A 117,500-nucleotide genomic window follows, 5' to 3' on the forward strand; every position below is an offset into this window, starting at 1 on the left:
TCTGCCCCACTGTCAGAGCTGTGTCTCTCATGGGGCCCGTCTCAAGCGTCTCTCCTGCGGTCACCTCTACTGTGACTCCTGCTGCGACCAGATCGTCAACCTGGCATTCGAAGACATCGAAGGGCTGTCCGAGTACCCCTGTCCCCTGTGCAAGTCCCTAGGCCAGTTGGAAACCCCGGGGCCCTTGCTCCAACAGCTGGGGCCCTCCTGCTCTGGGTATTTCCATGGCCCCTACAGCCTCCTGCAGAACCCTCCAGAAGAGCAGAGCAAGCGCTGGGGCTGAGCCCAAGTCACTGCTGTTAAGTGAACTTACTGGGGCCCCTGGAGGTGTGACGTGTGGCCCTGACAGTCTCCGGCCGGGCCCCATCAGACCGCTGTCCTCTCTGTATTGTTCAAATATGCACATTGTCAAAGCTCCAACAGTGTTTCTTCATCAAAACTCTTGTTTAGTTTTGTTAACACATTACATTTGATGTTTTATGAGTCTTCTTCCAAACAGTCCTATCAAATATCATATATATATATATATGATATATGATATATATATATATATATAGATATATATATATCATATATATATGATTATATATATATGACATATATATGATATATCACATTATCGGTCAGAACAAAACAAATTGAAATACAATTCACTTTTAAAAAGTATTACCAAAGATGACCTGATGGTCCTTTGGTAATACTTTCTTGGGCGTGTCATGTTTATGCCATAAAAAGCATCAACATCCTAAATAAAAATGATGTAAATTGTAGAATATTTTGTGTTTCATGTGTTTCTGGTGTTCATTTTGAATGTCCAAACCTTTCTAATTATTTTGTCTAACAAAATAAAGAGTAAACATCGAAGTTTCCTTATTGACTTTATTACATAATAAAACATATTCCAAACAGACAGGTGCAAAATGAGAAAATGACAGGGCCAAACCTGTGGTAGAGACTGACCTGTCAGAATAACAGAATGTTAGACTCTTCAAGGCCTTGAGCTTTGTCAGGAGTACCTGTCTGCAGAGTACCTGTCTGCAGGAGTACAGGAGTACCTGTCTGCAGGGGTACCTGTCTGCAGGAGTACAGGAGTACCTGTCTGCAGAGTACCTGTCTGCAGGAGTACAGGAGTACCTGTCTGCAGAGTACCTGTCTGCAGGGGTACCTGTCTGCAGGAGTACAGGAGTACCTGTCTGCAGAGTACATGTCTGCAGAGTACCTGTCTGCAGGAGTACACACTGCAGCTGTGGCGTATTGGCGAGTTACACTTCCTGCTGTTCGTCCTCGTCAGAGTGACAAACATGTACTGTACTTTAAACATGTACTCTAAATACTGTACTTTAAACATGTACTCTAAATACTGTACTTTAAACATGTACTCTAAATACTGTACTTTAAACATGTACTCTAAGTACTGTACTTTAAACATGTACTCTAAGTACTGTACTTTAAACATGTACTCTAAGTACTGTACTTTAAACATGTACTCTAAGTACTGTACTTTAAACATGTACTCTAAGTACTGTACTCGAGTTAGAGCAGTTACTTCAAACTACTCAAAAAGTAAGAACAAAGTCAGAGAAATGACTCCAGAGTAAATAAGTATTTATGGAAGCAAGAGTCACGCTCTGGACATAAGATCGATATCATTAGAAAAACAACATAAAATAGTAAATATCTGAAGTAGTAAAGGTGAACATTAATACTCTGAAGAGTCGGCAGTTATTTTCAGTTCAACATTTATGAACAGAATAATACAAAGGTGGTCTCCTGGCAACCGCAAAGTGAAGAATACTTTGACATAGTATTATAAAATATCTTGGTCCTCCGTGTATGTCATCATTTCCCATTCTTCATCTGTCAAAGCAAAATTACTCTTTCTCCATTGATCTAGTATTTTAACAGTGGAATGGCTGCCCAGGTCATTCATACATTTTTATATCTTAGATATTATTCCCCTTGAAAGTTTTGATTTATAAGCTTTAATAAATGGTCATGACTTTAATTTCTTGGTTATAACTTATTTGTAAAAACCTATAAAAGTCCTGTTTGTCTTTCAAAATATCAAATCTTTTCATGTGATTCTCTTACATCTGGTGAAAAACCTTTAGACCTTTTGTCCTCCAGACCTTGAGTCTCAGCTCAGTTCTATTTGTACAAAACCTTTGGTCATAAAGTTTTACCAGTCTAAGTTTGTAACATCTGTGTTTAGTTTGTTCTGTTCAGCTCCTTCCATGTTGTAAGAACAGATTTGAGCCAGGGATTCTTCACTTCCTCCTCCTCATGACTCAAGCGTCTGTCATCTGCAGTAAGACCTGTACAGGAACCCCCGGCACCACATGACTCTCAGTATAAGACCTGTACAGGAACCTCAGGCACCACATGACTCTCAGTATAAGACCTGTACAGGAACCCTCTGCACCACACGACTCTCAGTATAAGACCTGTACAGGAACCCCCGGCACAACATGACTCTCAGTATAAGACCTGTACAGGAACCTCAGGCACCACATGACTCTCAGTATAAGACCTGTACAGGAACCTCAGGCACCACATGACTCTCAATATAAGACCTGTACAGGAACCCCCGGCACCACATGACTCTCAGTATAAGACCTGTACAGGAACCTCAGGCACCACATGACTCTCAGTATAAGACCTGTACAGGAACCCCCGGCACCACATGACTCTCAGTATAAGACCTGTACAGGAACCCCCGGCACCACATGACTCTCAGTATAAGACCTGTACAGGAACCTCAGGCACCACATGACTCTCAGTATAAGACCTGTACAGGAACCCCCGGCACCACATGACTCTCAGTATAAGACCTGTACAGGAACCTCAGGCACCACATGACTCTCAGTATAAGACCTGTACAGGAACCTCAGGCACCACATGACTCTCAGTATAAGACCTGTACAGGAACCCCCGGCACCACATGACTCTCAGTATAAGACCTGTACAGGAACCCCCGGCACCACATGACTCTCAGTATAAGACCTGTACAGGAACCTCAGGCACCACATGACTCTCAGTATAAGACCTGTACAGGAACCTCAGGCACCACATGACTCTCAGTATAAGACCTGTACAGGAACCCCCGGCACCACATGACTCTCAGTATAAGAACTGTACAGGAACCTCAGGCACCACATGACTCTCAGTATAAGGCCTGTACAGGAACCCCCGGCACCACATGACTCTCAGTATAAGACCTGTACAGGAACCTCAGGCACCACATGACTCTCAGTATAAGACCTGTACAGGAACCCCCAGCACCACATGACTCTCAGTATAAGACCTGTACAGGAACCTCAGGCACCACATGACTCTCAGTATAAGACCTGTACAGGAACCCCCGGCACCACATGACTCTCAGTATAAGACCTGTACAGGAACCCCCGGCACCACATGACTCTCAGTATAAGACCTGTACAGGAACCTCAGGCACCACATGACTCTCAGTATAAGACCTGTACAGGAACCCCCGGCACCACATGACTCTCAGTATAGGACCATTGAGCTTCAGATTCTGGCTCACACCAGCAATGTTCTGATTTGAACTGATATAAAGTCATTTTTCAGACAAGTTAAACCCCGGCTCCTTTTTCTTTTGATAATTGTAGCGTTTTAAACTTTGCCAGACGGTTTTATTCCACTTCAAACTGCCGGTTGGGGATAGAAATCAGAAGGGTCTGATCGGTATAAGAGATATGACGGCTTCTCTCCAACTCTGAGGAGTCTTAAGGTTTTTTACGTGTCCAGTTAAACGTCGTCAAAAGCAGAGGGCTAATGCAGGGGGAGTGGCTAATGCAGGGGGAGTGGCTAATGCAGGGGGAGTGGCTAATGCAGGGGGAGTGGCTAATGCAGGGGGAGTGACTCACGCTTTCCCAGCAAACAAGAGTCACTTGTCATTTCAAGTCTAGGAATTTTGTCACCTAAACTGGTACTATTCATGCAAGAAGCGCCCGCGCCCACACCCACACCCGCACCCCCACACCCCCGCGCCCACCCCCCCACACCCACACCCGCACCCCCACACCCCCGCGCCCACACCCACACCCACACCCCCATACCCCCGCGCCCACACACCCGCGCCCGCACACCCGCGTCCACACCCCCGCGCCCGCACCCCCGCGCCCGCACCCCCACCATGCACGCACCCCCACGCACCCCCACACCCGCACCCCCACACCCGCGCCCACACCCGCGCCCACACTGTGAGGCTATTGTTGTTCACATGGTTTGAAGTGAGGCAATTCTTTCAGTTTTCATTTGTAAACAAGAAACAGCCAGAGCATCATTACAATGTTGATATGACATCACCAGATTTCCACAAACTGATCCTTCTGAGTTTGTGTTGGATTTTCCAGGTAACGGCCCCAGGGGGTGACTGAAGGGTGGAGGCAGTGACTGAAGGGTGGAGGCAGTGACTGAAGGGTGGAGGCAGTGACTGAAGGGTGGAGGCAGTGACTGAAGGGTGGAGGCAGTGACTGAAGGGTGGAGGCAGTGACTGAAGGGTGGAGGCAGTGACTGAAGGGTGGAGGCAGTGACTGAAGGTCAGCGTTGTCTTCCTGTTATAGGCAACATTTTGAACCTTTTCCCGTTCAAAATGATCCATTTTGTTCTAAAGTGATCGTTGCTTTGGCCCTTTATGTCCATCAAAAGGACCCGTACAATAATAGGACCTTTGTTTCAAAATGGAGACTCCTGTTTTTAATCCTCATATTTGGTCTATAATCTATAAACCGGATGAATCATGTTGATTATCATTCCAAAAACACTGCACCGAGGTCTATTTATGAATGAAAGAAAGCCAGACTGTAAAAGGAATACTTTACTTCTCCTGCTTTTAGATCAGTCATTGTATTGACCCAAAAGAGTAAGTAAGAAAAGCAGCACTTTCTGCTGTATGTCTCGTCAACCTGGAAATAAGACTTGGAATCAGGGCTCTGATTGGCTGAGCTTGGCTTGTGGATGTTGATGAGGGTTTGTGAGTCAGGCACATTTAAATATCTACTTCCAGTTTTGTTGTATGAAAATGAGGTCCCCCAGTTTGAACTGTGTTGAATTTATTCGCACAAACGTTCCATTGCTACAAAACTCTCAAAATTGTGACACATATAAAACAAACTGCAGAGAAAAGGAGCCAAGAACCCACATCCTGACCTGAAGTCGATTGCAAAAATCCCTTTTCACCTGTGTCTTCATTAAGAACAGGAGCGTGACACTAAAGTTCATGTACCGTCCATTGAAAAAGTGAATCCGTCAAATATCGACAGGATCCTGAAAGCAGCGAGTCAGCCTCAGCAGCAGCTTCTCCTGCATCCTCAGCTCCAGCGGAAACAGGACAAAGACTCCATGTCTCTGGTCGCTGCGAGGCATCGGCCCTTCAGCGTCCAGGGGGTCCTGGCTTTGGCGCAAGTTTCCATAAACGTCGCTCTCCTTTGGGTGCTCTCCTTTGGGTGCTCTCCTTTTGGTGCTCTCCTTTGGGTGCTCTCCTTTGGGTGCTCTCATTTGGGTGCTCTCATTTGGGTGCTCTCATTTGGGTGCTCTCCTTTGGGTGCTCTCATTTGGGTGCTCTCATTTGGGTGCTCTCATTTGGGTGCTCTCATTTGGGTGCTCTCCTTTGGGTGCTCTCCTTTGGGTGCTCTCTGGCAGAGCGACCACACGCAAGTTACATCTGTGATTGCCATTCTCTAAATCAACAATATGATCTGCCATGTCTCTGATCTGCTTCTCTAGTTTAGCCCGTTTAACTTTGGAGGCCCCTGAAGGAACACTGGAGGCCCCAGCAGGAACACTGGAGGCCCCAGCAGGAACACTGGAGGCCCCAGCAGGAACACTGGAGGCCCCAGCAGGAACACTGGAGGCCCCAGCAGGAACACTGGAGGCCCCAGCAGGAACACTGGAGGCCCCAGCAGGAAAGAGGTGATCTTCATATAATACTTCCAAATAATACACATTGGCTTTGTGAGCTCGGATGGCAACAGTACCGACTTCTTCTACTGAAAATCCATCTCAACATTATGGACTGAATCGTGGCAGGTTGGACATCTGGCTGAAAAACCTGCCATGGTTTTGAAAGCTGAAGAAATAAGGAAGAATAATGTCTTATTTAAAAGTGTAAACCTCTGGTTGACCTGGTTCTGGCTCACATATAATTAAAAATTCAACCATACAAAATGAGCTAATGAGACAAATTGCTGCTGATGATAGAGCGCCCCCTGGTGAGTTCAGGAGGATGTGTGGGGCCCGGGGGGTTTGCTCTTGGTCTGGGGGGCTCTCGGACGCTCCTTGCTCCGGGTCTCTGATGGCGAGGCAGTTCTGAACAGGAAGGTGCTCTTGTGACTGTCGTTCCCTCTGACAGGGGGGCAGGAGGCAGGGGCCCCCTGGAGCGGCAGGCTGTTGGAGCTCTGCTGATTGGTGCAGGCTGTATGGGGTGTGGTCTTGTGTGTTTGGTGATTGGTGGAGGCGGGGAACAAGAAGGTGCTGTTGTTGACGTTCTGGTTGAGGTTGCCATGGACACGCCTCTCGTCTGTGCACGTGGGACTCTCAGGGGACGAGGGGTTCTTGGAGACCTGTGCCAGCCGGGTCCACAGGTGCTGCACCTCCTGGGCCAGTCGCTCCACAGGATGAGGCTGAGGAGGCGCCAGAGGGTGGGAGAAGGCCTGCACAGAGGAACACACGCCGTCATCTACACAATGTCCTACATCAGTGTTCAGGATCTGCCGAGGCCACATACCTGTGCATGAATGGCCCCTCGAAGGTAGCACTGCCTCCACAGGCCCATACAGGGGCCCATCAACAGGGGCAGCAGAGGTTCATAAGGGTCCAGGAGCCCTTGGGAGCCCAAGTGTGTGGTGAGGCTGTGGGGAAACTCAGCCTGAGCCCAGGCCTTCAGCAGCCGCTCCAGCCCTGGCACATTCTCCGAGGACGGCGCCCTCCGATGACTCTTCCTGTACACGGCTGAGCCATGGCCGCTGCGCCAGGGGGGCAGGTGGGGCGGGCAGGTGAAGCTGCCCCGGGACAGGAGGAACACAGAGCCAGGGATGGTGTCTGTGATCTGCAGACAAACACAGGAGGGACGTCTTAAACACTCAGAGAGAACCTAGAACCAGAGCCCACGCCCAGAATCTGAACAGAACCAAACTCCAACAATGACCCTGTTCCTAAAGTTCACTTCAGAAGAACCAATCACAGCAGACGAGAGGGAAAGCTCCAGAAGGACTTTACAATCCAGCACCTTCCACTGGCCCTGTCAGGAGACAGGCAGAGAATGAATGAATGAATGGAAATGTTGAGGTGAACAATGCTTTTAGCTCTCATCTGCAGTTAAACACTTCAACAACAGTTGCCATGGTTTCAAATCAACCCCATAACAAAGCAGAACCAGAGGAGCAGCAGAACAGGAGCAGGAGAACCAGAGGAGCAGGAGAACCAGAGGAGCAGGAGAACCAGAGCAGCAGAACCTGAGGAGCAGCAGAAGAGGAGCAGGACCAGAGGAGCAGGAGAACCAGAGGAGCAGCAGAACCAGAGGAGCAACAGAACCAGAGGAGCAGCAGAACCAGAGGAGCAGCAGAACCAGAGGAGCAGCAGAACCAGAGGAGCAGCAGAACCAGAGGAGCAACAGAACCAGAGGAGCAACAGAACCAGAGGAGCAGCAGAACCAGAGGAGCAGCAGAAACCAGAGGAGCAGCAGAAGAGGAACAGGACCAGAGGAGCAGGAGAACCAGAGGAGCAGCAGAACCAGAGGAGCAGCAGAACCAGAGGAGCAGCAGAAACCAGAGGAGCAGCAGAAGAGGAACAGGACCAGATGAGCAGGAGAACCAGAGGAGCAGCAGAACCAGAGGAGCAGCAGACCCAGAGGAGCAGCAGAACCAGAAGAGCAGAAGAAACCAGAGGAGCAGCAGAACCTGAGGAGCAGGAGAACCAGAAGAGCAACAGAACCAGAGGAGCAGCAGAACCAGAGGAGCAGCAGAACCAGAGGAGCAACAGAACCAGAGGAGCAACAGAAACTAGAGGAGCAGGAGAAACTAGAGGAGCAGGAGAAACTAGAGGAGCAGCAGAACCAAGAGGAGCAACAGAACCAGAGGAGCAGGAGAACCAGAGGAGCAGGAGAACCAGAGGAGCAGCAGAACCAGAGGAGCAGGAGAACCAGAGGAGCAGCAGAACCAGAGGAGCAGGAGAACCAGAGGAGCAGGAGAACCAGAGGAGCAGGAGAACCAGAGGAGCAGCAGAACCAGAGGAGCAGCAGAACCAGAGGAGCAGGAGAACCAGAGGAGCAGCAGAACCAGAGGAGCAGGAGAACCAGAGGAGCAGGAGAACCAGAGGAGCAGCAGAACCAGAGGAGCAGCAGAACCAGAGGAGCAGGAGAACCAGAGGAGCAGCAGAACCAGAGGAGCAGGAGAACCAGAGCAGCAGAACCTGAGGAGCAGCAGAAGAGGAGCAGGACCAGAGGAGCAGGAGAACTAGAGGAGCAGCAGAACCAGAGGAGCAACAGAACCAGAGGAGCAACAGAACCAGAGGAGCAACAGAACCAGAGGAGCAACAGAACCAGAGGAGCAGCAGAACCAGAGGAGCAGCAGAACCAGAGGAGCAGCAGAACCAGAGGAGCAGCAGAAACCAGAGGAGCAGCAGAAACCAGAGGAACAGGACCAGAGGAGCAGGAGAACCAGAGGAGCAGCAGAACCAGAGGAGCAGGAGACCCAGAGGAGCAGGAGACCCAGAGGAGCAGCAGAACCAGAAGAGCAGAAGAAACCAGAGGAGCAGCAGAACCAGAGGAGCAGCAGAACCAGAGGAGCAGCAGAACCAGAGGAGCAACAGAACCAGAGGAGCAACAGAACCAGAGGAGCAGCAGAAACTAGAGGAGCAGGAGAAACTAGAGGAGCAGCAGAACCAGAGGAGCAACAGAACCAGAGGAGCAGGAGAACCAGAGGAGCAGCAGAACCAGAGGAGCAGGAGAACCAGAGGAGCAGCAGAACCAGAGGAGCAGCAGAACCAGAGGAGCAGGAGAACCAGAGGAGCAGCAGAACCAGAGGAGCAGCAGAACCAGAGGAGCAGCAGAACCAGAGGAGCAGGAGAACCAGAGGAGCAGGAGAACCAGAGGAGCAGCAGAACCAGAGGAGCAGCAGAACCAGAGGAGCAGGAGAACCAGAGGAGCAGGAGAACCAGAGGAGCAGGAGAACCAGAGGAGCAGGAGAACCAGAGGAGCAGCAGAACCAGAGGAGCAGCAGAACCAGAGGAGCAGGAGAACCAGAGGAGCAGGAGAACCAGAGGAGCAGCAGAACCAGAGGAGCAGCAGAACCAGAGGAGCAGCAGAACCAGAGGAGCAGCAGAACCAGAGGAGCAGGAGAACCAGAGGAGCAGGAGAACCAGAGGAGCAGCCCCCTGCAGGCCTCTGTGTGTCTTGTCTGTACTTGGATGATTGATCTGCCTGTGCCATATAATATAAAATAGTTCTAACTTGATGTAAAGGCGTATATGCTTTGCATATTAACATAAATGTTTATTAATATGACTGTCCCTGAAATGCATCAATAAATACATGAGCCAGTGTAAAGATTGAAAAACGGCTGTAATGTGGTCCATTTTCCTGTTGTGTTGCTACATCGTGGATCAGCTGCAGTCGTCCTGTAAAATTGCCAACCTACAAAAAAAAGTCTTCTTTGGTAAGAACATGTTTAACTCTTGCTATATTTTGAAGTTTTGTGCCTTATAAATACAAACGGAACAGACAAAACAAGACCAGGGAGTGAAAGACACAGTCAAAGAAAGAGAAAATAGACATTAAATAGAAGAAATGAAGCCTGCGTAAGTTCACCTGGGAGACCTAACCTAAATCTGCGTCGGCCTCATGGAAGGACACGCCTCCCCAGCGTCATCATCGCACTCAAGCGGGCGTGGCGTTCAAACCGAAAAAAACTAAACGTTTCGAAAGTAAAGACAAAAAGGGCAGATATGGACTGATTAAGGAAACTATTAATGGAAAGGTTTTTACTCTATTGTGTCTGCTCCACCAGGGAGTGACATCACCTTCTATAGAGATTATAGACCTGATGCAAACCACTCTGAGGGAACCCTGATCTGTGGTGGTGATTAGAATATGTATATGGAATAGACTTAAGTGATCATGATGCAATCAACATTTAACCCGGGGAGACTCGACAAAAAACAGAAAGAAGCATTTAGCAAGATTATTACATGGGTTATTTGGCGCTCAGACCCCGGCAGAAGACATTGCAATTATGGGCGTGCCATAATAAATACTAGATATCTCCCCCCAAAAACCTGGGGTCTGCGTCGCTAAGTGGCCCTGATGGTCAAAAACAGGAAGTAGAAGAGGGAGTAAATGCTCACTTTATGGGAATGGAATGGCAGGGACGCGAGGCCGCTGTGGATAACATGTTATCCTGAGATAAGTGGATAACATGTTATCCTGAGATAAGAGGATAACATGTTATCCTGAGATAAGTGGATAACATGTTATCCTGAGATAAGTGGATAACATGTTATCCTGAGATAAGTGGATAACATGTTATCCTGAGATAAGTGGATAACATGTTATCCTGAGATAAGAGGATAACATGTTATCCTGAGATAAGTGGATAACATGTTATCCTGAGATAAGTGGATAACATGTTATCCTGAGATAAGAGGATAACATGTTATCCTGAGATAAGTGGATAACATGTTATCCTGAGATAAGTGGATAACATGTTATCCTGAGATAAGAGGATAACATGTTATCCTGAGATAAGAGGATACTGGAACATATTGTCCACAGGGAGAGTTGAGGGAAACGCCGTGACGGCTGCAACGCCTGGAATAATGGCCTCTATTCGGGGAGAGATGTGGGACAGAAGATGAAGCACCAGGAGTAGATAAGAAATGAAGTAGAGACAAGGGGAACTAGAGGCTTCAGAGAGTGGAATTATGTAGAGCAGAGACAGGCAGATGTGGTGAGACACTGTGTTCCCACTGACCAGTTTAATCCGGACTAAACTGATCCGGCTCAGTTGGCGGCCATCTTTAGACCGGATCAACTGACTGAGATAATTACACTCCGCCTCCTAACGGACTGTTAAAGGGCGATGTTTACCACTGCATATGTGGCACTATATTGTTGTGCGCAAGGATACGTGCTGTTTAAATAATAAAGGCGGAGCCTCCTGTCACTCCTGAAACAGAGCGGAAAGACACTCATGTCTCCTGAACGTGAAAGACACTCATGTCTCCTGAACGTGAAGACACTCATGTCTCTTGTCTCGTGTGTTGCTAACTTGGTGGATTCTTGTAGTATTCTGTAAAGATGTCTACACGTGCATAAGACTCGGGTGAGAGTTCCCGTGCACGTGCAGAGCGTCCCGCAGCAGCAGAGCGTCCCGCAGCAGCAGGGCGTCCCGCAGCAGCAGGGCGTCCCGCAGCAGCAGGGCGTCCCGCAGCAGCAGGGCTTCCCGCAGCAGGGCTTCCCGCAGCAGGGCGTCCCGCAGCAGCAGGGCGTCCCGCAGCAGCAGGGCTTCCCGCAGCAGGGCTTCCCGCAGCAGGGCGTCCCGCAGCAGCAGGGCGTCCCGCAGCAGCAGGGCGTCCCGCAGCAGGGCTTCCCGCAGCAGGGCGTCCCGCAGCAGCAGGGCGTCCCGCAGCAGGGCTTCCCGCAGCAGGGCTTCCCGCAGCAGGGCTTCCCGCAGCAGGGCTTCCCGCAGCAGGGCTTCCCGCAGCAGGGCTTCCCGCAGCAGGGCTTCCCGCAGCAGGGCTTCCCGCAGCAGGGCTTCCCGCAGCAGGGCGTCCCGCAGCAGGGCGTCCCGCAGCAGGGTGTCCCGCAGCAGAGCGTCCCGCAGCAGCAGACTCCACACGGACAGTCAATTGCCGCTCTTGCTCCTGGCTGGTCCCACTCGCTCCGGAGCGAAACCGGGGCCGATCTCGCTTCTCGTCCGGGGCGAGTGGAGCGGCCACCAGCAGTATTTGCTGAGAGACACAATGACGTACCAGGGGTGCAGAGTGTTGGGTCACCAGGATGAAGACTGTCGCCCCCCAAAACCAGAGGAGGCGGCAGCGTCCGTGGAAAACCACAGGACTGGATGATGTCGTCAAAAAACAAATACCGTTCCAATCGTGTAGGAGGTGGGACCAGAAGGCAAGGTCAGACTGACACCCGTTGATAAAGGAGGGTACAGAGCCCTAGGGAATGATCCTCATGACATAACGACTGTAGGGGAGACAAACGACAGGTGCAGGTGAGTCTGAGGGAAAGACGTAACCATGGCCACGGAATCCAAACATATGCCCAAAACTCGCCTAGATGATGAAAAAGCTTATTTATAAGGCTTCTGAATCCAAACTTTCAAGGGGATTAATATTTAAATGATACAACTGCATTAATAATTTGGACAGCTACTCTACTAAATATATTAAAAACAAATAGAGAAGATCATTATTCACAAGGAAAGTCCAACTGCTGGAGAGACTGTGGCACCAGGAGGTCATTATTACCATGCGATTTGGGATTGTCCTGTTGCTCAGAAATATTGGACATCATTTTTTCATCATCCCACTCGACTTCAGATCCATGTATTTGGGCCTCAAACCCCCAGACATGGACACAGTAAATAGAAACCTCTGGAACATACTTGTAGTCGCAGCGAAAAAGTCCCCCCAAAAAATGGTAGACGTAAACTGAACCGATGACCAAGGACTGGACTTTAAAAATGACATTCGGACTTGATTTGAAAAAAGACAAATTGAACAAACTTTCCTCTCCTTGAACCGACACCTTAACGTGGTGGAGGGGTTTGAGCGCCCGAATGATCCCGGGAGCTATGTTGTCGGGGGCTTCATGCCCTTGGTAGGGTCTCCCAAGGCAAACAGGTCCTAGGTGACGGGTCAGACAAAGATCGGTTCAGAAGCCCTCTATGATGACAACACGAACAAGGCAGTTTACGTCACCCGGATCGGCGTCACCGGGGCCCCATCCTGGAGCCAGGCCTGGGATGGGTGCTCCATGGTGAGCGCCTGGTGGCCGGGTCTTACCCCACGGGGCCCGGCCGGGCACAGCCCGAAAGAGCGACGTGGGGTCGCCCTCCCGTGGGCCCACCACCCGCAGGAGGATCCATAAGGGGCCGGTGCAGAGAGATCTGGGCGGCAGTCGACGGCAGGGGCCTCGGCGACCAGATCTCCAGACACAGAGACTAACTCTGGGGACATGGAATGTCACCTCGCTGGGGGGGAAAGAGCCTGAGCTTGTGCGGGAGGTTGAGCGATACCGACTAGATATAGTCGGCCTCACCTCCACGCACAGTTTGGGCTCTGGAACCATCTCCTCCAGAGGGGCTGGACGCTCCACTTCTCTGGTGTTGCCCGCGGGGAGAGGCGGCGGGCTGGTGTGGGCTTGCTGATAGCCCCTCAGCTCAGCCGCCACATGTTGGAGTTTACCCCAGTGAACGAGAGGGTTGCGTCCCTCCGCCTTCGGGCGGGGGACAGGTCTCTCACTGTTGTGGCGGCCTACGGGCCGAACAGCAGTGCAGAGTACCTGGCCTTCTTGGAGTCCTTGGGAGGGGTACTGGACAGTGCACCGACCGGGGACTCCGTTGTTCTACTGGGGGACTTCAACGCCCACGTGGGCAATGACAGTGACACCTGGAGAGGGGTGATCGGGAAGAACGGCTTTCCTGGTCTGAACCCGAGCGGTGTTCAGTTATTGGACTTCTGTGCTAGCCACGGATTGTCCATAATGAACACCATGTTCAAGCACAAGGGTGTCCATCAGTGCACATGGCACCAGGACACCCTAGGCCGGAGGTCAATGATCGACTTTGTTGTCGTGTCATCTGACCTCCAGCCGCGTGTCTTGGACACTCGGGTGAAGAGAGGGGCAGAGTTGTCAACGAAACACCACCTGGTGGTGAGTTGGATCCGATGGCGAAGGAGGAAGCCGGACAGACTTGGCAGACCCAAGCGCATTGTGAGGGTCTGTTGGGAACGTCTAGTGGAGCCCTCTGTCAGTGGGGTATTCAACTCGCACCTCCGGGAGAGCTTCTCCCATGTCCCGGGGGAGGCTGGGGACATTGAGTCCGAGTGGACCATGTTCTCCGCCTCCATTGTTGATGCGGCTGCTCGGAGTTGTGGTCGCAAGGTCTCCGGTGCCTGTCGTGGCGGCAACCCCCGAACCCGGTGGTGGACACCGGAAGTAAGGGATGGCGTCAGACTGAAGAAGGAGGCCTATCAGGCCACTCGTGCTGTCGCAGAGGCAAAAACCCGGGCCTGGGAGGAGTTTGGGGAGGCCATGGAGGAGGACTATCGGTCGGCACCAAAGAAATTCTGGCAAACCGTCCGGCGCCTCAGGAGGGGGAAGCAGTGTCTCACCAACACCGTATACGGTGCGGGCGGAGGCCCGCTGACCTCGACTGGGGATGTCGTCGGACGGTGGAAGGAATACTTTGAGGATCTCCTTAATCCCTCAGTCACGTCTTCCGAAGAGGAAGTAGAGACCGGGGACTCAGAGGCTGGCTCATCCATCACCCAAGCTGAAGTCACTGAGGTTGTTCGCAAACTCCTCGGGGGCAGGGCTCCGGGGGTGGATGAGATCCGCCCTGAGTACCTAAAGTATCTGGATGTTGTAGGACTGTCTTGGTTGACACGTCTCTGCAACATCGCGTGGCGTTCGGGGACCGTGCCTCTGGACTGGCAGACCGGGGTGGTGGTCCCTCTGTTCATGAAGGGGGACCAGAGGGTGTGTTCCAACTACAGAGGGATCACACTCCTCAGCCTCCCATAAGGTCTATTCCAAGGTCCTGGAGAGGAGAATCCGACCGATAGTCGAACCTTGGATTCAGGAGGAGCAGAGTGGAACACTGGACCAGCTCTATACCCTCCATCGGGTGCTCGAGGGTTCATGGGAGTTTGCCCAACCAGTCCACATGTGCTTTGTGGATCTGGAGAAGGCTTTCGACCGTGTCCCTCGGGGTGTCCTTTGGGGGGTGCTCCGGGAGTACGGGGTCCGGGGCCCTTTGCTCAGGGCTGTCCGGTCCCTGTATGACAGGAGCAGGAGCTGTGATCACTGCAGTAAGTCAGACCTGTTCCCAGTGCATGTTGGACTCCTCAGGGCTGCCCTTTGTCACCGGTTCTGTTCATTGTTTTTATGGACAGAATTTCTAGGCGCAGTCAAGGGTCGGAGGGTGTGGTCAGGGGTTGGAGGGTGTGGTCAGGGGTCGGAGGGTGTGGTCAGGGGTCGGAGGGTGTCCGGTTTGGGGACCACAGGATTCCATCTCTGCTGTTTGCAGACGATGTTGTCCTGATGGCTCCATCAAACCCGGACCTGCAACATGCACTGGGACGGTTTGCAGCCGAGTGTGAAGCGGCTGGGATGAGAATCAGCACCTCCAAATCCGAGGCCATGGTTCTCGACCGGAAAAAGGTTGGCTTGCCCTCTCCAGGTGGGTGGGGTGTCCTTGCCCCAAGTGGAGGAGTTCAAGTATCTCGGGGTCTTGTTCACGAGTGAGGGAAGGATGGAGCGTGAGATCGACAGTTGGATCGGTGCAGCGGCTGCAGTGATGCAGTCGCTGCATCGGACTGTTGTGGTGAAGAGGGAGCTGAGCCGAAAGGCAAAGTTCTCTATTTACCGGTCGGTCTACGTTCTGACCTCACCTATGGTCATGAGCTTTGGGTAGTGACCGAAAGAACAAGATCGCGGATACAAGCGGTCGAAATTAGTTTCCTCCGCCGTGTGGCTGGGCGCTCCCTTAGAGGTAAGGTGAGGAGCTCGGCCACACGGGGGGAGCTCGGAGTAGAGCCGCTGCTCCTCCACGTCGAGAGGAGCCAGCTGAGGTGGCTCGGGCATCTGTTCCGGATGCCTCCTGGGCGCCTCCCTCGGGAGGTGTTTCAGGCATGTCCCACCGGGAAGAGGCCCCGGGGAAGACCCTGGACACGCTGGAGAGACTATGTCTCTCGGCTGGCCTGGGAACGCCTCGGGATCCCCCCGGAGGAGTTAGAGGAAGTGTCTGGGGAGAAGGAAGTCTGGGAGTCCCTGCTCAGACTGCTGCCCCCGCGACCCGGCCCCGGATAAAGCGGCAGAAGATGGATGGATGGATGGATGAACAAACTTTGGACAAAATATTATATATATGTTGGACAAACTGTGCCGCGATTTATTCTTACATAATTTGATTTTAACCCGTTACCATCCACCTGTGGCCGGCGCGCAGTTTCCAAATTAGAAAAGTTCTCTTACATCATCACTTTTATTTTCGTGGTCAATACCAGCAAGTTGTACATCATTTTCTCAACAGAACGTGTCATTGATAGAATATGACAGAATATGTCATTGATTTACATTGAATAATTCGCCCCAAGAAGCAATTGCCAATAGTTTGTGAGAAAGTCTCAACTTTTACAAACGCATGTCCTGTTTGTGTTTATGACGGGGGAAACGGCTTTAATTCTGTACATCCTTGTGCTCAGTCCGTCCGTAAGGAATCATTGAAAATCGAGACCATCTACCAATGAACCTCTGGTTCTCCTGCTCCAATGTCCACGGGTTTGTTTTTTACAGCCGCCTCAAAAAAAAAAACGTTGCTTCCGACGCACGAAATTCCTCTGTTTACATTGAGAATGCGTGAGCTAACAGTGACGTAGAAGAGTTTGGTTGACTTATTATTCTCGCCAATAAGAATACCTTTCAAATGGTGGGTGGGACTTAGGGCTTCTTCACACAGAATCCTCTGTATTCACATGCGTAAAGACAGTCAGCCTACATTTTTAGGCAGGAGGCAACTAGATTTTACGCATCACGTTTTCTGATTTTATTAGCATTTTGTTAGATATATGTATTATTATACCAATACGAAAATTAATTAAAAAAATTATATTTTTTTAACCTCAATATGGGAAAACTCATAGTTACACATTTTCACATACATTGTTTTTAACAGTTATAATAAGTATTAGTGGCCAACAAAACATCAAAATGTATGTTTTATGATCATAGAGGAGCTAAAACTGTAATAAAACAGTTTGGCACAGTTGGCACATATTTGGATCACTTGAATATACTTTTTGATACAAAAAGGTCAAAGCACCAAAATGCCTGTTCCTAGAGACCTGAAACTTGACACAGTTGTTGTCATGACAACAGCATGTGCAGTGAACAGCATAAGCACACAATGAAGTATGTCCTGCTCAGGACCTTTACAAATGGACAATATTCAGGCGAGACTAAAAAAAGGATGTTTGGTTCATGTTTGTGCTTCTGTAGTGTAAGTTCTGAAGCCCTGACAGTGTGACATGTGCACATCTGCAGAAACTAGAAGGCCTAAGCTTTCCCATGATGCATCACACTCACATGTGGAACATAAGATCCTCTTTTAATAAGCAATAACCATTTGTGTCCAACCATTGTGCACAGGGGGAATAGGTGGATGGGAACAGGTTAATGTCATGTGATGCTCATGTATTATTTTTTGCTCTCCCTGTGTCGTGTTTTGTTCCATTTTGCCATTTTAGAAAACTATGAAAACATGTAATAGATATAAAAAGAAAAACAACTCCCATCTCTGGTCTGGTGCAGCATGCCACACCCGCAGTGTGTTCTGGGCGAGTGCAGCGTGCCGTACCCGCAGTGTGTTCTGGGCGAGTGCAGCATGCCACACCCGCAGTGTGTTCTGGGCGAGTGCAGCGTGCTGTACCCGCAGTGTGTTGTGGGCGAGTGCAGCGTGCCGTACCCGCAGTGTGTTCTGGGTGAGTGCAGTGTGCCGTACCCGCAGTGTGTTCTGGGCGAGTGCAGCGTGCCGTACCCGCAGTGTGTTCTGGGCGAGTGCAGCGTGCCGTACCCGCAGTGTGTTCTGGGCGAGTGCAGCGTGCCGTACCCGCAGTGTGTTCTGGGCGAGTGCAGTGTGTTCTGGGCGAGTGCAGCGTGCCGTACCCGCAGTGTGTTCTGGGCGAGTGCAGCGTGCCGTACCCGCAGTGTGTTCTGGGCGAGTGCAGTGTGTTCTGGGCGAGTGCAGCGTGCCGTACCCGCAGTGTGTTCTGGGCGAGTGCAGCGTGCCGTACCCGCAGTGTGTTCTGGGCGAGTGCAGTGTGTTCTGGGCGAGTGCAGCGTGCCGTACCCGCAGTGTGTTCTGGGTGAGTGCAGCGTGCCGTACCCGTAGTGTGTTCTGGGCGAGTGCAGCGTGCCGTACCCGTAGTGTGTTCTGGGTGAGTGCAGCGTGCCGTACCCGCAGTGTGTTCTGGGCGAGAGCAGTGTGTTCTGGGCGAGTGCAGTGTGTTCTGGGCGAGTGCAGTGTGTTCTGGGCGAGTGCAGTGTGTTCTGGGCGAGTGCAGTGTGTTCTGGGCGAGTGCAGTGTGTTCTGGGCGAGTGCAGTGTGTTCTGGGCGAGAGCAGTGTGTTCTGGGCGAGTGCAGTGTGTTCTGGGCGAGTGCAGTGTGTTCTGGGCGAGTGCAGTGTGCCATACCCGCAGTGTGTTCTGGGCGAGTGCAGTGTGTTCTGGGCGAGTGCAGCGTGCCGTACCCGCAGTGTGTTCTGGGCGAGTGCAGCGTGCCGTACCCGCAGTGTGTTCTGGGTGAGTGCAGCGTGCCGTACCCGCAGTGTGTTCTGGGCGAGTGCAGCGTGCCGTACCCGCAGTGTGTTCTGGGCGAGTGCAGCGTGCCGTACCCGCAGTGTGTTCTGGGCGAGTGCAGCGTGCCGTACCCGTAGTGTGTTCTGGGCGAGAGCAGTGTGTTCTGGGCGAGTGCAGTGTGTTCTGGGCGAGTGCAGTGTGTTCTGGGCGAGTGCAGTGTGTTCTGGGCGAGTGCAGTGTGTTCTGGGCGAGTGCAGTGTGTTCTGGGCGAGAGCAGTGTGTTCTGGGCGAGTGCAGTGTGTTCTGGGCGAGTGCAGTGTGTTCTGGGCGAGTGCAGTGTGCCATACCCGCAGTGTGTTCTGGGCGAGTGCAGTGTGTTCTGGGCGAGTGCAGCGTGCCGTATCCGCAGTGTGTTCAGGGTGAGTGCAGTGTGTTCTGGGCGAGTGCAGTGTGCCATACCCGCAGTGTGTTCTGGGCGAGTGCAGTGTGTTCTGGGCGAGTGCAGCGTGCCGTACCCGCAGTGTGTTCTGGGCGAGTGCAGCGTGCCGTACCCGCAGTGTGTTCTGGGTGAGTGCAGCGTGCCGTACCCGCAGTGTGTTCTGGGCGAGTGCAGCGTGCCGTACCCGCAGTGTGTTCTGGGTGAGTGCAGCGTGCCGTACCCGTAGTGTGTTCTGGGCGAGTGTAGTGTGTTCTGGGCGAGTGCAGTGTGTTCTGGGCGAGTGCAGTGTGTTCTGGGCGAGTGCAGTGTGTTCTGGGCGAGTGCAGCGTGCCGTACCCGCAGTGTGTTCTGGGCGAGTGCAGCGTGCCGTACCCGCAGTGTGTTCTGGGCGAGAGCAGTGTGTTCTGGGCGAGTGCAGTGTGTTCTGGGCGAGTGCAGTGTGTTCTGGGCGAGTGCAGTGTGTTCTGGGCGAGTGCAGTGTGTTCTGGGCGAGTGCAGTGTGTTCTGGGCGAGTGCAGTGTGTTCTGGGCGAGTGCAGTGTGTTCTGGGCGAGTGCAGTGTGTTCTGGGCGAGTGCAGTGTGTTCTGGGCGAGAGCAGTGTGTTCTGGGCGAGTGCAGTGTGTTCTGGGCGAGTGCAGTGTGTTCTGGGCGAGAGCAGTGTGTTCTGGGCGAGTGCAGTGTGTTCTGGGCGAGTGCAGTGTGCCATACCCGCAGTGTGTTCTGGGCGAGTGCAGTGTGTTCTGGGCGAGTGCAGCGTGCCGTACCCGCAGTGTGTTCTGGGTGAGTGCAGTGTGTTCTGGGCGAGTGCAGTGTGCCATACCCGCAGTGTGTTCTGGGCGAGTGCAGTGTGTTCTGGGCGAGTGCAGCGTGCCATACCCGCAGTGTGTTCTGGGCGAGTGCAGCGTGCCGTACCCGTAGTGTGTTCTGGGCGAGAGCAGTGTGTTCTGGGCGAGTGCAGTGTGTTCTGGGCGAGTGCAGTGTGTTCTGGGCGAGTGCAGTGTGTTCTGGGCGAGTGCAGTGTGTTCTGGGCGAGTGCAGTGTGCCATACCCGCAGTGTGTTCTGGGCGAGTGCAGTGTGTTCTGGGCGAGTGCAGCGTGCCGTACCCGCAGTGTGTTCTGGGCCAGAGCAGTGTGTTCTGGGCGAGTGCAGTGTGTTCTGGGCGAGTGCAGTGTGTTCTGGGCGAGTGCAGTGTGTTCTGGGCGAGTGCAGTGTGTTCTGGGCGAGTGCAGTGTGTTCTGGGCGAGTGCAGTGTGTTCTGGGCGAGTGCAGTGTGTTCTGGGCGAGAGCAGTGTGTTCTGGGCGAGTGCAGTGTGTTCTGGGCGAGTGCAGTGTGTTCTGGGCGAGAGCAGTGTGTTCTGGGCGAGTGCAGTGTGCCATACCCGCAGTGTGTTCTGGGCGAGTGCAGTGTGTTCTGGGCGAGTGCAGCGTGCCGTACCCGCAGTGTGTTCTGGGCGAGTGCAGTGCAGGTGTTGAGGTTGCCGTTGAGCAGAGGCTGGACGGGGGCGGGGCTGGCCACAGGCTGGGTGAAGCCCGCCTGCCGCTCCTGGCTGTACTGCAGGTCCCAGTCCCACACAGGGGGCAGCGGGGGGTCACAGCCGGGGTCACAGCCGTCCCTGGACTCGAGGGTCAGGTCCCTCCAGCCCTCCACTCGTGTGTACAACTGGCCAAGATGCTGGAAATCAGACAGTTTGAGTCAGAGCCTAACCTTTGACCTTTGTGACATCACAAACTCACACACATCCATCGAGACTGGCTCTTGCTGTTACTGTACGAGAATAAAGTCGGTGGTGGTGGAGGGAGGGGGGAGGGAGGGAGGGAAGAAAGAAAGAAGAAGAAAAAGAAGAAGAAAAAGAAAGAAGAGGAGGAAGAAGAAATGCGGTTCTTGGCTCACGCGCCCCCCCTGGTGGCAGAAACTGAGTGCAGCAGGCGAGAGCAAGGTCTTTTTTGGATGTTATTTGCAATTTTAAGGCTTTTATTTTCGCAACTAGATTTAATATAAGTTTGATTTCTCTGCTTATTCCGTTGTTTGACCGATCATCTTTATTTTTTCATTCTGACTGAATCCAGCAAGAGCCTTCCCAGATGATTACATTTGCAGATTTTAGTTTAGAGTACTGCACATATGCAGCGTGAAGCAGGTGAGTTAGAGCTGATGAGGCAGAACACCTGAGTCCTCTTGAGTCTCTCCCTCTGAGAGTTGGACAGGAAGGTGGAGAAGAGCGGCAGGTGCACACTGTCATGGAGCGCCAGCAGGAAGTCCTCTGTGAACTGGAAACGAGACGGGAACTGAGCCCAGAGCTGCCACACACAGTCCAGGAAGAGCAGGAACACCGGGGCCTGTGGAGACAGAAGAAGCAACGCTCTGATTCTGACTATAATAGAGATCTCCATATATATATATATATATATATATAGCTAAAAAATAAATTTGCTTTATAGTCCGGTGTGTTTTATATATGAACAAGTATCCATAGTAGACCATTTATTGATAGTGCGCTTTATAATCCGGTGGGCCTTTTCCTGCGCAAAATACGGTACTAGTGGTGGACAACATACTGTCTACTCTTACTCTGCCACTTACCACAAGGGGACTCAATCCCAGAGTTCACACGAGCTGATCACAGACAATTTGCTCGTTTAAGACTGGCTTTGGACAATATTCTCTAACTTCTTCTAACACGGAGATTTAAATATCAGGTGTTATGTGATCATCTCCACTTTGAAGAAGCTCTTCTGATTGCAGACTCCTACAGTAACTCTGTTGGTCCATACACTGACACCATGGCCTCTCTAATCAAGCACTTCGGTCAGCCACACCACCTGTCACTACAAAGAAGAGCAGAGCTGATGGATGAGCCTAACATTCGCTCCAATGACATGGCAGGGTTCAGGAAGTTCGCTCTAAGAGTTCAAGCATTAGTTGGGATGCTAGAGTAGCTCGGCAAAGATGGGTCTCATGTGGCGAGACTCTCCAGGAAACTTCCTCAGGAACTACGAGCTGCTACCTCTATCCACAGAAGAAGAGTGTGCCATCACTGCGAGACTTTGCTGAGTGGTTGGAGTATGAGCTGGTCATTCAAGAGGGGATGGAGATGGAGTAGACAAAGCTGACGAGAACCCAAGAGACAGAAGCAGAACGAAAAGAAATGAAAGAGCTTCAGTCCAACAACCACTGCTGGCACTGTGGGCGGAACCATCAAGCCGCTCAGTGTGAACTTAGACTGCAATGCAAGACAAGACAAAGGCAAACATCTTGAGGCCCTGCATCAAGTGAACCTGCGTTCAACTGCACCCAGACCAGCAAGCCAAATGGTAACTGAGCTTGAGTCCAAAACATCCACAGATGTTCTCTATCTAGGTTGGCGAGCAGGATGCAACCAAGTCCTCCTAAAGATCATTAAAGTTCTGCTGCAGAACGGCGAGCACACAATCCTCGATGATGGATTGGAAAGGACAATTCTTCTAAAAGAAGCCATTCAAAGGCTGCAATTACAGGGGATTCCAGAGAGTCTCTCACTGTGCACTGTGAGACAAGGTGTGAGACCATTACATGGGGCATCCGTGACTCCGCAGTCAAGACCAGGTTGGGTTGGCCACTACAAGGACCCGTTACATATCCGACAACATAGTCAACCCTAGCATCCCCCCAAACAGAGCTCTTCAGTGAGGTGGAAAAGTTACTGCAACTTGACATTCTGCCATACAGAAGTGAGAAGCTTGTCACCCGGTCTCTGAGAGAGCAACAAGCCGTGAGTCTTCTAGATGCAAAGACAACCAGAGTGAATTTGGAGGGCATAAATCAATATGCCACTTCCCTCCTACGTGTCGACAACATGCCCACACTATCTGTGCAACATGAGACAGTCCTCCCCAGTTTACAACCAACCAAGACACACGCACGCTCATTATCTTCAATAAAGGAAAGGAAAGATCAATCCAGCCTCATTGCATCCTGACCGATGCCCACTCCGCCATCACAACTCGACTGAACTAGCCAGTAGTAGAAAAGCCTTCATGTAACATTGAGGTCTTTCAGAAGTCTCTCTAACATCACCACTGTCCAGAAGACTAACAGTCAGAGTTTGCACATCCAGAATGCTGACTAGAACCAGGAAGTACCATCACATTAGTCCCGACTAGAACCAGGAAGTACCATCACATTAGTCCTGACTAGAACCAGGAAGTACCATCACATTAGTCCTGACTAGAACCAGGAAGTACCATCACATTAGTCCTGTTCTCAGGTCTCTGCACTGCCCCCTGTGGCTCAGAGAAGAGACTTTAAAGCAGCTCTGCTTGTGTACAAGTCTCTCCATGGCCTAGCACCAAAGTACATCTTGGATATGTTAGTGCCATATGAACCATCTCAGACTCTGAGGACCTCAGGGACCGGCCTCCTGCTGGTGCCAGAGTCAGGACTAAACATGGACTGGCCTCCTGCTGGTGCCAGAGTCAGGACTAAACATGGACCGGCCTCCTGCTGGTGCCAGAGTCAGGACTAAACATGGACCGGCCTCCTGCTGGTGCCAGAGTCAGGACTAAACATGGAGCGGCCTCCTGCTGGTGCCAGAGTCAGGACTAAACATGGACCGGCCTCCTGCTGGTGCCAGAGTCAGGACTAAACATGGACCGGCCTCCTGCTGGTGCCAGAGTCAGGACTAAACATGGACCGGCCTCCTGCTGGTGCCAGAGTCAGGACTAAACATGGACCGGCCTCCTGCTGGTGCCAGAGTCAGGACTAAACATGGACCGGCCTCCTGCTGGTGCCAGAGTCAGGACTAAACATGGAGAATCTGTGTTTCAGTTTTATGCAGCTAAAATCTGGAACATTCTTCCTGAAGATGTGAGACAGGCTTCTACTCTGACAATGTTCAAATCTAAGATTAAAACAGTTTTGTTTTGCTGTGTTTGTGACTGAAAGGATTTTTCTTTGCACTCTTCTCTTTTATGACTCAAATTGTTTTTAATTAGTTAATTTTATTGTATTTCCGTTTCTGTAATTTCTTTGTGATTTTAATGCTTTTTTCCTGCTGTGTTTGAATTGCCTTGTGTATGAAATGTGCTCTACAAATAAACTTGCCTGTCTATTCCAGTTTTGTTATGATCATAGATTATTTCACAGTATAACACATCCGTCCCTTTGCCTGCTTTATCCACTACTGGATCATGAGGGCAGAAGTCGGGAGGTCCAGACTACCGGGGGGATCCTGAGGCGTTCCCAGGCCAGCTGAGAGACATGGTCCCTCCAGCGTGTCCCGAGTCTCTTCCTGGTGGGACATTTACGTGGGACATGGACGGTCATGTTCTCGAGCAGCTCTACACTGAGCTCCTCCTGTGAGAGTGAGCTCCTCCCCCTATCTCTAAGGGAGCACCTTAATCACCCAGCGCAGGAAACTCCTTTCAACCGCTTGCATCCGCGATCTTGTCCTTTTGGTCATCACCTAAAGCTCAAGACCCCGAGATACTTGAACTCCTAAGGGATCATCTCAAAATGGGTTGAAGCTGAAAAGACGTAATATTTTTTGTCTTGGGGGGTTGAACCTACATTTTGTCTTTTTGTTGCTTTGAAGCTTCAATACATCGCTGTGGCAGTCATTGTTTAGAAATGCTAAAAAACTCTCTCAGCAACGAGCTTTAGGCCAACATTAGGTGGCGGGTGCGTGCGCGGAGTACGCGAGTGCGCACGGGGATCACGGCGCGCCGTGGCCAGCGCGGGGAGCGGGCGTCGCCGTCGCCAACGCGGCTGGTGCAAAAAAGTTGGAAAAGCTTTTTTGCGGCAAGACGCGGCGCAGCAAATGATCAAGAGATTTGGCTCTAGTAACGTGCTACGCACTGACCGGAAGAAGGAAACAAAACAAACCCACATGAGGTTTCGGCCAATCACAGAAGACGTGAGATTCTCACTGAGACAAAAGGGCGTGTTCTGCTTCTGTCACTCTGACATGTCTAAGGTCTAAACTCAGACAAGTGACAATTACAGGTTTTGACAAGAACTCTCACTCTCTCATCCACAAGCTCAGACTCCTTCCACGCCAGGTAGGTGACATTCCATGTCCCGACAGCTAGATGCTGTGTCTGTGGACTGGGTCATTGAGGCAACAGCCTTCAAACATAAGCCAGTCTTCTATGCACCAAACCCCTGTATAGTTACAGTCCCTCTGGAGGTGAGTCCACACGTCATCCTTTCTCCCTGTGGACAAAGGCCCAGCCACCAGGTGATTCGAGCCCAACCCCAGTATAATACACTAAAAGAGAATGTCCCAGTCTCTCCGCCTCCCCTAACCTCGTCCTTATCGCTGTCCCGGTGATAGTTGAGGCGGCTGCAGAAGCGGTGCCCCCCCGTCACCCACTCCTTCTGCACCAGGCCCTGGAAGCCAAGCTGTGTGCGACTGTGGGGGTCACACATGAGCTGCACCAAGGAGGATACAAGGCAGCCCATGTCCCGGTCCTCTGCCTCTGCAAAGACACATAAAAAACATCACACTCTTAGACCAGGTCTCGGAAGAGCCAGACAGATTAAACACAGAAATAAAAAACACAACTTGAACACGACAAAAGAGGTCATTGTGCTGGAGGTCATTGTGCTGGTCCTAAGCATCTACGAGACTCTTTCTCTGAGCAGATAGTCTCACTGGACAATGTCAGTGTTGCCTCCAGTTCTACTGTAAGAAACTTCAGAGTCTTATTTGACCAGGAGCTCTCATTTAAAGCTCATATAAATCAATCCTGTAAAACAGACTATTTCCATCTGCGTAATATAGATAAAATCAGAAGAATCCGGCCTAAAAGCGATGCTGAAAAACGTCTTCTGCATCTCCTGCGTCTCCTAAAAGAAGATAGCACATTACGCTGGTGCTGGCTCCTGTTGAGTTTAGAGTCACATTTAAACTCCTCCTCCTGACTTACAAAGCCATAAATGACATGGCCCCTCCCACCTCAAAGATGCTATAGAAACATCTCATCCAAACAAGAGCTCTTCACTCTCAAAATGCTGGCCTTCTGGTGGTGCCAAGAGTCTCTAAAAGCACAGTAGGAGGTAGAGCTCCTGTCCATGTTAAAGAGGCCGACACAGTCTCTTCATTTAAGTCCAGGCTTAAAACGTTCCTCTTTCAAATGGCTTATGGTCAGACCAGTTAGGAACAGAAACATAAACCCACAGCAACTCTAGCAGCTTGAACATTATCCTCTGATAAAGACTACTTGTCCTATCAACAACATTTAATATTTTAATTAACCGGTGTCATTTCATTGCCGTTCAAATGTTTTTCTCCTTCTTCCACTCCTCTCGGGGAGTGGTACCATTTCATACACTGTCGATGCTGACCTATAGATCCGAATGCTCCTCAACTGCCAGGACAAACTCTCTCTACTCCAGTAGGCCTTTTGCATTAGTTCTACTCTACTCCACTCTACTTAACCCTGCTTTAGAGCATTTCCATTTGGTGCTACCTCCTCAGAGCAGGGCCTCTTCCCCCTAGGGCCAAGTTGAGACAAACAGGGACTAAACGTGACATCCACTGATCGTCAGACACTGATTGAGGCAGAACTCCCCATTGTCCTCTGTTAACAAGCTGCGCACTACAGGAGTTTAGAGTCGTAATGATTTATTGATGCGAGACATAAAATGCAGGCCGCAGCCATGAAGAGAGACTTCTGTACCATCCCCCGGGAGCAAAGACTTAACAATCCTGCAGAAAAAAGGCCGCGCACAGGTTGTAGTATACAAAAGTTCTTCTAAAGCTAGAGTAGCTAGCGTCAGCACATCCACACGGTCTATTTATCATTTCTGAAATACGGTGCAATAGTGCAGATAAAAGCTTTTAATGCACAGAAAGTTTACGTTCAACTGCAAAACTTCAAAGTGCATTAATAGTGTTGTTTAGTGGACTGAGCGTCATAGAATTGGGGAGGAAAATACAATGAGGACATTGATGAGATCGCTGTAGTTTAACTTTAGCTTCACCAAAGACGAATTATAAAGATTTAGAAGTTAAGAATAAGTTATTTGTCCTGTTCACTATTCTCCGTGTGTCCGTAAGTGCGTCTGAATGTCCCTGTGTTTCCCATGGGGTCTTATTATGTGCAATATTATGTTTAAACACAGTGAAAGCCGAGCAGCAGCAGCGGCGGCGGCAGCATTAGCAGCATTAGCAGCATTAGCAGCATTAGCAGCAGCATTAGCAGCAGCAGCATTAGCAGCATTAGCATTATCAGCATTAGCAGCATTAGCAGCAGCATTAGCAGCAGCAGCATTAGCAGCATTAGCATTATCAGCATTAGCAGCATTAGCAGCATTAGCAGCATTAGCAGCAGCATTAGCAGCAGCAGCATTAGCATTATCAGCATTAGCAGCATTAGCAGCAGCATTAGCAGCAGCAGCATTAGCATTAGCAGCATTAGCAGCATTAGCAGCAGCATTAGCAGCAGCAGCAGCATTAGCAGCAGCAGCAGCATTAGCAGCAGCAGCAGCAGCAGCAGCAGCATTAGCAGCAGCAGCAGCAGCAGCATTAGCAGCAGCAGCAGCAGCAGGATGTGGAACACTCACCCTGCAGAGCCACAGTCAGGTGACCCGTCCGGAGCAGACAGCACACCTCTGACGCCTTCCTCAAGCACAACCTGCACACACCACATCCACATGATGGTTACAACAACCACCAAACATTTACAAGATCGGCCTTGAAGCAAATGGTCCAAATCTTTTTGAGCTTGTGCCCTGGCGTGGTTACAGGAAGTGCACATGTGACAGGGTGCAGTGGTTCATTAGTTTGGTGTGAACTGATAAATGGGCTTTGATGTTTATGTCGAGAACGGGATTCTAGTCCGTCGACCTTCGGCTGAGAAGACGACCTCTACCAGGTGAACGTTCAATCATCAGCCAACTTCTGACAGCAATTGTTTGCACTCAGGGAAAAAGGCTGAATACTTCTGCAAGCTGCACTTCTTCTGGAAACCGACCTTAGGCTGTGGTTGAATCCGTTGGACTCATCGGTCTGTATCACCAGTTCACCAGTGGGAGCAGACTTATAATGAGCTTGGACACTTGTTGTGCAAAAATGTCTAAAAAACAGAACAACGTGACCAAGAGTCGCGCTAGCTAACTAACTCCGCCCGCACCGGCTCAGGACCGGGCGCGGCACCAGAGGAGACCAGGAGCAGGATTACAACAGCTCTATGCGAGATATCTGACAAGATTCAAAAAGACCGTGGACGCAAACATAGATGTGGTCCTGGCACAAATGTGTGATTTAAAATCCAGGACAGGGGTGCATGGTGGCAGAGCGGTTAGAGCTGTCGCCTCCCAATAAGGAGATCATGAGTTTGATTCCTGGGCGACTCCAATATCACATGATCTCTCTCCGGGTTCTCTCCAGGTGTTCTGACTGAGGCGTCATTAGGGATGCAGACCTAAACCCACGTTCAGGTTCAGGTCTGGACCTAATGAGTCCGGACCTGAACCATGTCATATTTGCATAATGTTATAACAGCAGAACACAAGCTACTTGGCTAAATTAAGTTCAAGACTCTTGAACAAGGTGTGACGTAGGACGGCCGGAGCGGTTAAAGTCAAAATAATTGTGGTCCAATTTTTTTTTAATTTTCAATCAAAATAAAGTGCAAAAGTGCATGTGCAAAAAGGTTTGAGTGTCCTCTCCAGCAGCAGAACCAGGACTGATGGTTCAGGCGCCTTTTATCTGGTCTACACCATTGGGTCGAACTATAAATAATTACCAGGCCTGTTGACATTATCTTTTGCTCGTAAAAATGTACTAAAACCTCCATAAAAAACAATAAACGCATTCATCCATCCATCCATTTTCTACCGCTTGTTCCCTTTTGGGGTCGCGGGTGACTGGAGCCTATCCCAGTGACTTCGGGCCTGCACCCTGGACAGTGGCCAACTTGTTTAACACAGAGACATAGACATAACAAACAGTTCACTCTCACATTCATTCACTAGGCCCAATTTAGAGTCACCAATTTAGCCTCACACATGCATGTGTTTGGACAGTGGGAGGAGCCGGAGAACCCGGAGAGAACCCACGGTAACACGAGGAGAACATGCAGACTCCACCCAGAGAGATCATGTGATGTTGGTCTGGTCCGGGAATCGAACCCATGATCTCCTTCTTGGGAGGCAAGAGCGCTAACCGCCTTTGCCACCGTGCACTATAACGCATTCAACTATACATAAATATATACATAAAACCCTGAAACCAACACCTAATCAATGATAAAAAAGACAACAATTTAACCCCCCGTGCTAACCCTACACTTCCTCTGTCTTGGTCCTGCCGGGGATCATAAATACTACGCTCTGGTGTACCAACAAATATACACCCAAATGTACACCATTTTCACCGCAAGAGGGAAATCAAACCAAATAAAAAAACAAGTCTAGATGCAGTGAAAACGTTTGAGTTCAGCTGAGAACATTGAAAATGGATGATTTAATAACACAAAATATTGGGGATCTTTACGACAGCCCAACATAAAATAAGATCTTTTATCGTCTCTGGGACATGACACAAGCTTCAACACACAAACAACATCCCCAACAACACAAGTGCATCAAATCAACATCACCCTTGAGTACAGACCTTGTCGAGTGATTCAGCGTCAGAGGCCTCATCCAGAATCAGGCAGGGCTATGCTTGGTCCCCCCTGTTTTCTGCGTTGTACTTATAACCATAGGCCCAATGTATCACTGGTTTATGGAGTCTCAATTGATACGACAAGGTCCCACTATATCTGACCAAACCTAATGACATGCATTTCCTTCATGATGTTGGTCCAATGTCTGGAACAAACTGGACTCATTCTCTCACTGGAGTCGCCCTCTAGAATCCCTCTAGTGGAGGCGGTACCGGGTGCAGTGGAGGCGGTACCGGGTGCAGTGGAGGCGGTACCGGGTGCAGTGGAGGCGTTACCTGGTGAGGCGTTACCTGGTGCAGTGGAGGCGGTACCGGGTGCAGTGGAGGCGTTACCTGGTGAGGCGTTACCTGGTGAGGCGGTACCGGGTGCAGTGGAGGCGTTACCTGGTGCAGTGGAGGCATTACCGGGTGCACTGGAGGCGTTACCGGGTGCACTGGAGGCGTTACCGGGTGCACTGGAGGCGTTACCGGGTGCAGTGGAGGCGTTACCTGGTGCAGTGGAGGCGTTACCTGGTGCAGTGGAGGCGTTACCTGGTGCAGTGGAGGCGTTACCGGGTGCAGTGGAGGCGTTACCTGGTGCAGTGGAGGCGTTACCTGGTGCAGTGGAGGCGTTACCTGGTGCAGTGGAGGCGTTACCTGGTGCAGTGGAGGCGTTACCTGGTGCAGTGGAGGCGTTACCTGGTGCAGTGGAGGCGTTACCTGGTGCAGTGGAGGCGTTACCGGGTGCAGTGGAGGCGTTACCTGGTGCAGTGGAGGCGTTACCTGGTGCAGTGGAGGCGTTACCTGGTGCAGTGGAGGCGTTACCTGGTGCAGTGGAGGCGTTACCGGGTGCACTGGAGGCGTTACCTGTGCAGTGGAGGCGTTACCGGGTGCAGTGGAGGCGTTACCTGGTGCAGTGGAGGCGCACCTGTGCAGTGGAGGCGTTACCTGGTGCAGTGGAGGCGTTACCTGGTGCAGTGGAAGCGTTACCTGGTGCAGTGGAGGCGTTACCTGGTGCAGTGGAGGCGTTACCTGGTGCAGTGGAGGCGTTACCTGTGCAGTGGAAGCGTTACCTGGTGCAGTGGAGGCGTTACCTGTGCAGTGGAAGCGTTACCTGGTGCAGTGGAGCCAGTGGGTGCTCTCCAGAGTGGACAGCCATTTGTCGTCAGGCACGGACACTGAGCTGGACACGTCTGCACCACAGGGAGAACACGTGGTACCTTGAGATTGAACCTCTACATACTCATGAAGTCTATCAAAAGAACAAACATCTTCTTTCAAAATGACACTTACATGCACTTTCTATTAGCTTTTGTCTACTTCTGATTTGTGGATTCTACTCTGAAGGCTTTCACACAGAAGAGCCCCTGCTCACTTCTGGAGCCCCCGTGTGCCCCCCCTGTGTCCAGAGGAGGCGGGTCTATGGACAGTTGATCATGGACGCATGGTCCAAACATCAGTGATTGTCACTGTGACTGCAGGACAGGACTCTTTCTCCACATGCTTCAGAGGAATTGTAATTGTAACTCAGCATATCACGTTTTAAGTGGAAACAATATATCTATAGATTTATACAGGGCATTGTAACTCAAAAGCTGTTTTCTCCCATAGGGACATAAATATCACACCTTAAAGCAGCACCTAAAAAACACCAAACTGCACAATGGATGTTTTCCTACTCCTGTGCTCCGCCTCGCCCCGTGACCCTCCGCTCCGCCTCGCCCCGTGACCCTTCGCTCCGCCCCGTGGCCCTCCGCCTCGCCTCGTGACCCTCCGCCTCGCCCCGTGACCCTCCGCTCCGCCTCGCCCCGTGACCCTCCGCTCCGCCTCGCCCCGTGACCCTCCGCTCCGCTTCGCCCCGTGACCCTCCGGCCCTGTGGCCCTCCGCTCCGCCTCGCCCCGTGACCCTCCGCTCCGCCTCGCCCCGTGACCCTCCGCTCCGCCTCGCCCCGTGACCCTCCGGCCCCGTGACCATCCGGCCCCGTGGCCCTCCGCTCCGCCTCGCCCCGTGACCCTCCGGCCCCGTGACCCTCCGCTCCGCCTCGCCCCGTGACCCTCCGCTCCGCCTCGCCCCGTGACCCTCCGCTCCGCCTCGCCCCGTGACCCTCCGGCCCCGTGACCCTCCGCTCCGCCTCGCCCCGTGACCCTCCGCTCCGCCTCGCCCCGTGACCCTCCGCTCCGCCCCGTGACCCTCCGGCCCCGTGACCCTCCGCTCCGCCTCGCCCCGTGACCCTCCGCTCCGCCCCGTGACCCTCCGCTCCGCCTCGCCCCGTGACCCTCCGCTCCTTCTCGCCCCGTGACCCTCCGCTCCGCCTCGCCCCGTGACCCTCCGCTCCGCCTCGCCCCGTGACCCTCCGCTCCGCCTCGCCCCGTGACCCTCCGCTCCGCCTCGCCCCGTGACCCTCCGCTCCGCCTCGCCCCGTGACCCTCCGCTCCGCCTCGCCCCGTGACCCTCCGCTCTGCCTCGCCCCGTGCAGAAGAGCAGTGGGCGGGGATATGGAGTGTTGGTATTGTGGGCTAACCTCCGAGGCACAGGGCCCGCAGGCGGCTGTGGGCCAGCTGGATGTCCAGTGGTGAGGGCAGCTCCTCCCCCAACTCCACCACCACACACAGGGAGGAGTGGCCCCCAAACAGGATCAGCTCCAGGTTCCTGCAACACATCACAGTCAGCACCCAAAGTCAGAGTACTTGAGTCCCAGAGCTCCCAAGATACTGAATACTCGAGTCATGGAGTTCATGGATGTTCCCTTTTTCATTTTTGTCCTGTTTTTTTGGCTCTTTTAACTTTGTTAAGAGCCCAGGCCGGGTATCCACAGGCTGAGAGAGCAGCTTGTGCTGTAGTGGGTGGTTAGAGCCAAACAGCAGGTTTCCTACTTCTATTTGGAGCTTCCCATCCTCTCCCCTGATAGTGGAACAATCTAGAAAGGCCAAGCGGTTCTCCTTAGGGTCTTCTCTTGTAAACCTGATATGCGGGTCCACAGCATTGATGTGCTCTGAGAAGTAGCGGTACAAAACTTCTCAAAGTGCTCCAGGTACAGGCTGTGGTCAGGAGGTTCTGCCCAGTGAGCAGGGCTCACGCAGCTCAGAGGAGGAGACATATCTGAGTTCTCAGACTAGAGCCGCAGATTGAGAATGACTCTTGGATGAGTTGAAACATCTTGTTTTTCTAAAACAGTGTCCAGATGATACAACTGACTCTTTTGTACAATGGAACAGTCCTGGAGGAATGGGAGATTACACCGACCTAAGAAGTGCCAGTACCTTCTGATGCCACCTGCTGGAGAGCGTTGACCTACATGACCATTATCGGGTGCAAAGTCATCAAATACAGATAAAGTGGGCAGTACCGTATGTCGTCCTTCTCGTGGTAGATGTTGTTTTGAAAGCTGGACATACGCAAGAGGTCAGCGCCGCGAGGGTGTCTCCAGCTCCAGCGCTGCAGAAGCAGAAACATGAAGACACGACATGAAGACACGACATGAAGACACACGACATGAAGACACACGACATGAAGACACACGACATGAAGACACACGACATGAAGACACACGACATGAAGACACAAGACACACGACATGAAGACACGACATGAAGACACACGACATGAAGACACACGACATGAAGACACAAGACACACGACATGAAGACACACGACATGAAGACACACGACATGAAGACACAAGACACACGACATGAAGACACAAGACACACGACATGAAGACACACGACATGAAGACACACGACATGAAGACACACGACATGAAGACACAAGACACACGACATGAAGACACACGACATGAAGACACAAGACACACGACATGAAGACACACGACATGAAGACACACGACATGAAGACACACGACATGAAGACACACGACATGAAGACACAAGACACACGACATGAAGACACACGACATGAAGACACAAGACACACGACATGAAGACACACGACATGAAGACACACGACATGAAGACACAAGACACACGACATGAAGACACACGACATGAAGACACAAGACACACGACATGAAGACACACGACATGAAGACACAAGACACACGACATGAAGACACACGACATGAAGACACAAGACACACGACATGAAGACACACGACATGAAGACACACGACATGAAGACACAAGACATGAAGACACACGACATGAAGACACACGACACACGACATGAAGACACACGACATGAAGACACACGACATGAAGACACAAGACACACGACATGAAGACACACGACATGAAGACACACGACATGAAGACACACGACATGAAGACACAAGACACACGACATGAAGACACACGACATGAAGACACACGACATGAAGACACACGACATGAAGACACACGACATGAAGACACAAGACACACGACATGAAGACACACGACATGAAGACACACGACATGAAGTCACACGACATGAAGTCACACGACATGAAGTCACACGACATGAAGACACAAGACATGACATCCCCTGGTGAAGTGGTCCCTGCCCTGTGTGGACGGTCCCTCATCTGAAGAGTGGGTCCAGTTCGCCTCAGTCGGTCCCTCATCTGCCTGAAGAGTGGGTCCAGTTCGCCTCAGTCGGTCCCTCATCTGCCTGAAGAGTGGGTCCAGCTCCAGTCTCCTCGTGTCCGTCTGTGAGAGTGGGATCTCTCCTTCACTGGAACTCCTCCAGGTTTCTACGCTTTTTTCCCAAAGAGGTTTTTTTTGTAGTTTTTCCTGGCCGAGAAGGAGAGTCTAAGGACAGAGGACCCTGGGACATCGTCCCTCGCCACCACAGACATTGTTGATTCATTTCTCCCTGTGGCCCTCAGAGGAAACTGTTGTTGTGATTTTGGGCCTTACAAAAATAAATTGATTTGATTTGATTTGATGAAGACACAAGACATGAAGACACAAGACATGAAGACACAAGACATGAAGACACAAGACACACGACATGAAGACACACGACATGAAGACACACGACATGAAGACACAAGACATGAAGACACAAGACATGAAGTCACACGACACACGACATGAAGACACAAGACACACGACATGAAGACACAAGACACACGACATGAAGACACACGACATGAAGACACAAGACATGAAGACACAAGACATGAAGACACAAGACATGAAGACACACGACATGAAGACACAAGACATGAAGACACACGACATGAAGACACAAGACATGAAGACACAAGACATGAAGACACACGACATGAAGTCACACGACACACGACATGAAGACACAAGACACACGACATGAAGACACAAGACACACGACATGAAGACACACGACATGAAGACACACGACATGAAGACACACGACATGAAGACACAAGACATGAAGACACAAGACATGAAGACACAAGACATGAAGACACACGACATGAAGACACACGACATGAAGACACAAGACATGAAGACACAAGACATGAAGACACAAGACATGAAGACACAAGACATGAAGACACACGACATGAAGACACAAGACATGAAGACACAAGACATGAAGACACAAGACATGAAGACACACGACATGAAGTCACACGACACACGACATGAAGACACAAGACACACGACATGAAGACACAAGACACACGACATGAAGACACAAGACATGAAGACACAAGACATGAAGACACAAGACATGAAGACACAAGACATGAAGACACAAGACATGAAGACACAAGACATGAAGACACACGACATGAAGACACAAGACATGAAGACACAAGACATGAAGACACAAGAAATGAAGACACAAGACATGAAGACACAAGACACACGACATGAAGACACAAGACACACGACATGAAGACACACGACATGAAGACACAAGACACACGACATGAAGACACACGACATGAAGACACAAGACACACGACATGAAGACACAAGACACAAGACATGAAGACACACGACATGAAGACACAAGACATGAAGACACAAGACATGAAGACACAAGACATGAAGACACACGACATGAAGACACAAGACATGAAGACACAAGACATGAAGACACAAGACATGAAGACACACGACATGAAGACACACGACATGAAGACACACGACATGAAGACACACGACATGAAGACACAAGACATGAAGACACACGACATGAAGACACACGACATGAAGACACACGACATGAAGACACACGACATGAAGACACAAGACACACGACATGAAGACACACGACATGAAGACACACGACATGAAGACACAAGACATGAAGACACAAGACATGAAGACACAAGACATGAAGACACACGACATGAAGACACAAGACATGAAGACACAAGACATGAAGACACAAGACATGAAGACACACGACATGAAGACACACGACATGAAGACACACGACATGAAGACACACGACATGAAGACACAAGACACACGACATGAAGACACACGACATGAAGACACACGACATGAAGACACAAGACATGAAGACACAAGACATGAAGACACAAGACATGAAGACACAAGACACACGACATGAAGACACACGACATGAAGACACAAGACACACGACATGAAGACACACGACATGAAGACACACGACATGAAGACACAAGACACACGACATGAAGACACACGACATGAAGACACACGACATGAAGACACAAGACACACGACATGAAGACACACGACATGAAGTCACACGACATGAAGACACAAGACATGAAGACACAAGACATGAAGACACAAGACATGAAGACACAAGACATGAAGACACACGACATGAAGACACACGACATGAAGACACAAGACATGAAGACACAAGACATGAAGACACACGACATGAAGACACACGACATGAAGACACAAGACACACGACATGAAGACACAAGACACACGACATGAAGACACACGACATGAAGACACAAGACACACGACATGAAGACACACGACATGAAGTCACACGACATGAAGACACAAGACACACGACATGAAGACACAAGACATGAAGACACAAGACATGAAGACACAAGACATGAAGACACAAGACATGAAGACACAAGACATGAAGACACACGACATGAAGACACACGACATGAAGACACAAGACATGAAGACACACGACATGAAGACACACGACATGAAGACACACGACATGAAGACACACGACATGAAGACACACGACATGAAGTCACACGACATGAAGTCACACGACATGAAGACACACGACATGAAGACACACGACATGAAGACACACGACATGAAGTCACACGACATGAAGACACACGACATGAAGTCACACGACATGAAGTCACACGACATGAAGACACACGACATGAAGACACACGACATGAAGACACACGACATGAAGTCACACGACATGAAGTCACACGACATGAAGTCACACGACATGAAGTCACACGACATGAAGTCACACGACATGAAGTCACACGACATGAAGACACAAGACATGAAGACACAAGACACACGACATGAAGACACACGACATGAAGACACACGACATGAAGACACAAGACATGAAGACACAAGACATGAAGACACAAGACATGAAGACACACGACATGAAGACACAAGACATGAAGACACAAGACATGAAGACACAAGACATGAAGACACACGACATGAAGACACACGACATGAAGACACACGACATGAAGACACACGACATGAAGACACAAGACATGAAGACACACGACATGAAGACACACGACATGAAGACACACGACATGAAGACACACGACATGAAGACACAAGACATGAAGACACAAGACATGAAGACACAAGACATGAAGACACACGACATGAAGACACAAGACATGAAGACACAAGACATGAAGACACAAGACATGAAGACACACGACATGAAGACACACGACATGAAGACACACGACATGAAGACACACGACATGAAGACACAAGACACACGACATGAAGACACACGACATGAAGACACACGACATGAAGACACAAGACATGAAGACACAAGACATGAAGACACAAGACATGAAGACACAAGACACACGACATGAAGACACACGACATGAAGACACAAGACACACGACATGAAGACACACGACATGAAGACACACGACATGAAGACACACGACATGAAGACACACGACATGAAGACACAAGACACACGACATGAAGACACACGACATGAAGTCACACGACATGAAGACACAAGACATGAAGACACAAGACATGAAGACACAAGACATGAAGACACACGACATGAAGACACACGACATGAAGACACAAGACATGAAGACACAAGACATGAAGACACACGACATGAAGACACACGACATGAAGACACAAGACACACGACATGAAGACACAAGACACACGACATGAAGACACACGACATGAAGACACAAGACACACGACATGAAGACACACGACATGAAGTCACACGACATGAAGACACAAGACACACGACATGAAGACACAAGACATGAAGACACAAGACATGAAGACACAAGACATGAAGACACAAGACATGAAGACACAAGACATGAAGACACAAGACATGAAGACACACGACATGAAGACACAAGACATGAAGACACACGACATGAAGACACACGACATGAAGACACACGACATGAAGACACACGACATGAAGTCACACGACATGAAGTCACACGACATGAAGACACACGACATGAAGACACACGACATGAAGACACACGACATGAAGTCACACGACATGAAGACACACGACATGAAGTCACACGACATGAAGTCACACGACATGAAGTCACACAAGGGAGGGGACAGGGAAACTGCACTGACCGGGATACGCCCCTCACTGAAGTGGGCGAAGCTCTTCTTCAGCTCCGTGTCCAGAACCCTCTGTGGCACCACCACGAAGCGAGGCAGGCTGCACAGACACGAGCACCACAGACACGAGCACCACAGACACGAGCACCACAGACACGAACACCACAGACACGAGCACCACAGACACGAGCACCACAGACACGAGCACCACAGACACGAGCACCACAGACACGAGCACCACAGACACGAGCACCACAGACACGAGCACCACAGACACGAACACCACAGACACGAACACCACAGACACGAGCACCACAGACACGAACACCACAGACACGAGCACCACAGACACGAGCACCACAGACACGAACACCACAGACACGAACACCACAGACACGAGCACCACAGACACGAGCACCACAGACACGAGCACCACAGACACGAACACCACAGACACGAGCACCACAGACACGAACACCACAGACACGAGCACCACAGACACGAGCACCACAGACACGAGCACCACAGACACGAACACCACAGACACGAGCACCACAGACACGAGCACCACAGACACGAGCACCACAGACACGAGCACCACAGACACGAGCACCACAGACACGAGCACCACAGACACGAGCACCACAGACACGAGCACCACAGACACGAGCACCACAGACACGAACACCACAGACACGAGCACCACAGACACGAGCACCACAGACACGAGCAACACAGACACGAGCACCACAGACACGAGCACCACAGACACGAACACCACAGACACGAACACCACAGACACAAGCACACAGACACGAACACCACAGACACGAGCACCACAGACACAAGCACACAGACACGAGCGCCACAGACACGAGCACCACAGACACAAGCACACAGACACAAGCACACAGACACGAGCACCACAGACACGAGCACCACAGACACGAGCACACAGACACGAGCACCACAGACACAAGCACACAGACACGAGCACCACAGACACAAGCACACAGACACACAGACACAAGCACACAGACACAAGCACACAGACACGAGCACACACATCAAATATTTCAGTGAGAAATTTACTACACATTAGAAATAGATTTTTATTACACAGTTCTTACTACTGCCCCCAAAATATGTAAATATGTTGTAATTGTGGACTGGTGGTGATGGTCAGAGAGGTGGTCAGATTTACCTGGTGGCCATCTCAAAGCGCTCATTGACGGTGGAGACCCTCCAGCCCACAGCTCCACAACGCTCCAGCTCCTGCTCCCAGTCCTGAACCGACTCAAACCAGTTCATGTGAGAGTCTCTGCTGCGGTTACTCAGGAGCTGCTTCATCTCTGCACACATCACAGTGTCACCACAGACACATGCTCAGCTTTGATGCAGCATTGGTGCAGTTGTTTGTCATTAGCTGGAGTTCCCCATGTCAAACATAATCCAGTTTAATGATCTGCTTCTTAACCCTGAACAAATTGAGGTCATTGTGCTGGTCCTAAACATGTACGAGACGCTTTCTCTGAGCAGATAGTCACACTGGACAATGTCAGTGTCGCCTCCAGTTCTACTGTAAGAAACCTCAGAGTCTTATTGGACCAGAAGCTCTCATTTAAAGTTCATATAAATCAAACCTGTAAAACAGACTATTTCATCTGCGTAATAAAGATAAAATCAGAATCCTGCCTGAAAGCGATCCTGAAAAACGTCTCCTGCATTTGTAATGTCTAGATTCTCCTGTAACTCCTGCTCACAGCAGGTCCTAAAAGCTCCATAAAAAGTTTTAACTGGTTCAAAATGCAGCAGCAAGATTACTAACAGGAACTAAAAGAAGAGAGCACATTACGCCGGTGCTGGAGTCTCTTCACTGGCTCCTGTCCAGTTTAGAATCAAATTTAACTTACAAAGCCATAAATGGCATGACACCTGTTGTGGATTTTCTATAAATACCATAAAACATAAAAAAACAAGTAAAGATGGAGGTGGATACTGAGGAAGTGCACAGTAAATCTGTTCCTGACAAAGCCGTCCTTTCCCTAAGCGGCACAGCACGATTATTGATCACATCTGTGTGACACACCCCAAATCAGTAAAACATGATGAAAGCAAGGCGAGTGTGAGAAGAGTGTAGCTTAAACATCCCAAGGTCCAAAGCGCTAGACAACACAGCCAGTTGTGATCATGTGACCTGGATACACCATTTTCACCAATGACCATTTGATCATTTGATTTTCTATCTTTCCGTTGGTAAAATCAACAGTTTTGTGCAGCTATGTGAGGCAACTGCTGCTGTGATTTTGGGTTTTGAAAAACTGCATTTAATTGAATTGGAGCATTTGAGAGCTATGAGCGTGTCATACTAGAGCACAGTGTCCAGAGGCTGCTGACCAGGCCGTACGTACCCACACTGCCTAGTGCTGCATTCTGGAAGGACAGGACCGACCCCGGCTTCAGGGGCTGGTAGGACTTGGCGATGGTGTAGGTCATCTGAGTGAACACAACCAGATGTTATCACACAGGTAACCTGTATCCAGACATTGGACCAATATCATGAAGGACATGGACATTTTGGGTTTGGTCAAATATAATAGGGCATCATCTGTCCCGTCATTTTAGACACGGTAAATTGTTTCGGACTGTCTAATATATTGGGCCAATGGTTCCAAGTACAAAGTTTCGTCGCTCTCACACAGAAGAATCCCTAAAAGCATGGAAAAGTTGCCTGCTGTCCTATAAGCAGGCTCTGTGTGAGGCCCAAACCAGATATTATTCAAATCTAATAGAAGTCAACAAAAGTAACACTAAATTCCTTTTCAGCACTGTAGCCATGGTAACAAACTGTCACAGTGCAGTAGAGCCCTCAATCCCAGCTACACTCAGCTCTGATGATTTCCTCCTATTTTTTAATAATAAAATAAAAACAATCAGAGATAAATTAGATGAAATTACCCCCGCTATTAGCCCTGAACTAGCCCAAGCTGTAAATCTAACGTCCCATATAAATCCACCTGTAAACCTAGAAAGGTTCACAGCTGTTGATCAAGCAGAGATAACTTCAGCCATTATGTCCTCTAAAAGCTCCACTTGTGTCCTAGACCCCATTCCAAGCTCCTCAAAGACATTCTCCCCCTAATTATAGACCCTATTCTTAATATAATAAATACTTCACTCCAAAGTGGCTATGTTCCACGTCCTTCAAACATGCAGTCATTAAACCTCTTCTGAAAAAGCCTAATCTAGATCCCGACCTATTGGTAAACTACAGACCTATTTCAAATCTTCCCTTCGTCTCTAAAATCCTTGAAAAAGTTGTAGTAAAACAGCTTTGTCGCCACCTGCAGGACAATAACTTATTTGAAGTTTTCCAGTCAGGGTTCAGAGCCCACCACAGCACTGAAACTGCACTAGTTAAAGTCACAAATGATTTGTTATTAGCCGCTGACGATGGACTGGTCTCAGTCCTGGTTCTGTTGGACCTCAGCGCAGCGTTTGACACCATTGACCACAACATTCTACTGCAGAGGTTAGAATGTGATGTAGGTGTTGGAGGAACAGCCCTCAGCTGGTTTAAATCCTATCTATCTGATAGGTTACAATTTGTTAATGTAAATCAGAGCTCCTCACCAAGCTCTAAAGTAATTTACGGTGTGCCACAGGGTTCGGTACTCGGTCCAATTCTGTTTACTCTTTATATGCTGCCATTAGGCAACATTATCAGAAAGCATGGCATTAACTTCCACTGCTCTGCAGACGACACTCAGCTGTATTTATCAATGAAACCTGATCAGAGCGATCAAGTAGACAGACTTAGTACTTGTGTGAAGGAGATAAAAACCTGGATGACACTAAACTACCTGCTTCTTAACCCTGAACAAACCGAGGTCATTGTGCTGGTCCTAAGCATCTACGAGACGCTCTATCTGAGCAGATAGTCACAGTGGACAATGTCAGTGTAGCCTCCAGTTCTACTGTAAGAAACCTTGGAGTCTTATTTGACCAGGAGCTCTCATTTAAAGCTCATATAAATCAAGCTTGTAAAACAGACTATTTCCATTTGCACAACAAGAGCCAAAATCAGAAGAATCCTGCCTAAAAGTGATGCCGAAAAACTTATCCATGCATTTGTAACGACTAGATTAGACTGTAACTCCTGCTCACAGCAGGTCCTAAAAGCTCCATAAAAAGCTTTCAACTGGTTCAAAATGCAGCAGCAAGATTACTAACAGGAACAAAAAGAAGAGAGCACATTACGCCGGTGCTGGAGTCTCTTCACTGGCTCCCCGTCGAGTTTAGAATCAAATTCAAAATTCTACTCTTGACCTACAAAGCCATAAATGACATGGCCCCATCCTACCTCAAAGATGCTATAGAACCATATCATCCAAACAGAGCTCTTCGCTCTCAGAATGCTGGCCTTCTGGTGGTGCCAAGAGTCTCTAAAAGTACTGTAGGAGGTAGAGCGTTTAGCTACCAAGCTCCTGTGTTATGGAATCAGCTCCCGACCCATGTTAAATATGCTGACACAGTCTCTTCATTTAAGTCCAGGCTTAAAACGTTCCTCTTCGAAATCGCTTATGGTCAGAGTAGTTAGGAACAGAAAGATAAACCCACAGCTTCAGCTACGCTGCCCTAGGAGTAACTGTGCTGGGGGAAGTATGACAGCTTGAGCACTATCCTCTTCTTCTTCTGACTACTTATGCTATCAAACAATATTTATTTTTTGATTCCACTTGCAAACTGTTCACCGCCTTCTTTTCTTTCTCTCACTCCTGAGGACCTGTGGACCCAGATGCCCCTCTCCTGGTGAAGTGGTCCCTGCCCTGTGTGGACGGTCCCTCATCTGAGGAGTGGGTCCAGCTCGCCTCAGACGGTCCCTCTTCTGCCTGAAGAGTGGGTCCAGCTCGACTCAGACGGTCCCTCTTCTGCCTGAAGAGTGGGTCCAGCTCCAGTCTCCTCGTGTCCGTCTGTGAGAGTCGGATCTCTCCTTCACTGGAACTCCTCCAGGTTTCTACGCTTTTTTCCCAAAGAGGTTTTTTTTGTAGTTTTTCCTGGCCGAGAAGGAGAGTCTAAGGACAGAGGACCCTGGGACATCGTCCCTCGCCACCACAGACATTGTCTGACTCCATCGCCACCACAGACATTGTTGATTCATTTCTCCCTGTGGCCCTCAGAGGCAACTGTTGTTGTGACTTTGGGCCTTACAAAAATAAATTGATTTGATTTGATTTGAAAGCTAACAACAGGAAAAGAAAACAGCAAAAGCACTATATGTTATCCTACATATATTTGACTTGTGCAAATAGGTGAGAGTCACTTAAACATGATCTGTGAATGAGGGGCGGGGCCAGAGCCCCTGAGGGGACTGACCTGCAGGACCTGTGAGTCGGGGGTGAGCCGGTCGAACAGCACACACACTACACGCATGTCTCTGCAGTACAGCAGCAGCTCCTCTGGGGTGAACTTCAGGGACGATGAGGGGGTCACCAGCTTGGTCCGGTTAGGCCCCACTGAGAGGGACAAAGGACAGAGAGACAGAATTAAGGCTAATGGACATTAGAGTGTGGCATGGCATCTGACGCACTATACATAATCATACATGTGCTTTAGGAGAACCGAGGCTTTCAAAAGGCCTTTTATCTGCAGATCACTGACAACATGAGACATAACGTGTCTCTGTGTGTCTTTCAGCTGTCAGGACGTGTCATTGGTCCCATTCTAGTCCCACACAATGTCCTGCTGCCCCTCTTTTGAAAAGGAACTATTTGGTGCCTCCAGTTTTTATTTTTCAAAACATATGTCACAAAAACTGAAGAGGAACAGAGGAAGCACAGTCAATTCAGTCAATTAAGACATATTGTATATAGTCCAAAGAAAACTATTTGTCCAAAATGTCTTTCGAATTTGTCCATTTTCAGATTAAGTCCGAATGTGATTTCTTCCACTTTGCGTAAATCAATAATAATCCCAGTCCAGCCCTTGACCGTTCAGTTTGTGTCATGTGATCATGGCAGGAGTGAGGCCCAAGTACATCGTTCTAAAGTCTGCAGTGCCTTGTCTCTACAGTCCAACAGGACAGTCCAACAGGACAGTCCAACAGGACAGTGGTTTGTCTCATGGTGCCACACGCTCTCCAACAGTCTGCATTCCCCCGGGAATAAGAAGTGTTCTCTGTCCCTCAGTGTAGTGCCCTCTGTCCCTCAGTGTAGTGCCTCTGTCCCTCAGTGTAGTGCCTCTGTCCCTCAGTGTAGTGCCTCTGTCCCTCAGTGTAGTGCCTCTGTCCCTCAGTGTAGTGCCTCTGTCCCTCAGTGTAGTGCCTCTGTCCCTCAGTGTAGTGCCTCTGTCCCTCAGTGTAGTGCCTCTGTCCCTCAGTGTAGTGCCCTCTATCCCTCAGAGTAATGCCCTCTGTCCCTCAAAGAAGTGTCCTCTCTCCTTCAGTGAAGTGTCCTCTCAGTGAAGTGTCCTCTCAGTGAAGTGTCCTCATGTCCTCTCAGTGAAGTGTCCTCTCAGTGAAGTGTCCTCATGTCCCTCAGTGAAGTGTCCTCTCAGTGAAGTGTCCTCTCAGTGAAGTGTCCTCTCAGTGAAGTGTCCTCTCAGTGAAGTGTCCTCATGTCCTCTCAGTGAAGTGTCCTCTCAGTGAAGTGTCCTCATGTCCCTCAGTGAAGTGTCCTCTCAGTGAAGTGTCCTCTCAGTGAAGTTTCCTCTCAGTGAAGTGTCCTCATGTCCCTCAGTGAAGTGTCCTCTCAGTGAAGTGTCCTCATGTCCCTCAGTGAAGTGTCTTCTCAGTGAAGTGTCTTCTCAGTGAAGTGTCTTCTCAGTGAAGTGTCCTCATGTCCCTCAGTGAAGTGTCCTCTCAGTGAAGTGTCCTATCAGTGAAGTGTCCTCTCAGTGAAGTGTCCTCTCAGTGAAGTGTCCTCTCAGTGAAGTGTCCTCATGTCCTCTCAGTGAAGTGTCCTCTCAGTGAAGTGTCCTCATGTCCCTCAGTGAAGTGTCCTCTCAGTGAAGTTTCCCCTCAGTGAAGTGCCCTCATGTCCCTCAGTGAAGTGTCCTCTCAGTGAAGTGTCCTCATGTCCCTCAGTGAAGTGTCCTCTCAGTGAAGTGTCCTCATGTCCCTCAGTGAAGTGTCTTCTCAGTGAAGTGTCTTCTCAGTGAAGTGTCCTCATGTCCCTCAGTGAAGTGTCCTCTCAGTGAAGTGTCCTATCAGTGAAGTGTCCTCTCAGTGAAGTGTCCTCTCAGTGAAGTGTCCTCTCAGTGAAGTGTCCTCATGTACCTCAGTGAAGTTTCCTCTCAGTGAAGTGCCCTCATGTCCCTCAGTGAAGTGTCTTCTCAGTGAAGTGTCCTCATGTCCCTCAGTGAAGTGTCCTCTCAGTGAAGTGTCCTCATGTCCCTCAGTGAAGTGTCTTCTCAGTGAAGTGTCTTCTCAGTGAAGTGTCCTCTCAGTGAAGTGTCCTCATGTCCCTCAGTGAAGTTTCCTCTCAGTGAAGTGTCCTCATGTCCCTCAGTGAAGTGTCTTCTCAGTGAAGTGTCCTCTCAGTGAAGTGTCTTCTCAGTGAAGTGTCCTCATGTCCCTCAGTGAAGTGTCCTCTCAGTGAAGTGTCCTCTCAGTGAAGTGTCCTCTCAGTGAAGTGTCCTCTCAGTGAAGTGTCCTCATGTCCCTCAGTGAAGTGTCCTCTCAGTGAAGTGTCCTCATGTCCCTCAGTGAAGTGTCTTCTCAGTGAAGTGTCCTCTCAGTGAAGTGTCTTCTCAGTGAAGTGTCTTCTCAGTGAAGTGTCCACTCAGTGAAGTGTCCTCATGTCCCTCAGTGAAGTGTCCTCTCAGTGAAGTGTCTTCTCAGTGAAGTGTCCTCTCAGTGAAGTGTCCTCATGTCCCTCAGTGAAGTGTCCTCTCAGTGAAGTGTCCTCATGTCCCTCAGTGAAGTGTCTTCTCAGTGAAGTGTCTTCTCAGTGAAGTGTCCACTCAGTGAAGTGTCCTCATGTCCCTCAGTGAAGTGTCCTCTCAGTGAAGTGTCCTCTCAGTGAAGTGTCCTCATGTCCCTAAGAAGGACTTACCCACGACCACCTTCTCTATGGAGGCCAGAGCCACATCGTGGTCCCCCAGTAGCACAGGATCAGCATTGTCCTGAAAAACACATTGTAAATCTAATGATTACCATATTTACCAGACTATAAGTCGCACCTTTTTTTCATCGTTTTGGCCGGGGTGTGACTTATACTTTATACATATAAATTTATATTCCGGAGCGACTTATGTGATATCATTTGTTATTTTCACACTTTCACACGAATTTCATACTCCAGTGCGACTTATATATATGTTTTTTTTACTCCTATTATGCATTTTTGGCTGGTGCGACTTATAGTCGAAAATACAGTATCTAATTTTTCACTTCTGACACATTCAATATTCAAATGACAACAACTGCTCAAGAAAACATTTTTGTTAACTGAATGGGTTAAATCATTAAGCCCTATATATGTGATCGACCACGGGAAAAACAGCCACAAGTGTCCTGGTCCCACCTGGACTGAACATTGACAGGCAGACCCACCTGGACTGGACATTGACAGGCAGACCCACCTGGACTGGACATTGACAGGCAGACCCACCTGGACTGGACATTGACAGGCAGACCCACCTGGACTGGACATTGACAGGCAGACCCACCTGGACTGGACATTGACAGGCAGACCCACCTGGACTGGACATTGACAGGCAGACCCACCTGGACTGGACATTGACAGGCAGACCCACCTGGACTGGACATTGACAGGCAGACCCACCTGGACTGGACATTGACAGGCAGACCCACCTGGACTGAACATTGACAGGCAGACCCACCTGGACTGGACATTGACAGGCAGACCCACCTGGACTGAACATTGACAGGCAGACCTATCTGCATGAAAAAATCAGGCCTTTCTGTGCTGACGAGGCAAAAGACATCACATGCCCAGCTCCAAGAGTCACAGCACAGAAGAGGATGTGGCTGTGATCTCTGATGTAATTGGACTCTGATGGTGTACATATCATATCTATTATCTCATTAATTAATACATTTTTATGATGTACATATCACCACTTCCTATTGCACTCCATAACTTTATACCTTTATATTTAATTATGTACATATCATGCCGTTTAGTGCTCAGTGTTCAATGTTTTGCTGTTTGTGTTGCACTGAATCACCTGTGAATTCTGTTTATCCACAAATGGCAATAAACCCTATTCTGATTCTGATTCTTTGATTCTATTCAGGGCCTTTTGTAATCCAAGTATTTCCATTTTAATATAGTAACTTCTAATTCTGATTCAAGTCCAGTTACCATCAATAACAACACTCCTCTTGAGTCTTGAGTGACAGCTGTAGGGGGAGGGGCTGTCAGTGTGACAGGGGGAGGGCTTATCTCAATGAGATGCAAATGAGCCCCGCCCCCTGTGACTCTGGGCTCACTCAGGTGAGAAACTTTAGAGGCAGTTTTCTCAGTGAAAGGTTTTGAGAGTTGTTTACATTAAAATGACCACAACTTACTTAAATATGATCAGATCTACATGAGTGAGACATCATTGTATAGCTTTGAATTCACACTTTCTGTGAATAACTCAAAATAACTTAAAATGCCTCCGGGTAGACTTGTAACTGATTTATCCACGGTCAGTCACATATTTGTATGAAACTTTTGTTTTCAATTCCAACATTGGACAACGTTGTACATTTGTAACTTTAAAGAGAGATTTTAACCGTGACATAACTCTCCTTCATCAAAAATATACCGCTAAAAAACAAAATGAAGGTTTTCTTTTTTTTGTGATATATCTTTGTATTTTTAGGGCCAACATATGACACATGAACAGTTTCTTTTAAAACAGTTTCACCGTATACACTCTGACGCATGTTCCCTGAGTATGACCCTTGCCCCAAGTGGATGAGTTCAAGTATCTCAGGGTCTTGTTCACGAGTGAGGGAAGGATGGAGCGTGAGATCGACAGTTGGATCGGTGCAGCGGCTGCAGTGATGCAGTCGCTGCATCGACTGTTGTGGTGAAGAAGGAGCTGAGTCGAAAGGCAAAGCTCTCAATTTACCGGTCGGTCTACGTTCTGACCTCACCTATGGTCATGAGCTTTGGGTAGTGACCGAAAGAACAAGATCGCGGATACAACCGGTCGAAATGAGTTTCCTCAGTCGTGTGGCTGGGCGCTCCCTTAGAGATAGGGGGAGGAGCTCAGTCACACGGGGGGAGCTCGGAGTAGAGCCGCTGCTCCTCCAGCTGAGGTGGCTCGGGCATCTGTTCTGGAGCCTCCTGGGCGCCTCCCTCGGGAGGTGTTTTGGGCATGTCCCACCGGGAAGAGGCCCCGGGGAAGACCCAGGACATGTTGGAGGGACAATGTCTCTCGGGTCTCTTGGAACGCCTCGGGATCCCCCCGGAGGAGTTGGAGGAAGTGTCTGGAGAGAGGGAAGTCTGGGAGCCCTCATAACCCCTTGACAAAAACACTTGGAGCAGACTGTAGATCATATTAGATATTCCTTAATTGTCCCCATAGAGATATGTGTCCTCTGCATTTGACCCATCACTGCGGCGCAGCACCTGCATGTTTTGGATTGATGGGTGCCGCAGAAGAAGATGTCCACTTGTCCACCAGTGAGAGGGCGTCTGAGGCCTCATGGGTCTACAGGAGACGAGGTGCTAGAGGGCCCGGGGTACTTACCGGAGGGTTGGGACAGTCCTGGGGCACGAAGGCCACTCTGAAATGAGTGCAGAACAGGGTCCCAGACAGCCAGCCACGGCCCTCTCTGGATGTAAGCTTCTTCCGCACCATCAGGACCCTCTGGAGGACGCACTCCCCTGTGGACACATGGGACAGGGGACAGTCAGTAGGTGCAGGGCAGGAGACAGTCAGGACAGTCAGCACATTGGGCTGCCGCGCTTTCCCAGGCCATAAACTCCAGGCTGCACAGCGTAAAAAGCAGCGTCCTCAGACACTTATCTGACACTAGGCCACACCAGAAACACGTTTGCATCATTCATTTCTAGGACAGAGCTCCTTGAAGCACATGCACACATTAACTCAACAACCACCACAGCTATTGTTCCAATAGCATTTCTCACAAATAATATGTTGTGAAGGTCTTAAACACACTCATTTTGTCAAAGCTCCAGGGTCCCTGGTTTTATGAGCAGAGAACTCTAGTGTCCCCTCAGTCAGGAACATGTTTTAACACTGTTCAGTTGACGAATGAACAAAGAGTCCAAGAAGCAGCAGCACATTTACTGTAGAACTGAAATGGTGTCAAACAGAGGCGGGGTCCCCAGGCAGCGGGGTCACCAGGCAGCGGGGTCCCCAGGCAGCGGGGTCCCCAGGCAGCGGGGTCCCCAGGCAGCGGGGTCCCCAGGCAGCGGGGTCCCCAGGCAGCAGTGCCTGTGATGACAAGTGAGGGACAGCGGAATTCAAATTTAGTGGCCATAGTTAAATCTAAACATTACACACAGAGTTTTGGACCCCATTTTAACTGATGTATGTATGCACTAAAATGTAAAAATAAACTATTTATACAGTTAATCGGTAAAAACGAAGTGGCTTTGGTGTTTAGTAGCCCTTTAACCTGTTCCCATCCACCTATTCCCCCTGTGCACAATGGTTGGACCCAAATGATTATTGTTTATTAAAAGAGGATCTTATGTTCCACATGTGAGTGTGATGCATCATGGGAAAGCTTAGGCCTTCTAGTTTCTGCAGATGTGCAGATGTCACACTGTCAGGGCTTCAGAACTTACACTACAGAAGCACAAACATAAACAAAACATCCTTTTTTTAGTCTCGCCTGAATATTGTCCATTTGTAATGGTCCTGAGCAGGACATACTTCATTGTGTGCTTATGCTGTTCACTGCATATGCTGTTGTCATGACAACAACTGTGTCAAGTTTCAGATCTCTAGGAACAGGCATTTTGGTGCTGTTAACTTTTTTGTATCAAAAAGTATATTCAAGTGATCCAAATATGTTCCAACTGTGCCAAACTTTTATTACAATTTTAGCTCCTCTATGATCATAAAACATACATATTGATGTTTTGTAGGCCACTAATACCCATTATAACTGCTAAAAACAATATATGTGAAACCATATGTGTAACTATGAGTTTACCCAAGAAAATTATAATATTTTTATTCTATTTTTGTATCAGTATAATAATACATATATCTAACAAAATGCACGTCCAAAAGGCTAATAAAATCAGAAAACGTGATGCGTAAAATCCTGCCGAGAAATCTGGCTCTTTACAGCCTTACCTGAGCCTTACGCACGATAATACAGAAGATTCTGTGTCAATAAGCCCTTTGTCCCGCCCCTCTTTCTAAAGCTATTCTCATTGGCTAGAATAATATGTCATTCAACGTCTGCTACGTCACTAGCATGCGGCGCTATTTAATGTAAACAGAGGAATCCATGTGCGTCGCAAGCGGCGCATTTTTTTTTTTTTGCGGAGGCTGTAGCAAACAAACCCGTGGACAGAAAAATCGTGGATGGTCTCATTCTGTAGCTAACAGTCTGAAGAAAAGAAGGATACCAAATATTGTCTTATAGGTCAAACAGGTCATTTGTTATGGACGGAGAAATGCGCCGGATCCTGATATCGTCATAAGAAGAAAACTTTGTTTACTTGACAATATCTCGAAATCAGAAAAATACAAGTGGATATTGTTTTTCAATGGTTCCTTACGGACAGACTGAGCACAAGGATGTACAGAATTAAAGCCGTTTCGTCCGTCATAAACACAAACAGGACATGTGTTTGTAAAAGTTGAGACTTTTTCACAAACTATTGGCAATTGCTTCTTGGGAAATAAAAGTGATGATGTAAGAGAACTTTTCTAATTGGGAAAATGCTCGCCGGCCACAGGTGAAACTAATTACACCTGAAACTATTACCAACCTACTACCATCTATGTCACCACACCACCAACTGCTACAACTGCTACCAACACTTATTACATTCTTCAACTGTAAAGCGTCTTTGAGTGGCACGCAAGGCACGATACGTTGTAATAATAATAATAATCATAATCCCAAATATTCTATTGCTAAAGCACAGATTGTGATGGGCCCTCACGCAGGCGGAGGTGTGAATCAGCTCACACCTCCACTTTTCAGACATCACACTAGGCAAAAGGATGTAGGGTTTCCATGGCAACAGCATCTGCCAACACAGTCACGCTAACATGATGATATACAGCTCCTCACATCGAGGCTGTTGCTTAGAATAAAATGAATCAGGATTATTAAATACAATCCGTGGGGCTACAATAACATTTAGATTGTTCATGGTTCCACCTTTAGTTATGTTACAGCCTCATTCCAAAATGGATGAAATGTATCATTTGCCTCAAAATTTTACAAACAATAGCCCTTAATGACAACGTGAAAGACGGTATTCACAGCCTTTGCTCAGTACTTTGTTGAATCAAGTCTTTTTTAGTTAAATGCTAAACGCTTTTTACAGTTTCTCCCATTCTTCTTCGCAGAACCGTCCACCAGTAAGTTTGCTCGGTTCACAGACATTTTCAGATCTCTTCAGAGATGTTCAATTACGTTCAAGTGTGGCCCTTGGGCCACTCAAGGACATTCACAGAGTGGTCTCCTTTGTTCTCCTGGCTGTGTGCTGAGGGCCATGGTCTTGTTGAAGATGAACCTTGGCCCCAGTCTGAGGTCCAGAGCCTCTGGAGCAGGTTTTCATCAATGATGTCTCTGTAACTGCTGCAATCATCTTTTTGTTGATCCTTGAATAGTTTCTAAGGCCAGAGATTTTGCAGAACATTCGTGATGGACACCAGGGAATCGTAAAGTGCAGAGAAAGAGCAAAGTGTGTAGGATGGCCAGGACTAGGCAATGAGATCAAACGCATGGTCGGTGCTTGCGTGTCAAGAATCAAAACCAAGCCAGAAAAGAGAACCTCTTCAAACTACAGTCCAACCTCGTTTTCCATGGGAAAGAGAAGCAGCAGATATTTGTGAACTGAACAAGCAGAACTATCTAGTAGTGGTTGATTATTTTTCCAGTTACATACATAGAGCTAGCCTGAAGAACATGTCTCATGAGACCACAATTGCTAATCTGAAAAACATCTGTGCAAGATGGGGCTTCCCAAAATAACTTGTTACTGACAATATGCCCCCAACGTTCATTCCCAAACCCTTTCTTAGCGCTCATGATCTACAGGTCGTCTTTTATCCAAGCCAGCGGCATGAGCCCAGCTCAGCTCATGCGTGGGAGACAGGACCAAAGCTCCTAACAGTGTGGCCTGATCTTCAGGCTGATGAGAACACAAGACAACTACAAACACACTTACAACAACAGGTTTGGTGCTAAAGCCCTACCAGAACTTCAACCAGGACTCAATGCTGCAGCAGATCTGGACAGACAAGATGGATGGATAAAGCTACTGTCCTGCAGCAGTGGGACTCTCCGAGGTGACACTGGGTCCTGAGTACTGAAGAGGAACTGCCGACACCTGAAACCATCTTCAGTGCCACAGTCGCACCTGCAGAAGATGGACTGCAACAGGACCAACACAGTGGAGAGCCACACTCGCCTCCATCTGTGGATCCAGCACCTGATCCAGTGAAATAAGGTTCACCTGGACTCCAGGTGACGGCAGGCTTGGGAAACAAATCCAGCAAATATGCAGAGCAAGAAAGGAAAAGAAAAGCTATTGTTAAGAGCAAGTTTAATTACTACTGGTCTACATAGTATAGGCATTTGAACCACTGTGGAAAAGGGAAACAAAATGTCGTCAAAATCTATTTTAAGCACCTGTGAAAAGCTGTGTTGAGGAGTGGAACATGGGCCATGAACACTGCCCAAAGTGCCGGGACTTTGAGAGCATCCATGAAGTCGCGGGACTGACCCATTATCTTTTGACTAGGGATTATATTTACCCTTGCTATTTGTGTGTTCAAAATCTTTAAGACTTCAGAAAACTGAGAAGTTTATAAAGCAGTATGCTGTGAAAGTGAGATTGAGAATGACTCTTGAATGGGAGACGCTCCAGATGATACAACTGAATGGTTTTCTACAATGGAACACTCCTGGACAAATGAGGGACACACCCACATGCTGTGAAAGGTTTAACAACCTTTATAGCTATTGAATATTTATAGATATTGCTAATTTTTTTATGCTATTCAAGGGCAAAAAGCAAATTTTCAAGTTATAAAGCCGTCTACAAAGGATTTTAAGACAGCACAAAATTTCTGTTTGTTTTAAACCAGGCGACACTTTAAGACAAAAACTGGTTCATCCTAAGGACAAGACACCGACAGTTTATTCTGTCCAATGCAGTGAAGAAAAGTGTGAAGAGCGCCACATAGTGAGACTAAACAGCTACTGCACAAGAGGCTTTATCAGCACAGAAGACACTGGAGTTCAGGACCTCAGAGCGTCGTGCAGCTTGACTGCGTGTGGGGGGGAGTGTGTGGGGGGGGGAGTGTGTGGGGGGGAGTGTGTGGGGGAGGGCACATGCACACTTCCACTTGAGTTCTCAAATCGGCAAAAAATCTCCATTATTCCTTTAACTAAACGTTTAGATGGGATTTTCCCCATTTTATCCCTAAACAATTTTAGGGACCTGTTTGAAAACCTGTGTTAATAGTAGCGAGTAGGCTAACTAAGAACCCAATTCCATTTCCTTAGTAGGCCTTTTATTCTATGACGTTTCGCTCCCCAATCTAATATATCTGAAATGTTTGTACAGCTTTTCAATCAATCACATTTATTTATAGAGCACAATTCAAAGGTGCTTTACAATGTTAAGACGCATTCAAAAAAGTAAAATAAAAACACAATGTAGTTGATAAGAATATAAAACAGTTTATGTCAAAATAAATAAAAACAAATTAATGTGGTGTTTAAAATATTAAAAACCAGGTAAAAGTATTTCAGTCGTAGGCGCAATACAGTCTTTAGCTTAGATTTAAACACAGCCGGGGGCGGGGCCTGTCTCACAACCTAAAGAAGGCTGTTCCAGACCTTTGACCCATAGAACTGGCACCAGCAGGAGGCCGGTCCATGTTGAGTCCTGACTCTGGCACCAGCAGGAGGCCGGTCCATGTTTAGTCCTGACTCTGGCACCAGCAGGAGGCCGGTCCATGTTTAGTCCTGACTCTGGCACCAGCAGGAGGCCGGTCCATGTTTAGTCCTGACTCTGGCACCAGCAGGAGGCCGGTCCATGTTTAGTCCTGACTCTGGCACCAGCAGGAGGCCGGTCCATGTTTAGTCCTGACTCTGGCACCAGCAGGAGGCCGGTCCATGTTTAGTCCTGACTCTGGCACCAGCAGGAGGCCGGTCCATGTTTAGTCCTGACTCTGGCACCAGCAGGAGGCCGGCCCCTGAGGTCCTCAGAGTCCGAGATGGTTCATATGGCACTAACATGTCTGAGATGTACTTTGGTGCTAGGCCATGGAGAGACTTGTACACAAGCAGAGCTGCTTTAAAGTCTCTTCTCTGAGCCACAGGGGGCAGTGCAGAGACCTGAGAACAGGACTAATGTGATGGTACTTCCTGGTTCTAGTCAGGACTAATGTGATGGTACTTCCTGGTTCTAGTCAGGACTAATGTGATGGTACTTCCTGGTTCTAGTCAGGACTAATGTGATGGTACGTCCTGGTTCTAGTCAGGACTAATGTGATCATACTTCCTGGTTCTAGTCAGGACCCGAGCAGCAGCGTTCTGGATGAACTGCAGCTGTTTTACAGCTCGTTTGGAGAGACCAGTGAGCGGCCGTTACAGTCTAATCTACTGGAGACAAACACATGGATAAAAAGTCTCTCTAAATCTGGTTTTGACACTATATTTTTGATTTTGGCAATGTTTTTTAGATGGTAAAAAGCTGCTGATGTTATTGATGTGATGTGGCCGTTAAAGTTCAAGTCTGAGTCCATAATTACGCCTACATTATTTACCTTGTTTACATATTTTAGAGTGAGACTCTGGAGGTGACACTAACACTTTCTCTTTGTTTCTGTGACAAAGACGATAATTTCAGTCTTCCACACACTGATCTGTTGCACCAGCAGGAGGCCCTCTGGCACCTGCAGGAGGCCCTCTGGCACCAGCAGGAGGCCCTCTGGCAACAGCAGGAGGCCCTCTGGCACCAGCAGGAGGCCGGTCCACACACTGATCTGTTGGATGCAGTGACAGAGTGAATCCACTGGTCCATATTCACCTGAAACATAGATCTGACTCGTCTGCATCATTGTGATAGGACACACCACTGTTTCGCATTAGCTGTCCCAATGGCAGCATGTACAGATTGAACAGAAGGGGTCCAAGGATTGACCCCTGGGGCACCCCACAGGTCAATGTCATGCTCTCAGAGACACAGTCACCAATCTCAACAAAGTATTTCCTGTTATCGAGGTAGGACTTCATCCAATTTAAGGCCGTACCAGTGATGCCCTCCCAGTCCTCTGACCTCTGTAGAAGGATCCCATGATTGACAGTGTTGAATGCACTTTTCTTCTTGTTCATTCCTTGCTCCTTTTACAAGTTTCACGTATGTAAGTTTTGTCTTTAGAGGTGCGACGTTTCACCTCCTCTCATCCAGCGCCCTTCATTTATTCAGTACACCTCTCTCTCACATTTATGAGCTGAAACAATGCCTCTTGGAGTGAAAGCATCGACTGTATCTGCGGGGCTCGGGTGAGATCTTTAAGATATCCGCCTCTATCACGTGTTCACCCAGGGAAGCTCAGCATTTCTGCGTGGAACTCCATATATTAAGACCGTGGGCCATAATTTCTTAAAAGTGCAGAAAGTCAGAATAAGACAAAATCCACCAATGGAAAACAGGCCATCTGTGCGGCGAGGCCTCCAAACATGTCATTGCGTGGTTGGTTGCTAGGTTTAAGTAATTCAATAAAGTCATGACCATTATAACTTTTTTTAATCAAGACTTCTGAACCTTCAAGGGGAATAATATATCAATTATATAAATGCATTGCTAATATGGAGAGGTTATCTACTAAATATATTAGAAACAAATGAGAAAGAGAAGGTTGTTTTGACAGATGAAGAGATGGAAAGTGTGCACATCCAGGAGGAGGAGCTCAAAATCACATGTTTGGAGGGAATTTTGCTGGAAAAATCTACCATGTTTCTTCATAACTCCATGTCGAATGCTCATTATTCACAAGGAAATGAGGCCACCAGGAGGCAAAGCACAATCACGTGTTCTGGGACTGTAACTAAAAAATATTGGGCTGAAGTTCACAAAGCTCTGCACTTTAGAACTATGAACTCCTGCCATGGACACAATAAATATGACTTAAGTTGGAAATGGACTTTTATTTTAATTAAAATGTGCTGTGAATTTGTTTATATTGATGTTAAGTTGTTTGAATTTTTAAAAACTCAAAAATAAAAATGTAAAATAGTTCCTCTCACGGCCCACTTTAGAACGCTTAAATGGCCCATTGACAGTGGAAAGACTTTTGGACCATCTCTGGATCTTAAGGGTGCTGTGAGGGGTTCTGGGGTGTTCTATGGGTGCTCTGTACCTGGCAGACAGCGCAGACCCACCAGGTCTCTGCTCCTGGCACTGTCTCCACTTTGGCTCAACATTCTCTCCTGAAAAACAACAGAAGGAAAATCAGGAGGAAGTTCCGAACTAAAAAACATTGAAGCTTCAGAAGAACATGACAGTGACATCAGACTGATGGTTTAACCCACAGAGGGAACATACAATTTACATGAAAGCATCCAAACAGTCATATACGTTTAGGTTTAGCCTGGTTTAGTCCTAGCTAGGCTTTAGTCATGGTTCAGTTCTGGTTTCATTGGCCCTATATCTATATACAGTGAGGAGAGTAAATATTGAACACTCTGCGACTGCAAGTTCTCCCACTTGGCTAAAACCTACAACTAAATGATTTGAAAATCATACAATGTGATTCCGGATTCAGACACACGACCGAACTACTGCCACATCTCAGACAAACTACTGCCACATCTCAGACAAACTACTGCCACATCTCAGACAAACTACTGCCACATCTCAGACAAACTACTGCCACATCTCAGACACACAAACTACTTCCAAAATTACAATTAGCAACTGAAGAGTTATTTTAAAATGTGTCAATCCTGGAGCACCGTCCTAGTTCATGCAGAAGGAAACTCCAAACAGAATTCAACAGTCACATTATAAATTGCACAGATAATTTAAATGCTTGTCAGAAAAAAAATATTGTTTTCATATTGTGCAGCGCGGATTCTCACACACAGTTCTAACGTAAGCACAGAGAGCCAGTGAGTCACAGAGTCTGTACTCGGGCCTTTTCCGCTCGCTCAGCACAACAGGAGAACAGTGTTGTCATAGCATTAAGGTCGGGTTTTCTTTATTTTGAAATCCAGCTTGGTCGAGTTACAGGAAACACACCATTAGTTGGATGGCGACATTAAAAAGAGTCTCCAGTGCAATGTTCATTTATGTCCAATATTTTCAAAAAAACAATGTGATAGTGATGGATGCGGGGACACTTTTTTCATCAAATTAAATTATTGTATGCCTTTTAATAAATTCAGCACTTTTTGAAGACAATTCAAAGTGTCAATGCTCTCGTCTTACATCACATACATTACATTTACATCATGTGTGCTTTTATAAAATTGTTTTATTTTGTTTGACTTGTTTTGTTCCTGTTACAGTTGGTTTCATGTGTTCAACAGAGCCTCATGTAAAAGGAGCTGAGCTTTTCCCTGTATAAACAGTTAAAATAAAACTTGTACTACATGAAATATAAATAACATTTTCATGTTTGCTAAATGTTAAGAGAAGAAATGTTTTCGGACATGAAAAATCCTAAAACCATCCTAAAAGTGCGTGGTTGATAGATTTACTGCTGTTTTAACCATGTTCAGGTCCAATATACTTTCCACTGAGTGAGTCTGATTTTATGTAGCGGAATATGAAAATGGTTCAGTATTATTAACCAGCAGGGTTATTTAATCTAAGATAGATATGAGAGTGATGCTGCTTAATCTGCTGTACAAAAACTCAGAAATCATTGTTGATTTGAGTCAAATCAACAAAATGCTTCTTTGTCACTTTGTTCATTTGTAGTTGGAGTCTTCACTTCTCACAGCTGTGGGTTTGACCTTCACATCCACTGCTGAAGGACGAGTCCACAGTCTTTATGGACATGAAACATAACAGTCCATTCTAGGTTAGATCTGTTATAGAAGACCATAGATATATATGTATGTGTTGCACTAAATGAGGCTGATATGAGATGTATTCTGTCCAGTGTGAATGACAGAAACACGCTCCAGAGTCCAGTGAGGAGGCTCCTCTGCTCCGTCTGTGAAGAGTGCGACCACCATTAGTGTTTCTACTGAGACCGAGATGAGACATTTTAGACTAAACTTAATCTAAAGTTGTGAAATATCTAGTTTGTTCCTGGTCGTCTGTTCTGATCGTAGTGGTTTCTTTCTGAAGAATATATCCCAAATGTATCACAATGTTCAAGTATAATACATTTTTATTTCAGATTGTGCAGATTAAGTTATTCAGGGATTTTCTTTACAAAATGCTTCACTTCTGAAAACATGTTTGAATATCCATGGATATGTGTATCCATTATAACATTTTGTTTGTGGCCATGTTTAATAAAGCATTCTTGTACTTTGTGGTTCATCGTACAACTGCTGTGAAAAATATGATGCTATTTCTAGCCATTGAGCTAAGTTTTATATATAATACATGTTTATTTAGATTTGGACACTGACAAATATAACATCATATAATGATTATGATTATGGAAAAATTGATATATTATCGCAGGGTCAGGACAAAAGCGTAATGGACAGATCTCTGACTTCATCTCAAATACTTTTGTCCAAAAGATGTTTGGGCAGCTCCAGAAAATATGGACAAATGAGACTTGGTCCTGGCCACAACGGTTAAACATGTTAGACAGGTGCAGCCTGTGTAGAACCTTGAATATTGTAGTCCACGGCGGGTGCAAATTGAAGAAGAATGGACGTTGTCCTCTACTTTAGTCCATTGAATAGCTGAACTATGAATTCCAATGTCCTGCTCCCTGCTCCTTCACGTTGTCCAGTGAAGGCATATTTTCAAGTTCAACAGGCAATTATAGATTTTTGAAACTGAGCCTTTCTTCAGTGTATCTATCAAAAACATAGCATTCGATTCGTATTCAGGGGCTGGAATGGAAAGGATGGAAACATCGTCTTAACAAAGCAAATCTGTAAATATACATTTTTTAACTGGTCCACAATCTATGAATTAGTTGTAAAGGAATCCATCCATTTTCTACCGCTTGTTCCCTTTCGGGGTCGCGGGCGACTGGAGCCTATCCCAGTGACTTCGGGCCTTAGGCGGGGTACACCCTGGACAGTGGCCAACTTGTCGCAGCTACGCAACACAGTTGTAAAGGAATATCTTATCTTATCTTAAGCTTTCCACTCAACTTCATCCTCAACGTCCTGTAGTGAGCATTTTATCGTCCAAAAGGTCTAACATCAGATGGACACAGCTCTTTGATGGTGGTGATGCTTCAGACAGCGTGGGGCCTCCCTGCTGCACACCCCTGTAAACTGCTCCTCTGGTGGGTGGGGCTCAGAATGGCTTTACGAGGCGGCTCCACCAGGACCACAATGCTTCTTACATTCCTCTCTTACTCTGTTCTTCACCCAAACACCACATGTGAGAACCTTCTCCTCAACCCTCCAAACCACTGCAGACAGAAAACCACACCATGGCATGTAGACCAGCTCCATCGCTCTCATACTCACCAGCAATAGGACCTTCTATAGGACCTTCTATAGGACCCTCAAGTGCAATGCCACGGCTCCAACACAGACTCTGAACCTCCAGATGAAATACATTTAAGACATTAGGGCTTACGCAGCTCAGAGTAGATACAAAATTCTGCATTGTCGAACTAGATCTGCAGATTGAGAATGACTTATGGATTTTTCTTTGTCTCACTCCTGAGGACCTGTGGACCCAGATGTCCCTCTCCTGGTGAAGTGGTCCCTGCCCCGTGTGGACGGTCCCTCATCTGCCTGAAGAGTGGCTCCAGCTCCAGTCTCTCTCACGTCTGTGAGAGTCAGATCTCTCCTTCACTCTGGAACTCCTCCAGGTTTATACGCTTTTTCCCAAGGAGGTTTTTTTGTAGTTTTTCCTGACCAAGAAGGAGAGTCTAAGGACTAAGGACAAAGGACTCGGACATCGTCCATCGCCACCACAGACATTGTTGATTCATTTTTCACTGTGGCCCTCAGAGGCAACTGTTGTTGTGATTTTGGGCGTTACATAAATACATTTAATTGAATGAAAGTCGAAAATGTCTTGCAGTGTCCAGATGACTACAACTAAATCTTTTTCTACAATGAGGGATTACACCGACATTAGAAGACACTAAATAATATCAGTGAGTGTACATCATTTTGATTGATAATCTATAATAAAAATAATTTGATACGACTTGGAGATGGTGGCTGCTTAGTCTGGACATGTCTGTCTGGACATGTCTGTCTGGCTGCTGTCGTATCAATCGTAATAATCCATCTTTGTTACGAGTCCACCTGGGGCGACGCCTACGAGCAGACATGAGCCTGGACACATCTAGGGGGGCGTTCACACCGTCGCGTCCAAAGTGTCCAGTTTACATTCAAAGTCTATGTGGACACACGTCTTGAGCGTCTTGCGTTTTTGCGGCGCAAGTCCTGCGTCCAGAGCGTCCGACGCCGTCCACGGCGCAGCAGCCAATCAGAGACTCCGCTCCAGTGACGTGGTACGCACGAGCCAGAAGAAGATCGAAAACAAACCCGGCAACGATTAAAATAAATCCTCAAGACGCAGCTCTTGGAGCAAATAATGATATTGACTATCGGAGGGTCCCAGACGGGCCCCGGGGCCCATCGCCTCCGTTTTTGGACTTTGTAAAGTTAATACACCAAAGCCACTTTCTCCACCTGTTCTGCCATTGCACAGCTACAGAACAACCCCTCCACTGAGCATGTGCTGGACGCCTCGGACGTACGTCTGCTGTGAGTGTATTTGTTGGACACGCGCCCGAGGCGTCTCCTTCAAATGTAGAGGCGTCCAACTTCTACGTCTGCAAGACGTACAAGATGCTGCTGTTTTTCCTGTTTTCATCAAATAAAGACCTTGAGAACGATCCTCGCCTCTCGCAGTCTGTTATGGACTAAACTGTGTTTGACCAGAGTAACAAAAACAGATTTACACGAATGACGATGGACTGGTCTCAATCCTGGTTCTGTTGGACCTCAGCGCAGCGTTTGACACCATCGACCACAACATTCTACTGCAGAGGTTAGAATGTGATGTAGGTGTCAGAGGCCCCGCCCTCAGAGGCCCCGCCCTCAGCTGCTTTAAATCCTATTTATCTGATATGTACCAATGTAAACCAGAGCTCCTCACCTTGTTCTAAAGTAACCTATGGTGTGCCTCAGGGGTCAGTACTCGGTCCAGTTCTGTTTCCTCTTTACATGCTGCCGTTAGGTCACATGATTAGGTCACATGGCATTAACTTCCACTGCTCTGCAGACGACACTCAGCTGTATTTATCAATGAAACCTGATCAGAGCGATCAAGTACAGACTTAGTACTTGTGTGAAGGAGATAAAAACCTGGAGGACACTTAACTACCTGCTTCTTAACCCTGAAAAAACCGAGGTCATTGTGCTGGAGGTCATTGTGCTGGAGGTCATTGTGCTGGAGGTCATTGTGCTGGAGGTCATTGTGCTGGTCCTAAGCATCTACAAGACACTTTCTCTGAGCAGATAGTCACACTGGACAATGTTAGTGTAGCCTCCAGTTTTACTGTAAGAAACCTCAGAGTCTTATTTGACCAGGAGTTCTCATTTAAAGCTCATATAAATCAAACCTGTAAAAAAGACTATTTCCATTTGCGCAACAAGAGACAAAATCAGAAGAATCCTGCCTAAAAGTGAAGCTGAAAAACTTATCCATGCATTTGTAACGACTAGATTAGACTACTGTAACTCCTGCTCACAGCAGGTCCTAAAAGCTCCATAAAAAGCTTTCAACTGGTTCAAAATGCAGCAGCAAGATTACTAACAGGAACTAAAAGAAGAGACCACATTACGCCGGTGCTGAAGTCTCTTCACTGGCTCCTGTCTAGTTTAGAATCAAATTTAAAATTCTACTCTTGACCTACAAAGCCATAAATGACATGGCCCCATCCTACCTCAAAGATGCTATAGAACCATATCATCCAAACAGAGCTCTTCGCTCTCAGAATGCCGGCCTTCTGGTGGTGCCAAGAGTCTCTAAAAGTACTGTAGGAGGTAGAGCGTTTAGCTACCAAGCTCCTGTGTTATGGAATCAGCTCCCGACCCATGTTAAATATGCTGACACAGTCTCTTCATTTAAGTCCAGGCTTAAAACGTTCCTCTTCGAAATCGCTTATGGTCAGAGTAGTTAGGAACAGAAACATAAACCCACAGCTTCAGCTACGCTGCCCTAGGAGTAACTATGCTGGGGGAAGTATGACAGCTTGAGCACTATCCTCTTCTTCTGACTTATTCTATCAAACAATATGTATTTTTTAATTCCACTTGCAAACTGTTCACCGCCTTCTTTTTTGTCTCACTCCTGAGGACCTGTGGACCCAGATGTCCCTCTCCTGGTGAAGTGGTCCCTGCCCCGTGTGGACGGTCCCTCATCTGCCTGAAGAGTGGCTCCAGCTCCAGTCTCTCTCACGTCTGTGAGAGTCAGATCTCTCCTTCACTCTGGAACTCCTCCAGGTTTATACTTTTTCCCAAGGAGGTTTTTTTGTAGTTTTTCCTGGCTGAGAAGGAGAGTCTAAGGACAGAGGACTCTGGGACATCGTCCTTCACCACCACAGACATTGTTGATTCGGCCCTCAGAGGCGACTGTTGTTGTGATTTTGGGCCTTACAAAAATAAATTGAATTGAATTGATTGATGTCAACATGGTTAATACAATTACATCTGGAAATTTACAAACAGCCTCTTTTAATGTAAATTTGCATATTGAGTCCAATTAAGCGGTCCAAGATACAAAGATACATTTATAAAACATTTACATGACTTAGAACATCAAACATTTACTAAATCTGGTTATAACAGACTTTGCTTTTCCTCATACAGGGGAAAACATGAGGGGCGTGGCCATATTGAGCTGAAGCAGAAGAGCCTTTGAACTGAGTTTTGAACACAAAGATAAAAGGAACTATTAATGGAAGTGTGTTTACTTTAATAAATGTATTTGCTCCACCAGGAAGTGACCTCACCTTCTTTACTGAAGTTGTGGAACTGACTACAAACCACTCTGAGAGAACCCTTGTCTGTGGAAACTGGAACTTACATGTTCAGCCCACATGTCTCAAGCTCACAAAGTACTGGTGAATCTATAAATATCACATTTGGTAAATGATGACATAATATGAGGTTGATCTTGTGGGTGTGTCCCTCATTCGTCCTGGAGTCTTCCATTGTAGAAAATAAATGCAGTTGAATCATCTGGACTCTTTTCCAAAAACAGTCCAGATGACTACAACTGAATCAATCAATATGATGAGGTAGATCGATATCGGGAGAGAGATTAATCATAAGATCTGTACTAGAAAAGACTACTTTTGTATTTACAACAAAGATAGGTCCAAACTTACAGAGGCAGACATAAGTACAATAGCTCTGTGGATCATGCTCCTGTTACATCTCTGTAGATCTGGAACAGAAACAATAGAGCTCACTTTGGAGATTGAATGCTCGTCTACTCAATTTATAATAACGATGACAAAGGACACTAAGATGTACGAGAGGAAAACAGACAATGTGAAGTTTCTCCACCCATTCTCTGGGATGTAGCTAAGGCAGTTTTGAGGGGCAGAGTAATTGCTGTCGCCTCGGCCAAAAAGAAACAAAGTCAGAAAAAGTTGATTAAAAACAATTTACTGAACAAACTAAAGCTGTTGAAGCTAAACATGCCGAAAACAAGGATCCTCAAAGCTACAGGTAATTAAAAAGACAAGGGGTGAGACACTGGCACACACACACTGGCACACACACACTGGCACACACACACTGGCACACACACACTGGCACACACACACTGGCACACACACACTGGTACACACACACTGGCACATCACACTGGCACATCACACTGGCACACACACTGGCACACACACATCACACATCACACTGGCACACACACTGGCACATCACACTGGCACATCACACTGGCACACACACTGGCACACACACATCACACATCACACTGGCACACACACTACCTTCACAGGATCACAGGTTCATTGTGTCTTGCTCAAAGACACAATGGACAGTCTCTGGTCCAGATGAAGAGGAAAGACACTAAACACAGGCCTTAAACACGCCACAGCAAACGCTCAGAGGGAAAGAACCAGGAACCAGAACCAGACCGTTACACAGAGAGAGAGAGAGAGGCCCACAAGGAACTATGAGCCGGTTATTCTCCCCAACACATCAGGTCCACAGATGTGTGTGTGTGTGTGTGTGTGTGTGTGTGTGTGTGTGTGTGTGTGTGTGTGTGTGTCTGTGTGTGTGTGTGTGTCTGTGTGTGTGTGTGTCTGTGTGTGTGTCTGTGTGTGTGTGTGTGTGTGTCTGTGTGTGTGTGTCTGTGTGTGTGTCTGTGTGTGTGTGTCTGTGTGTCTGTGTCTGTGTGTGCCCCTGGCCCACAGTGAGGCCCCTGGGCCCTGGCCCACAGTGAGGCCCCTGGCCCACAGCTCACCTTCATGTCCGGCTCCATCTGCCTCACTTTGAAGGTTTTGGCCCCTGTCAGCATGTTGGCGCGGGACCGCAGACACGCGCAGTACGTGAGGAATGTCCCGTGTTGAGTTCGAGGCTGTCTTCCGTCCCCCGCGTCCGACAACGCAATAAAAGCCGTTAGCACCGCGGGTTACGTTAGATGCAGACGCAGAGCAGAGCGTGTGTCCTCCGCAGAGCGTGTGTCCTCCGCAGAGCTCACGTCTCTGTGGGAAACATGTCCTCTCAGGTTCGCTCTTCTCCGTCTGCTTTTGTTTCGCGTTCTCCCCGTTAAACCCGGCGGCAGAGCAGACCGGAGGCTGCACTCTCAGGACCGCCCTGAGAGGACCGCGCTGAGAGAGCAGCGCTAATGAGAGAGCCGCACTCTCAGGACCGCGCTGAGAGAGCCGCACTGAGAGGGCCGCGCTGAGAGGACCGCGCTGAGAGGGCAGCGCTGAGAGAGCTGGCACTTTCAATAAAATGCAAAGTGCATCATTATATTCTACCTGCAGCCTTCTACATTTACCTTTGCTGTACCTGCAGCACTAGGGGGCAGTATAGAGTTGTGTGCCAGAATATTTGCTTGTGCACACAATTTACATTATTGTCTCTGAATGTTGAAATCATCAGAGAGGTCAGAGGTCACTCCTGAAAATGTGACTTTTTCCAAGCTCCGTCCCAGAGGGTCAGCTCTAGATCATATACGGAATCGGGACAGAAGTTATGGCGGGATAAGGCGTTATCACCATTTTGAGACACCTGGAAAACACCTAAAAATTAAACCAACCCGGGGCCCTATGTAAAAAGAGCCCCCCCTAGTGCTATTTCTGTAGTCACATCGTCACACAGATGGAAAAACAAAATGCGAGCCAGGCCCAATCTGAGAAATGTGATTCATATTCCCTGTGAAAAGATAAAGCCCAGTCTCACTGAAACTAGTCTGAAACTTGCTGTGCTAAATGTCAGATCCTTATGTAACAAATCTCTCTTAATTAATAATTTTATTTCTTCTTATAATCTTGATTTTATGTTTTTAACTGAAACATGGCTTGACAAAAACACAGGAAATGTAGTTCTGATAGAATCTCCTCCACCCAACTTTACTCACGAGAAAACAAAAAAGGGGGTGGAGTCTGTGCTGTCTTTAGAGATGAAATAATTATTAGGTTGTCATTTTGGGTGTTTTCATCATTTGAGTATGTATCCTTTAAAATGGAGCTAAAACAATCTCCATCCATTCTCTTCATTGTTTTATACAAGCCTCTCCAGCACTGCCAAAGTTTTATTGATGATTTTACTGAGATGTTTCAGTCGTATGCACAGACTTTGATGGTTTGGTCATTACAGGTGGTTTCAATGTGCATGTTGATAATATTTGTGACAGAAACGCTAAAGAGCTTGATGCTGTCCTTGAAACCTTCAGTCTTACTCAGCATGTGAGAGGCCCCACCCACAGCAGAGTGGCCCCACCCTCAGCAGAGAGGCCACACCCACAGCAGAGTGACCCCACCCACAGCAGAGGGCACACTCTTGATCTCATAATTCATAATCTCATCTCATAATTACTAAGGGGGTAAATATTTCAAATGTCAATGTGACCACATTGACATTTGAAATATTTACCCCCTTAGATGCTGCTCTGTCTGATCATTTCTGTGTCTGCAGCTGTTCAGAGGCTGGTCCTGCAGCTGTTCAGAGGCTGGTCCTGCAGCTGTTCAGAGGCTGGTCCTGCAGTTGTTCAGAGGAGACACATAAGTGATGGCACAGGTGCACTGTTTATGGAAATGATCAACTTTGAAAATGTCTCATGTTCTAATGTAAATGATTTGTTGAACTCTGTTACATCTAGTGTTTTGAATGTTCTAGACACCATCGCCCATACGAAGGCTAAAATGGTTAAAAACAAGCAGAAGTTGCCATGGAGACATGATGATTTGGTCAGGGCACAGAAAAAGGAGTGTCACAGGGCCGAACGGAAATGGTGCAAGTCAAAGCTCCAGGTTCAAAAATAGATTAAAGAGAAGCTGAACATGTACAACCTCATTTTATGTAGAATTAGGGAAAGATATTTCTCTGAAATAATTGGAAGCTTCTCCTTGAACCGACACCTTAACGTGGTGGGGGGGTTTGAGCGCCCGAATGATCCCGGGAGCTATGTTGTCGGGGGCTTCAAGCCCCTGGTAGGGTCTCCCAAGGCAAACAGGTCCTAGGTGACGGGTCAGACAAAGATCGGTTCAGAAGCCTCTTATGATGACAACAAAAACAAGGCCGTTTACGTCGCCCGGATTGGCGTCACCGGGGCCCCATCCTGGAGCCAGGCCTGGGGTGGGTGATCGATGGCGAGCGCCTGGTGGCCGGGTCTAACCCCACGGGGCCCGGCCGGGCACAGCCCGAAAGAACAATGTGGACCCACCACCCGCAGGAGGATCCATAAGGGGCCGGTGCAGAGAGATCTGGGCGGCAGTCGACGGCAGGGGCCTCGGCGACCAGATCTCCAGACACAGAGACTAACTCTGGGGACATGGAACGTCACCTCGCTGGGGGGGAAGAGCCTGAGCTTGTGCGGGAGGTTGAGCGATACCGACTAGATATAGTCGGCCTCACCTCCACACACAGTTTGGGCTCTGGAACCATCTCCTCCAGAGGGGCTGGACGCTCCATTTCTCTGGTGTTGCCCGCGGGGAGAGGCGGGGCTGGTGTGGGCTTGCTTATAGCCCCTCAGCTCAGCCGCCACGTGTTGGAGTTTACCCCAGTGAACGAGAGGGTCGCGTCCCTCCGCCTTCGGGTGGGGGACAGGTCTCTCACTGTTGTGGCGGCCTACGGGCCGTCAGACTGAAGAAGGAGGCCTATCAGGCCACTCTGGCTTGTGGGTCTCCGGAGGTCATCGACAGGTATCGGCAGGCCAAGCGAGCTGCGGCTCGTGCTGTCGCAGAGGCAAAAACCCGGGCCTGGGAGGAGTTCGGGGAGGCCATGGAGGAGGACTATCGGTCGGCACCAAAGAAATTCTGGCAAACACCGTTTACGGGGCGGGTGGAGGCCTGCTGACCTTGACTGGGGATGTTGTCGGACGGTGGAAGGAATACTTTGAGGATCTCCTTAATCCCTCAGTCACGTCTTCCGAAGAGGAAGTAGAGACCGGGGACTCAGAGGCTGGCTCATCCATCACCCAAGCTGAAGTCACTGAGGTTGTTCGCAAACTCCTCGGTGGCAGGGCTCCGGGGGTGGATGAGATCCGCCCTGAGTACCTAAAGTATCTGGATGTTGTAGGACTGGATGTTGTAGGTCTTGGTTGACACGTCTCTGCAACATCGCGTGGCGTTCGGGGACCGTGCCTCTGGACTGGCAGACCGGGGTGGTGGTCCCTCTGTTCAAGAAGGGGGACCGGAGGATGTGTTCCAACTACAGAGGGATCACACTCCTCAGCCTCCCAGGTAAGGTCTATTCCAAGGTTCTGGAGAGGAGAATCCGACCAATAGTTGAACCTCGGATTCAGGAGGAGCAGAGTGGTTTTCGTCCCGGTCGTGGAACACTGGACCAGCTCTATACCCTCCATCGGGTGCTCGAGGGTTCATGGGAGTTTGCCCAACCAGTCCACATGTGCTTTGTGGATCTGGAGAAGGCTTTCGACCGTGTCCATCGGGGTGTCCTTTGGGGGGTGCTCCGGGAGTATGGGGTCAGGGGCCCTTTACGTAGGGCTGTCCGGTCCCTGTATGACCGGAGCAGGAGCTGAGTTCATTGCCGGCAGTAAGTCAGACCTGTTCCCAGTGCATGTTGGACTCCGCCAGGGCTGCCCTTTGTCGCCGGTTCTGTTCATAATTTTTATGGACAGAATTTCTAGGCGCAGTCAGGGGTCGGAGGGTGTCCGGTTTGGGGACCACAGGATTCCATCTCTGCTGTTTGCAGACGATGTTGTCCTGATGGCTCCATCAGACCCGGACCTGCAACATGCACTGGGACGGTTTGCAGCCGAGTGTGAAGCGGCTGGGATGAGAATCAGACCCTCCAAATCCGAGGCCATGGTTCTCGACCGGAAAAAGGTGTCTTGTCCTCTTCAGGTGGGTGGCGTGTTCTTGCCCCAAGTGGAGGAGTTCAAGTATCTCGGGGTCTTGTTCACGAGTGAGGGAAGGATGGAGCGTGAGATCGACAGTTGGATCGGTGCAGCGGCTGCAGTGATGCAGTCGCTGCATCGGACCGTTGTGGTAAAGAGGGAGCTGAGTCCAAAGGCAAAGCTCTCTATTTACCGGTCGGTCTACATTCTGACCTCACCTATGGTCATGAGCTTTGGGTAGTGACCGAAAGAACAAGATCGCAGATACAAGCGGTCGAAATTAGTTTCCTCCGCCGTGTGGCTGGGCGCTCCCTTAGAGATAAGGTGAGGAGCTCGGCCACACGGAGGGAGCTCGGCGTAGAGCCGCTGCTCCTCCACGTCGAGAGTAGCCAGCTGAGGTGGCTCGGGCATCTGTTCCGGATGCCTCCTGGGCGCCTCTGTTTCAGGCATGTCCCACCGGGAAGAGGCCCCGGGGAAGACCCAGGACACGCTGGAGAGACTATGTCTCTCAGCTGGCCTGGGAACACCTCGGGATCCCCCCGGAGGAGTTGGAGGAAGTGTCTGGGGAGTAGGAAGTCTGGGAGTCCCTGCTCAGACTGCTGCCCCTGCGACCCGGCCCCTGAAAAAGCGGCAGAAGATGGATGGATAATTGGATGCTGCAGTAACAACGGGCATGTCCTGTTGCCACAGTAACAGATGAACAAACCCTCCAGCTCAGCTGCCGTTAGAACTCATTTCCACATCAAGTGTAATGAGTTTGCATTATTCTTTAATGACAAAGTTCAGGGCATTAAACATGCTATAAATCCCACAAAGCAAAAAATTACCCTAAAACCACCAAGACACTTAGAGCTGACTCACTTTGCACCTGTAACTGACAAAACTGTCCATGAGATCATCACCAGTCTGAGTTCATCTACATGCTGCCTCGATGTGTGAGCCTCCAGATTTCTAAAGTCTGTGCTGAACAGTTTGTTAGCACCATCACTTACATAGTTAACATGTCACTTCAATCTGGAACATTCCCAATGTCTTTGAGTGGTCATAAAGCCTCTCCTAAAGAAGAGCAGTCTTGATGCTGCAGTCCTGAGTCATTACCGGCCCATCTCTAATCTGACATTTTGGGGCAAAGTCCTTGAAAAGGTCGTTTACAACAGCTCACAGATTTCTTCTTAATAAACAACTCATTTGATGTTTTTCAGTCAGGTTTTAGACCTCATCACACTGAGACTGCTGTTGTCATGGTGACTGAGACTGCTGTTGTCATGGTGACTGAGACTGCTGTTGTCACGGTGACTGAGACTGCTGTTGTCATGGTGACAAATTACATCCTCCTGAACACTGACACGGGCAAAGCCTCAATCTTAATTCTGTTAGATCTGATGCTGCGTTTGACACTGTCGATCATGTGACCCTCTTACAGAGACTAGAGGACTGGATGGGCATCACTGGCCCCGCCCTAAACTGGTTAAGGTCCTATCTGGAAGACAGGAAGTACTTTATTGAAATTGGTAATTGTCTCTCAGGCCACATGACCCTGACCTGTGGAGTACCCCAAGGGTCAGTCCTGGGTCCCCTTCTGTTCAACCTCTACCTGCTGCCGTTGGGTCACATGACACGCAGTGAAAATGTGTCCTATCACAATGATGCAGACGAGTCAGATCTATGTTTCACTGTCGGCAGGTGAATATGGACCAGTGGATTCACTCTGTCACTGCATCCAACAGATCAGTGTGTGGACCGGCCTCCTGCTGGGGCCAGAGGGCCTCCTGCTGGTGCCAGAGGGCCTCCTGCTGGTGCCAGAGGGCCTCCTGCTGGTGCAACAGATCAGTTTGTGGATGCAAAACAACTTTCTCCAGCTGAACTCAGACAAGACTGAAATAATCGTTTTTGGCACAGAAACAAAGAGAAAGTGTTAGCGGTCACCTCCAGAGTCTCGCTCTAAAACCTACAAACCAAATTAGAAATCTGGTGGTAATAATGGACTCAGACTTGAACTTTAACAGCCACATCAAATCAATAACATCAGCAGCTTTTTACTATCTAAACAACATTGCCAAAATCAAAAATATAGTGTCAAAACCAGATTTAGAGAGACTTTTTATCCATGCGTTTGTCTCCAGTAGATTAGACTGTAACGGCTAGAACCAGGAAGTATGATCACATTAGTCCTGTTCTCAGGTCTCTGCACTGCCCCCTGTGGCTCAGAGAAGAGACTTTAAAGCAGCTCTGCTTGTGTACAAGTCTCTCCATGGCCTAGCACCAAAGTACATCTCAGACATGTTAGTGCCATATGAACCATCTCGGACTCTGAGGACCTCAGGGGCCGGCCTCCTGCTGGTGCCAGAGTCAGGACTAAACATGGAGCGGCCTCCTGCTGGTGCCAGAGTCAAGACTAAACATGGACCGGCCTCCTGCTGGTGCCAGAGTCATGACTAAACATGGACCGGCCTCCTGCTGGTGCCAGAGTCAAGACTAAACAGGGACCGGCCTCTTGCTGGTGCCAGAGTCAGGACTAAACATGGACCGGCCTCCTGCTGGTGCCAGAGTCAGGACTAAACATGGACCGGCCTCTTGCTGGTGCCGGAGTATGGACTAAACATGGACCGGCCTCCTGCTGGTGCCAGAGTAAGGACTAAGCATGGACCGGCCTCCTGCTGGTGCCAGAGTCAAGACTAAACAGGGACCGGCCTCCTGCTGGTGCCAGAGTCAGGACTAAACATGGACCGGCCTCCTGCTGGTGCCAGAGTCAGGACTAAACATGGACCGGCCTCCTGCTGGTGCCAGAGTCAGGACTAAACATGGAGCGGCCTCCTGCTGGTGCCAGAGTCAGGACTAAACATGGAACGGCCTCCTGCTGGTGCCAGAGTCGGGACTAAACATGGACCGGCCTCCTGCTGGTGCCAGAGTATGGACCGGCCTCCTGCTGGTGCCAGAGTCAAGACTAAACATGGACCGGCCTCCTGCTTGTGCTAGAGTCAGGACTAAACATGGAACGGCCTCCTGCTGGTGCCAGAGTCAGGACTAAACATGGAGCGGCCTCCTGCTGGTGCCAGAGTCAGGACTAAACATGGAGCGGCCTCCTGCTGGTGCTAGAGTCAGGACTAAACATGGACCGGCCTCCTGCTGGTGCCAGAGTCAGGACTAAACATGGAGCGGCCTCCTGCTGGTGCCAGAGTCAGGACTAAACGTGGACCGGCCTCCTGCTGGTGCCAGAGTATGGACCGGCCTCCTGCTGGTGCCAGAGTCAGGACTAAACATGGACCGGCCTCCTGCTGGTGCCAGAGTCAAGACTAAACAGGGACCGGCCTCCTGCTGGTGCCAGAGTCAGGACTAAACATGGACCGGCCTCCTGCTGGTGCCAGAGTCAGGACTAAACATGGACCGGCCTCCTGCTGGTGCCAGAGTCAAGACTAAACAGGGACCGGCCTCCTGCTGGTGCCAGAGTCAGGACTAAACATGGAGCGGCCTCCTGCTGGTGCCAGAGTCAGGACTAAACATGGACCGGCCTCCTGCTGGTGCCAGAGTCATATCCTGCTTCTGAAGAGTGCACACGCTTTCCTGCTCGCTCCGCTTGCTATCACTGCTTTCATTTATTTTGCTTTTTAATCAGTTTTTGTCTTCCAAACATTTTTGCTTTAGACTTTTTCAGGTAAACCAAGGATTTTAAGAAATTTTTTCCAGTTTTAACGACATATCTGACGCCAGCGACATGTCCGGGAGAAGAAGTGAGAAAGACTGTGAACGCTGTCGGAAATATCAACAAGAAATTAATGAGCTGAAAACACGGATATTTGTTTTGGAATCTGAAAAAGTTCTTCACGATACTATTCCTGTGTCAACCGACGGTAAGAAGAGCACACTTTTTACAAGAAAAACTGCTACTTTCAACCTAAACCGCAGTGACTCTGTGTCGTTTCCAAAACTGTCTAAAAACCAGAAAGACCAGGCTGTTTCTTGGAACAAACTTGGAGCAAAGCCTAAACGATACAAAGCATGGAGGAGCTAAACAGCTGATTGTGCACGTGGGTGCAGTGGACATGCGGCGGGAACAGACTGAAGTTTTGAAAAAAGACTTCTTGAAGTTATTCGACGTGCTTGATAAAATGGAAATCAAAACATTCATAAGTGGACCTCTTCCAAACATCGACAGGAGGATAAACAAGTTTAGCCGGCTTCTTCAGCTGAACACATGGCTGTCCAAAGAGTGTTCCCCGAGAGGACTACACTACATTGAGAACTTCTATCTATTCTGGAAACGAGAGGACCTGTTTAAGAGAAATGGCCCCCACCTATGCAGAGGTGGAGTGAGGGTGCTGACAGAGAACCTGCTCCACGCTCTGAGGCATTGGACTGGGCCTGGACAGGGTCCTGAGCAGATAGTTACAGAAGAGAGGAATGAGAGAAGAATTCCTGCTCCATCAGCCAGAGACCGAGCCAATGTTTCAACATCAAAAGCACCACAACCTCAGCCTCCACCAAAGGATTCATCAGCAGCTGCTCCACCACCACCAGCAAAGGATTCAGCTCCAGCTGCTCCACAATCACCTCCACCGCCTCCAGCAAAGGAACAATCTTCAAAGGCCGGGACTTATTGTCACATTAAAAATCAAACCAACCCTGGGCCCTATGTAAAAAGAGCCCCCCCTAGTGCTATTTCAGTAGTCACATCGTCACACAGATGGAAAAACAAAATGCGAGTCAGGCCCAATCTGAGAAATGTGATTCATATTCCCTGTGAAAAGATAAAGCCCAGTCACTGAAACTAGTCTGAAACTTGCTGTGCTAAATGTCAGATCCTTATGTAACAAATCTCTCTTAATTAATAATTAGGCCCGAGCGCCACAAGCTGGCAAGAGGCCTATTAATCTCGTAAGGCCGTGCAAAGCACGGCTGCGAAAGTGCGCACGTAGTGCGCACGAAATCGAGCGCGAAGCGCTCGCCCACTTCCAAACACTCACTAACGCACTCCTCCACTCATGCACGCCCCGTGCATACTAATTAGTTGTAGGAAAATGGAACATTACCGTTGTAAACGGGCGAAGCCCGTGCAAAAGTTCGCACTAAACGAGCACTTTACATTGGGATGACGACCGCGAAGCGGTCGTCATCCCCATATAAAGCACTCATTTGCGCTAAGTAGCTCACGAATACGTTCCCCATCTCTTGCATGTTCCGTGCATATAAGCATGTAATGCAAAAATTGAACATTATTACTGTATAGAGGGCCAAAAACACAAAGTGGGTGGAGCCCACTCAAAATTATCGAAAGTACCCGTCAGTGACCAGGGACCCACACCATGAGGTAGGAAAGCGCGAGCGCTTTCCGAAAATGTATAGTTTATGATATTTGAAAAATGGGAAACATTGTTTTCGCATCGGAATATTATTCTTTCTTTCTTTCTTCTTCTTCTTCTTCTTCTTCTCGGGACCAACCCCCCTATTTTTCACCCAGTGAACATTGACGAAAAGTCACAAAAATTTGCACACCTCTAAAAATCGTGCCTCTCTACATTCTGGCTATTTCCCTTTTCTAAAATAAAAAAAATTGGCGCATCAGCGCCACCAAATGTACCAAAAATGCATTGAGAGATGGGAAATGACCCAAAAAAAATCTGATCGTAGAATCATGAAATTTGGCGCAGAGGTAGATGGTGACAAGAGAAGTAAAAAATATTATTACGGCAACGCCGTCCCCCGAACCAAATGTCGGCCATATTGCTTCAAAAATGGCTAAACATGACTTCGGAGTTTTTCCAAACGTCGTACTTTTACGAACTCCTCCCAGGGCGTTGGCCCTAAAAAGCTGAAATTTGGTGAAAATGCTACTGAGGAGTGGGACATCAAAAGTTATCCAAATTACATTGATACCTCTCACGGTCTCTGTGCGGCGAAGCCGCAAACTGTAACTAAAATTTCAGAAATCTCCCATATTTAAAATTTCTGCCGTTTGCGCAGATAAAGTCCGAATTGCATCAAATTAGAATCAGTTGTTAAACTCTTTGCCCTAAACCTACTTGAAGTGAAATTAATTAATTTGGCGTGACAGCGCCCCCTATAGATTTTATATGGAGGTTAAATGTTTAGTTTTGCGAAATTATCTGAAATTTGACACACAACTTAATTTTAGCATCCCCATCAAAAAAGTAAATGAGACCCATGTCATAATTGTTATGGCTTTGCCGTAGCGATGATCGAAACCTCCCATGTTATTCCAATGGGGAAATCACCAGAACATGCTTACACTTATAAATACTTTCACCAACTCCTCCTAGGGCGTCAGCCCTATTAACGTGAAATTTGGGGAGACTCATCTTCAGGTGTGGACCATCAAAAGTTATCCTAATTTTTATTCTAAGAGTCACGGTCTGTGCGTGAAAGCCGCACATTTTGCCAAGAATTCAAAATAAAATTGCTTTTTGATGGTAAAACAAAGGGGAGAAGATGTGACAGCGTCACAGATTCAGCAGTAGGCGTAATAAAAGGACAATTGGGGCGCGTTAGCGCCCCCTCCTCTTGCGGCATGGCGGCGGCGTAGCAAGGGCCGATCATTGCCGCTTGCGGCTATATTTTTATTTCTTCTTATAATCTTGATTTTATGTTTTTAACTGAAACATGGCTTGACAAAAACACAGGAAATGTAGTTCTGATAGAATCTGCTCCACCCAACTTTAAGTTTGAATCTGAAACACGAGAAAACAAAAAAGGGGGTGGAGTCCGTGCTGTCTTTAGAGATGAAATAATTACCCGCAGGTTGTCTTTTGGGGTGTTTTCATCATTTGAGTATGTATCCTTTAAAATGGAGCTAAAACGGTCTCCATCCGGTCTTTCAGTCGTATGCACAGACTTTGATGGTTTGGTCATTACAGGTGGTTTCAATGTGCATGTTGATAATATTTGTGACAGAAACGCTAAAGAGCTTGATGCTGTCCTTGAAACCTTCAGTCTTACTCAGCATGTGAGAGGCCCCACCCACAGCAAAGGACACACTCTAGAGCTCATAATTACAAAGGGGGTAAATATTTCAAATGTTAATGTGATCGATGTTGCTCTGTCTGATCATTTCTGTGTCTTCTTTGACCTGTCTGTTTCTCCCAAACCACCGGTTGGTCCTGCAGTTGTTCAGAGGAGACACATAAGTGATGGCACAGGTGCACTGTTTATGGAAATGATAAACTTTGAAAATGTCTCATGTTCTAATGTAAATGATTTGTTGAACTCTGTTACATCTAGTGTTTTGAATGTTCTGGACACCATCGCCCCTATAAAGGCTAAAATGGTTAAAAATAAGCAGAAGGCGCCGTGGAGACATGATGATTCGGTCAGGGCACAGAAAAGGGAGTGCCGCAGGGCCGAACGGAAATGGCGCAAGTCAAAGCTCCAGGTTCAAAAAGAGATTTACAAAGAGAAGCTGAACATGTACAACCTAATCTTATGTAGAACTAGGGAAATATATTTTTCTGAAATAATTGGAAGCTGCAGTAACAACGGGCATGTCCTGTTTGCCACAGTAAACAGATTAACAAACCCTCCAGCTCAGCTGCCGTTAGAACTCATTTCCACATCCAAGTGTAATGAGTTTGCATTATTCTTTAATGACAAAGTTCAGGGCATTAAAAATGCTATAAATCCCACAATGCAAAAAATTACCCTAAAACCACCAAGACACTTAGAGCTAACTCACTTTGCACCAGTAACTGACAAAACTGTCCATGAGATCATCACCAGTCTGAGTTCATCTACATGCTGCCTTGATGTGTTACCCACCAGATTTCTAAAGTCTGTGCTGAACAGTTTGTTAGCATCACTCACATAGTTAACATGTCGCTTCAATCTGGAACATTCCCAATGTCTTTGATAACTGCGGTCATAAAACCTCTCCTAAAGAAGAGCAGTCTTGATGCTGCAGTCCTGAGTCAATACCGGCCCATCTCTAATCTGCCATTTTGGGGCAAAGTCCTTGAAAAGGTTGTTTACCAACAGCTCACAGATTTCCTCTTAATAAACAACTCATTTGATGTTTTTCAGTCAGGTTTTAGACCTCATCACAGCACTGAGATTGCTGTTGTCATGGTGACTGAGATTGCTCTTGTCAAGGTGACAAATGACATCCGCCTGAACACTGACACGGGCAAAGTCTCAGTCTTAATTCTGTTAGATCTGATGCTGCTTTTGACACTGTCAATCATGGGACCCTCTTACAGAGACTAGAGGACTGGATGGGCATCACTGGCACTGCCCTAAACTGGTTAAGGTCCTATCTGGAAGACAGGAAGTACTTTGTTTTAAATTGGTAGCTGTGTCTCAGACCACATGACCCTGACCTGTGGAGTGCCCCAGGGGTCAGTCCTGGGTCCCCTTCTGTTCAACCTCTACATGCTGCCGTTAGGTCAGTTGATACGCAGTGAAAATGTGTCCTATCACAATGATGCAGACGACACTCAGATCTATGTTTCACTGTCGGCAGGTGAATATGGACCAGTGGATTCACTCTGTCACTGCATCCAACAGATCAGTGTGTGGAGCAAAACAACTTTCTCCAGCTGAACTCAGACAAGACTGAAATAATCGTTTTTGGCACAGAAACAAAGAGAAAGTGTTAGCGGTCACCTCCAGAGTCTCGCTCTAAAACCTACAAACCAAATTAGAAATCTGGTGGTAATAATGGACTCAGACTTGAACTTTAACAGCCACATCAAATCAATAACATCAGCAGCTTTTTACTATCTAAACAACATTGCCAAAATCAAAAATATAGTGTCAAAACCAGATTTAGAGAGACTTTTTATCCATGCGTTTGTCTCCAGTAGATTAGACTGTAACGGCTTGCTCACTGGCCTCTCCAAACGAGCTGTAAAACAGCTGCAGTTCATCCAGAACGCTGCTGCTCGGGTCCTGACTAGAACCAGGAAGTATGATCACATTAGTCCTGTTCTCAGGTCTCTGCACTGCCCCCTGTGGCTCAGAGAAGAGACTTTAAAGCAGCTCTGCTTGTGTACAAGTCTCTCCATGGCCTAGCACCAAAGTACATCTTGGATATGTTAGTGCCATATGAACCATCTCGGACTCTGAGGACCTCAGGGACCGGCCTCCTGCTGGTGCCAGAGTCAGGACAAAACATGGGGAATCTGTGTTTCAGTTTTATGCAGCTAAAATCTGGAACAGTCTTCCTGAAGATGTGAGACACGTTCTACTCTGACAATGTTCAAATCTAAGCTAAAAACAGTTTTGTTTAGCTGCGCATATGACTGAAACAATTTTTTCTTTGCACTCTTCTCTTTTGTTTGTGATTTCATTAGTTTAGACAGATCAGTTGGATTGATAATTTTTAATTTAGTTAATTTTATTGTATTTCTGTTTCTGTAATTTCTTTGTGATTTTAATGCATTTTTCCTGCTGTGAATTGCCTTGTGCATGAAATGTGCTCTACAAATAAACTTGCCTTGCCTTAAGATTTTAACATATTTGTGTAGGTTATATCTTTTGATTATTTCTTTCCATGTTGTAAGGCAAAGCATTTGTGGGTTTGAAGTACAAACTGACACTGATGCTTCCCAAAATGTTTGATTTGACTGGAAATAAGAGGGTTTATTTTAACGTACAGCTGGAGAATCTCTTTTACAAGATAGTGGACGAAATGGAATAAATAAAGAAAATCCCATGCGTGGAACGTTGAACCTCCAAGTGTTTTTTTTTTCATCTTTCCTCCAAAACTACAGAAATATAGACAGGATCATGATCACTCCGGTCTATTGTGCCTAAAGACCTCATTCTGACGTCACATGAGCGCCTCAGGCTTGTTCCGCCATATTGTCTGTCGCTGATCTTCTTTACCACCATAAGTCTGTCTGCTTCCATTTACAACAAACACGGCTCAAAGGCTCGATATCAGACAATTTACTCAAATCAAAATGGTGACGGTATGTGTGGCAGTTGGTGCAGCATCAGGAAAGATAAACGGAGAGATCTGAAGTTCTATCGGAAACCGAGAAACGAGAAAGAAGAGCGCGATGGACAGCTGCAATAAAACGTTTGAACTGGGAATCAAACGATCACCACAGACTATGTAGTAGTCATTTCATATCTGGTAAGTTACTATTTGTATGATTTAGGTCACAGGTGTCAAACACAAGGCCCGCGGGCCACATCCGGCCCGCCAGACATTTTAATCCGGCCCGCCGAACATTTCAAATTTATATTTATTAATTTTCAATCGATTCATAGAACCGTAGTTACATCCGTAACTTTTGTTTTTATCGCTAAAACTACACGTCCCACAATGCCTCTGGTGGCAGTCCCTCCCCCGCGGCTCTTCACTGCCTTGTGTACTGCCGAGGGAGAAGTGCTGAGAGAAGTAAGACACGCGTTTGCGCACTTTACAGCACTTTACAGCACTTACACACCTCAGAGCAAAGGTCTGAGCGAGGAAAGATACGTGTGGCTTTGGGAAACACGTGAAAGAAAGAAATGAGACAGTTTTGTGGATGTTAGAGCTGTGCTAAAAGTGGAGCTAATGTGGAGCTAACAACAAGAAAACTAACTTCTGTGATGATGCTCTGAGGAAAACATCCTCTACAAACCTGGACAGATCAGAAGCCACAGGTAAAAACACAGGTCAGAGTGTAATAAAGTCTGAACATGACTGTGACACTAATGTGACTGTGACACACAAACACAATGACATCATTTGAGTCACTACATGAATCATTTGTCACTGAGATCAACTTAAACTATGAAAATAGATAAAATGAGATAATCCTTTATTGTCCCACATGGGGAAATTTCATGGGTATATAAATAGCGAGCTCATATTGAGTTTGAGCAGAAACATGTCTGTGATATGAACATTTCACATCATAAATCACATCAAAAGTCCATGTTCCTGTTGCTGCTGCTGCTGAACATGGACTCAGTCTTTCACCTGCTGCACATTTGTGCAACAGTCTCACAACTATTACTAGGCTGTAAAAAAGATATTTATTTCTTATATTTTTTATTGTTTTATTTTGTACATAATATTTGGCCCACGATTTGACAAAAGAGTTTGGTTTGATGGAAACTGTGGCTCATGCACTTATTCTATATTTTCAAGGCCTGAGGGGAAACTTAACCTGCTTAAACGCTGCACGTTTGTTTGTATTTAGTGGTGAGTCAGTTCAGGTGTGAAGAGAACTACAGAGAACTACAGAGAACTACAGATAACTACAGGGAACTACAGAGAACTACAGAGAACTACAGATGACTACAGAGAACTACAGAGAACTACAGAGACCTACAGAGAACTACAGATGACTACAGAGAACTACAGAGAACTACAGATGACTACAGAGAACTACAGAGAACTACAGAGGACTACAGAGAACTACAGATGACTACAGAGAACTACAGAGAACTACAGAGAACTACAGAGAACTACAGAGAACTACAGAGAACTACAGATGACTACAGAGAACTACAGATGACTACAGAGAACTACAGAGTACTACAGAGTACTACAGATGACTACAGAGAACTACAGATGACTACAGAGAACTACAGATGACTACAGAGAACTACAGAGAACTACAGATGACTACAGAGAACTACAGAGAACTACATATGACTACAGAGAACTGCAGAGAACTACAGATGACTACAGAGAACTACAGAGAACTACAGAGGACTACAGACAACTACAGATGACTACAGATAACTACAGATGACTACAGAGAACTACAGAGAACTACAGATGACTACAGAGAACTACAGATGACTACAGAGAACTACAGATGACTACAGAGAACTACAGATGACTACAGAGAACTACAGAGAACTACAGATGACTACAGATGACTACAGATGACTACAGAGAACTGCAGAGAACTACAGAGAACTGCAGAGAACTACAGATGACTACAGAGAACTACAGATGACTACAGCGAACTACAGAGAACTACAGATGACTACAGAGAACTACAGATGACTACAGAGAACTACAGAGAACTACAGATGACTACAGATGACTACAGATGACTACAGAGAACTGCAGAGAACTGCAGAGAACTACAGATGACTACAGAGAACTACAGATGACTACAGAGAACTACAGATGACTACAGAGAACTGCAGAGAACTACAGATGACTACAGAGAACTACAGATGACTACAGAGAACTGCAGAGAACTACAGATGACTACAGAGAACTACAGATGACTACAGAGAACTACAGAGAACTACAGATGACTACAGAGAACTACAGAGAACTACAGATGACTACAGAGAACTGCAGAGAACTACAGATGACTACAGAGAACTACAGATGACTACAGAGAACTACAGAGAACTACAGATGACTACAGATGACTACAGAGAACTACAAATGACTACAGATGACTACAGATGACTACAGAGAACTACAGGGAACTACAGAGAACTACAGATGACTACAGAGAACTACAGAGAACTACAGATGACTACAGAGAACTACAGAGAACTACAAATGACTACAGATGACTACAGATGACTACAGAGAACTACAGGGAACTACAGATAACTACAGATGACTACAGAGAACTACAGATGACTACAGAGAACTACAGATAACTACAGATGACTACAGAGAACTACAGATGACTACAGAGAACTACAGAGAACTACAGATGACTACAGAGAACTACAGATGACTACAGAGAACTACAGATGACTACAGAGAACTGCAGAGAACTACAGATGACTACAGAGAACTACAGATGACTACAGATGACTACAGAGAACTACAGATGACTACAGAGAACTACAGATGACTACAGAGAACTGCAGAGAACTGCAGAGAACTACAGATGACTACAGAGAACTACAGATGACTACAGAGAACTACAGAGAACTACAGATGACTACAGAGAACTACAGATGACTACAGAGAACTACAAATGACTACAGAGAACTACAGATGACTACAGAGAACTACAAATGACTACAGAGAACTACAGATGACTACAGAGAACTACAGAGAACTACAGATGACCACAGATGACTACAGATGACTACAGAGAACTACAGATAACTACAGAGAACTACAGATGACTACAGAGAACTACAGATGACTACAGAGAACTACAGATGACTACAGAGAACTGCAGAGAACTGCAGAGAACTACAGATGACTACAGAGAACTACAGATGACTACAGAGAACTACAGATGACTACAGAGAACTACAAATGACTACAGATGACTACAGATGACTACAGAGAACTACAAATGACTACCGATGACTACTGAGAACGACAGATGACTACAGAGAACTACAGAGAACTACAGATGACCACAGATGACTACAGATGACTACAGAGGACTACAGAGAACTACAGAGAACTACAGATAACTACAGAGAACTACAGATGACTACAGAGAACTACAGATGACTACAGAGAACTACAGATGACTACAGATGACTACAGAGAACTACAGAAAACTACAGAGGACTACAGAGAACTACAGAAAACTACAGAGGACTTCAGAGAACTACAGAGAACTACAGATGACTACAGAGAACTACAGAAAACTACAGAGGACTACAGAGAACTACAGAGAACTACAGATAACTACAGAGAACTACAGATGACTACAGAGAACTACAGATGACTACAGAGAACTACAGATGACTACAGATGACTACAGAGAACTACAGAAAACTACAGAGGACTACAGAGAACTACAGAAAACTACAGAGGACTTCAGAGAACTACAGAGAACTACAGATGACTACAGAGAACTACAGAAAACTACAGAGGACTACAGAGAACTACAGATGACTACAGATGACTACAGAGAACTACAGATGACTACAGAGAACTACAGATGACTACAGAGAACTACAGAGAACTACAGATGACTACAGAGAACTACAGAGAACTACAGATGACTACAGAGAACTACACAGATGTGGAAATGTTAGTTAGTACATTTAAAAGGTTTTTTAGATCTTGAGAAGTTTAGTTTGTTATAAAGTCAAACACAATATACATAAGTGTTTCTCTCTGTAGATCGACTCTGAAGTTGTGATGCACATAAACTGAAGCACAGTGTTGGTGAAATCACACTTGTTTTTCTTAATACATTTCAGTTTATGAGAACAAACGTTTTGTATTTTTTTACAAAGCAGTAATTGCTTCAAAACAGCGTAGGATATGTAAAGCTCTTTATTTCTTATATTTTTTATTGTTCTATGTTTTACGGTATGTTCGGCCTGAGCGTCAAAATTCGGCCCAAATGAGTTTGACACCCCCGGTTTAGGTGTTTGGGGTTAACAGGTCAATCTTGATTGAAATATTTCAGTGTTTATTGCCTGCTACGTTATTTATTCGCAATTGTGTCAAAATTGAACACCACGTCCACAGTCACAACAGTTAAGATTTAAGTTGAAGAAGTTACTCATCACAATCATCACGTCAACACTTCATATTCTCATATTTAAGATTTCCTAATTGTTTTATTTTAGGGAAGAAAGACAACAACCCATTGAATCCAGATGATGAGCCCTCGCTCTTCTCATTCATCAAATCGCCTGTCAAATGAGACGCCAAGAACTAAAGAAGAAAAGACTGGAAAACTTCACACGAAAGAATCCAGTGCAAACACATGGATTGGAACAAAAGAGCATCTGCGAGGAAGATGAGGATGATGATGATGATGAGGATGATGATGATGAGGATGATGAGGAGGATGATGAGGATGATGATGAGGATGATGAGGAGGATGATGATGATGATGAGGATGATGATGATGAGGATGATGAGGATGATGAGGATGATGATGAGGATGATGATGAGGATGATGATGAGGATGATGATGAGGATGATGATGATGAGGATGATGAGGAGGATGATGAGGATGATGATGAGGATGATGAGGAGGATGATGATGATGATGAGGATGATGATGATGAGGATGATGAGGATGATGAGGATGATGATGAGGATGATGATGAGGATGATGATGATGAGGAGGATGATGAGGATGATGAGGAGGATGATGATGATGATGAGGAGGATGAGGATGATGATGATGAGGAGGAGGAGGAGGAGGATGATGATGATGATGAGGAGGATGGGGATGATGATGATGAGGATGATGAGGAGGATGATGATGATGAGGATGATGAGGATGATGATGAGGAGGATGATGAGGATGATGAGGAGGATGAGGATGATGAGGATGATGAGGAGGATGATGATGATGATGATGAGGATGATGAGGAGGATGATGATGATGATGATGATGAGGAGGAGGATGAGGATGATGATGATGATGATGAGGATGATGAAGATGATGATGAGGATGATGATGATGATGATGATGAGGTTGATGAGGATGATGAAGATGATGATGAGGATGATGAGGATGATAAGGATGATGATGATGATGATGATGATGAGGATGATGAGGATGATGATGAGGATGATGAGGTTGATGAGGAGGATGATGAGGATGATGAGGATGATGATGATGAGGATGAGGATGATGAGGATGATGATGAGGATGATGAGGTTGATGAGGAGGATGAGGATGATGATGATGATGATGATGATGATGATGAGGATGATGAGGATGATGATGAGGATGATGAGGTTGATGAGGAGGATGATGAGGAGGTTGATGAGGATGATGAGGATGATGAGGATGATGATGATGATGAGGAGGTTGATGAGGATGAGGATGATGAGGATGATGATGAGGATGATGATGATGATGATGAGGAGGTTGATGAGGATGATGAGGAGGTTGATGAGGAGGATGATGATGATGATGATGATGATGATGATGATGAGGAGGTTGATGAGGATGATGATGAGGATGATGAGGTTGATGAGGAGGATGATGAGGATGATGAGGAGGTTGATGAGGTTGATGAGGATGATGAGGATGATGATGAGGATGATGAGGATGATGAGGTTTGATGAGGAGGATGAGGATGATGATGATGAGGATGATGAGGAGGATGAGGAGGATGAGGAGGATGAGGAGGATGAGGAGGATGAGGATGATGATGATGAGGAGGATGAGGAGGATGAGGAGGATGAGGAGGATGAGGAGGATGAGGATGATGATGATGAGGAGGTTGATGAGGATGATGAGGATGATGATGAGGATGCGGGCCCCAGTGTTGATGCTCCTGGTGAAATGGGCACTCAAACCATGCTAACTATGGATGACATATCATCAATCGAAAAGGAATGCCAGATGCTCAGGACCGAAAATCTTGAACTGAGTAGAAAGCTGAGTGAGTGTAGCTTCGGTGAGTCTGGCTTCACAAATGAAGAACAGCACAAAGGTAAATAACGACTGCCCAATCTGGTGGTGCTCATGGTAATATCTGAGCTTGTGGCCATGACCAAGTTCCAGCAGTTTATATTGACTCTTTTGAAGATGAAGTTATTTGTGAATAATGACTTTCTTGGTTGCATTTTCAAACTGAGCAGTTTGACTGTTTCTCAGATATTTCAGGAAAATATTGAACTTTTGTATAAGTATGCTGTACCTGCTCTTCTGTTTTGCCCTGATAAGTTTGTCATTTTGAGATCTCTACCTGCTTGTTTTTATGGGAACTTTAAGAATTGTACATCCATTATTGATTGTTTTGAATTGACCTGCGAGCTCGTGCTCAAACCTACTCGCTGTACAAGTCTCATAATACCGTCAAATACCTCATCAGTATCACGCCACAGGGACATATCATTCATATCAAAGGGTTGGGGTGGTAGGACCTCTGATAAATTTGTCACTGATCATTCTGGTTCATCTTGAAATTTGGTGACATTGTACTTGCAGATTTTATTGCCCTTCGACATGCCACCTTACGCATTCCAGCGTTTACAAGAGGAAAGTCTCAGCTGGATGCTGTGGATGTCTTGGAGACACGAAATGCCAACGTCAGAATCCATGTAGAGAGGGTTATTGGAATGGTTAGGAAAAAGTTCTCCGTCCTAAATTCTGTCATTCCAATTACCATGAGTCAGACCAATGAGAATGAAGCTACATGTCCTACATGCTTGTCCTCCCATCATACCCTCTGATTGAAATAATATGAGCCCTGCATGAAATAGAATGACAACAGCATTATTTCATAAACATTTATTAAATGTATTTCTGCATTTCCATTCATACATGTACTTCTCATGTGATGCTACATTTGGATCTTTTTAAAAGTGTCCTACAGTACTGACAAAGCCAGCCCCTTTAGGCTTATACTTGAGACCACATCGTTCTTTGTGGAAAGTCTTGATCTTACACGCAACGTCGGTGCAGTATATGAGCCTTTTGTTCACATCCTCTTTTTGACAATAACATATCTTGTTCTCGACATCAACATTGGGTGGGCACACTGACTTCTTCTTGGTGTAGCATTTGCTAAGTAGCTCTGGAAGGATGACCTTCTCCAAAGTATCCTTGAAGAGTGTCCGGGGTTTTCCGCTGGATCAGCATTTCTCTACCTGTCCACACACACAGGTCACAGTATTTCCTACCAGTAACGGCTGCACTGTGTCTGATACATGTACATGTGGTCCGCTTTCAACTTGTATTGTCCATTGACTGACTCAATGCAGAAACTTTTATCGTGCACTGCACTTTCAATGGTTGAGTCTTTGTGGCAGAAAGAGCATTTTACTTCAACCAGACCTTCACCACAGCAGTCACTAAGCACCAATCCAATGTATGGGTCCCCTTTGATGCTTTTGTGTTTGTAGTAGCGATGGTTTCATATTCTTTTCTCACTTTACATTCATAAGATAAGATAAGATAAGATAAGATATTCCTTTATTGTCCAACATGGGGAAATTTCATTGGTGCAACGCAGGTAGATCCAGAGGTAGATACAGAAGAACAGATCACTTATAGGAAGTTTGAAAAACACTTTCAGTAGAAGATCTCCTATAAATAAATAAAAACTCCCATAGACAAATAAATAAATAAATACCATTGCATGTGATCCCGACAGTAATTGCACATGAATATGTGTCACGACAGCACATAGATTGCACATGAATTTCACAGTAATTGCACATATGACAGAATTGCACATCAGTATTAGGTTAGGTCAGTATTGCGACGGGATAACGTGACGATCTCCGGGTAAGACGACTGTTCTCAGCAGTTTCATGAGTTCCTCCTTTGTATAAACGCGGTAGGGCGCCGGCCGGGGGGCGGGGCCGGAGCCGGGGGGCGGGGCCGGAGCCGGGGGACTCAGAGCCAAGACACATCGCAACGACACGACGAAAACACTCAATCCAGTCGAATAAAGTCAAAACAAGTTAATTTAAAGCGATTCCAGTGCGTGTCCCGATCGTTGGTGAAGTTCCTCTTTCATATAAACGTGTATATAAACGTGTACCGACGACACGCCGTACTTTAGCGCGGCCGGAGGGCGCGGGGGGGGGGGCTGGTGGGCTCGCTCGGAGCTAGCTCACGTCACAACAACACAACGAACGCAACGAAAAACGCTCAAATCCAGCCGAAAAAAGTCAAAAACAGTTGAATTAAAAAAACTATGAGTGCATCCATATCTGCAAAGATATTATAAAAGATATTTTACACTCTACAGATTATTATACTAAAAATAAAAGTTTAAATGTATCATACCTTGTGAATTTGAATGCCTCTGGGTAGCAAAACTCTCTTCATCAGCAAGTTTGAAGGATTGTCTAACTTACGTACGGGATGCAGCTTTGAAGGTGTTAACCTGACGGTGAACTGGTGGTCGATTACCGTGTGGTCAGCTGTTCTCTGGCACTTATCTGAAATGTTGATGAGTGAATTTGTATTTAATTTGTCAAAACAGGTGGGAAGTATTTAACAATACAATTATTCAATGAACAATGACAATAAAGGTGTAACCAACCTGAGAATCGTTGATTTTCATGTTAGCCAATATTGAATTTGCTTCCTCCACATGTTCAGCTGAAGACTTATCAACATGAGTCTCTCTGAAGAGGGAAGTCAATTGTTTGGGCAAGTCCAGCATAACAGTCTCTGGTACAAACTGTTCACAGTCAGGTAAGACACACAGCACCACAGGCTTGGCTCTTTCTGTAAAAGTCAGTGTAATCCTGAGGAGGTGGCAGTACCTGCCTTCCACCTGTCACCGATCTTAGAGTCTTCCCAGCACATTTCCTCTTCTGGGCAGATGGACTCGTAAAGTCTATGTCTGATAACCTGGCATACTCAACATTTTGATTTTGGGAAGGTGCCAGCCAGAGGTGCATGTTCTTTCATTCTTCGTCTTTACAGCAAACATAACAGCAGTCAGACATGTCTCACTGAGCCCAGCCATGCAGGTGCAATGTCAGCCATGCAGGTGCAATGTCAGCCATGCAGGTGCAGCAGGTGCAATGTCAGCCATGCAGGTGCAATGTCAGCCATGCAGGTGCAATGTCAGCCATGCAGGTGCAGCAGGTGCAATGTCAGCCATGCAGGTGCAATGTCAGCCATGCAGGTGCAATGTCAGCCATGCAGGTGCAATGTCAGCCATGCAGGTGCAATGTCAGCCATGCAGGTGCAGCAGGTGCAATGTCAGCCATGCAGGTGCAATGTCAGCCATGCAGGTGCAATGTCAGCCATGCAGTTGCCATGTCAACCATGCAGGTGCAGCAGGTGCAATGTCAGCCATGCAGGTGCAATGCCAGCCATGCAGGTGCAGCAGGTGCAATGTCAGCCATGCAGGTGCAATGTCAGCCATGCAGGTGCAGCAGGTGCAATGTCAGCCATGCAGGTGCAATGTCCACGATGTTTCCATTGGGCTCTGCAGTGATGTTTCACTCAGACGTTGAGAATGGACAACCTGAAATGATTAAGATTTATAAATAATCATTGTAAATATAGCTTGTCCCTGGCCCTTCTCAACACAATTTACAGTCTGAAGGTTCTGATCCCTCCTCACACCGGGCTCTCCTCACGTCGTCTCCTCGCCCCCCGCCGTGCTTTCCCCGGGCTCACCGTGCCGCCTGCCTCCGCTGACCACGACTTTGGGATTTACCTCGCGCCTCGCCAACACTCCCGCGGCGTCTGTGGATTCTAGCGGCGGTGAAAGGCAATGGCGCCGGTCTGGATATGCATTCTGGCTCCGACCCGAGATGGAAACGCTGATTCCGGTGTACGCCACGCTGTGGGAGCGCGGACTCTTTAGAGAATGCGACTATCGGAGTAGTGAGCCTTCGGACTGTGACATCTACTATTAGTAATAAGTGTGTGGCTGAGATATTCGAAAGACAGATCACGATGACATTTGTTGACAGCTAGAGCCCTACGCAAGTTGAATTGAAATTGTCACTCACCTTTCCGATCACAACAGCATCAGCATTGTTTTTGTGTACCAAGATTTGTTTCACCCATCCAGAAACAAAATACTTGTACGCTTCCAAACTCTTGAAGCTTTTCAAGCTTTCATGAGAATATGCCGACTTCGTGTGTCCAAGGTAGTTGTAAATGTCCGGGTACGAGATGTTCGGAAGAGACGGTGATGACAACGGGTCAAAAAACATCGATTTAGGCATCAAATATGGATCTGAGATGATCGATCGCAGTTTTTCTAAATATCGACCTTTGTGTAGCTCATCCAAGGAGTTTGTGGATTCTGAACGCACTGGGGCCTCCATCATTTACATTGGACATCACTTTCCACGCTCTTATCAGCGCATAGGACAGCAACAAGTGACGGACAACATGGCGGCACAATATGCGATCACGTGGTTTTGTGACGTAGGTGAATGAGATCTATATCCGCCTCAGTGATTTGAGATCTGTCTTAGATGAAGATAAAGAAATAATCTTTTCTGGAATATTAGAAAAGTTACTTCAATGACATGAACAAGGGTTCATCTCCCTCCAGAGGTCAATCGTTAACGTTCATTTACAGAACCTCTCATTTATTGTTCCTCCAGTGCCTCTGGATTTGACACGTACAATGTAGGTTTAATGTGAAAATCCCAATCGCTGCCACAGATAAGGGTTCCCTCAGAGTGGTTCACAATCAGGTCTGCAATATATGTATAGAAGGATATCGCTCCCTGGTGGAGCAGACACATTCAGCAGAGTAAAAACCTTTCCATTAATAGTTCCATTAAACAGTACATATCTGCCCTCTTGTGTTTGCCTCTGTCTGATGTTCTTTGTTTGTTTCATGTTTGATTGGGTTCAACGCCATTTACTTTGAAGGATGCTATTCGTAACATACGATGAAGTGGATTGATTTTACTCCCATTAATGATTTAATGCAGGGGTAGCAGCGGAGGCAGCGAGTGAATTTATTTATTTTTATTATTAAATATCAAATAAAATATCACTTTTCTGTCAAATATAGGCTATTGGAATCTATTATTGAATTAATTTCATGTCATCTTTATTAAGGATACAAGTGCAGATGCCTGAGGGCAAAATATATATATATATATATATATATATATATATATATATATATATATATATATATATATATGCCCTCAGGCATCTGCACTTGTATCCTTAACTGGATATATATATATGTATATATATATATATATATATATATATATATATATATATATATATTATTTTTTTTTTTTTTACATGACAAGTAATATAAATATATTTTTAATATTACTTGGCATGTTTGGCGGGCCGGATTAAAAAGACAAACGGGCCGTATGTGGCCCGCGGGCCGTAGTTTGCCCACATTAGATTCTAACGTAATAAAACTCTGGTTGAACAGAAACTCCAGAAACATGAAACAGAAGAAGATACATTGAAAAACAAAAATGTACTCTGCCCCCCCTCGCTCTCCCCCCCTCCCTCTCTCCCTCCCTCTCTCCCTCCCTCTCTCCCCCCTCTCTCTCCCCCTCCTTCTCACCTCTCCCTCGTCTCTCCCCCCTCTCTCTCCCCCCTCTCTCTCCCCCTCCTTCTCACCTCTCACCTCTCCCTCCTCCCTCCCTCCCTCTCACCCCTCCCTCCCTCCTTTCAGTTGTACATTACATTTGTATCCAGACATTGGACCAATATCATGGAGGAAATGCATCACATGAAGTGGAAATGTCTGGTTTGGTTAAATATAGTAAGACTCTAACAGGCAATTGTATGTTCTGTCCCATTAATTGAAACACCATACATTGTTTCCGATTGTCTAATATATTGGGCCAATGGTTCCAAGTACAAAGCAAACAACAGGGGGGACCAGCCACAGCCCTGCCTCATCCGTCTTTTTAATGTCAGTGAGCCTGTCAAGTGACAATAATCTTTTTTCTTGATTTTGGACAATCGAAAAGAATCCCAATATTTTTTTATTATCAAATCATCTATTTTAAATTCGGTTAGCACTTTAAATAAATAAGGCCAGCGAACAGAGTCAAAAGCTTTTTCAGCGTCCAAACTAAATATTACAGCTTTGTTTTGTTTCTGTATTTGGCCCTTTATGTGTCGTCTTACATCTTGTGTTGGTCGTTTGGTAATAAATCCTGTCTGATCATTGTGGATCAAGTTTGGGAGGATTCATTCCATTCTTTTGAACATAAATGTGGCTGTATGATAGTCCACATTCAGAATTGAGTTTGGTCTGTGTGAGGCACAGTCAAGTGGATCCTTCCCTTCTTTAGGTATTAAGGATATGACGACTTCCTTCCAACTCGGAGGGATCTGAGCTTTTTTAAGTGCCCAGTTAAAAGTTGATTAAAGTAAAGGTGTATGTGTGTCTTTTAGAGCTTTATACCACTCTGAGGTGAACCCGTCACTCCCTGAACATTTAATGTTTTTTAGTCTTTTGATTCCACTTTGAATTTCAGTCGTACCTAATTTTACGCACCTCAGCACCTAATTTTTGGTTTTTGGCGACAGCAATTACCCCGCCCCTCAGGACCGCCCCTCAGCCGCCCCTCAGGACCGCCCCTCAGGACCGCCCCTCAGGACTGCCCCTCAGGACTGCCTTCAGGGGTGTCCAAACTTTTTTCACCAAGGGCCACATTTTGAAACTTATACGGAGCAGAGGGCCACAAACAACCCGATAATGTTGAATTGGTCGAATGACAAAGTGAATCATGAGCCACCACCTTTAATAAGACTTGGAACATCGCTATTAGTTTGGTTTAACATCAAAATGCTTGATTTCTTCCAATTTTACAGTAAAAAGTACAAATTTGTTGTTGTTTGGACTAACTTGGCAGGAAGCCAAAAATTGGTCTGAGGGCCATATTTGGCCCTCAGACCAATTTTGGCATGACCAAAACCCGGGCTGTAGTTTGGACATGCCTAACTTAGCTGCATCCAAGAGGAGAAACTTCACCATTGTCGTTTTCCTCTCATACGTCATACGGGTTTTTTCTCCTATTCCAGTTCTACAGTGATGTACCGTACTGTTCCAGTTCTACAGTGATGTACCGTACTGTTCCAGTTCTACAGTGATGTACCGTACTGTTCCAGTTCTACAGTGATGTACCGTACTGTTCCAGTTCTACAGTGATGTACCGTACTGTTCCAGTTCTACAGTGATGTACCGTACTGTTCCGGTTCTACAGCGCTCCTGAATAAAAGCCACGCACACGAAATGTATGAAGAAAGTATAAATTGTACATATACGGGCCGCACATACCTATGTCTGCCACTGTAATTTTAGATCTATTTTAGTTGAAAATAAAAAAAGTAGTCAGGGTTATTCTAGTATAGATCGTATGTGGATGTGTATATTGGCGGAGATTAGATTCATCTCTCTCCAAATATCGACATTATGTATTAATTTACTACATTTATTATTTATAGATTCACCAGTACTTTGTGAGCTTGAGACATGTGGGCTGAACATGTAAGTTCCAGTTTCCACAGACAAGGGTTCTCTCAGAGTGGTTTGTAGTCAGTTCCACAACTTCAGTAAAGAAGGTGAGGTCACTTCCTGGTGGAGCAAATACATTTATCAAAGTAAACACACTTCCATTAATAGTTCCTTTATCTTTGTGTTCAAAACTCAAAGGCTCTTCTGCTTGAGGTCAATATGGCCACGCCCCTCTTATCTTTGCCCCTGTATGAGGAAAAGTAAAGTTTATTATAAGCAAATGTAGTACATTTTTGATGTTCTAAGTCAGAGGTCGGCAACTCTAAATGTTCAAAGAGCCAAATCGGACCAAAAAAACAAAACACAAATATGTCTGGAGCTGCAAAAAATTCAAAGCCTTATATAAGCCTTTTATGAAGGGAAAGTGTATATTAGCTATATTAGCCACTATGAAAATGACAAGGCTACAAATACATAATGAGCACTCCTAATTGAATGTTTATTTTCCCTGCAGCGCCCCCTGGAGAGAGAGATGCGATTACTCTGCTATACCATATTTGGTGCTTTAAGTTTAACTTCCAGTACAATGTTAAAGTATTATGTTTCGTTGCATTGAAAATATAGAAATTAAATCTGATTTTTGTGTCAAAAACGCAGACCTCTTCAAACCTCATTAACAATTCAATCCTCTTCTCTTTCCCCCGTATCTAGGCAACAGTGGAATTGAACACAGCCTGAAATTATATATTGGATCATTTGTTCTTGCCCCTCAGAGTTCACATACCTGCATAACAGCGCCACCTGTTGGATATCGATCACACGACTCATCACAGGCACTTGAGTTTGTTGGAGCTGAATTAATGTCCTTGATTTGACGATTGGTGATGTTTCCTGCCGTTTTAATGTCCTTTTCCTTCACTGTCTTTGAGGAGAATCCTTCATGTCCTGGAAATGTCATTCCAAATGACTCTTTTTGTGATTTGACAACTTTCCATTCCAAATCAAACATGAGACAATCCTTCTGCATTGGCAATGAAAGCAAATCATTCTTCCTAGAATCCTCTGTTATCATCAGCTTTCTTTCGTTCCTGATTGTTTACAAAATCTGCTTCGCCCACGTGCTCCGTCCACGGAGCCAAATATGAAAAACCAAAAAGGAGTTTTGTTCATTGTTATCTCCCGACCTCCTGGTCCTTCTCAGAGTTTTTAACAGTTTTCCGACTTTATATCAAACTTAGTGCTAGCCTGGGATAAAATAGTTATAGCTGGAGACTTTAATATCCACATGAACGTGAGTGATGACTCTCTCAGTAATGCCTTCAGCGCCTTGTTAGACAGCATTGGTTTCACCCAAAATCTAAATAAAGCGACTCACTCCCACAAGAACACTCTGGATCTTGTCCTAACGTATGGAACAGAGATTAGTGACCTTGTTGTCTTCCCTCAAAACTCTATATTGTCAGATCATTTCATAATTACCTTTCAGTTTATTCTTAAAGATCATCAGCCACAGAATAAAGTTATAATGAAAAGGACAATATCCGAAAAATCTATCTAAAAATTCAAAGAAATAATAGAGCCAATATTCAGTGACATGTCATGTGATCATGTCATGTGATCGTGTCATGTGATCATGTCATGTGATCGTGTCATGTGATCATGACATGATCACATGACACTCAGCTGTATTTATCAATGAACCTGATCAGAGCGATCAAGTACAGACTTAGTACTTGTGTGAAGGAGATAAAAACCTGGAGGACACTTAACTACCTGCTTCTTAACCCTGAAAAAACCGAGTTCATTGTGCTGGAGGTCATTGTGCTGGAGGTCATTGTGCTGGAGGTCATTGTGCTGGAGGTCATTGTGCTGGAGGTCATTGTACTGGTCCTAAGCATCTACAAGACACTTTCTCTGAGCAGATAGTCACACTGGACAATGTCAGTGTCGCCTCCAGTTTTACTGTAAGAAACCTCAGAGTCTTATTTGACCAGGAGCTCTCATTTAAAGCTCATATAAATCAAACCTGTAAAAAAGACTATTTCCATCTGCGTAATAAAGATAAAATCAGAAGAATCCGGCCTAAAAGTGAAGCTGAAAAACTTATCCATGCATTTGTAACGACTAGATTAGACTGTAACTCCTGCTCACAGCAGGTCCTAAAAGCTCCATAAAAAGCTTTAACTGGTTCAAAATGCAGCAGCAAGATTACTACTACTACTAATAATAATAATAATAATAAATATAGCCGCAAGCGGCAATGATCGGCCCTCGCCACACCGCCGCCACGCCGCAAGAGGAGGGGGCGCTAACGCGCCCCAATTGTCCTTTTATTACGCCTACTGCTGAATCTGTGACGCTGTCACATCTTCTCCCCTTTGTTTTACCATCAAAAAGCTATTTTATTTTGAATTCTTGGCAAAATGTGCGGCTTTGCCGCACAGACACCGTGACTCTTTGAATGAAAATGTGGATAACTTTTGATGGTCCTGAAGATGAGTCTCACCAAATTTCAGGTTAATAGGGCTGACGCCCTGGGAGGAGTTTGTGAAAGTCTAAAGTGTAAACATGTTCTGGCGATTTCCCCATTGGAATAACATGGAAGGTTTCGGTCATCCTTACGGCAACGCCATAACAATTATGACATGGGTCTCATTGACTTTTTTGATGGGGCTAAAATTGAGTTGTGTGTCAAATTTTATAAAATTTCGCAAAACTAAACATTTAACCTCCATATAAACTCTGTAGGGGGCGCTGTGGCGCCAAATGAATTTATTTCACTTCAAGTAGGTTTAGGGCAAAGAGTTTAACAACTGATTCTAATTTGACGCAATTCGGACTTTATCTGCGCAAACGGCAGAAATTTTAAATATGGGAGATTTCTGAAATTCTAGCTACAGTTTGCGGCTTCGCCGCACAGAGACCGTGAGAGGTATCAATGTAATTTGGATAACTTTTGATGTCCCACTCCTCAGTAGCATTTTCACCAAATTTCAGCTTTTTAGGGCCAACGCCCTGGGAGGAGTTCGTAAAAGTACGACGTTTGGAAAAACTCCGAAGTCATGTTTAGCCATTTTTGAAGCAATATGGCCGACATTTGGTTGGGCGGACGGCGTTGCCGTAATAATATTTTTTACTTCTCTTGTCACCATCTACCTCGGCGCCAAATTTCATGATTCTACGATCAGATTTTTTTTGGGTCATTTCCCATCTCTCAATGCATTTTTGGTACATTTGGGGGCGCTGACGCGCCAATTTTTTTTATTTTAGAAAAGGGAAATAGCCAGAATGTAGAGAGGCACGATTTTTAGAGGTGTGAACATTTTTGTGACTTTTCGTCAATGTTCACTGGGTGAAAAATAGGGGGGTTGGTCCCGAGAAGAAGAAGAAGAAAGAATAATATTCCGATGCGAAAACAATGTTTCCCATTTTTCAAATATCATAAACTATACATTTTCGGAAAGCGCTCACGCTTTCCTACCTCATGGTGTGGGTCCCTGGTCACTGACGGGTACTTTCGTTAATTTTGAGTGGGCTCCGCCCACTTTGTGTTTTTGGCCCTCTATACAGTAATAATGTTCAATTTTTGCATTACATGTTTATATGCACGGAACATGCAAGAGATGGGGAACGTATTCGTGAGCTACTTAGCGCAAATGAGTGCTTTATATGGGGATGACGACCGCTTCGCGGTCGTCATCTCAATGTAAAGTGCTTGTTTAGTGCGCACTTTTGCACGGGCTTCGCCCGTTTACAACGGTAATGTTCCATTTTCCTAATACTAATTAGTATGCACGGGGCGTGCATGAGTGAAGGAGTGCGTTAGTGAGTGTTTGGAAGTGGGCGAGCGCTTCGCGCTCGATTTCGTGCGCACTACGTGCGCACTTTCGCAGCCGTGCTTCGCACGGCCTTACGATATTAATAGGCCTCTCGCCAGCTGGTGGCGCTCGGGCCTAAATATAGCCGCAAGCGGCAATGATCGGCCCTCGCCACGCCGCAAGAGGAGGGGGCGCTAATGCGCCCCAATTGTCCTTTTATTACGCCTACTGCTGAATCTGTGACGCTGTCACATCTTCTCCCCTTTGTTTTACCATCAAAAAGCAATTTTATTTTGAATTCTTGGCAAAATGTGCGGCTTTGCCGCACAGACACCGTGACTCTTTGAATAAAAATGTGGATAACTTTTATCCCTGAAGATGAGTCTCACTGTGAAAGTATAAAGTATAAGCATGTTCTGGCAATTTCCCCATTGGAATAACATGGGAGGTTTCGGTCATTGTTGGCAAAGCTGTAACAATTATGACATGAGTCTCGTTTACTTTTTTGATGGGGTCAAAATTGAATTTTGTGTCAAATTTCAAATAATTTCGCAAAACTAAACATTTCGCCTCCATATAAAATCTGTAGGGGGCGCTGTGGCGCCAAATTAATTTATTTCACTTCAAGTAGGTTTAGGGCAAAGAGTTTAACAACTGATTCAAATCTGACGCAATTCGGACTTTATCTGCGCAAACGGCAGCAAATTTTAAATATGGGAGATTTCTGAAATTCTAGCTACAGTTTGCGGCTTCGCCGCACAGAGACCGTGAGAGGTATCAATGTAATTTGGATAACTTTTGATGTCCCACTCCTCAGTAGCATTTTCACCAAATTTCAGCTTTTTAGGGCCAACGCCCTGGGAGGAGTTCGTAAAAGTACGACATTTGGAAAAACTCTTGAGTCATGCTTAGCCATTTTCGAACCAATATGGCCAACATTTGGTTGGGCAGACGGCGTTGCCACAATACATCCATCTACCTCTGCGCCAAATTTTCATGATGACACCTCAAGTCCTTCACCTCCCCCTGCTGGACCTCCTGCTGGACCCCCTGCTGGACCCCCTGCTGGACCCCCTGCTGGACCCCCTGCTGGACCCCCTGCAGTTCTCCTACAGAGCAAACAGGTCTGCGCATGACGCTATCAACCTGGCTCTCCACTTCACCTGCAGCACCTTGACTCCCCGGGAACCTACACCAGGATCCTGTTTGTGGACTTCAGCTCTGCATCAGCACCACCTCCTGCTCTGCTCCAGGACAAGCTCTCCCAGCTCAACCTGCCTGACTCCACCTGTAGAGGGAGCACTGACTCCACCTGCAGGGGGAGCACTGACTTCCTGACACATCAGAGGCAGTGAGTGCAACTGGGGAAGAATGTCTCGGACACACGGACTATCAGCACAGAAGCTCCACAGGGCTGTGTACTTTCTCCCCTGCTCTTCTTCCTGTGACAAACTGCTGCACCTCCAGCCACGACTCTGTAAAACTGATCAAGTTTGCCGACGACACCACCCTCATCACCATGACAACACCATCCTCATCACCACGACGACACCACCCTCATCACCACGACGACACCACCCTCATCACCACGACGACACCACCCTCATCACCATGACGACACCACCCTCATCATCATGACAACACCATCCTCATCACCACGACGACACCACCCTCATCACCACGACGACACCACCCTCATCACCACGACGACACCACCCTCATCACCATGACGACACCACCCTCATCATCATGACGACACCACCCTCATCACCATGACAACACCATCCTCATCACCACGACGACACCACCCTCATCACCATGACGACACCACCCTCATCACCACGACGACACCACCCTCATCACCACGACGACACCACCCTCATCACCATGACGACACCACCCTCATCACCATGACAACACCATCCTCATCACCACGACGACACCACCCTCATCACCACGACGACACCACCCTCATCACCACGACGACACCACCCTCATCACCACGACGACACGACGGGCTCATCTCGGACGGACGAGCAGGTCGGATCACAGCTGACCCTTCTCACCCTGGACATGGACTATTTGAGCCACTCCCCTCAGGCAGGAGGTCACTCCCCTCTGGCAGGAGGCCGCTCCCCTCAGGCCGGAGGCCACTCCCCTCAGGCAGGAGGCCACTCCCCTCAGGCCGGAGGCCACTCCCCTCAGGCCGGAGGCCACTCCCCTCAGGCCGGAGGGAGGAGGCCACTCCCCTCAGGCAGGAGGCCACTCCCCTCAGGCAGGAGGCCACTCCCCTCAGGCCGGAGGCCACTCCCCTCAGGGAGGAGGCCACTCCCCTCAGGCCGGAGGCCACTCCCCTCAGGCCGGAGGCCACTCCCCTCAGGCAGGAGGCCACTCCCCTCAGGCCGGAGGCCACTCCCCTCAGGGAGGAGGCCACTCCCCTCAGGCCGGAGGCCACTCCCCTCAGGCAGGAGGCCACTCCCCTCAGGCAGGAGGCCACTCCCCTCAGGCAGGAGGCCACTCCCCTCAGGCCGGAGGCCACTCCCCTCAGGCCGGAGGCCACTCCCCTCAGGCAGGAGGCCACTCCCCTCAGGCAGGAGGCCACTCCCCTCAGGCAGGAGGCTACGGTCCATTCGGACCAGAACTTCCTGCAACAAGAACAGTTTCTGTCCCTCTGCCGTTAGACTCATGAAAACTTCTGAAACACTGTCACTTAAACATACCACTGCAAAGTGTTTGCTCTATTCTGACCAACTGGAACGTGTGTATATATTCAGACCAAGTTTATTTTATTTGTAAATTTAAAATGTTCTGCACTTTTTGATATATTTTGCTATTATTATTATTATTCATTATTTTATGTAGCATCTTAATGCCAAAGCAAATTCTTAGTTTGTGAATTCTGTTCACTGACAATGGCAATAAACCCCTTTCTAATTCTGATTGGTGGTGTGAGGGGCCCAATAGCGCAGATTGGCAGCCTTGCTTCCATCAGTCTGCCCCAGGGCAGCTGTGGTTACAGAGTGTGGAGTGAATAATAACACACAGAGTGTCATTAAAGGTGCGATATAAATCCGAAATTATAGCTGAATTTTAGATGACAAACGCTATAGACACAACTGCTGTGATGAGAATATTCAAAATTCTGGAATGGAGGCAGCAGGAGGCAATTTGTGCGTGTATAATAGTATAGTATACTATACTAAACTAAACTATAGTATCGTGTTATAGTTCAATGATTAACATAACATAATAGTGTCAATTAGTCTGCTTCTCTTTTACAAAGGACAGATAATAAATGTACTTTTTAATTTGTGGTAAAGCATGTAGGCTCTACATTTATGAAGTAGTTAAAACCAGTTAAATGTCATAAAACCAGGTGTTTTTTGTTGAAACTGAGGCTAATCCAAACTTCACCATCGTTTTATAAATGTTCCATTTACATTTTTCCTCCATTCCAGATTAAGCACCTCGACACCACCTCCTCCTGCAGCCGGACCTACCTCCTGTCCTCCTCGACAGTCCAGCCGCAGGTCCAGAGATCCCCAGTCCAGAAGTCCAGAAGTCCCAGGTCCTGGCCAGCTCGCCTCTTCTGGCCCCGTCCTGCTGTGGCTGCAGAAGAGAGAGTGGTCTGGATTTGGCCCTTTGGAACAGGTGAATATTTCAGCAGGGGTTCGGGTGACTCAGGTCTGTATAATGGAACATGATCCGCGCTGTGATGGACTCATAATGTTCCCGCTGAATGAGATATCATACAAATTAGGCTGGTCCCGTCCTGGCACTGACCGCACTGTGGATTCAAGTGGTTCTGCTTTATAGCATTTACCGGTACATTTGACATTTTCATGATGTCATCATTCCAGATGGAAGGCAGGGTCTGTATAAATCCATTTACCTACCGATCTTTTAAAAATAGTGACAAACACTGAACTTTGGGATTGGCTCCACATTTGTCATATTCATCTTGTTGTGGGTGTCATTCTCCCAGGAGTGTTCCATTGTAGAAAAAAGCTTTAGTTGTATCATCTGGACGTTTCGACACCAAGAGTCATTCTCCCTCCGGGCGGGACCTCCTGATAAAGGGAGTATTTGGTTTCACTTGAAAAATACCCACTTTGTTCACTCTCAGCCCTGTAATGGGCTTTTACATCCTATTGTAAACTGACTTTGGCTCCCTCCTCACTGAGTACCTGATGCTCAAGACACTTTTATATACGACTGGAAGGTTGATTCTTAAACCTCAATTTCTGAACGGATTCTCTTTTTTACAAATATTGCCACTTTACCTCCTTTTTCAAACCTTCTCCTGCTCAGAATCTTCATCTTCAAACCACAAACCACTTTATTGGACAATGAGTGAGAGAAGAAGAAGGAAAAGCATTGAACATAATGACCTGTAATATTATTACAGGTCAGTACTGACCGGAGACTCTAGGTCTGGATTACAAATGGTATAAACGTTTTTATCCATCCATCCATCCATCCATCCATCTTCTGCCGCTTTATCCGGGGCCGGGTCGCGGGGGCAGCAGTCTGAGCAGGGACTCCCAGACTTCCTCTCCTCAGACACTTCCTCTAACTCCTCCGGGGGGATCCCGAGGCGTTCCCAGGCCAGCCGAGAGATATAGTCCCTCCAGCGTGTTCTGGGTCTTCCCCGGGGCCCCTCCCCAGTGGGACATGCCCGAAACACCTCCCCAGGGAGGCGCCCAGGAGGCATCCGGAACAGATGCCCGAGCCACCTCAGCTGGCTCCTCTCGACGTGGAGGAGCAGCGGCTCTACTCCGAGCTCCCCCCGTGTGGCCGAGCTCCTCACCTTATCTCTAAGGGAGCGCCCAGCCACGCGGCGGAGGAAACTCATTTCGACCGCTTGTATCCGCGATCTTGTTCTTTCGGTCACTACCCAAAGCTCATGACCATAGGTGAGGTCAGAACGTAGACCGACCGGTAAATCGAGAGCTTTGCCTTTCGGCTCAGCTCCCTCTTTACCACAACGGTCCGATGCAGCGACTGCATCACTGCAGCCGCTGCACCGATCCGCCTGTCGATCTCACGCTCCATCCTTCCCTCACTCGTGAACAAGACCCCGAGATACTTGAACTCCTCCACTTGGGGCAAGGACACCCCACCCACCTGGAGAGGGCAAGCCACCTTTTTCCGGTCGAGAACCATGGCCTCGGATTTGGAGGTGCTGATTCTCATCCCAGCCGCTTCACACTCGGCTCAAACCGTCCCAGTGCAGCTGCAGGTCCGGGTTTGATGGAGCCATCAGGACAACATCGTCTGCAAACAGCAGAGATGGGATCCTGTGGTCCCCAAACCGGACACCCTGCGACCCCTGACTGCGCCTAGAAATTCTGTCCATAAAAATTATGAACAGAACCGGTGACAAAGGGCAGCCCTGAGGAGTCCAACATGCACTGGGAACAGGTCTGACTTACTGCCGGCAATGCGAACACAGCTCCTGCTCCGGTCATACAGGGACCGGACAGCCCTGAGCAAAGGGCCCCGGACCCCGTACTCCCGGAGCACCCCCCAAAGGACACCCCGAGGGACACGGTCGAAAGCCTTCCTCAGATCCACAAAGCACATGTGGACTGGTTGGGCAAACTCCCATGAGCCCTCGAGCACCCGATGGAGGGTATAGAGCTGGTCCAGTGTTCCACTCTGCTCCTCCTGAATCCGAGGTTCGACTATCGGTCGGATTCTCCTCTCCAGGACCTTGGAATAGGCCTTACCCGGGAGGCTGAGGAGTGTGATGCCTCTGTAGTTGGAACACACCCTCCGGTCCCCCTTCTTGAACAGAGGGACCACAACCCCGGTCTGCCAGTCCAGAGGCACGGTCCCCGAACGCCACGCGATGTTGCAGTAACGTTTTTATACAGATTGTAAAAGATAATCACATGAAAAGCTTTGAAATGTTGACAGAATCCTTTAGCTTGGATAAACAGGACTTTTATAGGTTTTTACAAATATTTATTAAAACCAAGAAATTAAACAAAGTAATGACCATTTTCACAGGCTTATGAATCAGAACTTTCAAGGGGATTAATATCTAATATGATATCAATACATTACTAATCCGGACAACTGCTCTGCTAAATATATTATTATATTAAAAACAAATGGTAATTTTGTTTTGATGGATGAAGCGAGACAAAAGTGTGGACATCCCAGAGGAGGAGCACAAAACCACATCTGGAGGCAAAGCTCTATCACGAGTTCTGGGACTGAATTCAACAAAGACACAGATATTTGGCATTACCATTTCATTCGATTTCAGAACTATTTATTTGGGCCTCAAACACTGTTAGTCCTGAACACGCAATACTGACTTACCCATGTGCAATACTGACTTACCCATGTGCAATACTGACTTACCCATGTGCAATACTGACTTACCCATGTGCAATACTGACTTACCCATGTCCAATACTGACTTACCCATGTGCAATACTGACTTAACCATGTGCAATACTGACTTACCCATGTGCGATACTGACTTACCCATGTGCAATACTGACTTACCCATGTGCAATACTGACTTAACCATGTGCAATACTGACTTACCCATGTGCAATACTGACTTAACCATGTGCAATACTGACTTAACCATGTGCAATACCGTCATATCCATGTGCAATACTGACTTAACCATGTGAAATACTGACAACCATGACTTACCCATGTGCAATACTGACTTAACCATGTGCAATTCTGACTTAACCATGTGCAATACTGACTTAACCATGACTTACCCATGTGCAATACTGACTTAACCATGTGCAATTCTGACTTAACCATGTGCAATACTGACTTAACCATGACTTACCCATGTGCAATACTGACTTAACCATGTGCAATACTGACTTAACCATGTGCAATACCGTCATATTCATGTGCAATACTGACTTAACCATGTGCAATACTGACTTAACCATGACTTACCCATGTGCAATACTGACTTGACCATGTGCAATACTGACTTAACCATGTGCAATACTGACTTACCCATGTGCAATACTGACTTACCCATGTGCAATACTGACTTAACCATGACTTAACCATGTGCAATACTGACTTAACCATGTGCAATACCGTCATATTCATGTGCAATACTGACTTAACCATGTGCAATACTGACTTAACCATGTGCAATACTGACTTAACCATGTGCAATACCGTCATATTCATGTGCAATACTGACTTAACCATGTGCAATACTGACTTAACCATGACTTACCCATGTGCAATACTGACTTGACCATGTGCAATACTGACTTAACCATGTGCAATACTGACTTACCCATGTGCAATACTGACTTACCCATGTGCAATACTGACTTAACCATGACTTAACCATGTGCAATACTGACTTAACCATGTGCAATACTGACTTGACCATGTGCAATACTGACTTGACCATGTGCAATACTGACTTAACCATGTGCAATACTGACTTACCCATGTGCAATACTGACTTACCCATGTGCAATACTGACTTAACCATGACTTAACCATGTGCAATACTGACTTAACCATGTGCAATTCTGACTTAACCATGTGCAATACTGACTTAACCATGTGCAATACTGACTTAACCATGTGCAATACCGTCATATTCATGTGCATATAACTGATGTAAATAAGAGTGCTTTATTTTGTTTACTTACTTACCATTAGTATTAGTATTATTTAGTCTTATGCTAGCTATTTTTACTTTATTTTATTTCATTATTATTATTTTATTTTCATCTTTTTATTTTATTTATCTATTTTTCCTCCTCCATTCCATATTAAGATATGAGAGGAGTTTTGTTTATAAGAGTTTTTCTATTAAGAGTGTTTTATCTGTCCTTTCCTCTGGATCTACTGCAGTGGAACAACCACATGTCCCATGTGTGGACAACATGTCCCATGTGTGGACAACATGTCCCATGTGTGGACAACATGCCCCATGTGTGGACAACATGTCGTGGACAAAATGTCCCATGTGTGGACAACATGTCCCATGTGTGGACAACATGCCCCATGTGTGGACAACATGTCGTGGACAAAATGTCCCATGTGTGGACAACATGTCCCATGTGTGGACAACATGTCGTGGACAACATGTCCCATGTGTGGACAACATGTCCCATGTGTGGACAACATGTCGTGGACAACATGTCCCATGTGTGGACAACATGTCCCATGTGTGGACAACATGTCGTGGACAACATGTCCCATGTGTGGACAACATGTCCCATGTGTGGACAACATGTCGTGGACAACATGTCCCATGTGTGGACAACATGTCCCATGTGTGGACAACATGTCCCATGTGTGGACAATATGTCCCACAGTCGATGGTTATAGTCAATGGCGGCAGGAGAAAGCATATCCTTTATCTACTCTAATCCCTTACAACCATATCCTTTATCTACTCTAATCCCTTACAACCATATCCTTTATCTACCCTAATCCCTTACAACCATATCCTTTATCTACCCTAATCCCTTACAACCATATCCTTTATCTACCCTAATCCCTTACAACCATATCCTTTATCTACCCTAATCCCTTACAACCATATCCTTTATCTACTCTAATCCCTTACAACCATATCCTTTATCTACTCTAATCCCTTACAACAATATCCTTTATCTACTCTAATCCCTTACAACCATATCCTTTATCTACTCTAATCCCTTACAACAATATCCTTTATCTACTCTAATCCCTTACAACCATATCCTTTATCTACTCTAATCCCTTACAACCATATCCTTTATCTACTCTAATCCCTTACAACAATATCCCTTATCTACTCTAATCCCTTACAACCATATCCTTTATCTACTCTAATCCCTTACAACCATATCCTTTAAAGAAATATGGGAACATGACTGAAATCTTTGACAGCCACTGCAGAAATAAGGAAGCGTGTGCACAGCTCCTGGATCTGTGCTCGACCTGCGCTAAAGTGATTCAGGCTTTAAAGGGTTCGCTGGCACAAAGGAGTGTCTGACCCCTGTCCTAGAGGTCAAACTCTCCAGCAGATCATATACACGTGTTCTGGACCCCCCCGAGGCTCAAAGCGCACAGGTCAAACATCTTTGTTCAGTTCCCTGTCAGTACAAACCCTCTGACAGCCTCACCATAACTCCTCATGCGTCATTGCCTTTACCACACTAAGCGTCATTAGGTCATACGTCATAAGGCGCTGGTACAGCTGGCAGCCCGGTGTAAACGCTCTCTCTTTTTTCTCACACTTATTGTGCTTTATCTCCTATATTTTGTAAATATAGTTAGTATATTTTTTCTATTTTACTGTACGATAGGGACACGCGCTGGAATAGTTTTTTAATTAAACTGTTTTTGACTTTTTTCGGCTGGATTTGAGCGTTTTTCGTTGCGTTCGTTGTGTTGTTGTGACGTGAGCTAGCTCCGAGCGAGCCCACCAGCCCCCCCCCGCGCCCTCCGGCCGCGCTAAAGTACGGCGTGTCGTCGGTACACGTTTATATACACGTTTATATGAAAGAGGAACTTCACCAACGATCGGGACACGCACTGGAATCGCTTTAAATTAACTTGTTTTGACTTTATTCAGCTGGATTGAGTGTTTTCGTCGTGTCGTTGCGATGTGTCTTGGCTCTGAGTCCCCCGGCTCCGGCCCCGCCCCCCGGCTCCGGCGCCGGCCGGGGGGCGTTTACACAAAGGAAGAACTCATGAAACTGCGGAGAACCGTTGTTTTACCCGGAGATCATCACTTTATCCCGGCGGACATCCTAAGGAAAACGCAAAGAAGCAGACAGGCTGGACGTAAACTCCGAGAGAAGAGAGGGACAAACAGGAAGTCGGTTCCCGCCGTAGTCATGGGTAACGTGAGGTCCCTTCAAAATAAAATGACGGAAATAGCGAGCCTCATGCGGTCCCAGAGGATGTATAGGGACAGCAGTGTCTTGATTTTCACAGAGACCTGGTTAACAGCAGAAATGCCAGACTCTATTGTAGGTTAGGACAATTTTCATCTGCTGCGGGCGGACAGAACGAGAGATTGCGGGAAGAAAAGAGGTGGAGGTCTGGCGGTGTATGTGAACACGAGCTGGTCCAAACCCGAACACTGCACAGTGAAGGAGCAGCTATGTAACAGGGATATTGAACTATTGGCTATTGGCATGAGGCCATATTATCTGCCCCGGGAGTTCTCACATCTACGTCTATGTGGCCCCGTCTGCCAATGCTGAAGATGCTTGTGAAGCACTGCTCTCTTGCACTTGTAGGCTGCAAACACAGCATCCACAGGCTCTCTTCCTCATCTCTGGTGACTTTAACCACGCTTCTCCCTCTTCTGTCCTACCAACATACACCCAGTATGTTACCTGCCCCACCAGAGAGAATAGAACATTGGACTTGTTTTTTGCCAACACCAAGGAGGCTTATTCTTCTTCCCCCCTCCCTCCCCTGGGCAGCTCGGACCACAACCTTGTACATCTGAGGCCTATGTATGAACCCATCGTGCGCAGGCAGCCTGTGGTGTCCCGTGAGGTGAGGATGTGGTCTGCTGAGAGCGAGGAGGCTCTGAGGGACTGCTTCAGCACCACTGTCTGGACTGAGCTTTATGACCCACATGGGGAGGACATCAACACCATCACAGAGTGCATCACGGACTACATCAACTTCTGTTTTGAGAACATTGTTCCCCCCCAGACGGTGCGGTGTTTTCCAAACAACAAGCCATGGATTAACCGTGAACTGAAGGCTCTGCTGAAGGAGAAGAAGAGAGCCTTCAGGTCAGGGAACAAGGAGGAGCTGAGGACTGTGCAGAAGGAGCTGAGGAGGAAGATCAGGCAGGCTGAGGCCGGCTACAAGAGGAGGATGGAGGAGCAGCTGCAGCAAAAGAACATTCAGGGAGTGTGGAGGAGCCTGAAAACCATCTCGGGCTTCAAAATCCCCCCTGCCCAGACAGAGGGGGATCTACAGTGGGTGAATAATTTAAATGCTCACTTCTTGAGGTTTGATCGGTCACCCGCCCCTCCCCCTGCACAGCTGCATGCTCCCTCTTCCACAGCTGGACAATGCCCTGCATCTGTTCCTCTTCGCTTATCTGCCCCGGACCATCGGCTCCCCACTTCGCCTGGACTCACCCATCCCCCCAGCACACGGTCCCCCTGCCAACCACTGACTGTCACAGCAGCACAGGTGAGGAGTGAGCTGAAGAGGATTAAAGTGAGGAAGGCAGCAGGACCTGATGGCATCAGCCCCAGGCTCCTTAAGTCCTGCGCAGATGAACTGTGTGGAGTTATGGAGCATGTCTTCAACATGAGCCTGAAGCTGAGGGTGGTACCACAGGTCTGAAGACCTCCTGTCTGGTACCTGTGCCTAAGACACCGCGCGCCAAAGACTTCAACAGCTTCAGGCCAGTGGCTCTCACGTCCCACCTGATGAAGACACTGGAGCGGCTAGTCCTGGACCACCTCCGCTCCACCGTGAGCTCAGCCATGGACCCGCTGCAGTTTGCATATCGGTCTGGCATCGGAGTGGAGGACGCCGTCATCTCCCTGCTGCACCGCTCTCTCTCTCACCTGGAAAAGCCTGGCAGCTCTGTGAGGATTCTGTTCTTCGATCTTTCCAGCGCCTTCAACACCATCCAGCCGCTGCTCCTGAGGGACAAGCTGGAGACGGCTGGTGTGGAGTACGACCTGCAGAGTGGATCCTGGACTACCTCACGGACCGACCCCAGTTTGTGAGAGCCCGGGACTGTGTGTCTGACACTCAGACCTGCAGTGTGGGGGCGCCCCAGGGCACTGTCCTCGCGCCCTTTCTCTTCACCCTTTACACTGCAGACTTCAGACATGACACGGACAGCTGTGTCCTGCAGAAGTTCTCTGACCACTCTGCCATCATCGGACTCATCACGGACGACGATGACGCGGAGTACAGAGGACTGGCGCAGGACTTTGTGGACTGGTGTCAGCGGAACCACCTCCTCATCAACGCGGGGAAGACCAAGGAGATGGTGGTGGATTTCTGCAGACGCCACCCCACTGCCCCCTCACCAGTGAACATCCAGGGACGGGACATTGAGAGAGTGACTCATACAAGTACCTGGGTGTTCATCTGAACCACAAACTGGACTGGACTCATAACACAGACGCACTGTACTGGAAGAGCCAGAGTCGGCTCTACCTCCTGAGGAGACTCAGGTCTTTTGGAGTGACAGGGCCACTCCTGAAGACCTTCTCCTCCTCTGTGGTGCATCAGCTCCTGTAGGTGTGGCCTGCTGGAGCAGCAGCATCACAGAGAGGGAGAGGAAGAGGCTGGACAGAGTCATCAAGAAGTCCAGCTCCGTCCTGGGCTGTGCTCTGGACTCGGTGCAGGAGGTGGGGGACAGGAGGGTCCTGGCTAGATTCACATCTATGCTGGACCATGAGTGTCACCCCCTGCAGGACACTCTGTCCCCTGCAGGACACTCTGTCCGCTCTGGAGAGCAGCTTCAGTGAGAGACTGATCCACCCTCGCTGTGTGAAGGAAAGGTTCCGTAGGTCTTTCCTTCCTGCTGCTGTCAGACTTTATAACAAAAACTGTTAGTACTGAACACTCGCAATACTGACCTAACCTAATACTGATGTGCAATTCTGTCACATGTGCAATTACTGTGCAATCTATGTGCTGTCGTGACACATATTCATGTGAAATTACTGTCGGGATCACATGCAATGGTATTTATTTATTTATTTGTCTATGGGAGTTTTTATTTATTTATAGGAGATCTTCTACTGAAAGTGTTTTTCAGACTTCTTATAAGTGATCTGTTCTTCTGTATCTACCTCTGTATCTACCTGCGTTGCAACAATGAAATTTCCCCATGTGGGACAATAAAGGAATATCTTATCTTATTGCCTTTACCACACTAAGCGTCATTACCTTTACCACACTGGTCCTGCTCAAATGGAAACACATAACTGTTGGTTACAACACATAAAAAACAGCATATTAAATTCACAGAAGATATTGGCCATAATCAATGGATCAAACCCCTTTTTACAGCATAAAAACAACAGACCTAAGACTTATGACGCTTTAGTTACTTTGAGTTTCAGTTTTTTGTTTCCCTTTCCCTCCTAACAAAATGGGACCAGTGTCTTCTTCTTCTTCTTCTTCTTCTTCTTCTTCTTCTTCTTCTTCTTCTTCTTCTTCTTCTTCTTCTTCTTCTTCTTCTTCTTCTTCTTCTTCTTCTTCTTCTTCTTCTTCTTCTTCTTCTTCTTCTTCTTCTTCTTCTTCTTCTTCTTCTCCTCCCACTTTGAGTCGGGAGTGGGACCGACCATGACAATAAATAGATTTAGGTAAATACAAATATAAAATGTACAAAATATGCAGGAATGAGAACAGTGCGCTCTGATTGGACAGACTGTGTTCGGCCGCCCTATCGTCAAATCCGTCCCTGAAATGGCGGCGGCAGTCCTGACTCTGGCACCAGCAGGAGGCCGGTCTATGTTTAGTCCTGACTCTGGCACCAGCAGGAGGCCGGTCCATGTTTAGTCCTGACTCTGGCACCAGCAGGAGGCCGGTCCATGTTTAGTCCTGACTCTGGCACCAGCAGGAGGCCGGTCCATGTTTAGTCCTGACTCTGGCACCAGCAGGAGGCCGGTCCATGTTTAGTCCTGACTCTGGCACCAGCAGGAGGCCGGTCCATGTTTAGTCCTGACTCTGGGCACCAGCAGGAGGCCGGTGTCTAAAGACATGTCTTTGACAAAGACATGTCTTTAGAGCACCACTCAAGCTGTTGACGAGGAACTGTTTCTTTCAGTTGAGGAAAATCTCTAAACTCAGGAAAATGGTGTCTCAAAATGACCTGGAACTTATAATTCATTTGTGTCTTCACGTTTAGACTATTGTAATAGCTTGTTTTCCTCTTAACAAGAAGGAACTCTCTCGTCTGCAGCTGCTCCAGAACTCTGCAGCGAGGATCTTAACCCGCACAAATAGAAGGGCCCACATTTCACCCATTCTAAAAGCCCTTCACTGGAGCCGGTCTCCATGGATACAGTTTAAAATTCTAGTCCTGACTTTTAGAGCTTTGCATGGTCAGGTCCCTCTGTACATCCTTGATCTGATCACACCGTACGCTCCCTCTCGCTCACTGAGGTCTTTGGACCAGAAACTGCTGTTGGTTCCTCGCACTCGTTTTTATTCAGTCGAGCCTTTAATGACATTTGCTTTAGCGGCTGATTTGACTGTTTATTGTTGTATGTGTATTGTTCACTGTAAGTTTTTTGTATTTTTATTGTTTTATTCTGTGTTTTTGTGAAGCACTTTGTGACTTCTGTCTGTGAAAGGTGCTATATAAATAAAATGTACTTACTTACTTACTAGGACACACCACTGTTTCGCATTAGCTGTCCCAATGGCAGCATGTACAGATTGAACAGAAGGGGTCCAAGGATTGACCCCTGGGGCACCCCACAGGTCAATGTCATGCTCTCAGAGACACAGTCACCAATCTCAACAAAGTATTTCCTGTTATCGAGGTAGGACTTCATCCAATTTAAGGCCGTACCAGTGATGCCCTCCCAGTCCTCTGACCTCTGTAGAAGGATCCAAATGCAGCACTGAGGTCCAGCATGACTAAAACAGAGGCCCTGCCATCATCAGTGCTCAGACGGATGTCATTTGTCACCTTAATGAGACCGTCTCAGTGCTGTGATGCCATCTAAACCCGGACTGGAGGACATCACAGGAGTCACTTATCAGGAGGAACTGACGCTGTTTATAAATGACTTTTTCAAGGACTTTTCCCAGGAAAGGTAAGTTTGAGATCGGTCGATAGTTGTTAAGTTTTGTGGGATCGAGGCTGCTCTTCTTCAGCTTAATAACCGCAGTTTTCAAGGCCGCTGGGAATGTTCTGGATTTAAGTGACATGTTGATTATTTCAGTAAGGTCTCTCAGGCTGGTGCTGGTCTCTCAGGCTGGTGATGGTGCTGGTCTCTCAGGCTGGTGATGGTGCTGGTCTCTCAGGCTGGTGATGGTGCTGGTCTCTCAGGCTGGTGATGGTCTCTCAGGCTGGTGATGGTGCTGGTCTCTCAGGCTGGTGATGGTCTCTCAGGCTGGTGCTGGTCTCGTGGACAGTTTTGTCAGTCACAGGTACAAACTGAGTCCGCTCCACATGTTTGACCGGCTGTTGAATTAGTATTTTCACTGTGGGATTGATGGTGTTCTTCATGTTCTGGACCTCGTCCTTGAAGAATGTGGCAAACTCATTTCTCTTGGACGTGGAAATGTGACTTTGCTGCTTCACAACTCTAGGATCTTTGCACAATGTTGGAATTAAGTGTAAGTGAAGAGGACAAGAACTTACCTCGCAAAATGAGAAGGATTTAATATTGTTTTGAACGACCTGGTTAGAACCAATCGGATTAAAGTCAAACCAACAAAGCCCAAACTGTGGACGACGCTTTGAATCGTACTGAATGTTTTACAAAATATGTATTATTCAAATATAGAGCAGTTTATTTGATACATCGAAGTTAAGAGCAATAATTCTATTTTTTAAAACTATTTAAGCTAAAAGTTAAGATACCACACACACAACACACACAACACACACAACACACACAACACACACACACACACAACACACACAACACACACAACACACACAACACACACAACACACACACACACAACACACACAACACACACAACACACAACACACACAACACACACAACACACACAACACACACAACACACACAACACACACAACACACAACACACACAACACACACAACACACACAACACACACAACACACACACACACACAACACACACACACACACAACACACACAACACACACAACACACACAACACACACACACACACAACACACACAACACACACAACACACACAACACACACACACACAACATACACACACAACACACACACACAGCACACACACAACACACACAACACACACACACAACACACGCACACACACACACAACACACACACACAACACACACACACACACAACACACACACACAACACACACACACACACAACACACACACACAACACACACACACACAACACACACACACACACACAACACACACAACACACACACACAGCACACACACAACACACACAACACACACACACAACACACGCACACACACACACAACACACACACACAACACACACACACACACAACACACACACACAACACACACACACACACAACACACACACACACACAACACACACACACAACACACACACACACAACACACACACACACACACAACACACACAACACACACACACAACACACACAACACACACACACACACACAACACACACACACAACATACACACACAACACACACAACACAACACACGCACACACACACACACACACACACAACACACACACACACACACAACACACACAACACACACAACACAACACACGCACACACACACACACACACAACACACAAACACACACACACAACACACACAACACACACACACACACAACATACACACACAACACAACACACGCACACACACACACACACACACAACACACACACACGCACACACACACACACACACACAACACACACACACACACACAACACACACACACACACACACAACACACACACACACACACACAACACACAGACACACACAGGGCTGAGGCTTAGTCGTGGGGGTAGAACCAGGATTGAGGGGTGTGGGGGAGGAGGAGACAGAGCTCTGTTCACCTGCCGTGAGGCGCTGGAGGAACACGGAAGTGTGACGCCGGTGGGCGGGCACAACGCGACAGGCCAAAGGGAGCGTTACAACCAGGGGGCGGGGCACCGTTATGAATGGCGGCCGGCATGAATGGCCAATGAGAACGCGGGCTCGCACATAAGGTCGGCCCAAAATGCTATATGGCCACACACTGCCAGAAGAGGTCAGCATTTTTTCATCAGTTCAGCTCTTGGCAGCGAGAAACATCAAGACAGCACAAGGTCTGACCCAACCATGACCGAGTCCCGAGCCTGAAAACAAATCCTGTCCCTCAAGAACAAAGAAAAAGTGGCGGAGAGTGCAGCAGTTCGACACCTGCTCAGAGAGGGTTAGGGTTAGGGCCCCTCTTGCACGTAGGAGACGTGCAGTTGGTTGTTCCAGAGTCCATGCGGACCCTTATTTACGAGCACCTGAAGATATGGGACATTTGGGAGCAGACAGAGTTGTCACCTTGGCACGCCATCGTTTTTTCTGGCCCAAGATGAGACAAGACATTGAACATCATGTCACAAGTGTCTCCTGCTGCCTAAAGAGAAATAAGCCAAACAGATTCACTTGGACGTAAATCCAGAGTATTAAAACATCAGCCCCGTTCAAGATGGTCTCCATTGAGTAGAGTGGGGAGGAGTACATCCTTGTACTCATTAATCACCCTTTAAAATATGCACAGGCCTACGCTACAAGAGACAAGTCTGGGAAAACGATGGCCAAGGAACAGGACATTGCAGGTATGTTGAGGACTTCGACAGACATCCAGAAGAAATGTTGGAAAGAACATCTGAGTAAAGTTGTTCATGCCTATAACTGTCCATAAAGCCACTGGTTTTCTCCATTTTTCCTCCTCTTTGGCCACGAGCCTTCTCTGCCCATTGACCTGCTCATCCCGCGCAGGAGAAAGGAGAAGGAACATCAGTCTATGGTGGTGTTTGCAGAGAAGCCATGCAGCGGTGCTACAGCCAGCGCACATGGAGTTCCACGCTTCAGCCTGGTAACCAAGTGCTAGTTCCAAATCTGACCCCCAAAGGTGACCCCCCTGTGAACCTGCCGAGTTATTGGGAGGAATAAATGTTGTTAGCGAGGGGACAATGCTGTTTACGCAGTCGAGCCCAGGGTGCCCCTGCAGGGTGCCCCTGAAGGGTGCCTGCAGGGGGCCCCTGCAGGGGGCTGGGAGGAGATGTGTGTTACTGCCCTGCCCTCATCTGGTAGAGGAGCCTCCAGCAGTCAAGCTCAAGTCTCCGTCAAGCTCAAACAAGGAGGAAGCAGAGAGAGTAAAATGTAAAAATGAAATAAAAAAAATACATGGGGAGGACTGTTTAAAGTGGGGGAGGGTGTAGCCCGTCTGATTTACTGAGTTAATATGTAATTGTGATGGAACAACACTATTAAATGATTATTACGTTTTGTGTTTGATTGTAAATTTGTCATGGAGCACTTGAATCAAGGTGCACGTCCATGAAAAGGGTTGTACCTAAACGGGGCCCGGGCGTGCGCGGGGTGTCCAAGGCCTGGGTGCCACAAATGTTTGTATTTGGCAGCGGACACTTGGACAGATCAAAGGCAGGTCGTTTATAAAGAGACTAAACAGTAGCGGTCCCAATATGGAGCCCTGAGGTCGGCCCACACCTTAACACACTATTCCCTAAAGAAATGAGGCAAACCAACCCACTGCCTCAGGGGAGATGTTAAAAGATGACATTTTGCATAAAAGTAGGTGGTGATTGACCGTTTCAAAGGTTTTTTTAAGGTCAAGAAATACCGCTCCTACCACCCCGAGTACCCCGAGTACCCCGAGTACCCCGAGTACCCTGATATAAACCTAAACTGCTGTGGGTGGAGGAGTTGTTTGGCTTCCAGGTGATTCATTCAAATGTGTTGCTATGACTTTCTCAATAACTTGAGATAATGTGGGTAAAATGGATATTGGCCGATAGTTGACCATCACATCTGGGTTTTCTGATTTGAATATTGGCACAATCACTGCTTTTTTCCAGTCAAGGGAAATTTACAATTTCTTATGGACAAAATGACAAGGTGTGTCAGAGGATTAGCTAGTGCGCTACTGTAACATTTAAGAAAATAACAGTTCATCTGATAGATGTCATTTGATTTGGATATAATCTGTATGTCTTCAGTCTCATTTCAGAATCAAAAATCAGAAAAAGGTTTATTGCCATCGTCAATGAACAGAATTCACACATAAAACAATGAACAATGATAAAATGACCTGTATAAGTCAAAGAGAAACTTTTAAAATCTGCTATAAGACAAAAATAAGAATAAAATAGGCTTACTATGTATACAAATGTACAGTTGAATTTACATATGTAGTGCAGAATGTGAACAGTGCAGTGAGAGATTAAATTATGTTTAAAGTGTTTAGGAAGTGTTCATGAGTCCAACAGCAGATGGACCGTAGCCTCCTGCCTGAGGGGAGTGGCCTCCTGCCTGAGGGGAGTGGCCTCCTGCCTGAGGGCGTGGTCTCCTGCCTGAGGGGAGTGGCCTCCTGCCTGAGGGGAGTGGCCTCCTGCCTGAGGGGAGTGGCCTCCTGCCTGAGGGGAGTGGCCTCCTGCCTGAGGGCGTGGTCTCCTGCCTGAGGGGAGTGGCCTCCTGCCTGAGGGGAGTGGCCTCCTGCCTGAGGGGAGTGGCCTCCTGCCTGAGGGGAGTGGCCTCCTGCCTGAGGGGAGTGGTCTCCTGTCTGAGGGGCGTGGTCTCCTGCCTGAGGGGAGTGGTCTCCTGTCTGAGGGGCGTGGTCTCCTGCCTGAGGGGAGTGGCCTCCTGCCTGAGGGGAGTGGCCTCCTGCCTGAGGGGAGGGGCCTCCTGCCTGAGGGGAGTGGTCTCCTGTCTGAGGGGCGTGGTCTCCTGTCTGAGGGGCGTGACTTCCTGCCTGAGGGGAGTGGCCTCCTGCCTGAGGGGCGTGGTCTCCTGTCTGAGGGGCGTGGCCTCCTGCCTGAGGGGAGTGGCCTCCTGCCTGGGGGGAGTGGCCTCCTGCCTGGGGGGAGTGGCCTCCTGCCTGAGGGGAGTGGCCTCCTGTCTGAGGGGAGTGGCCTCCTGCCTGGGGGGAGTGGCCTCCTGCCTGAGGGGCGTGGCCTCCTGCCTGAGGGGCGTGGTCTCCTGCCTGAGGGGCGTGGTCTCCTGTCTGAGGGGCGTGACTTCCTGCCTGAGGGGAGTGGCCTCCTGCCTGAGGGGCGTGGTCTCCTGTCTGAGGGGCGTGGCCTCCTGCCTGAGGGGAGTGGCCTCCTGCCTGGGGGGAGTGGCCTCCTGCCTGAGGGGAGTGGCCTCCTGTCTGAGGGGAGTGGCCTCCTGCCTGGGGGGAGTGGCCTCCTGCCTGAGGGGCGTGGCCTCCTGCCTGAGGGGCGTGGTCTCCTGTCTGAGGGGCGTGGACTCCTGCCTGAGGGGAGTGGCCTCCTGTCTGAGGGGCGTGGCCTCCTGCCTGAGGGGCGTGGTCTCAGGTCTGAGGGGCGTGGCCTCCTGCCTGAGGGGAGTGGCCTCCTGCCTGAGGGGCGTGGACTCCTGCCTGAGGGGAGTGGCCTCCTGCCTGAGGGCGTGGTCTCCTGCCTGAGGGGCGTGGCCTCCTGCCTGAGGGATGAGAAGGGTCGGTTGTGAACCGACCTGTTCGTCCCAGAGTCCTGGAGACGTTCAGGTCCTGCAGAGATGGAAGTCTGCAGCCGATCACCTTCTCATCAGAGGGCGCTGTAGTCTCTGTCTGTCCCTGGCTGTGGCTCCAGCGTACCACACGGTGATGGAGGAGGTGATGGAGGAGGTGATGGAGGAGGTGATGGAGGTGAAGGAGGAGGTGATGGAGGAGGTGATGGAGGAGGTGAAGGAGGAGGTGAAGGAGGTGATGGAGGTGAAGGAG

At 47.4% G+C, this 117,500-nt stretch overlaps 1 protein-coding gene across 1 annotated transcript; it reads right to left on the reverse strand.

The window, feature by feature from the left end:
- Positions 1-6,066: 6,066 nt before the first annotated feature.
- On the reverse strand, positions 6,067-65,333 carry mtmr11 (myotubularin related protein 11). Its single transcript, XM_072461046.1, has 17 exons — positions 65,210-65,333; positions 56,958-57,027; positions 49,110-49,246; positions 46,454-46,523; positions 43,776-43,915; positions 40,811-40,895; positions 39,604-39,751; positions 38,412-38,499; positions 32,966-33,054; positions 32,141-32,268; positions 30,733-30,811; positions 27,533-27,603; positions 25,271-25,443; positions 21,154-21,324; positions 20,423-20,659; positions 6,749-7,069; positions 6,067-6,674 (listed from the first exon to the last, which is right to left on the reverse strand). The coding sequence occupies exons 1-17, from the start codon at positions 65,261-65,263 to the stop codon at positions 6,240-6,242; spliced, it is 2,496 nt and encodes an 831-aa protein (XP_072317147.1). The 5' UTR covers positions 65,264-65,333; the 3' UTR covers positions 6,067-6,239.
- Positions 65,334-117,500: the final 52,167 nt, after the last annotated feature.

Source organism: Eucyclogobius newberryi, unplaced genomic scaffold (assembly GCF_026437365.1).
Source record: "Eucyclogobius newberryi isolate DKJ021-1_F unplaced genomic scaffold, fEucNew1.0.hap1 SCAF_3, whole genome shotgun sequence".
Classification (NCBI taxonomy): Eukaryota; Metazoa; Chordata; class Actinopteri; order Gobiiformes; family Gobiidae; genus Eucyclogobius; species Eucyclogobius newberryi.

Excerpts from the sequence above, each read along its gene's own strand:
- mtmr11 (XM_072461046.1), bottom strand. The coding sequence starts at position 65,263 with ATGCTGACAGGGGCCAAAACCTTCAAAGTGAGGCAGATGGAGCCGGAC. Across the intron at positions 40,896-43,775 it reads CCGACTCACAGGTCCTGCAG|ATGACCTACACCATCGCCAA; the intron begins GTCAGTCCCCTC and ends GTGTTCACTCAG. Across the intron at positions 33,055-38,411 it reads TCAGTGAGGGGCGTATCCCG|CGCTGGAGCTGGAGACACCC; the intron begins GTCAGTGCAGTT and ends CTGCTTCTGCAG.